General features: G+C 43.5%; 1 protein-coding gene across 1 annotated transcript; it reads right to left on the bottom strand.

Annotated features, from left to right (window-relative positions):
* Positions 1-1,888: 1,888 nt before the first annotated feature.
* Positions 1,889-90,295, bottom strand: PAPSS2 (3'-phosphoadenosine 5'-phosphosulfate synthase 2). Its single transcript, XM_048856431.2, is given in 13 exon segments — positions 1,889-5,828; positions 5,830-5,959; positions 6,557-6,786; positions 9,162-9,430; positions 19,656-19,791; positions 25,707-25,912; positions 29,955-30,066; positions 31,251-31,364; positions 31,485-31,603; positions 33,937-34,075; positions 39,948-40,183; positions 44,205-44,319; positions 90,147-90,295. Coding segments are annotated over 13 exon segments (1,875 nt in total). The 5' UTR covers positions 90,174-90,295; the 3' UTR covers positions 1,889-5,786.
* Between the last annotated feature and the right edge of the window lie 31,601 nt (positions 90,296-121,896).

The raw sequence follows: 121,896 nt of genomic DNA, 5'->3' as shown, positions 1-121,896 counted from the left end.
TGGAGAACACCACTTGAATTGCCCTTCTGCTATTTAAGATTCTCTTTCAGAGTATGCTTGAACTTCAGCTTTTTCGTCCTGTACTTGGGAGTAAGAGTAGGGACAACAGTTCACCCAAACTAGGTACATAAATAAGCAGGGGATCATGGTGCCTGAAGTGTATCAGCTCATCCTCTGAGCAGAAAGTGGTTTACTCTTAACCGTTCACTTACCAGGACTTTTGAAAATTTAGTCCCTGTGGTTGGTGCTGAGTGCTTCACCATCTAGCCCTGAGCACCTTTCCCACAAATTTGCACTTCTCAGTGACCTAGGGGAGAGCCCTTCATGGTGGGATTTTTCCTCACCCGGCTCTGAGGGCAAAATGCCACTTGGCATCCTGACTGGAGCAATTCAGTGTCTTTGGGAAGAAAGTAGAGTTCTGAGATTATAGCTTTCTCTTGTGTGGCCATGACCGATGATACTCTTGCAGCCACCATTCAGCCTTCATTAGGTGAAGGTTGCAGCTGGTCAGTTTCAGGGTAGGGGTACTTTGGGTTTCTTCACCACTTCTAAACTCACACCAGCATCAGTGCATAATGCTTTCTACCATACCTGGTGGGCCAGAAGAATCTATCCTCTCCTAGCAGATGATGACCTGGCCTCAGTTACATCATCACTTCCTGTCTGGGTTACTGCAATACACTGTAGCCGGCCGTGAAGCTCTTAGGAAACTCCAACTAGTACACAATGCTGTAGGGCATCTCCTCAGTAATGCTGGCTATTCTAAGCGCATCAAACCTGGCCTCTGCTCTCTACACTGCCTTCCCATAAAATATTAAGTTGAAGGTTTTTGTCCTTTTCTTCAATATACTCAGTGGCTTGGGCCTGGATATCTAAAGGTGCCCAAAGCTTCAGGAGAACTGTAGTCTACAACTGTTCCTTGGCCATAATGGAGTTGTCCACCATAAGGGTAAAGTTCATGCATGCAGGAGACCAAACTTTCTCAGGGGCTAGTCCTAGACTAGAATGAACTTTCATAAGTACCAATGACCATCACAAACCTCACCACCGCAAGGTGCACTACTTCAAGCTACCTTCTTTGACCTGCCTCCTCTTACACACACTAACGTGCACATTAAAAAAAGTAAAACGTTAAAGTGCCATAACACTACACTGCACACACACAATTTTGCCCAACCGCTCGGTAAAGGATGAGAGCAAGAACAAACCACATGTGACAGATATTGGTTACATTATTTAACTTATTACAGGAAAGTGCTTGGAACAGTGAGGAGGGTGGTATAAGACCCTCACTTGAATCCCAATTACTTGATTCCTTCACCTTGGTGGTAGCAATTTTTTTTCACATCAACCGCTTCTACAAGACGGGAGTGAAGATTTCCACTGCTCCATTTTATTCTTGCTTTATAGGGAAGTGGATCCCAGCAGCATGTAGGTGCCCATAGGTTAGAGTCTGAAAACTGAGCAAACCAGATAGCCCCAAATTGCTTTTTATATCTGATGTGGGGTTGACATAGTTACTAAAAAGTTGGAAATAGTGTGGCGTATGTGTGGGGTATTTTTTAAATAAAATGCCTGCATACCTATGTTAATCCTCATGCTGGAACCATGCTATAAGAAAGTAATAAGAAGGCATGGATAGTTCAGGAAACTGGCTGTAATAGGTTCTGCTGGTATTGATCCAATAAGTTTCTAGCACAGTTTCAGTGGCTACTCTCCCATGCTTGCCAAACCCCTGGAGATTAGAAGGCCAGGAGTAGCATGGCAGTGGAGAACTCATGTAAATTCAGTGCTGACAGTCTGCATTCCCTTACAGGTAAGTCTCGATGTGAATACATTTCAGAAAGCAAAAAAAGGTTGTAAAAAATTTCACAAAATGACAAGCAAATATTTAGACATAGAAATATATATTTGTACTAAAAGTGAATGTTTAATAGAGTGTCAAGTTCAGAATATATTATGACTCATGAGATGCATCAGTCAAAGCACAAATTCCAGTCTTGTCTTTAATAAATATACTATAAAAATACTAGCGAATGGACTCAAATTATTCCTTTAAAATAGTGTAGTAAATTGTTTTGCTGTAACCGTTTGGGTTTACTGCTTTTTCACAGACCACTTCTTTGTTTTAAGGTTAAAAAAAATGCAACACCACTTTTAAAAATATCAAATATTAATTAAAAGTCACAGTATTACTTTTCTCTTTCAGTTCCCTGCCAGAGGGCCTGAATATAAAAGGCACTATTGTTTAATATATTTTTAGCTTCCTGTGTTACATTTGTAGTATTTAATTTCTTGAGGTATAATGCAACTTTTGATTCCTTACTCTAGATTTTTAAAAGCAATAAGAAGCTGGAAATATTTGAAAAGTAACATTCTGAATTGCTTCTGTAATTATGTGCATTGCACAATGGGCACAGCAAAACAATTTCACTTAATTATATATTTTACTAAACTAAATTACAAGCAGAAGCATGATTGTTTTACTATATATTGATCTTTTTACATTTAAAACTGCAAAATGAGAAGAATGCTAATTTCATTTTCAACACCTTTTAACCAGTTTTTGGACACCCATTAAAGTATTCTGAGATATATAAAAATAAATCTGCAAGATCAGAGACTGAAATCACTCACATTAATTCCTACAATAACTGTGTATATTTTCCCTAGAAAATGAATAACACAATATCATGTTCATGGAGGTAATAAGCTCCTACAAGTCTCCAGTAAATACCAACCATTACTTCAGCAGCTCTCATATGCTTTCTTCTTCCTAGAAGCCCATGAAAGTAGATAGAACACACCTCCAAAGCCTAAGTCAACAGATTTGGGCTTTTGAGCCACTAGGGAAGTACAGTAACTCCTCACTTAACATTGTAGTTATGTTCCTGAAAAATGCGACTAAGTGAAACAATGTTAAGCAAATCCAAGCTTGGTTGAGGTGGTGGAGTCAGAGGGTGGGATATTGCCTTACTGCTAAATGATGAACTAGCAATTGGCTGAGCCCTCAAGGCTTAACCCATGGTTGTTAACGTAGCCTCACACTCTACAAGGCAGCACGAATGGAGGGAGGGGAGACAGCCTGGCAGACAGAGACACACCCTGTGTGTGAGAGAGAGAGATGTGCATTGCCCCTTTAAGTACGCTGACACCACTCTTAAGTACACTACCTTGTTAAGTTAATCAGCAAGCTGAGACCGCAGCAGCTACTGCCAGGAAGCTTCCTCTGTCCTGAGCCCTGCAGTGTCTTCACCTCCCACCCAGCCCTGCTTAAGGGAGATGGGGTAAGCGGGGTGCAGGGGGAGGGGGACACCCTGACATTAGTCCCCCTCTCCTCCCCACCAGCAAGCAGGAGGCTCTGGAGAGCAGCTCCAAGGCAGAGGGCAGGAGCAGCACACAACAGTGGGGGGAAGGACAGCTGAACTGCTGGCAATTGATAGCCTGCTGGGCAGCTGCCGCACAGGGAACTTAGGGGAGCGGGGAGCTGATGGGGGGACTGCCAGTCCACCCTGGTTCCAAGCCCCCACCAGCTAGCGCCAACGGGCTGCTCTTCCTGCCAGAGTGGACAAAACAGGCGGCTGCCAAACAACGTTATAAGGGAGGATTGAGCAACTTTAAACGAGCATGTTCCCTAATTGATCTGCAACATAACAATGTTAACCAGGACGACTTTAAGTGAGGAGTTACTGCAGTGAGTTACAAAGTCTAGGCCTGGGTCCCCACACGGACAACCTGCTAACAGTTCCTTCTCGTCTAGACTGAGGGGTCTCCAGTGTACACAATGCCTCTGCTGACTACAAATATGGCAGGTGCAGGGAAGATGAAAGCCAACAACCTCGATATCACCCAAAAACACAATGGCAGCTAATGCAGATTGGAAGACTAGTACAGTCTGTGCATGGTGAGCCTGCTTCCCCAGTGATCAGCTACATCCTGCACCAGCTTACATTTCCAGGTGGATTTATGCTGCAGCTCAAGGAAGAGTTCACTTTAGTAATCACAAGGTGGCAAACAAGAAGTGATCACAGAAGCCAGACTCATGTCCAAAAGAAACTTGTTGCAACCTCCTGGCCAGATACAGATGGGGGGAAAAAACCATCAACATCCCAGTCTAATAGCACCTGGAGATCCTAGCCTCCAGCTTACCACCTGAAGCAACAACAGGCAACACACACTCTCCATTAAGGAGGCACGTACAATTCACCATATTTTCCCATCTGCCATTTGCATTCCTGTTTTTTCTAGATAGAGCTTCAGCCAACTGTTCCTCACCCACACCCCAATCTCTGGCAGACAGTGATAAAACGAATGGGCCTTATTTCTTTCCTCTCTTTAGAACAGCAGTAAGCTGCAACATGATGGGCATTAATAGGCTGTTGATCCATGACTTTTGTACATTATGGGCATGAAACCGATGGGAGAGTGTCTTCTTTCATACTCTGTTAATGCACAGCCTGGAGGGGTTTACTGCAGTTACAGTAAATATGCATAATTTGAAAAACAAATGTTTAAAGCTAATCTTTCAGAAGGACAAAGTGTGTGGGGGATGGGAGGGGAGGGGAGGGGAGGGGGGGCTATCCTCCCTATATGGAAAGCATAAGCAAGGGAACATGTGTTAAACACTACATCTAAAATTTTTACTGTATAGCAAAATCAATTTTTCTAGCTCTCTCAATGACACCTTTCCCAAACCTCCTGGAGTCAAAATGGCCTTTCCAAAACAGGTTGTGGCCAGTTTGTTTCCTTTTTCTATTGGAAACTGGAAGCATTATATTCGACTAAATTAGCTTTTATTATAGAAAAGAGGATAGAAAGTGGCAAGAAAGAGGCGCTAGCTTGACATTCTAGGGTGTGAAGAGACTATTTTAAACTGTCCCCTCCTAAACTTGGCCTCTTTATTCAATAAGCTGAACTCGGATCCTGATTCTCAAATCACATACAGTGTAAATCATACACACCAGTGTAAATCAGAAATAACTCCACTGTGGTCAGTGGCATTACACTGGTACAAAACAGATGAAGTGAGAGTAGTCTAAGGGCCTCATGCATCTCCTAGTACAGCTTCCTGCAGTCAAAGCAGGCCAGCTCCCCCGCAGTTCTTGGTGGGGAGGGAAAGTGCCACTGTGAGCCCTCAATGCAGGACTCAAAAGTTAAAGCACCACTTCTCCCAACCTCACACTGGCACTCAAGCTGGGCTGCTTTAAATTGTGTCTTTTATGTAGAAAGCTAAACTTGGAGCTGCAATAAAGCTTAGTTCAGTTTCTTGACTGAAAAGTCCAAGTTTAAGTAGGAGGCATTAGAAAGAGAGGGGTGTGTGGTGGACAAGAGAAACCCAGATATGTGCGAAAGAAAATCCTTCTGCCCATTGCAGAAGATGGGCTTCTTAAGGAATAAGGGAAATATAGTCAATCATTTCTTTCCTATTTCCAGTTTGTAACTGATTTAAAGAGCATAAGGGATATGTAACTACATCATGGCTATAAGGTCAAACTGTGTACCTTTGGGGGTTGGTGTACCACTAGGACATCACTAAAGATGTCCAACTGGTCAGTCCTAATATGGCTTTGGACAATCATCCAAATAAATAACAGACTGGCTGCTGGTCCCTTTGAGGTTGAAAGGAAAATTACCAATAATTTAGTGGGAGAAGAGCCAGGCCCAAAATACATACATTCAAAAACAATTTGACCCTATTAGAAAATGTTCTAACCTACCATTAGGATATTGAAAATGCAAACTAAGTGATCTGTAATACAGTAAATCAGTCAATCAAGAGCTCACTCTTAATACCCATATTTCTGAGGAAAAGTAGAATTAATATTTTTTTTCCAGTGATTTGTAGTATTCAGTTAAGACTTTCCAAGCTTTTGGAGCCATGAACCCATCAGGTGGATTTTCGCCTTCTCGAGCAAGCTTTCTCATGCGTGTTCCAGAGATGAAGTCAAATTCATCGTGCCTACCACAGAACAGATATATGGATGAAATCAGTAAATTTAGTCTCCTTAAGTGCATCAAAGCCAAATCTTTTCAAATTTATTTTTTCTGCTATCCTCAGAATTTAATCTGAAAATTGCGATGTCTTCACTAACTCTGTAAGCACTAATGGCACAAATTTTTATCTACATGTGCAAATTTACCAGCAGCAATAAGAAGCAACGGGACCTCTATTAAATAAAGGACCTCTATTTTCACTATTACATTATATTATTAAATATAAAATACTTTTCTAAAAATAAGGAGAAGTATTTCTACTGTTTCCTAAATGTTGTTGTTTCTTAACCTTTTTGGTGAAGATCAAGCATAGCATTAGTTTCATATGTGCTAACTCCTTTGTCTGGGTGTTGTGTCCTGTGCTGGCAGGCAAACAGACTCCTCACATAGGTGTTTTCATCCCTTAGTTCTTTTATTTCATTTACAGCCAAGTTATCTAAAATACTACAAAATTTTTCCTTTCTTCTGCTAAACTTCAACCCTTAAGAAATCCTTTAAATATTAAATATTATTTAAATATAATATGGACTACTTTAAAGCAGATCATCATTCACTGTGTTACCTTTCTGGACTGTAAAAAATCATGGCCTTTTTTACTTTATTGTATGCTGCAACTCTGAAGGGAATGATTTCCACAGAGGCCAAGCCTGGTGCCATGCTAAGGACCTTCCCTCCTTGTGTGGGCTCATACAAATCTTTCTTGGTCTCTGGATGGGGCATGCCTGCAGGGTCTCGGCCCACAATGTAGAAATTGGCTCCAGCAATCATTCGAGCCCTACAGTGCCACTGAACCTGTGAAGGTGCAACACAAATACCATTATTTAAATGCAGGCCGACACTTGACATAGCACGTCAATATTTTTGTCTTGCTTTAATAAAAAATGTTTAAAAGCTAGGCAATGTCTTTATTTGGACAAGCATGAAAAGAATGACACTCTTCAGCAGGCTATTTGTTGTTTCTGGTTATAGATTTACCCACTTCACTTTCATCTACCACTGCTTTCACTTCCTCTACTTAAATAAAATGAAACTGGTCTAAAATTAAATTTCTGCAAAGGATGCATCTAGTGGAAATTGTACAGAGAGAAACTGATCTTGTTCTGTTTTTTACGGCTGTAAGAGTACATGAGATCATTTGTTCTCTCTCTGTCTGATCACAGAACTCCTTACATGAAATGATGCATGAAAACTGAGAGGCCATAACTGGAAAAGGCTGAAGAGTGAACACTTTACAAGTCTCTTTATTTACTAATAGTTGAATATATGCCATAACTTAAGTACGGCTGGCTGGATAATTGGGGCCTCTTGTGAAATGGGAAAGACTAGGGCATCCTTAATTACTTTAATATTAATTCCTCTCTTTATTGGGACCACCAAGAACTGACTGCCACAGTCCTGATTACGTATGAGAGTTGCCCCAGCCTCTCCAGGAGGCCAGACAGAGCACCCCAGCCAGGCCTAGAATCCCAGCGATGCAAAGGTAAAGTAAAGCCACCTTTGCACCTCAGACCTCTCTTGAGTTGTCTCACCTGCAAGGGGCAGCACAGAATGTGGCTGGATATATATATACTCTCTGTGCCTCACAATCTGTACACTGTCTCTGCTCAGCTATATTCCCTTCCCTTTTGTCACCCTCTCAATATTTAAATAGAAATTGAGACAGTCCATCTTCAGTAAAAAATGTATAACCACCAAACGTCCTGCACCCCTGGGGTGCTGTGTAAATAATGCTAGTATTACTGAAATTACTAGTTTAAAAGGCTAAGTAATTCCCCCCAAAATAAATTACTATTCCTTTCTCTCAGGATTTATATAATACTGTAGTTCTATTTCCTAGTTATTTAATAGCCACGAGGCACAAACTTTTGTAAAAGCTCATGTGAAAGGAAGAGGCTGAAGGTTCCTACACTGCAGCCAAGTGACTGCCCAGCTGAGACAGGTATATGCTGCACAAGCATATGAAACTGTGAGGAAAGTTCTGATTCCTTCGTGCTTTTACCCTAACCTCCACATTTGCCTACCTCAGGATATTTATTCCTTAGCTTTAGGGAAAGAATTACTGGGGAAAATTGAAGTAATGACTGTCCATGACCAGAAACTCCCAAAGGAGTGGAAATTAATAAGGAGTCAAAAGCCCAGTTACCCATTACATCTCCACCATGCCTTGTGTAGCCTTCACCTTCAGCACAGGCCAGTTCTATAAGCTGTCACTGCCAACGTGGACCTCTCAGGAGATAGTGCCACGGGTTATCTATAGCAGTTCCACTGCCTCCAAATAAAGTGTCCAGCACAAAATGAGTAGAGGGAGGAAGCAGGAACGGAAGGCAGATAGACTGAGTGGTGGGCACTACAAAGTAAAGAATTTATACCCTGCAAGCGGGTAGGAATGAGAATAGACCTATTGGGGGAATTCAGATGGTTCAGGGTAGAAGGAGGGAAAACTCATGGGAGACTTAACAAGTTGCCAGTACTGGAGGCCCAGATGGCAGACCTTGGTATTTCTGTGAGGTCTAGCCTTTTTAAAATTTGAACCCCTGGCTAATGTGATGATAAAACAAAGGTGCATTCATGTGGTGAACACTGAAGGAAATATGTAAACATATTGTATGACTATTAAAAAGTCCCTCATTCACTGATGCTTTGGGGGATAGCACAGGTTCTCAAAGATGAGTGGGACAGTTTTATCATTTAGGAAGTCTGCTTTTAGATTACTTTGCTAAAAAGTTGTATTTATATTTGTATCAAATTAAGCTACAACATAGACTGGCACAAGCGGGGAAAAATGTAAGTAACTATATGAAAATGATTGCCTGAAACATAGCTCAATAAAAATGGCTCTTATGTACTCCTTGTTTTTCAGTCATGTGTGTTTAGATTATGTCCAGATTACCAGGTTGCAGTACGGCAAAATCTAATCTGATGATGTATGAAGCAAAATTTACAGCTGGACTTTTTCAGATATTGGTCTGATCTTTTAATCCTGTCAATTAGCAAATCTTATCGGACTTGTACTGTAAGCAGAGTTGATATGGAAGCTACTGATGAAGAATGAATAGGGTACCTCAGATGTCACTTACTGTGTCAGTTCTCTGAATAAAGCCATATTTATGGATTTAAAATTCTGTGAATACTTCAAGGTGTTGTTTGTTACTTAAGAAATACATTACCTCTGTTGGACCAGCATACAACATGGGAGAGGGGAAGATTGCAACAATAGTTGACTTTGGGTCTAGGACATGTTCCTCAAGCACAGCTGCATGCTGCTTCATTCGCCACGCTAGTGGCACATCATCCTCTTTGGTCCAGCCTCCCAGAGGGTGAAGCAGAAGCACAGGATGTTTGTAACCTCTTTCCAGCAGATGGCTTTTGGTGTCCTGCATGAGCAGAGCATGACCATTGTGGACAGGGTTGCGCAGCTGAAATGCGAATACGGCATCTAATCAAGAAAGATTCAGAACAGTGTCATAAGTCTGATAAGACTTAACAACGGCACTAACCGGAACACCTAACAGGAAGTACATTTATACACTCTAAGTTATGAGCATCAAATTATGACAACCTCTACTGTTTATGTTCCCTGATATTATTATTTGTATGAATGATCTGTATTACCATCGTGCCTAGGAGCCCTAGTTATGGACCAGGATCCCATTGTGCTAGGTGCTGCACAAACACAGAACAAGGAAACAAAATAAGCAACTTTATCTTCACATGGAATGGTTGCTACAATATTTAAATTACATATGTATTATTCCTGTTAAGTGCTCTGCGAAATCTTTTCATTGTGCACATTTTCTCTGAGGTTGATCTTGGTTATATCATCCTACTCTGGCCAATGTATTTTTCACCTTCTCATTAGAAAGTGTATTTCCAATCATCCTCTAAACTTCACTTCTGAAAATATTTGTTTGTTTGTTTTCGAAGTTCAATAAAATGCTTAGGGAGTTTGGAAAATCTACAATAAAAGCACCCACCTTCTAAAACAAGGTCAAATTTGTTATGCAGAGTTGTAGGTGACTTGTGGAACTTCTCTCCCCAGTGTGGACATGTTTTGGAGATTGGTCCCAGGATAAAAGCCCAAGATATGCACCTTAAGAAACTTAAACCTGCCTTCATCAAACAAGGACACACCACCAGAGAAGTAGATTGCATCATGGAACAGGCCACCCAAATACCCCAAGAGAACCTGCTTCAATAAAGTGAAGAAAAAGCTCCCCCAACCACACACCCCAACTTGTCACTTGGTATCCCCACACTGGAACTGTACCCCACACTGTAATTAAACAACTACAACCCACACTTGATGGGGACTACATCCTGAAAAATGTTTCCTGAACCTCCTCTTTTGGCCTTCAAACAACCCCCGAACCTCAACAAGCATTTCATAAGATGCAAGTTCCCCACCAACCAGGACACAACCCAAAGCAGCACCACACCCTGCCAGAACAACAGATGCAAAACCTGCTGACATATCTTCACTGCTATGATGATCGATCCCTCCCCCTCCCCCGCAACACACCTTTCAAGTTCCGTGGGTTCTACACATGCATATCACAACACGTGATGTGCCTCATCCATAGAACTAAATGCCCCAGTAATAACTATGTGGGTGAAATGAGACAAACACTACGCTCTCAAATGAACTCACACAGAAAAATGTTAAAAGACAAAAACACTATCACTCATGGGTGAATTCTTTTCACAAAATGATCTCTCCATATCTGCCCTCTCAAATCTGCCCAACATTTTCAAAAGATGAGCCTGGGAGCCTAAATAATTTTGGTAAACACTAAAAATCACAGACTGAAGAGAGACACCAGATTTGTGGCTTATTACAACCATCCGTAACCTACTCATCCCTATTTTTTGTCCTACGACTGCAGAGGTGTTAATGGGCCACTTCATCTTGAATGGCCCCTTAGGATATGTGTTAACTACTTAGGCTAAATAATCTGTTCCACCTTGTATTTAGCTGTGACACTCTGAGTATGTCTACACTGCAATTAAAAACCCACAGCTGGCCCATGCCAGTTGACTCCGGCTCGTGGGGCTTGGGCAAAGGGACTATTTAATTGTGATGTGGGTATTTGGGTTTGGGCTGCAGCTCAGGCTCTAGGGCCCTGCGAGGTGGGAGAGTTCCAGAACTCAGGATGCAGCCCGAGCCTGAACATCTACACTGCAATTAAACAGCCCTGTGAGCCCAAGCCAGCCAGGATCAGCCACAGGTGCGTCACTGCACTGTAGACATACCCTCTGAGTACCTTTCCCAGACCCGATGAAGAGCTCTGTGTAGCTCGAAAGCTTGTCTCTTACACTAACAGGGTCCAATAAAGACATTACCTCACCCATCTAGTCTCTCTAATGTTGGTGAAGCCTTCCAGGAACTAACACAATGAAGCTTCAATATAGCGACAGGTTTCAGAGTAGCAGCCATGTTAGTCTGTATTCGCAAAAAGAAAAGGAGTACTTGTGGCACCTTAGAGACTAACCAATTTATTTGAGCATAAGCCTTCGTGAGCTACAGCTCACTTCATTGGATGCATAAAGTGGAAAGTACAGTGAGCAGATTTTATATATACACACAGACTATGAAAAAATACACATTGTAAGGAGAGTGATCACTTAAGATGAGCTATTACCAGCAGGAGAGTGGGGTGGGGGGAGAGAAAACCTTTTGAAGTGATAATCAAGGTGGGCCATTTCCAGCACATTTCCAGGAGTTAACAAGAACGTCTGAGGAACACTGGTGGGGGTGGGGGGGAATAAACAAGCCATTTACAACACACACTTTGCTTCTCTACCAAAGAAAAAGGACACTAAATTATCTAAACTACTACATGCCACAAGAGGCCACAGCAATGGTTCCCTCAACCCACCCAGCAATATTATTAATCTATCCAACTATACTCTTAACCCAGCAGAAGAATTTGTCCTATCTCGGGGTGTCAAGGTTCCTCCCCCACTCTGAACTCTAGGGTACAGATGTGGGGACCTGCATGAAAAACCTCCTAAGCTTATCTTTACCAGCTTAGGTCAAAACTTCCCCAAGGTACAAAATATTCCCCCCGTTGTCCTTGGACTGGCCGCTACCACCACCAAACTAATACTGGTTACTGGGGAAGAGCTGTTTGGACGCGTCCTTCCCCCCAAAATACTTCCTAAAACCTTGCACCCCACTTCCTGGACAAGGTTTGGTAAAAAGCCTCACCAATTTGCCTAGGTGACTACAGACCCAGACCCTTGGATCTTAAGAACAATGAACAATCCTCCCAACACTTGCACCCCTCCTTTCCTGGGAAATGTTGGATAAAAAGCCTCACCAATTTGCATAGGTGACCACAGACCCAAACCCTTGGATCTAAGAACAATGAAAAAGCATTCAGTTTCTTACAAGAAGACTTTTAATAAAAATAGAAGTAAATAGAAATGAAGAAATCCCCCCTGTAAAATCAGGATGGTAGATATCTTACAGGGTAATTAGCTTCAAAAACATAGAGAACCCCTCTAGGCAAAACCTTAAGTTACAAAAAAGATACACAGACAGAAATAGTTATTCTATTCAGCACAATTCTTTTCTCAGCCATTTAAAGAAATCATAATCTAACACATACCTAGCTAGATTACGTAATAAAAGTTCTAAGACTCCATTCCTGGTCTATCCCCGACAAAGACCAACTACAGACAGACACACAGACCCTTTGTTTCTCTCCCTCCTCCCAGCTTTTGAAAGTATCTTGTCTCCTCATTGGTTATTTTGGTCAGGTGCCAGCGACGTTACCTTTAGCTTCTTAACCCTTTACAGGTGAGAGGAGCTTTCCCCTGGCCAGGAAGGATTTCAAAGGGGTTTACCCTTCCCTTTATATTTATGACACGGGGCCTCTCCTTCTGTCCCTCCACCCCCACGAACATGATACAGTTCTGTGGTGACCTAGAATCCTATTTTCGACGTCTCCGACTCAAGGAATATTTCCAACACACCTCTGAACAACATACTAATCCACAGAGACCTTCCTACCAACACTACAAAAAGAAGGATTCTAGGTGGACTCCTTCTGAAGGTCGAAACAGCAGACTGGACTTCTACATAGAGTGCTTCCGCTGACGTGCACGGGCTGAAATTGTGGAAAAGCAGCATCACTTGCCCCATAACCTTAGCCGTGCAGAACACAATGCCATCCACAGCCTCAGAAACAACTCTGATATCATAATCAAAAAGGCCGACAAAGGAGGTGCTGTCATCATCATGAATAGGTCGGAATACGAACACGAGGCTGCTCAGCAGCTCTCCAACACCACTTTCTACAGGCCATTACCCTCTGATCCCACTGAGGGTACCAAAAGAAACTATAGCATTTGCTCAAGAAACTCCCTGAAAAAGTACAAGAACAAATCCGCACAGACACACCCCTGGAACCCCGACCTGGGGTATTCTATCTGCTACCCAAGATCCATAAACCTGGATCCATAAATCCTGGGCGCCCCATCATCTCAGGCATTGGCACCCTGACAGCAGGATTGTCTGGCTATGTAGACTCCCTCCTCAGGCCCTACGCTACCAGCACTCCCAGCTATCTTTGAGACACCACTGACTTCCTGAGGAAACTACAATCCATCGGTGATCTTCCTGAAAACACCATCCTGGCCACTATGGATGTAGAAGCCCTCTACACCAACGTTCCACACAAAGATGGACTACAAGCCATTAGGAACACTATCCCCGATAATGTCACGGCAAATATGGTGGCTGAACTTTGTGACTTTGTCCTTACCCATAACTATTTTACATTTGGGGACAATGTATACCTTCAGATCAGCGGCACTGCTATGGGTACCCGCATGGCCCCACAGTATGCCAACATTTTTATGGCTGATTTAGAACAACGCTTCCTCAGCTCTCGTTCCCTAATGCCCCTACTCTACTTGCACTATACTGATGACATCTTCATCATCTGGACCCATGGAAAAGAAGCCCTTGAGGAATTCCACCATGATTTCAACAATTTCCATCCAACCATCAACCTCAGCCTGGACCAGTCCACACAAGAGATCCACTTCCTGGACACTACAGTGCTAATAAGCGATGGTCACATAAACACCTCCCTATACCGGAAACCTACTGTCCACTATTCCTACCTACATGCCTCCAGCTTTCACCCAGACCACACCACACGATCCATTGTCTACAGCCAAGCTCTACGATACAACCGCATTTGCTCCAACCCCTCAGAGAGAGACAAACATCTACAAGATCTCTATCAAGCGTTCTTACAACTACAATACCCACCTGCTGAAGTGAAGAAACAAATTGACAGAGCCAGAAGAGTACCCAGAAGTCACCTACTACAGGACAGGCCCAACAAAGAAAATAACAGAACGCCACTAGCTGTCACCTTCAGCCCCCAACTAAAACCTCTCCAACGCATTATGAAGGATCTACAACCTATCCTGAAGGACGATCCATCACTCTCACAAATCTTGGGAGACAGGCCAGTCCTTGCCTACAGACAGCCCCCCAACCTGAAGCAAATACTCACCAGCAGCCACACACCACACAACAGAACCACTAACCCAGGAACCTATCCTTGAAACAAAGCCCGTTGCCAACTGTACCCACATATCTATTCAGGGGACACCATCATAGGGCCTAATCACATCAGCCACACTATCAGAGGCTCTTTCACCTGCACATCTACCAATGTGATATATACCATCATGTGCCAGCAATGCCCCTCTGCCATGTACATTGGTCAAACTGGACAGTCTCTACGTAAAAGAATAAATGGACACCAATCACATGTCAAGAATTATAACAAAAAGAAAAGGAGTACTTGTGGCACCTTAGAGACTAACCAATTTATTTGAGCATAAGCTTTCGTGAGCTACAGCTCACTTCATCGGATGCATACTGTGGAAACTGCAGAAGACATTATATACACAGAGACCATGAAACAATACCTCCTCCCACTCCACTCTCCTGCTGGTAATAGCTTATCTAAAGTGATCACTCTCCTTACAATGTGTATGATAATCAAGTTGGGCCATTTCCAGCACAAATCCAGGTTTTCTCAACCCCCCCCCCCCCCAAAAAAAAAAAAAAAAACAACCACACACACACAAACTCACTCTCCTGCTGGTAACAGCCCGTCCAAAGCGACCACTCTCCCCACAATGTGCACGATAATCAAGGTGGGTCATTTCCAGCACAAATCCAGGTCTTCTCACTCCCCTCCCCCCAAAACACACACACACACACAAACTCACTCTCCTGCTGGTAATAGCTCATCCAAACTGACCACTCTCCTTACAATGTATATGATAATCAAGGTGGGCCATTTTCAGCATAAATCCAAGTTTAACCAGAAAGTCGGGGGGGGGGGGGGGGAGGAGGGGTAGGAAAAAACAAGGGGAAATAGGCTACCTTGCATAATGACTTAGCCACTCCCAGTCTCTATTTAAGCCTAAATTAATAGTATCCAATTCAGCAGTTTCTCGCTGGAGTCTGGATTTGAAGTTTTTTTGTTTTAAGATAGCGACCTTCATGTCTGTAATTGCGTGACCAGAGAGATTGAAGTGTTCTCCGTCTGGTTTATGAATGTTATAATTGTTGACATCTGATTTGTGTCCATTTATTCTTTTACGTAGAGACTGTCCAGTTTGCCCAATGTACATGGCAGAGGGGCATTGCTGGCACATGGTGGCATATATCACATTGGTAGATATGCAGGTGAAAGAGCCTCTGATAGTGTGGCTGATGTGATTAGGCCCTATGATGGTGTCCCCTGAATAGATATGTGGGCACAGTTGGCAACAGGCTTTGTTTCAAGGATAGGTTCCTGGGTTAGTGGTTCTGTTGTGTGGTGTGTGGTTGCTGGTGAGTATTTGCTTCAGGTTGGGGGGCTGTCTGTAGGCAAGGACTAGCCTGTCTGCCAAGATTTGTGAGAGTGATGGATCGTCCTTCAGGATAGGTTGTAGATCCTTCATAATGCGTTGGAGGGGTTTTAGTTGGGGGCTGAAGGTGACAGCTAGTGGCGTTCTGTTATTTTCTTTGTTGGGCCTGTCCTGTAGTAGGTGACTTCTGGGTACTCTTCTGGCTCTGTCAATTTGTTTCTTCACTTCAGCAGGTGGGTACTGTAGTTGTAAGAACGCTTGATAGAGATCTTGTAGGTGTTTGTCTCTCTCTGAGGGGTTGGAGCAAATGCAGTTGTATCGTAGAGCTTGGCTGTAGACAATGGATCGTGTGGTGTGGTCTGGGTGAAAGCTGGAGGCATGTAGGTAGGAATAGTGGACAGTAGGTTTCCGGTATAGGGAGGTGTTTATGTGACCATCGCTTATTAGCACTGTAGTGTCCAGGAAGTGGATCTCTTGTGTGGACTGGTCCAGGTTGATGGTTGGATGGAAACTGTTGAAATCATGGTGGAATTCCTCAAGGGCTTCTTTTCCATGGGTCCAGATGATGAAGATGTCATCAGTATAGTGCAAGTAGAGTAGGGGCATTAGGGAACGAGAGCTGAGGAAGCGTTGTTCTAAGTCAGCTATAAAAATGTTGGCATACTGTGGGGCCATGCGGGTACCCATAGCAGTGCCGCTGATCTGAAGGTATACATTGTCCCCAAATGTAAAATAGTTATGGGTAAGGACAAAGTCACAAAGTTCAGCCACCATATTTGCCGTGACATTATCGGGGATAGTGTTCCTGATGGCTTGTAGTCCATCTTTGTGTGGAATGTTGGTGTAGAGGGCTTCTACATAGTGGCAACCTGGCCACTATGGAGGTCGCTATCTTACAACAAAAAAACTTCAAATCCAGACTCCAGCGAGAAACTGCTGAATTGGAATTCATTTGCAAATTGGATACTATTAATTTAGGCTTAAATAGAGACTGGGAGTGGCTAAGTCATTAGGCAAGGTAGCCTATTTCCCCTTGTTTTTTCCTACCCCCCCAGACGTTCTGGTTAAACTTGGATTTATGCTGGAAATGGCCCACCTTGATTATCATATACATTGTAAGGAGAGTGGTCAGTTTGGATGAGCTATTACCAGCAGGAGAGTTAGTTTGTGTGTGTGTGTTTTGGGGGGAGGGGAGCGAGAAGACCTGGATTTGTGCTGGAAATGACCCACCTTGATTATCGTGCACACTGTGGGGAGAGTGGTCGCTTTGGATGGGCTGTTACCAGCAGGAGAGTGAGTTTGTGTGTGTATGGGGGGGGGGTGGTGAGAAAACCTGGATTTGTACTGGAAATGGCCCATCTTGATTATCATAAAAAGAAAAGGAGTACTTGTGGCACCTTAGAGACTAACCAATTTATTTGTCTCTAAAGGTCTCTAAGGTGCCACAAGTACTCCTTTTCTTTTTGCGAATACAGACTTACACGGTTGTTACTCTGAAACCTTGATTTTCATACACATTGTAAGGAGAGTGGTCACTTTGGATGGGCTATTACCAGCAGGAGAGTGAGTTTGTGCGGGGGGGGGGGGGGGCGGAGGGTGAGAAAACCTGGATTTGTGCTGGAAGTGGCCCAACTTGATTATCATACACATTGTAAGGAGAGTGATCACTTTAGATAAGCTATTACCAGCAGGAGAGTGGGGTGGGAGGAGGTATTGTTTCATGGTCTCTGTGTATATAATGTCTTCTGCAGTTTCCACAGTATGCATCCGATGAAGTGAGCTGTAGCTCACGAAAGCTTCTGCTTAAATAAATTGGTTAGTCTCTAAGGTGCCACAAGTCCTCCTTTTCTTTCTTCAATATAGCAACACTCTTCATCTGCCAAGAAAGTTCTGTCTTGTGGGTGTCACAGGTTCCATCCTCTCCCCCTTTTTATTTGGGGTGACAACAGATCTCAGTGGCAGGAAGAAAGTGGGGTCAGCTGTTATGGTGCTCCCTGTTTAACCAGGGAGGCATGTATAGGGGAAAAATCAGACTGAATTTGGTACAAATAGCATGCCTTTCCATGACAAGCCTGTGATTTCCAGTGAAGCCTCAACTATATAGTACTAATATATTATTATTTGTATTATTAAGAATATTTTCTATCTACACTATGATGAGAAAACTGCAAAGCCCTTGAAGTTATTTATTATTAGATGCAGAAATTTAGAAGAGAAGACTAAACCAAGTCTTATATTTAGATCTACAATATGATTTCATTTTTGGGCTGATCATAAAGAGAACTGTTAACTATTCTGTGACGGGTTGGATCACAGAAACCCCCTGGCAGTTGCCACCTGATGTGCCAAGACTACTTCTGCTCCTGCTTTCCTGCCCTGTCAGCTTAGGACTTCAGTGTCCTGCCTAGTTTGAGCCAGACCCACTAGCCTGCTGCAAACCCAGACCCAGGTCTGAACCACGTCCCCTAACAGCTGTAGGCTTAACTGAAAGCAATTTAAGAAGTGTTCCTGCCTTTAACACTCAGATGCCCAACTCCCAATGGGGTCCAAACCCCAAATAAATCCATTTTACCCTGTATAAAGCTTATACAGGGTAAAGTCATAAATTGTTCACCCTCTATAACACTGATAGAAAGGTATTCACAGATGTTTGCACCTCCCCCTCCCCAGGTATTAATACATACTCTGTGTTAATTAATAAGTAAAAAGTGATTTTATTAAATATCGAAAGTAGGATTTAAGTGGTTCTAAATAGTAACTGACAGAACAAAGTGAATTACCAAGCAAAATAAAATAAAACACGCAAGTCTAAGTCTAGTATAGTCAGAAAACTGAATACAGATAAAATCTCACCCTTAGAAATGTTTCAATACATTTCTTTCAGAGACTGGACACCTTCCTAGTCTGGGCACAATCCTTTCCCCTGGTACAGCCCTTGTTCCAGCTCAGGCGGTAGCTAGGGATTCCTCATGATGGCTGCCCCTTTGTTCTGTTCCACCCACTTATAGATCTTTTGCATAAGGCAGGAATCCTTTGTCCCTCTGGGTTCTCATCCCTCCTTCTCAATAGAAAAACACCAGGTTAAAGATGGATTTCAGTTCAGGTGACATGATCACATGTCACTGTTAGACCCCAAGCCTTCATTCCTCCCAGCCTGACTCACAGGAAGGCCTGCAAGCAAACAGAGCCATCCACAGTCAATTGTCCTGGTTGATGGGAGCCATTAAGATTCCAAACCATCATTAATGGCCCACGCTTTGCATAACTACAATAGGACCTCAGAGTTATATTTCATATTTGTAGTTTCAGATACAAGAGTGATACATTTACGCAAATAGGATGACCACACTCAGTAGATTATAAGCTTTGTAATGATACCTTACAAGAGACCTTTTGCATGAAGCATATTCTGGTTACATTATATTCACACTCATTAGCATATTTTTATAAAATCATTTAGAGCGCAACATCACATATTCACATACTTTTTGATCAACCTCAGCAAAATAATTCAATGCAAGAAGTCTGTGAAATGTCTAATTTTCACATCACACACGTGCAACAGGAACAGATCTATTAGAATTTTTTAAGGTAGTTTGCATGCTGAAAATTACCTAGCAGGAAATTATCTAGTTTAAGCTCCACTTTATTATAATTAGTCTTGTGATATTTGTCTCAAAGTGAGGCTCTTTTAGAGGGAGACAAAGGATAATTAGGCACTAGCCCGGCTGAGACTGTGAAGAGGGTGTAATATCACAAAGTCATACGCTTACCAGCATTCATTTCTTTAAACTTCTGTCTGAGCTCCAGTGGCGTCAGGCGGTATTGATCCAGTCCATCATTCCATTTTATTTTCTCTAACACAAGAAGATCACCACCAGCCAACCAATCCCCACTTTCCATCACCATCTACGAATCATAAACACACACACACATACATATATTAGTCACGGGATATCTGCTAAATACTAAAACATTTGTATTCATTTTCTCTTTCATTAAATGCCTCCACAGTACAACTATCAGTGACTTACTGAGTGGCTGCATCTAACCTAAGTGTTTCTCGCCTTGAAATGCAAGGCTAGAGGGGACCTTGTCAGGTCATCTAGGCTGAGGTAGGACCAAGTATCCTGACAAGTGATTGTCTAACCAGTTCTTAAAAACCTCCAGAATGATGGGGATTCCACCACCTCCCTTTGAAGTTTAGTTCAGTGTTTAACTATCCATATAGTTAGAAAGTTTTTCCTAATATCTAACCTAAATCTCCCTTGCTGCAGAGTAAGTCCATTATATCTTGTCCTACCTTGAGTGGAGATGGAAAACAATTGAATACGTCCTCTTTATAACAACTCTAAACATATTTAAAGGCTACCAAGTCCCCCTCTTCTCTGCCCCTAAACCAAGACTTCTTTTCTCAAGACTAAACATGTCCAGTTTTTTTAACCTTTCCTCAGGGGTCAGGTTTTCTAAACTTTTTACCATTTTTGTTGCTCTCCTCTGGACTCTCTCCAATTTGTCCACATCTTTCTTAAAGTGTGGAGCCCAGACTGGACACAGTAGTGCAGGTGAGGCCTCACCAGGACTGAGCAGAGCAGGACAATAACTGCCTGTGCCTTACATACAACACTCTTGTTAACAGAACTCAGAATATTAGCCTTTTTTACAATTGCATCACATTGTTGGCTCATATTCAATTTGTAATTCTCTTCAACCCCCAGATCTTTTTCCAGCAGTACTACTGCCTAGCCTGTTATTTACTATTCTGTAGTTGTGCATTTGATTTTTCCTTCCAAGTGAAGTACTTTGCACTTGTCTTTCCCGAGGCCTGGTCTACACTAGGAAGTTAGGTTGGTATAACTATGTTGCTCAGGGGTGTGAAAAAGCCACACCCCTGAGCAATGCAGTTAAATCAGCCTAACCCCCAGTTTAGACAGTGCTAGGTCGATGGGAGAATTCTCCCATCATACTAGCTACCACCTCTTGGAGAAGTACATTACCTATACCGACGGGAGAACCCCTCCTGTCAGAGTAGGCAGCATCTTCACTGAAGCTCTACAGTGGTGCAGATGCAGTGGTACAGGTGTGTTGGCTGCAGTGTTTTCAGTATAGACAAGCGCTAAATTTCATCTTCTTGATTTCAGACCAATTTTCCAATTTGTCAAAGTTGTTTTGAATTCTAATCCTGTCCTCCAAAGTGCTTACAACCCCTCCCAGTTTGGTGTAATCTGTGGATTTCATAACATACTCTACACTTCATTATCCAAGCCATTAATGGAAATACAGTAACTCCTCATTTAACGTTATAGTTATGTTCCTGAAAAGTGCAACTTTAAGCGAAACAATGTTAAGCGAATCCAATTTCCCCATAAGAATTAATGTAAATGGGGGGGGTTAGGTTCCAGGGAAATTTTTTTTTTGCCAGACAAAAGACTACACACACACACAGTATATAAGTTTTAAACAAACAATTTAATACTGTACACAGCGATGATGATTGTGAAGCTTGGTTGAGGTGGTGGGGTCAGAGGGTGGGATATTTCCCAGGGAATGCCTTACTGCTAAATGATGAACTAGCAATTGGCTGAGCCCTCAAGGGTTAACTCGTTTTTAATGTAGCCTTACACTCTTCAAAGCAGCACGAATGGAGGGAGGGGAGACAGCATGGCAGAGACAGAGACACACCCTGTGTGTGAGAGAGAGATGCGCATTTTCCCTTTAAGTACGCAGACACCACTCTTAAGTACACTACCTTGTTAAGTTAATCAGCAAGCTGAGACCGCAGCAGCTGCTGCCAGGAAGCTCCCTCCATCCTGAGCCCTGTCATGTCCCCGTCCCCCCCACTGCTCTACGGATATGGGGTAAGCGGGGTACAGGAGCAGAAGGGAGGGGGACACCCTGACATTAGCCCCCCTCTCCTTCCCACCAGCAAGCAGGAGGCTCTGGAGAGCAGCTCCAAGGCAGAGGGCAGGAGCAGCACATGGCAGTGTGGGGGAGGGACAGCTGCTGCATAGGGAACTTAGGGGGGCTGTCAATCCACCCTGGTTCCAAGCCCTCACCAGCTAGCTGCAATGGGCTGCTCTTCCTGCAAGCAGTGGACAAAGCAGGCGGTTGCTAAATGACATTATAAGGGATCACTGCACAACTTTAAACGAGCATGTTCTCTAATTGATCAGCAACATAACAACGTTAACTGGGACTACTTTAAGTGAGGAGTTACTGTATAGAATAGTACCAGACCCAAGACAGACCCCTGAGGGACCCCACTAGATAGGTCCCCCAGTTTTACAGCAAGTCATTGATAACTGTTTTTACTTATGGTCTTTCAACCAGTTATGCGCTCACCTTATAATCATTTCAACTAGACCACATTCCCCTAGTTTGCTCATGAGAATGGTATGTGGGACTGTGTCAAAAGTCTTACTAAAATAAAAATATATCATGTCTACAGCTTCCCCTGATCCATAGACCAGTAACCCTGTCAAAGACGGAAATAGGTTGGTTTGGCATGATTTGTTCTTGACAAATCCATGCTGGCTCTTCCTTACAACCTTATAATCCTCCAGGTGCTTACAAATTGATTAATAATTTGTTTCAGTATCTTTCCGGATATTGAAGTTAGGCTGCCTGGTTAATAATTCCGGAATCTCTTTGTTCCCCTTTTTAACAATAGGTACAATGTTTGTCCTTCTCCAGTTGTCTGGGTCCTGCATCATCCTCCATGAGTGTGCAAAGATAATATTAAATAGTTACAGTATTGCTTCAGCTAGTTCAGGGGCGGGCACATGTTTTGGCCTGAGGGCTGCATCGGGTTTCTGAAATTGTATGGAGGGCCAGTTAGGGGAGGCTTTGCCTCCCCAAACAACCAGGCATGGCCTGACCTGCGCCCCCCAATCTGACCCCTCCTGCTTCTCACTCCCGACAGCCCCCCCGGGGACCCCTGCTCCATCCAGCCCCCACTCTGTGTCCCCTGACTGCCCCCTGCCGGCCCATCCAAACCCCCCTCTCCTTCCTGACTGCCCCCCTGGGAACCCTGCCACATCCAACCACCCCTTCTCCCTGTCCCCTGACTGCCCCTCCCAGGACCCCGTCTCCTGACTGCCCCCCCATCCAACCCCGTTCCCTGCCCTCTGACTACCCTGACCCCTACCCACACCCCTGATCACCCCCCCCGAACTCCCCTGCCCCCTTACCGCGCTGCCTGGAGCACCGGTGGCTGGCGGCGCAGCTGCACTAGGACAGGCAGCTGCACCGCGCAGCACAGAGCACCGGGTCAGGCCGTGGATCTTCAGCTGCGCTGCCCCAGGAGCTCGCAGCCCCGCCACCCAGAGCATTGTGCTGGCAGTACAGTGAGCTGAAGTTGTGGGGGAGGAGGAACGGCGGGGGAGGGGCTGGGCAGGACGGTTCCCCGGGCCGGATGTGGCCCGCAGGCTGTAGTTCGCCCACCTCTGAGCTAGTTCCTTAAGTATCCTAGGAGAATTTCATCATGCCCTGCTGATTTGAATGCATCTATCTAAATGTCCTTGAACCTGTTATTTCCTTATTCTAGCTAGCGTTCCTTCCCCCTTGTTGTTAATATTAATTGTGTCGAGTATCAGGTCACAATTAACCATTCTAATGATGACTGAAGCAAAAACAGGCATTAAACAATTCGACCTTCTTGAGGTCATTTGTTATCAGCCCTCCTTCCCTGCTAAGTAGTGGACCTACACTTCCCCTCATTTTTCTCTTGCTCATATTGTATTTATAGATCCTCTTCTTATCACCTTATGTCCTTTGCTTGGTGTAACTCATTTTGTGCCTTAGCCCTTCTGATTTTGTCCCTACATGCTTGTGCTATTCTTTTGTACTCCTCCTCAGCAATTTGTTTATGTCTCCACTTTTTGTAGGATTGCTTTTTGATTTTCTGATCATTAAACAGCTCCTGATAGAGCCATATTGACCTCTTACTATTCTTCCTATCTTTCCTTTGCATTGGGATAGTTAGCTGCTGTGCCTGTAATATGGTCTCTTTAAGAAACTGTCAGCTCTTCGGAATTCCTTTTTCCCTTAGATTTTCTTCGCATGGCAACATACCTACCAGTTCAGTTCAAGTATGCTTTTTGAAGTCCATTGTCTTTATTCTGCTGCTCTTACTCTTTCCTTAGATCATGAAATCTATCATTTCCTCATCACTTTCACCCAAATACTGGATGATACTTTCAAAAACATTTTATTTAGGCATGATTCTGCTTATATATTTAATCTTCCTTGTTTTTGTGTTTTAATTACTGGATACATTTTCTTTTGGAAAAGTCAGGATGTAAAACACTATGTAAATGTAACAGACAAGGTTAAATGCACCTCAGGCTCCATGCAACCTGATGGTAGAAAGTCTGCCAGGAGAGGAAACAAGCAGCAATAAAAAGTAGAAACAAACAGTCTTCCTTCTTCTGGGTGGGGAATTGTAGTGCTCCGGCAAAGTTCAAGTAGCACACAGCACTAGCTGAGGAGGGGCTGTTGCAAGGGTGACCCAAAATGCTTCCATTCAGTGGGTCCTTTCAATAACTCCTGCCAATGGGACGCCTGTGGAGTTCCTGGCAGACTTTAGAGTTCAAAATGTGACCTATATAGCACTCTGAAGTTAACTCAAAAGACGAACAACAGTATCAGTCAACTCCGGTAAGTGCCACTGAAGCAGCTTTGAAATGCCTAGGAATTGTGCTGTATTGTAGTCTTTCATCTAGCATGTATTTGTCTGGTATCTTGTCGTTCTTTTAACAAATGCCACCCAACTGGCATAGCTCCACTGAGCCCAATTACAGCTATACTGATTTACATCAGCCGATGTTCTGGATCTTGGCCTTCACACTGCATGTTTTGTTTCTCTTTTCTGCATTAAATGCCCAGTATTCATGGGGTTCTTTTCTTCCTGGCGATTTCACAGTGGTCCCCACAGCCACTGGCATTGTTACACCAACTCCCACAAATAAAAAAACATAGCACTATCAGATCAAAACACCTTATTGTTTTCATTATGCATAAGCAGAACTGACATGACTGCTGGTTTTGAAAGTAGACAGTCAGTCAAAGTTGGCTACTCATTTTAAGCAAAGACACTAACTAATATGTACCACATACTAATGAAAATTATAATTTGTGTTTTTGTTCAGAGGAGGTGGGTAAAGATAAGATGCAGAAAATTTAAAAAAATCCCAACATTCTTCTATGATTAGTAGAAAGAAGTAAAAAGCACCATTCAAAGTTCATTTTAATTATGTTTTGTTTCATGCCTCAATTCTAGCTCTCAGCCAGTGATTTGCCATGCTAGAATGTTGAATAGCATCACAGAGAAAACCAAAACACTGATTCATGGAAATTTAGGGAGTGAAAGTATTAGATCAATGTGAACATGTTTTAGCTAAAAAACAAAACAAAACAAAAAAACCCCAGCAACTGTACTTATGTATATAATGAGCTTTTGTAGAAAACTCTCCAGCTTTTTTGTGGTGTTCTATATCCACATATCCCTCTATATGTGTTGTATATCTCTCCCCACGCATTTGATTTTGAGTTCCATGAGGTTGATGGAATAAATTGCTCTCTCGTTAACCAACAAACATGATGTTCAGGGACCATTTACACATCAAGAAATCAATTCGCCTTTGCGATCCTGAAGCGATCTTTTCCAGCGAATGGTTCCTTGCATTTTACTTTGAGTACAGAAAACACCATGTATATTCCTAATAGGAAACATACTATTCCATGCTCTCTACTTTACAGGTTGCCTTAGTTTTTAATTCCTGAAGACTTATTATTGCAAACAGGGAAATTACTAACACACTTACTTTGATATGTGGGTGCTTCACACAGGTTGTCCCCCACACACGCGCACAGCGTTCCTCCTTCCTATGTTCATAGAACTCTGGGTTTCTGAGGATTGCTACCCTTTGGCCATTATACTGAAGTGCAAATGCAGAGCAGCCATCCAGCCGTTTCTTATCTTCCATAGCAACAGGGAGCACAATGGGAATGCTCAGGTTAATAACGCCATCTGTGATGAGAACACCACCATATTTTAATATACTTAAAATGGCTAAAGCATCACACACACACACGGCTCTTATGAAAATGTTCTGAAAGAGGAAGTCCTAACCCAGGACTGAATGAATGATCATAGATGCTGGATCAATTGGTCTAATGACCTCATTCAAGTACTCACATGACCATACTGATTTTACTCTGGGGTTAGGTTTTTTCTCCTTGTTTTTGCTTGGAAATAGACCTATTGTTTGCTTATAAGAATTAAAATTCATAAGAAAGAATCATTAAACAATTTAGCAGTTGTAACTGTGACAGTGATTACGTGGCAATCTAAGACAAATTTTCAATATTCTGCTGATTTAGCATCCTGGAGATTTTTCATGTGATGATTTTAATACTATGTGGATTTTGCCATTCTTCATTTCATTTTTTATAAAATGGTTTATCATTCATCTATGTGTAGCAGTTGTAGATTAGCTTCAAGCACAATCAGGTACTTAAAATGTAGTCGTGTGTGATCCAACCAGGTAAATTTCCCTTTGTTTAAATCTTCCTGACTGAAACATGCTTTCACAAATTATTCAGAGGCATGTTTAAAAAGTCAAAAGTGCAACCTCAGATCAGGTCTATTTATTTAAATAATACCAACCAATACTCAGAGATCAATTAGTAAAGCCAATGTGGTAACAAAACATGGAATAATTTCTTAAATAAATCATTTTGGTTTATGGTTTTCCAGCTTTAATTACAATACACAGAACAGTCACTTTTGATATATGCAAATACAACTTGCATAGTTATATGATTAGTATTCTCATGAACCTAGTTAACAGCGTATTGGAGGTCTGGTATTATGTATAACTGGTTGGATCATAAACAACTTGGTGCCAGTTCCAGTAACCGAATTTAGAATTTATTTTTCTATGGCATTTTATATAATTTATGTTAATCTCTAATTGTAATTATTTCCATAGTATCTGGAAAACAATTAAATACATACTAACTAGAGCTACCAAGTCTACCCTTTCCTAGGGGAATAAAAATGTAATTAAACACCTATGTTTTTAACTTCCCCAAAAATAACTTTTACAGTAATAGATTCAGGAACTAAATCAATCTGAAACTTCAAACAGCTATTGCATAATTTTTAGTTTGGATATTTCCTTGCATTGTCAAGGCAATTTTTTTCTCTTTTGCTGTCAACTAAATGTTACTCTGTATGGTTCAGTGCTATTTATTTAATTTGCTACCTGTTCTCATAACAACACTTATTTCACCCCAAAACTGTTGAATGTGTATAGTTTCTCCATAATGAAATCGTCAGAAAAAAAATATATATATATACACACACATATATACACACACACCAGGTAAGACATTCCAAAACAGGTAAGACAAGCTGTGTGCCAGCTGCATGCATTCAAAAGAATTCGTTAGTAGAACTGATTGAAAAGTGGAGGGGGTTAGTTTTGCATTAAAAAAAAACCAAACATTTTCAGCTGAAAACTTGTTTTTTCCAACAAAAAACTCCGTTTTCCACAGAAAGCAGACACTTGTCACAAAAAAATTCATTTAGCTGAAAACCCAATTTTCTGTCAAAGAACTTTTGACAGAAAATTTTTATTCAGCCCCTATTAGTCATGGTATTTTCTGACTCTATCCTAATAATTTTGGAGCACACTACTTCTCATCTCTAAAGGGGAGAACAGTACCACTCAATAAATATGTGTGGCACGGATTTAATTAATATATATCTTATTAATATACCTTTTGAGCCGTTTGAAGGTAAATAAAATGAAATTAGATATTTATACATGTTTGGAATGTCTCTCTTATGCTACCACACGTGACTTCTTGTTTCACAGGAGAGGTTAAATACTTTACAAGGCACCTCAGTATACCCTACAGAAACAGGGGAACATATTTAAGACAGGGGGTTTTGTACATAGCCAAATTACTAAAATGTAAGTGTGACTTATTACTGAGAGGTTAAGGGACTCAAAATGTATTATTAGTAAAAACTGGTAACACGAACTTGGACAGGTAAGTGCCAATGCTTCTACTGCTCACTTTATTCTGATTGCATCCTTCAAGACATAACTATTTTTTGGTCAGTCCTAGGGTTCAAACTCTATGCTAATCAGGCAGGATGACTTCCCTGCCTTTTTTTGAAAGTCCAGTCCCAAACGTTTATTTAGGAACATAATGGTGTCCACTGCCTCTGCGCCTAACCACTTTACATCACTAAATACAACCACTAATAAAGAAATAAGGGTTTTGCAATGAAAGAAAGTCAGAGAACCCCACTTCCTTCTCTCGAAATGTTAGTCAAAAGCCAGCCCAACAGATACACAGTGACCACCAAACTCAGATCACCAGGGACAGCAGACGCCAGTGGCATGGGACTGCAACTGAAAATACCTTTGCTGCCTGTTTTGGAGAAGTTAACACACATAATGAAAAAAGCAAGTGCTGCGATAAGTGGGTCCCAGGCCAGTTAGGGCTCTACACGTAGTGACCAACAGTATGAAACACACAAAAAAAAAACCAATACAAAACAAGACATTCAGTACAAGCAACAGAGCACTGGTGCTGTGAACTCATCATGGGGCATCCCACTCAAGTGATGAGCCACTGCAATCTGATCCAAATGGTGCTTCATGGTGATATTCAAGTGTAGCAACAAAACAGTAGTTTAACCTGGAAGTTACAGAGGTGTGGATTATTGCGGTGAGGTCTGCATCAGAGGGAAAGAGTTACAGCCACCAGGCCAGCAGTTGTCAAAAGGCGCTTGGTGCCACTAGAGCCACCTGGGAATCCAAAAGCAGGGATTACAGCAATGTGATCTTTAGACTACAAACTGTATTGACAAAGCTACACTTGCCCTGTTCCCAGCTTCAACACTTTTGTCTCATGAGGTTGAACATAAATATTGATGAGACCAAATTAGCTTATCAGGCACTGGGATCAGCAAAAGGACCACAGTTGTGGATTTGATGAACAGGAGACATGGTTTTGAGGGTCACCTGCATGTTAGCAATGCTGCATGTCAAAATGTTGGTGGTACGTAAACGTCGAACAGGAGTGGTGACAATGCTGAACTCCACAGAGGGAAGCTTTTACAGTGGAAGAGTTAATATTAATTAGCCCCCTTTTTACTCTGTCAGGATCTGATTTTTCATTCCTTATTTACTTTGAGCAGTACCTTACTCTGGGAGTAATCTCAGTCAATGAAAGTGAGTTATTACTCTACATGACTTTCAAGCTTCCAAAAGCAAGTCAACAAAACCTTATGGTCAGTTATGTCAACAGCTGCTAAAAGCTCTAACAAAATCAACACAGACATCTTAACTGCAAGCATGGTTAGGAAGTGACTCTACTAAACCCATATCTAAAATCAGGGACAGGACCATCTACTGTTCCCAGGCCAAGATGTAACTCTAGTTCCTTCACCACCATCTCTTTGATTACCTTCTCCAAAACCAAGGAAGGTTAACCTTTCAGTATATTGCAAATGAGAGATTAAATTTCAGGTCCATGGTTTCGCTTTTAAGCCTTAAGAAAGAAGACCTAAAAATATCATCTGAAAACATATACAGGCTTCTGTTTCCAATGTACAGGTCTTCTTTCCTACAGGGGACTACAAACTCAATCTGGCAATATCCTTAGGCATTGGCCTTGATATTGCATTTATATTTAATTGAGTACAATTGAACAGGGAAAGTTTACATAATGGTATTCAAATATTTGAACTTCCAGTTAATGGAATCTGTGCCTGTGGCATTGGGAGCCCTTTCATAATAAAATAGACTGTCAGTTCATATTCTTCCACACAGTTAAATGCATCCACTTGCCATTCTCAAGGTTCTTTATAAAGCTATTTACTCAGGTGCCACATTCATCAAGAGAGAGGAATTAAAACAAACATTAAGTGTAGATTAATCTTTGGTATATAATTGACAACTATCATATTTCATTTAAATGTTTCAAACAATTTTTAAGTCCGTTTGGAAGTTTTAAAACAAAAAAATGTTGGAAGCAGGAAATCATACCATCACTCAGGGTGCCAAAATGGATAGCTTGCAAATATTCTGTCTCACGCATAAATCCTTTCAGTGGTGTGGCCCAGCCTTCACTCAGGACTTGGACCCACTGTAGATCCAACTGAAAAAAAAGAATCAGATATTACTTGTATTTCCAGATAATGCTTCAAAGATAGAACTGAAGGCTAAAGAAATCTAAGAACAATCTTGTACATAAGTGCTACCGCTTTCTTTAATATAGTACATTTATAAACATCTTTCATTCAGAAGGATTCGCAAAGTGTTTTTTCTTTTTAAGATTGTTAAGCAGAAATCTTCACCTCCCTGCACCTTAAATGATGCTGCTAACATTTGCACCTGTACTCCACTTGAAGTCACAAAAGGAATGGGTCCAATTTTGCAGAGACAAAAATGCATCCAATGTAAGACACCAAGCTGAGCCCAGATGAAAATTTTGGCCACAGTATTTACTGAAGTTTCATGTTGCACATAGGCCATAGCACAAACAACAAGTTGTATGGTCTGATAAAGGCTATTCACAAATATTTGTCCATTGGGTAAATTCCTTAAAATAATCTCTCAGTTATATTTCAGTATAAAAATAAGTCTTAGCAGAGAGGGCTATTACAGACAACCAATTTTTCAATTTTATTTGAAAGACTGTAAGAGTATTGGCTATAAATAATACTAATAGAGTGATTTTTAAACTTTTAGAGGATGAAATATATGCTGTTCTTTGAAAGTCTTATTTTGTAAGTCTAATTAACTGGGTTTTACTGCAGTTAGGTGGCAATATAAAATTATATTTCTACATATAGTACATGCCTCCTAGGACATTTTACAATCTTTGGAAGATAAAATTAAGACTGGAGTACAGTTACCATAAGAATAACTTCTATAATGCTAATCAGAACAAACAGACTAAATCTGGATTTCAAAGTCCTCAATTTCATCTGACAAGGAGTCCTACAGTCAGGAGCAAGGCATCTAAACACTAATGATGTAACATTAGTGGTACCTGATTTATTAATGTCAAAAAGCAAATATAACAAATGGAAAAATGTTGTACAGATAGCACTGTGTAATTTATATGTTGCTGTTGTGTTGCTTTTTAATTTGTTTTTAAACTCCTTGAACAGTTCACATTTGTGTAGTATTAGGGCTTGCATTAATCATACGGCTTGCAGGAATCAGAAAGCAACAGGGTTCCACTCACTTTGGAGATGTCTTATTGTAACTTGTGTAGTACTTTGATAAAAGGGTTTATCAAGGTACTACACAATGCCATTTTCTTTATTCTCCCACCTTGGTAATCTCTAGAATAGGCAGCATGTTAGTATCTGCTTGGGCCCGGTCAATCTTATTTTCAGGTACAAACAGTTCAAGAACATCCTTAATCTCAGTTTTGGGAACAATGTTCTAAAAAGAAAAGAAAGATCCTAGTTACCACATTAATTTTTAAACAAAATATACCAAAAGGCTAATATTTGAAAATATACTTTACAAACTGCAGGCGTTTTTTGGTATAAAACAACCTACTTGTGCTTGTAGCAGCTCCACAACCTGCTGGATACATTCATTCACTGTAGCAATGTTCGTTTTCAACACTAGTTCAGGAGATTCTGGTTTTTCATACTCTGAATCAATCCCAGTGAATCCTACATACAATTAAACCCAAGCCAAATTTAGCGAATGTAATAGTCAACAGCCTAGGGATCAATAAAATAGTTAGCTAGTGTACAAATGGCAAGAAAACATTTTTTCATTCAGAGAACCCATGCTCAGCAATGGCATTGAGACTTCCTGTTTGGTTTATCAATAATGGACTTGACAATAGGGTTATAGCAATATGATGCTGTATGTTACAGGAGCAACCTTCCTTTGCCCATCTAGGGAGATGCGTTGATGGCAACACTGCAAATACCAGTCATACAGCCCTTAATGCCAGAGAGAAAAAAGTGATGTGTTTACTATCAGAGAGCGAGTGTAAAGAAGCCTAAGAAAGAAGAAGGTAATCTCCAAATAACAAGGGTCCATGAGCAGTTGTTTAGTGGAGGAAGGAAATGTATTTGCCATTTCAAAAAAGGGAAAATTATTATGCCCACTTTTATACAGAAACTTGTCAACATTAGCTTTACTTTTCAGGCCTTAAAGCAGTGTTGTTGCAGAGAAGATTCAGCTGGCTTGTAATACATAGTTGTAACTGGGTGGAAGACTAGCAAGCTGCATAGAGATGCACAACTCCTGTTTTGAATAATCTTCATGTCATATACCTGAACGCTGAATGATAGGGCAGTACAAGTGTAACTGAATCATACTAGCAGGTGGATCTTATTAGTTCAAATCAAGGAAGAAGAGAGGTTGGAGTATCCTTCTTTGGACAGAAATTTCCTGGAGGGAAAACTGTAATAACAACCAAACTTAGGGAGAAAGCTAAGGCTGAGGTTTACATTTGGTTTTTATTTGAGATAGCAATAAAATCAAACCCCAGAAAGAGGTTAAGTTTGGACTATGTGGATATTCTCTTCAGTACAAGGTAGAAATTCCACCTGTTTTCAGTACTAGTCTGTTTCCCAATTCGGATGTTCTACGTTTCACCCCCTGTTCACCCTTCTCATGCCTACGTTTCCATTCCTCTGCATGTTATTGTTGGGCAATTCAACAATAGTCTCTTTGCCACAAAAAAACATAACCTCACTCTAAGCACAGATGTTACATAGGGTATGATATTATATATTATGTGATTTCTTGTCCTGCTATGGAAAACCTCACACTTTAAGAGAATCGCTCCTTTTGGGGAGAGGTTTATTGTCTTTTCCCCCTTTTTACTCCCTTCAGGAGCAGGATGCTGGAACAATTTGTATAGTGGGGTGCTAGGAGCCATTGAACCAAACTGTAAACCCTGGATATAACGGAAATTACTTCAAGCCAGGGGGTGCGGCAGCACCTCTAGTTCCAGCATCTATGCTCTGGAGCTTCTCCCTTACCCTGCACAGAGGGGTTGAGTTCAAAAAGAAAGTTAGAACTTTGAGAAGTGTCATTATCAAATCTAGCAGGCATGCTTGAATGGATTGTAAATTTTAAAATTGGAAAATTTAAAAAGCACCTAAGTGACTCAGGAACCTAAGTCCCATTTTTGAAAGTGACTTGGGCACTTAGAGGACTAAGTCCCATTCAGTTTAAAGAGACATATGTGTGTAAGTGCCTGGGTAACTTCTGAAAATGGGACTTAGGTTCCTAAAGGCTAGATCCACAAAGGGATTTATGTGCCTAACTGCCACTTTTAGTGGCAAAGTCCAAAATTTAGATCCCCCTAACCCCTGATCTGCTGCTGCCAACCCTGTAAGCACCTACATTTCCGCTAGTGAAGTCCCCGTGGGGCCTAAGCATCTGCCATTGGGCACAAACACAGCCACCAACCTCTGACACTCAGGTGGCTAGCTCACACCTAAACCTCAAAGAGATCCTCACACTAGGTGTTTCCCCACCTATGTCACCTGAACTGATGGATCAGTTCTCACACAGGATGACTAGGGTGGTGGATCCCATTCTTAGGTGCCTAACTCTCCCATCGTATAGGGAGCCTGGGTGATTAACTCGGGACTCTGGGTGCTCCAAGGCAGCAGGGTGGCTAAACCTTAGGCATTGTGATGCTGAGTCTAAGTCCCCTTTGTGTATCTAGCCCCTAAGTCACTTTGACAGTTTTGAAATTGTTACTTATAATAATAAGTTTCTGTGTAAGTGAATACTGCTAGCATTAATAATGCAAACGTACTCAAGGGGTTTGTACCATTTAAGAGTGCAGAAATTAGTCTGTTTCTATGCCCCTTGTTTCCACCACCTTCCAAGAGATGACTGGGTTTTTTTCCTTTTATTTAAAGAGGTAGGAATGCTGGCTCTCATTAGCACTGTTCACTGTTGATGAGAAGAGAAAAGGGAGGCAGATAAAAAGAAGATACTGAGATATCATTAAACAAACTGTTTACCTCACCTTTGATTTCTCCAGCCCTTGCTTTTTTGTAAAGGCCTTTCACATCTCTGCTTTCACAAATATTTAGAGGAGCATCTACAAAGATTTCAAAGAAAGGAAGACCAGCCATTTCATGAATTTCCCTTGCATTTTGACGATCCTATAAGAAGCAAGGGGAGAAATCATAAGCAATTCCACAATTGAATTCTCAGTGGGGTGTTGCTAAAATGTTTTATCTGGTCACCAACACCTGCCTAGAGTTGGATTTTTCCAAAAGAAGGGTACAGGCCATATTCATCCATTGTAAAATGTTATCTATTCTAAATATATTCTTACTAAGAAAAAGAAGTTCCTTTTCACATAATGTTTAATAAAAATTACTAGTTTGATCTAGATTCAGCTTTTTAACAGCAGTTTAGAACATCTATCTTCACTTAGCAGGCTGGCAGAATCTTATACTTTGAATAACTATTTATTAACTAATCCTTGCTTTAAAACAAAAATTATTGATAATCAATTGTATTGACCTGATATTAGCAGATTACGGTCATTATTATGAAGCAAACCAAATCATAAGTATAACAGGATATCAAAACTTATTAGAACAGCATATATCAGCTTAATTATACCACTATAAAGCCCTATATGCCTTCCTCCAGTTTTCTATTTTTCAGGGAACTAGTGATTATGAATCTCTTGAGTGAAATTTTTACTTTTAACACATATTAACTGACACCTAGTTTTCTACACATTTTTGAACATCAGTGTGTCAGGCCAATTTGCATCTGAGCAATAAGAGACCAAAGAACTTATTTTATATACTTGTGATTTTTTAAAAAAAAAAAGAAAAAAGAATAGGGGAAAAATAAAGTGAGTGTGTGATGGGGTGAAACCCATCACAGGCTGGAAAAGGGTTAATAATTAATTATGGAACAGATACAATGTATGTACTGTGATAAAGTTCCTCCTCTGCCTCGGTGGGTCCTGCGTTTATTGGCGGATTTGCTTGCCTCAGAGATTCACGACAGCCCTCAGTTTGGCCACTTTTGCTAGTGGCTCAAACCTGCTGTTCACTCAGCTAACCTCATCACTGGCCGGCCTGGGGAAAAGGAAGGAGAACAATCCCCGCAGTCTCTGCTGATCCACCATGCTCAGAGACCTTCCCCTCTGGTGGAACCCATAGTCCAGATCATCTCCGCCTGTGTCTGATCAGGAGTTGGGAGGTTTGGGGGGAACCCGGACCCGCCCTCTACTCCGGGTTCCAGCCCAGGGCCCTGTGGATTGCAGCTGTCTAGAGTGCTTCCTGGAAGAGCTGCACAACAGCTACAACTCCCTGGGCTACTTCCCCATGGCCTCCTCCCAACCCCTTCTTTATCCTCACCACAGGATCTTCCTCCTGGTATCTGATAATGCTTGTACTCTTCAGTCCTCCAACAGTCCGCATTCCCATTCTCAGCTCCTAGTACCTCTTGCTCTCAGCTCCTCACAGGCACACCACAAACTGAAGTGAGGTCCTTTTTAAACACAGGTGCCCTGATTAGCCAGCCTGCCCTAATTGATTCTAGCAGCTTTTTAATTGGCGCCAGGTGTCCTAATTAGCCTGCCTGCCTGAATTTGTTCCAGCAAGTTCCTTCTTGTTCTGGAACTGCCCATGTTATCTTACCCAGGGAAAAGGGACCTGCTTAACCTGGAACTAATTTATCTACCTTCAACCACTCTCCTGTAACGCCAGAGTCGGAGACCTCCTGGACTACGACCGGGGAGACTGGCTGGATCCCCTGACGCTCGCTCAGCGCATGGGGCTCTCCAGACCGCGTACTGCCCTGCGCGTACTTCAGGAGGTGAGGGCCGCTTTGCCGCCCGCTGCTCGGGTTTACCTCGACCGGGTCCTGTGAGAGGGCGCGCCCCGCCCACCCTCCACCCCAGGCCCTCCGGACCTTCTCATCGGGCCCCTGCCCCGTGGACCCGACCGCCCCCCCCCGCCCCTTCACCGTGAGCCGGCTCCGCGAGCTGCAGCCGGTCCGGTTCCAGACCGCGCCAAAACGACATCTCTACACGCTCGTGCTCCACACCCTTCATGTCCTCACCCTCGCGTCCCGCCCTGACACAAAGTGGCGGGACCTTCTGCCACCTCTAGAGGGTGAGGAGCCCCGGTGGGCCAGCCTCTATTCCACCTTAGTGCCGAGGCCCGCCGGGGATATCAGTTGGCGGCTCCTTCACGGGGCCGTGAGCACGGGCGTGTATTTGGCGCGGTTCACCCCGATTCCGGACACCTGCCCCTTTTGCGGCGTGAGGGAAACCCTGGCGCACGTCTATCTGGAGTGCGCCAGGTTGCAGCCCCTATTCCGGCTCCTCACCAATCTTTTGTTACGGTTTTGGTTGCACTTTTCTCCTCACCTTCTTATCTACGCACTCCCTGTCCGTGGCCCCACTAAGTCGCGGGACCTCCTGGTCAACCTCCTCCTGGCCCTGGCTAAAGCGGCCATCTATAAAACCAGGGTGAGGAGGTTGGCCGATGGAGTCTCCTGCGACTGCGGGGCCTATTTCCGATCCTCTGTCCGTTCACGTCTCCGAGCGGAGTTCCTCTGGGCGGCGTCCACCGACTCCCTTGACGCCTTTGAGGAGCGGTGGGCGCTGTCCGGGGTTCTCTGCTCGGTGTCCCCATCTGGTTCCCTTCGTTTGACCCTTTGACCGCACTCCCGTTCCTGTTTTTCATTAGTTGTCCCCCGTAATTAGTTGGCTCTCCAGGCCCTGTGGATCTCCCCCTTAGGCTGGGGGGGGCTCCTTTCGTAGTGGACGAGCTCCGCCCGCCCACTTCCTGGATCCCAATAGGACCACTCTCCTGTAACGCCAGAGTCGGAGACCTCCTGGACTACGACCGGGGAGACTGGCTGGATCCCCTGACGCTCGCTCAGCGCATGGGGCTCTCAAGACCTCGTACTCCCCTGCGCGTACTTCAGGAGGTGAAGGCCGCTTTGCCGCCCGCTGCTCGAGTTTATCTCGACTGGGTCCTGCACGAGGGTGCACCCCGCCCACCCTCTACCCCAGTCCCGCCAGTCCTTTTAAATTGGGCCCCTGCCCCATGGACCCAACCGACCCCCTCAGCCCTTCACTGTGAGCCGGCTGCATCTCTGCTTCCAAACCACACCAAGGAAACATCTATACATGCTCGTGCTCCACACCCTTCACGCCCTCACCCTTATGCCCCATCCCGACACAAAGTGGCGGGACCTCCTGCCACCTTTGGAGGGTGAGGCCAGCCTGTATTCCACCTTGATCCCGAGGCCCATCAGGGACATTAGTTGGCGGCTCCTTCAAGGAGCTGTGAGCACGGGCGTGTTTTTGACACGTTTCATCACCATCCCGGATACTTGCCCTTTTTACAACGTGAGGGAAACCCTGGCGCACGTATATTTACAGTGTGCCAGATTGCAGCCCCTTTTCTGGCTCCTCACGAATATTTTATTACGCTTTTGGCTCCATTTTTCCCCTCACCTTTTTATTTACACACTCCCCATCCGTGGCCCCACAAAATCACGAGATATCTTGGTTAACCTCCTCCTAGCCCTAGCTAAAACAGCCATTTATAAAACCAGAGAGGGGAGGTTGGCTAATGAAGCGTCCTGCGATTGTAGGGCCGTTTTCCGATCCTCAGTACATCCCCGTATCCGGGCGGAGTTCCTCTGGGCGGCATCCACTGACTCCCTTGACGCCTTCGAGGAGTGGTGGGCCCTGTCCGAGGTTCTCTGCTCGGTGACCCCGACTGGTTCCCTCCGTCTGACCCTTTGATTGAGGGGAAGAGCGAGAGACGCCAGCCCCAGCCGTTGCCGCTGTGAATACCATCATTACTGCCATCTAGGAGGGGTCCTATAATACATGGTGTCTACCCTCCCCACCCCAAAACCGCCCACCCCGCAGCCGTGCCCATCTTGCCGGGCACTCTCAGTAGAGGGATGATCGGTGACACTGGGCACGGCACTAGGTAACTCGAGGGGGTGGAAGACCACGAGTGTCGAGGAAGCCCCCCCCGCTCTAGGCCACCAGGTAACTCAGGAGGGTGGAAGACCACGAGTGTCGAGGAAGCCCCCCCCGCTCTGGGCCCAGGCTAGCCTGAACACTTCTCCCTCCTGAAAGCTGCTGTGTTATACCTTCTGTTTGCTTTTGTTTTGTTGCATAGTTTTGCTTTATCCTCTTTGGTGATTCTTTGTAAGTGTTACACAAATAAAATTCTTTTCTGCTTCAAAAAAAAACCACTCTCCTGTAACGCCAGAGTCGGAGATCTCCTGGACTACGACCGGGGAGACTGGCTGGATCCCCTGACGCTCGCTCAGCGCATGGGGCTCTCAAGACCTCGTACTCCCCTGCGCGTACTTCAGGAGGTGAAGGCCGCTTTGCCGCCCGCTGCTCGGGTTTATCTTGACTGGGTCCTGCACGCGGGTGGGCCCCGCCCACCCTCTACCCCAGTCTCGCCAGTCCTTTTAATTGGGCCCCTACCCCATGGACCCAACCGACCCCCTCAGCCCTTCACTGTGAGCCGGCTGCATCTCTGCTTCCAAACCACGCCAAGGAAACATCTATACATGCTCATGTTCCACACCCTTCACGCCCTCACCCTTGTGCCCCGTCCCGACACAAAGTGGCGGGATCTCCTGCCACCTTTGGAGGGTGAGGAGCCCGAGTGGGCCAGCCTATATTCCACCTTGGTCCCAAGGCCCGCCGGGGATATCAGTTGGTGGCTCCTTCACGGAGCCGTGAGCACGGGCGTGTACTTGGCGCAGTTCACCCCAATCCTGGATGCCTGCCCCTTTTGCGACGTGAGGGAAACCCTGGTGCACGTCTACCTGGAGTGCGCCAGGCCGCAGCCCCTATTCCGGCTCCTCACGAACATTTTGTTAAGATTTTGGTTGCACTTTTCCCCTCACCTCCTTATCTATGCACTCCCTGTCCGTGGCCCCACTAAGTTGCGGGACCTCCTGGTCAACCTCCTCCTGGCCCTGGCTAAAGTGGCCATCTATAAAACCAGGGTGAGGAGGTTGGCCAATGGAGTCTCCTGTGACTGTGGGGCCTATTTCCGATCCTCCGTCCATTCACGCCTCCAGGCAGAGTTCCTCTGGGCGGCGTCCACTGACTCCCTTGACGCCTTTGAGGAGCAGTGGGCGCTGTTTGGGGTTCTCTGCTCGGTGTCCCCGTCCGGTTCCCTTCATTTGACCCTTTGACCGCACTCCTGTCCCTGTTGTTCATTAGCTGTCCCCCATAATTATTTGGTTTTCCAGGTCCTGTGGATCCCCCTCTTAGTCTGGGGGGGGATCCTTTAGCAGTGGGCAGGCTTCCTGGATCCCAACAGGAACACTTTCCTGTAGCCATCTGGCCGTACCCTGTCACAGTACCTTGTTAGCTGCTTCTCAGCCACAGGGGGCAGGATTGGGAGGCATCAGGTGATAACTTAATGGACACTCAGGTCCCTTAATGGACACTCAGGCCCCATAAAAGGGAGAAGAGTTTAATCTGAAGTAGGAAGCTAGAGGGAGCAGATAGGAAGGCAAGTTCCTGTGAAGGGCTGAAGTGCCAGAGACTATTGGAGGCTGGAGGCCTCAGTAAGACTTTGGTGGGATCAAGAGTGTTTGATACCAGAGCTGAGGAGAGGCAATGGAACCCCGGGAAAGGGGGTGTGCACAAGACCCAGAAGAGAGGTTGATTCTTGGGGACTTTAGATTACACTGTGACATCTGTTCCCCCAGAAAGGGTTCAACTAGCTGCTTCTCAGCTGGAGGGCTATGTGGTGTGCAAAGACAGATGGCTTGCAGGGAACAGAGAAACATCCCAGGGGCATCAGACCCTGAAATACGGCTGGTGGTGAGTACACTCCATAACTCCTCGACCGGGTCCTGCACAAGATATATATTACACTCTTTAAAAGCGCCTCTTTTCCTAAAAATTCTAGTCATGAATTCTAGTAGTGAGAGAGCCAATGGACTCTCTGCAGAGACCCCATTTTGCCAAGTAAATATCAGAATAATCTTAAATAGGTTTACCTTTGCAAAAGGGGAAATGAAACTAGTTATGCAAACAAGACCAGCATCGGCAAACAGTTTGGCAACCTCGGCAACACGGCGGATGTTTTCTTCTCGGTCATCAGTTGAGAAACCTAGGTTTTTGTTCAGACCATGCCGAATGTTATCCCCATCCAGCGAGTAGGAAGGCATGCCACGAGACAGCAGTAATTCTTCCAGAGCAAAGCCAATAGTTGTTTTACCAGCACCAGAAAGACCTGTTAGAGAAGACAAGTAAGGCATACCGAGGTTCATTAAAAAAACAGAAAACTAAACAGTACTCCAATTAATTACTGGTTACAAGTAATTAAACATCAGCTCCTAAAATATAAATATAGATTTGAGAAAACAGATTAGATATTTGAGGTAGATTAGAGGCATGAGACAGACAACAATAGCCATAGCAGAACAGTTGCATGCCTAGGCCCTGCTAATCTCTTGTACTGAAACTAAAGAATGGGATTTTTTGCAAGCAGACTAATTCCATGAGGAAATCCTCATGGAGACTCTCACATCTCTCTCTCAGGGGAGAACACAGGGTTTGGTCCCCTCTTTTCTCCTGTGAAATAGATGCACTCAAACCTGGCAAATCCCAGGGGATATGTAGGGGGCCAGGCCATCACGTGGAGACCCCTCGCTGGGCTGTGACAGTTGGTGGGATACAGGGCCTGGGAGCCTGCTGTCTTCTGAAAAATCAAAGGGCCGAGATCATACTCCCATTACTGGCCATACCTTGTGTCCCAATCCCCTGCATGGACCTTAGACTGCACAAAGAGCAGTCCATGGGGTCTGTGTTGGAGGAAAGACAGTTCTGTGGAAGCATCCAAACCCCTTTTCTTTCCAGAAGGGTTCAGATCCATGCACTGGAGACTGCTCCAGGAACGGAGTCAGGACAGGAGGTCTAGCTAGGGACAGGAGCACTTCAATTTATGTACGACAACAAAGTTAGTCACTAACTGATAATCTAGGAAAGTTATCTAGAAACCCTCAAATGTACTTCCATTATTGCCTAATCCTTTAAAAATTAAAATCATAGAAAGTTATGGTAAGATCCCTGTATATTTCAAAGAAGAAATATCACCAAATGAAATTAAAATGCTTCATATACAGTACATATAAATTATATATGAAAGGGAATAAACAGCACTGGATGAGTTTCAGCTTCAGGAATAACCTTAAACTAATTTAGTCTTTCACCTAAATGATTGGTATTCAGTAACTTTTTTAAAACTAAACTTTTTTTAATAGAATGGTCAGCACAAAAGCTGATATGAACATAAGATAAAGTGATTCTCCAAACATTATGGAATGTGTGTTTTCCCATATTCCAGCTGCCAAACAAAATATACCAAGAGTTACCAAGCAAACATACATGATAAACAATTAAAAGTAGTAAGAGAATTGTGTAAACATAACTGAACTGTGTACAGAGTGTGGTTGTGACTTACCCTAACCTGTGAGAGAAGTTTCGCCCTGGAGAGAAAAAACCTGGAAGGAAGGGGGAAAAGTAATCCCTTCCCCAAAGATTCATGAAACGAAATACAATGTGACTTACGTTGTAAGCATTATTTATTCTCTATATATACAAAGCCCACCCTGTTATATCATTTAACAGGATATTTTAAATCCCAGGAAACTATTTTTATTTCATCTGTGTATCCACGTCAGAAGAGTTTCCTAGGTCCCATTAGTATCAGTTTATGCAGGTCAAGGTGAAATAGATCTCTTTACACCAGGGGTGGGCAAATATTTTGACCCGAGGGCCACATCTGGGTGGGGAAATTGTATGCAGGGCCAGGGCAGGGGGCTGGGGTGCGGGATAGTGTGCGGGATTTGCAGGAAGGGGCTCAGGGTAAGGGATTGGGGCAGAGGAGGGGTTGCAGGGTGTATGAGGGAGCTCAGGAAAGGGTGTGGGAGGGGCGCGGCGGGGGTTGGGGTCTGGGACACGACAGGGGGCTCAGGGCAGGGGGTTGGGGTGCAGGAGGGGCGCGGCGGGGGTCTGGGTCTGGGACGCGACAGGGGGCTCAGGGCAGGGGGTTGGGGTGCAGGAGGGACGCGGCGGGGGTCGGGGTCTGGGACGCGACAGGGGGCTCAGGGCAGGGGGTTGGGGTGCAGGAGGGGCGCGGCGGGGGTCGGGGTCTGGGACGCGACAGGGGGCTCAGGGCAGGGGGTTGGGGTGCGGGAGGGGGGCGGCGGGGGTTGGGGTATGGGATGCGACAGGGGGCTCGGGGCAGGGGAGTGGGGTGCGGGAGGGGCACGGCGGGGGTTGGGGTCTGGGACGCGACAGGGGGCTCGGGGCAGGGGGTTGGGGTGTGGGAGGGGGGCGGCGGGGGTTGGGGTCTGGGACGCGACAGGGGGCTCGGGGCAGGGGGGTGGGGTGCGGGAGGGGCACGGCGGGGGTTCTGGTCAGGGACGCGACAGGGGGCTCGGGGCAGGGGGTTGGGGTGCGGGAGGGGGGCGGCGGGGGTTGGGGTATGGGATGCGACAGGGGGCTCGGGGCAGGGGAGTGGGGTGCGGGAGGGGCACGGCGGGGGTTGGGGTCTGGGACGCGACAGGGGGCTCGGGGCAGGGGGTTGGGGTGCGGGAGGGGGGCGGCGGGGGTCGGGGTCTGGGACGCGACAGGGGGCTCGGGGCAGGGGGTTGGGGTGCAGGAGGGGCGCGGCGAGGGTCGGGGTCTGGGACGCAACAGGGGGCTCGGGGCAGGGGGTTGGGGTGCAGGAGGGGCGCGGCGAGGGTCGGGGTATGGGACACGACAGGGGGCTCGGGGCAGGGGGTTGGGGTGCGGGAGGGGCGCGGCGGGGGTTGGGGTCTGGGAGGCGACAGGGGGCTCGGGGCAGGGAGTTGGGGTGCGGGAGGGGGGCGGCGGGGGTTGGGGTCTGGGAGGCGACAGGGGGCTCGGGGCAGGGGGTTGGGGTGCGGGAGGGGCGCGGCGGGGGTTGGGGTCTGGGACGCGACAGGGGGCTCGGGGCAGGGGGTTGGGGTGCGGGAGGGGGGCGGCGGGGGTTGGGGTCTGGGAGGCGACAGGGGGCTCGGGGCAGGGGGTTGAGGTGCGGGAGGGGGGCGGCGGGGGTTGGGGTCTGGGAGGCGACAGGGGGCTCGGGGCAGGGGGTTGGGGTGCGGGAGGGGCACGGCGGGGGTTCTGGTCAGGGACGCGACAGGGGGCTCGGGGCAGGGGGGTGGGGTGCGGGAGGGGCGCGGCGGGGGTTGGGGTCTGGGAGGCGACAGGGGGCTCGGGGTTCGGGTGCGGGAGGGGCGCGGCGGGGGTTGGGGTATGGGACGTGACAGGGTGCTCGGGGCAGGGGGTTGGGGTGCGGGAGGGGCGCGGCGGGGGTTGGGGTGTGGGACGCGACAGGGGGCTCGGGGCAGGGGGTTGGGGTGCGGGAGGGGCGCGGCGGGGGTTGGGGGATGGGATGCGACAGGGGGCTCGGGGCAGGGGGTTGGGGTGTGGGAGGGGGGCGGCGGGGGTTGGGGTCTGGGAGGCGACAGGGGGCTCGGGGCAGGGGGTTGGGGTGCGGGAGGGGGGCGGCGGGGGTTGGGGTCTGGGAGGCGACAGGGGGCTCGGGGCAGGGAGTTGGGGTGCGGGAGGGGGGCGGCGGGGGTTGGGGTCTGGGAGGCGACAGGGGGCTTGGGGCAGGGGGTTGGGGTGCAGGAGGGGCGCGGCGGGGGTTGGGGAATGGGATGCGACAGGGGGCTCGGGGCAGGGGGTTGGGGTGCAGGCTCCAGCCCGGCGCCGGTTACCTGAAGCGGCTCTGGGGTGGCAGCGGCAGACACTGTGGCCAGGGCAGGCTCTCTGCCTGCCTGCCCTGGCTCCGCGCCGGGAAGAATCCGACACCACGCCCCGAGAGCTGCCCTTGCCATGCCTCCAGGTACCTGCCCCGCAGCTCCCATTGGCCGCGGTTCCCCATTCCTGGCCAATGGGAGCTGCGGGGGGCAGTGCCTGGAGGCAAGGGCAACTCACAGAGCCCTCTCCCCCGCCCCCCAGGACGTGGTGCCAGCTGCTTCTGAGAGCGGTGCGGGGCCCAAGGCACCATGGGGGGCAGTCCCGCAGGCCGGATCCAAAGCCCTGAAGGGCTGGATCTGGTCCACGGGCTGTAATTTGCCCACCCCTGCTTTACACCATGCACTAAGCTCTACTTGGATTATTGACATACATAAATGAATTTCGAGCTATACTCATCCAGCACCAGTGAGCAACACATTTCACACATCCATTTGCAGTCTCAATAAGGCTTAAAATACCTGTTAGCCAGACTGTGCAGCCTCGAAATCCACCTCTTGTACCCACAACTTGGCCTCTTTTACTTCTGCTGACATGATGAGCTTGATATACAACATTAGTGGCTCTCTGGATATTCTACACAAAAAACAAAACAAAAAGTTTATTGTTTCATATTGCAGAATAGAAAAATCCAAGGGGAACTGGGAAGAGGAGAAAATTCAAATTCAGAAGATTCAAAATAAAAAAGGAGGTTATTTACAGTAAAGCACAAAGGAAGTATGTTTGCAGTGCTACCTGTTTCTGAATAAATAGTGGATAGCTTTACATGGAACTTAAGGGGGGACAAATAACCAAATAAGATGGCTGTCTTTGGTTTCAGATGGACTTAATTCAATACAATTGTTTTTCTAAGATCTGTCATTCAATTCTTCTTTAAGTTGCTTTTTATCTTCGATCCCCTCATATCATACCGGTGCATTTTCATATGTTGCCTCTGACTATGAGTATAGCAGGAATTTCCTGTTAAAGCTGATACGAAATTTAATCTGCATATGGATTGTTGTAGATAGGGCGCTCTGAGGTGGCTGACTTGCCCTCAGGCATATGCACTGCATAAAAAAGGAAATGTGGATGCAAACTACACACTCACCATGTTTTCTGTCTTAGTTCTCTTAAATTCTGTGCATGTGTAAAGCACAAGTGTAATTGTTTACATAACGTAAACCAGCGGTTCTCGAACTGTGGGTCGCTACCCCGTTTTAATGGGGTCGCCAAGGCCTGGCATTAGCCTTGCTGGGGCCCAGGACTGTAGCCAGAGCCCCACTGCTCAGGGCCAAAGCCCAAGCACTTCAGCCGTGTGTGTGTGTGTGTGTGTGTGGTAGAAGGCTCAGGTTAAAGGCCCCCCCACCTAAGCCCTTGGGATTCGGCTTTGGCCCCCCCGCCAAGAGTGGAGGGTCTCTGGCTTTGGCCCTGGCTCCCCTGCCCAGGGCAGCAGGGCTCGGGAGGGCTCAGGCTTCGGTCCCCTCTCCTGGGGTTGTGTAGCAATTTTTGTTGTCAGAAGGGGGTAGTGGTGCAATGAAGTTTGAGAACCCCTGATGTGAACCATTTAAAGCTGTCAACTTACTTGATATGAGTGTTAAACTTAAACAGCTTAAATTGTTAACACTTATATCCAGTAAATTGATTGCTTAAATGGTTTACATTATGTAAACAATTAAAATAATACTTTATTGTGCTAAGGTCAACGGATAGAATCCTCCTTGACCTGGCCCTAGAGGAGCTGCTTCTTTGGCCAGTGTCTCTGCATAATTCTGAAACCACTGGTCATGCTTTTACCCCCTTTTCCCACTGTCAAGAGTTCTCTTGCTCAGCCTTTCCGTAGCCTGCACCCACTTTACCATGGAATATTGGTGGCTGTGTTGCATTTAGGATCGTCTATGCTCAGAGGGTAGGGTGGGGTGGATTTTACTTTGAACAGCAATGTTCATTTTTGCGTAAATCACATTTATACTTAAACTGTGGTTTAGAAATATTCATACATTCAAGTTTTGGTTAAATTGCAAAAGCATTTCACTTCACATCACCCATTCTCTCACTCTCTCACTCTCTCTCTCACACACACACACACACACACACTAAACTACCTTTTGCTGGCAGTGATTATAGGCTGATACTACTGCCTGTTATTAAAGTTGCTTGACATTTCCTATTATAAGAATCTGTTTTCAGTTACTTATAACTTTGCCAAACTGTAATCACTTAGGCTCACATTTTCCATGCATAGGAACCAGCAGAGTAGGGGGGGGAGAAGGTGTAGTGGGAGGGTAGCCAGATCTGATGAGGAACAGGTATGGGGGAAGAACCTGGACCAGCTGGGCAAAGAAACTAGGACAAGAAGCTGGAGAGGAGGGGTGAAGATTGGACAAAGAGCCTGGGGATGGAAACTGGGATTGTAAGCAAGTGGAGATGAGGAACATGGGTGGTGGCACGGGTGTGTGTGTTTGTGTGGGTGTGACACTGGAGCTCAGGAAGGGGTCAGAGTCAGATTGGAGAGGAGCCAGGAGGAAAGGAGGGTGATACTGGAACTAGAACTAGAAAGTAACAGGACTGGGGACAAAGAGGCAGTGGGAGGGGGAGGAAAGAGTGGTAATGAAATGGGAACTGGGACTAAGGGAGGGAGACAGAGATTTGGATGGGAATCCAGAGTGGGAAGACTAGGACTTGTTGGGCAAGCACACTAGGACTAGGATGAGAAGCCTGAGGAGAAAAAATAGTATCTGATCATGTACTTATAGACACTATCACAATGCATAGGTACAAGTGGAGGAGAGGGGAAATTAGTCGTACTGGCAACCTTAGTTCTGGCATTTTCTAACATTTGAGTGCTTGACGTTGCAACCTTAATAATAGTCTTTTGACATAGTTTATGTGTGTGTAATACATGTCTCTCCCACTAAAAAGGGCTGTGGATTCCAGAACATCTTCCTGTCCATATACTATCTTTCAACCAAAAGTCAGAGGCTATGTTGCAGCCATTATAGAAACTAGGCCTTTGTTTATCCTCTGTATAAACTTGCTTTGTTGCTGTTCTATTAATTGGCTCACTGTAAACTAATAGATTTGAAACAACTGTCTGGATACCACTGAGCTTTGCCTTCTCACAACAGTTGGTTTCCTACTGATCCAGCTGAAGAAATGGCTTCAAGAGTCTGATAGGAAAAAAAGTACAAATATTTTCTGCCCAAACAAATTCTGCACGATAGCTGGGTTTACGAGAGATACACATATGGTATATGAACTATCACGGGTTCTTAAACTTTGCCATGACATTCCACCCCATACTATAAAAATATTTACTCTTCTCCTGAAGTTAGAGAAGGGAAGTAATAACATTTCACTTGCCACAGAAAAGTTGTAAGTGAAGACAAAAAAACTAGGAATGGGAGAGAGAATAAAATGGGAAGAGTATTTTAAACATATTGGCAAGGCAGTCTGTCTCTTTGTTCCTGCTTGTTGCGTCATTAACATTCTTGGGACTCAGCAAACAAATAAGCATGTATTGAAAACAAATCAATATTTACTAAACTACTGAGGTTTTGGCTTCTGTAGAATTTTAAGTGAAAAATTATTCATGCTACCCTGTTCTTGCTATTGCTTTCCATGGGACAGGTCAGCCTTTCCAGTGAGATCATCCTCACAGAGAAACACTTATTTACTGTATTCCAAGTTTCATGCTAATTTTAAAAGTATTGATCTAAATTTTCAAAAATTGGGGTCCATTTCTGTGTCTAAAAACTGTGGCTGCAAGTTTGCACTCCCAGTTACTTATGGGAACCGAGATCTCCAGGTACCTGATTTTTCATGTACTATTAGGTACTTAAATATCCCCGTGACAATAATTGAGTGTCTATACAATTGTGAATCTAAAAATGCCCCAAGTTTATTTGCAGCCTCACATAGGGCAGCCCAAGGTAAGCAGAGCTGGAAATCAGGCCCAATTATGAAAAAAAAAAAATTCTCCAGATTTAGAAGAAGTAATACATTCCCGTTCTTGCATCCACGTCACCATCACATCTTGATGGGAAATCCCAAAGCTAAAAAGTTTTGAGGGCTCCTGTTTCAACCACAGCAGGTGATACATTTTATCCCTTCTGGGAATCCACAGCCCCAACTGCCTCAACTCCCACTTCCCATTTTAACTGCTGCTGCTGCTGCTGCGGGCAGAGTGGTTCTCAGAGACTGACTCAGCAATCATTTCATTGGTTAGGATGGGTTCTTTTTTGTTTGTTTTTTGTTGCTACTACCCAGGCTAAGGACATTTGCCATTTTTAAAAGCAGTTCTTTGCTGCTACTATGTTCCCGTGGTAGGGACAAACGAGCAAGCACCACCATCTGACAAGAACCAACTTCTGGCCAATTCAATGCACTGGTTCGCCCTACACTGACACACATTAGTTGCTCCAAAATAAGGCCCTCACCTAGCGTCATCTCCTGGAACACAGGGTAGCAGTTCAGCATAGCTTTTGGGTACAAAGGCACCAGTGAAGAAAATCAATCAGTTATGGATTGATTTATTCTGAGCTTGTTAGCTGGGCAGGCGAGGCAGCATTTGAAACACAGGCACAGTGTTGCCAACTCTTGCAATTTTATCATGAGTCTCATAATATGGAGGTGTTTTTCTTAAAGCCCAAACTCCTATTATTAGGCGATTATTTGAGAACCTAGGCTTTCATTTAAAAAGAAAGTTAATTTCCAGCTCTCACAGTTGAGGAGGGAAGCATGAAGATGTGGCTGATCCGAGTGTACCCAAAAAGCCCAGAAACCGAAAGTTAAAAAAAAAAAATTATAATCTTTATTTTTAAAGATCTTGTGATTTCTAAGCCAACCTCGTGATTTTTGGCAGCCTGACTCATGATTTTTGAACACCTGGGGTTGGCAATACTGTAGTCAGCAGTTTCACCAACTCTCATGATTATAGCACAAGTCTCATAAAAGTTATTTTTTTCTTTAGAGCCCCAGCTGCTGGAGTCATGTGAATGCATGAGAATCTCAGGTTTTCATTTTTCTAAACCACATTCTTAGCCCTCGTGGTTGAGGATAAAAGCTTGAAAATGTGACCTGAGTGTAATTAAGGCTCAACAACCAGAAGGCAAATATAAGAACTCACAATGTATTTTTTTAAATCCTGGTTTTTAATCCAGTTGAATGATTTTTTGGGGCCTTACTTGTGAATATATAACATTTGGCAGTACTGAGAATGTACCATAGCAGTGCAACTTTGGTCGTCCCTTAGCTTCAGGCTGCAGCATTTGAGCAAGTGCTAAATGGACATGGCATCAGGGTATCCAAGAGAGAAGTCTGTCAGAATTATTAACCAAAGATAAAAAGCAGTATTTATGATTTAGCATAATTTAAAAATGCAGAATCAAATTGCTAATGACTAACCCTACAGCGCACAGGGACCCTCAGTGTCCAAAGAAACCCCTTTTCTGGGGTTTGGCTTTTCTGGTAACCCAGAAAAAAAAACAAAAACCCAGAACATAAACCTCTGCTGATGCTTCCTCCTCAAGCCAGGCTGTTTCAGGACCTCCTCCATTCTAGAACCCTAGTTTCCTCTTACTCAAAAGGAAATATTCCCACAACCTGCACATCCTCACTGCAGCTAACTGTACTTAGCAACAGAGCCTAGGGTCACTCAACAGAAAAATCCTGCACTCCTATACAGTGTCTGATAGGCTACATCTACACTTGGAGCTGGATGTAATTCCCAGCTCGCACAGACAGACTTGTGCTAGCATGCTAAAAATAGTAGTGTAGCCATGTCAGCCCAGGCAGTGGCACAGGTTAGCCACCTGAAGTACAACCCCCCAAAAACTCTGTGGCAGCTAGCCCCAGAGCCACTGCTCATGCTACTGCTACTACGCTATTCTTAGCATTCTCAGAGGAGAGCTACCACAAGCATGTGCGTGAGCAGGGAATTACACACAGACGTAGCCCTAGTCTGCCAGCTTGTTACACATACCTAGACTTCAAACACTCCTACACCAAAACAAGAGTACAGCTATTGTGAGGGATTGTTTGCAGACTGAAGGGGACACGACAGATTGTTTGCATGTGAAAGTTAAGTGAGGAAAAAATATGTTGAATATCTTTGCAAAATAGAATATGTTCTTCAGAATTTTGTACCACTCTCTTCAGTAACAGCTTGTCTGTTACACACAATTTTATAAAATAGTTTTTCAACATGTTAATATGGGAGAACGATCCTGCTCGAGACAAACCTTGTTGGTGACTATACTTCACAGAGGCTCAAGAACTAAAGTAGATTCCTGGACATCTTACAGAAGTAACAACAAAAAGTAGGGGAAATTGCTTGTTGGTGAGCTAGTAATCTCTACTGCATACCCATCAAACAGCATTTTTTTGCTCCCCAAGATTCTCTAAGAACTGTGTACCCAAAGCACGATGAAACGTACTTGGAAAATCCTGCAGCCCATTTACAGTAAATACAGGAAATTCCAGCCGGAGACCAAAATCCTGTTCTACTTTGTCTTGCATATATTTTTTGTTCATGTTTAGCTGACTCATTCTTAAAGAGAAAAAAGAAAAAAAACTTTTAGAAACTGTATTATGTGTTGAGAGAATTCAACATCTCCCCTCCTGAAGTCCCCCCAGTAATCCCTCCCTCTGGAGTTTCAACACACACAGGGTAAAATTCTTGCTGTCAAACATACAAAAGATAAATACAGCACAAGTACAGTAAAGCAATACAAAACTTTTCCTAGTTGGGTAGATTGAGAGGACATGACAAGACAGACTGTTCACCAGGAAATACTGATTTAATTCAGAATGATTCATCATCTTAAAACTGCCTTGGGAAGTCAGACCTGAAACATTAACAACCAGAGCAAAACCAAGAATGTCGTAGCCTGAAGTCAAACATTGACATCTTGAGAACAAATTTTTGAAAAGATTCTAAACCCAAATTTTTAGCCACAGAAAGTGGACACTGACAAAAAAGGTTTCTTGACACTTATGTTGCAGTCAGTGGTGCAGCTTGGAAGTGGGGGGTGGGGAAGAGAGATAGTTTAATGAGAATCTAAGCTGTTTTTAAAATACTTTCATTTCTAGCTCTTAAAATGGCCAAGTAAACCTTTTAAATGTGACTCGGAGGTAACCTATGCAGTGCAGGCTGAGGCAGAGAGAGAGAGAGCCCAAAACAATAACTGTAGGAGAGGCATGAACTTCTAACCATCATCTCTAAGCAGTGTTAACTCTGAACTCTAACTACTGCAGGAGGACAATTTTATGTCAGTGTTGTTAAACATTTATTTCACAGTCTAGATAGTGGAGGCAGGGTTGAGGACCTGAGCTGCTCACTTCAAATCCTAGGAGACCTGACCACAAGGAGCCAATCTTGGGACCTGAAGACACACAGCCTGTATTAAACAATTTTACCACGTTTGCATAATGTTGCAAACAACTGAGTTAGCTAACACAATGCTGCCTATGACTGAGTAGTCAGTGTAGATGAGGACAACCTGTGTTTAACACTGGGTCAGTTATCTCTAATTCATCCTGTTCCAGTAACATCCAAACATGTCAAAACTTTCTTGTGTAGAGACGGACTAACTTGGATACATTTGAGGAAGGCAATAAAAAAGCTGGCAAGTGCCACCTCCAACTTCACATGTCTCTGGATAATACCCTTGCAGGCAGGACATGGAATGGAAACAACAGTGCTCACTCTGACAGATTAGATCCTCCTGGCCATGGATATCTATTCTCTACAACTAGATCTGTCCATGATTCTATGGATCATAATCTACTATAATCCTATCTCAAAGATGTAACAGGGGTTAATGGAAAAGAACAGATGGTTCCAATTCTTTTAAGAGAGACAAGGTGGGTGAGAAAATGCCTTTTCCTGGATCAGCTTCTGTCGGTGAAAGACAAGCTTTTGATCTTACACAGAGCTCTTCTTCAGGTCAGGGAAACTAGAGTGCCACAGCTAAATACAAGGTGGAAAAGATCGTTTACTGTAAGGAGTTAACATATTTCAAGCGGCCATTCAAGGCAAAGTGGCCTGTTAACACCCCTGCCAGTCATAGGCAGGAAAGGAAGCAGGGTGGTAGGGAGAGGGGGGAAGCAGCTGAAGCAGTTAGTGGGTTATAAATTATTGTAATAAGCCATAAATCCAGTGTCTATTCAGTCCATGATTTTTAGTGTCTAGCAAAGTTATAAATGTAAGCTCCCAGGCTTGTCTTTTGAAAGCGTTGTGCAGGTTTCCTTGAGAATGAGGGCTGAGAGGTCAAATATAGAGGGATTTTTTTGTGAAAACTATTCACCTACAGTTGATGTGGTATTTTTTCCTTTTATCGTTTTCCTGTGTAAATTCATGCAAGAGTGTAGTGATAGGTTTCACTCACATAGTTGTCATTGGGGCATTTAGTGCAGTGGTTGTCATAGGCATGTGTAGGACCCATGGATCTTGAAAGGTGTGTTGTAGGGGGTGTTCATCATTGTAGCAGTGGAGATATTTCTGCTGGTTTTGGATCTGTTATTCTGGAAGGATCTAGTGCCGCTTTGAGTTGGTGTGTCCTGGTCTGTGGGGAGTTTGCTTCTATGATGAGTTTGGAGAGGCTGGGGGGTGTTGAAGGCCAGAAGAGGGGGTTGAGGAAAGATTTCTTCTACGATGAGGTCCCCATCAAGTATGGGCTGTAGCTGTTTGATGTACCCTGAATAGGTTCCAGTGGCAAGTGACAACTAAGAGTGTGTGGTCGGAGAAGATTTTATTTCTGTTTTGAAGCAGGTTCTCTCATGGGGTAGTCCATTCCATGATGTGATCTACTTCTCTGGTGGAGTGTCCTTGCTTGGTGAAGGCAGTTTTGAGTGTGTTACAGTGTATATCCTGGAGTTTCTCCTCAGAGCATATTCTGTGGTACCTGAGTGCCTGGTTGTAGAGAACAAATTTCATTGTATATTTGGAGTGGTTACTGGACCTATGAAAGTAGGTGTGATGATCTGTGGATTTCTTAAATATAGTTTTGTGCAGGGTCCCATTGCTGAACCTGAACATGGTGTCCTGGAAGTTGATGCTGGTGTGGGAGCTTTCTAGACAGAATTTAATGAATGGTTGGTGAAGTTGTGGTGGAAATTTATGACAGAGTATAAGTCATTTGTCCAGAGGATGAAAATATCATTGATGTATCTCAGGTGTATCGTTGGTTTCATGGTGCGTTTGTTAGGCTGCAGAGTGCCAATAGGCAAATTCTCTTTTGCCACCAAACTGCTTACTTGGGGAGACCCATAAGGATCCGTTTTCTCCTCCCATTCTATTTAACATTTACAAGAAGCCAATGGCAGAAACTGTATGATGTCAAAGTTTCAAATGTCTGGGGGGCTTAGATTTTAAAAGTGAACTTGCTAGTTTGCCAGTTGAGAGTTGGCTGATTTCAGACTGATTATTTTGAATCTTTTTTTCTTAACTCATGTCCCCAAAACAAACTGCCAGCTCTTCTTAACAAAATGGTTAAAAGAGGTAACATTCCTGAGTTGTTGTTTTTTTTTTTTTTTTCCAATATCCATATACTGCTAAGGATAATTTCTACTTGACATATGAGTAGGGCAAATGGAATAATATTCTACTCTTCACTGACAAATGATTAATACACCTACAATATCTGAGGATCTTTGAACAAGTCCTCTGATATTTATTGAGAGTTGACCTGATGCATAAGAAAATGTACTAGCTGCTTTGCAAGGCAGTCTGGACCTGGAAGCTTATCACTGATCTGAAGCATTAGATGCACAGTTCGTCTTTCATAAACTAATCTGCATAGGGCCCACTTCTGCCATCCTTAATCACATTGAATAGTACCTTACTTCATGAGAAGTCCCATCTCAAAAAAAGATACTATTCGATGGGAGTCAGAGTGTCAGAAATAACTGGGCTCATAGTGAGCCCATCTCTCTCTGTCCACCATCCCCATTGCAAAATCCTAGATCCAATATTGGTTTAGTTACCTAAAAAGTACAAGTGTTTCCATGGAAAAAATCCTTTTCATCTTGGAAGGAAAATATTTGTAATTAGAAAACGTTTTTTTCATTAGTTTTCAGAGATAGGGTTTTTTTAAAAATGTATAACAGTTCTATAATTTTCCTCATTCCAACAGTAATACCCCTCTGCATATCTCAGCATGTTATATCTGGCTCATGTGCAGGGCCTGGAAAGGAGCCAGACAATAGTGGCAGTCTAAGAAAATATATTCCAAATAAGCTCTCCCTCATGAAAATCTGTTACACAGCTGTCCCAGAACTAGGCCAGCAGAGAAATATTCTTTGCAGCATAATATTAATACCACATTAGTTGTGCATCTATCTCAGGGGAAAAAAGTATCAACCTTGCAAGAATACATTTCACACATAATTGGTAACTGGTAATGCACTGTGACAAAGTTCCTCCTCTGCCTTAGTGGGTCCTGCGCTTATTGGCGGATCAGAGATTCACAGCAGCCCTCAGTTTGGCCACTTTTGCTAGTGGCTCAAACCTGCCATTCACTCAGCTAACCTCATCACTGGCCAGCATGGGGAAAAGGAAGGAGAACAATCCCTGCAGTCTCTGCTGATCCACCATGTGGGTAGGGGAACACCCCAGAGACCTGCCCTTCTGGTGGAACCCATAGTCCAGGTCAACTTCTCCTGTGTCTGATCAGGAGTTGGGAGGTTTGGGGGGAACCCAGGCCCACCCTCTACTCCGGGTTCCAGCCCAGGGCCCTGTGGAATGCAGATGTCTAGAGTGCCTCCTGGAACAGCTGTGTGACAGCTACAACTCCCTGGGCTACTTCCCCATGGCCTCCTCCCAACACCTTCTTTACCCTCACCACAGGATCTTCCTCCTGGTGTCTGATAATGCTTGTACTCCTCAGTCTTCCAGCAGTACACCTTCTCACTCTCAGCTCCTAGTGCCTCTTGCTCCCGGCTCCTCGCACACACACGTCAAACTGAAGTGAGGTCCTTTTTAAACTCAGGTGCCCTGATTAGCCAGCCTGCCCTAACTGATTCTAGCAGTGGACCTGCTTAATCTGGGACTAATGTTTCTGCCTTCTAACGTAAAGGGGCCTGTCCATGAGGGGGATGTCCTGATGCTGCTGGAATCTGAGCGTGAAGCAAGGCGATTATGCTGATCTATGCTGCAGCTGGATGGCAAGCCTGATGTGACTACCATTTCTGACTTCCTGTAATGAAGAAACAACAGTTCATACCTACTCTGCTTGATTTAGAGAAGAGGAAAGTTGTGTTTCAGAGACTAAAATAAAGGATTTTTTTCCAGTTTAAAAAAAAACCAAAGAAGCCATCTGGCCTGACTCTGTCACAGTGCATAATTGTGAGCAAACTGAAAGGCAAACTTTCCAGTGCAAACATTGACTGTGTGGCCTTTTTATTAGAGAAGCAAAACTACATTTTAAGGTCCCAATCCTGCAAAGACCTATATTCATGCTTAACTTTGTGCACATTATGTAGCCCCACTGACTTCAATGGGTCTACTCACAGTGCACACAGTCAAGTGTGTGTGAGAGCTATTGAGAATGCATAAAGATATGCATATGTGTTAGTCTTTGCAGGATCTGGGCCTAATTTTGCAATGTTATTCAAGAACAAACTGATAAAGCACAATGGATGAGATATTGCAGACAGATCCTGATCCAACTCCCATTGGAGATAAAGACAATATTTCCACTGAATTCAATAGGAGCGGGATTAAGCCCACAATGATTCATTTCCTTTAATCTGTGGACATTTGAAATTGGCATGGTCTTTAACAGGAATACAGAAAGCTTACAGAATCAGACCCATACTGGATTTCCCCCCACTGGAGAAAGATGCATTTTTATTCATAAATGTTTAGGCATAAAAGCATCTTTTCTTTAAGGGTTATTTAATAAGAAGACTACTTTTTTTTTTCCAGTTAAGCACTTTACATTTGGCTCCTTTCCACATTTCAGTCTTAAACTTAAAAAGAAAGTTTAAAACAGTTTGAGCAAATCAGTATTGAATGAAAAATAATAAAAACAGCCCATTTAATTAGATACAATTTTAAACATTTATGGCTAAAAGGAAACTAAACATAAAAATATATAAAGAAACTATTTAAATTTATTTTTAATCAAGAACTATTTGCAGCTTTGAGTGTTCATAATGTTGCACACATATCCAAGAACCAATAAAACCCACAATTAAATTAATAAAAAAACATTTTAATAAGCAAATAATTTTCTTTTAAGAACATAACAGGGCCGCTCCTTCAGCCCTTGTCTTGTGAGTGGTCCCATTGACTTCAGTGAAAAGAGAGTGCTCAGCATCTCCCAGGAGATGCACTTTATCTCAAGTGCTCACACCCACAGGAACCAGGGTTTCAAGATTGAGTCCATAGTTTCTTGTGAAGTACCAAGTTAGTTTTTTATCCTTCTGAAATCTGCTCCAAGCTCTACAAGCCCATCCAGTGAATACTTTCCAAAAATGAGCTGTATCAGAAGTTTTGCTCAGAAAATGAAACTAGTTCTGGCTTTTTGAAAAATTTACACGATGTCAAAAAAAAAAACCCAAAAAAACAAATGCCATCTGCCCATGCATTTGCGCAATTTTGAATTGCAAAGCTGAATCAAAATGTCTCTGTGCTGCTGAAATAAAACATATTTCAGCAAAGTGTGTGACAAGCGCTAAAATTCAAAGGGTAAATTCTGCTTGTTGCAACTGTAAACTGAATCTTTCTCTAGTAATCAGTCACTATGGCCAAACTTCAGACCCTGGAGACTCAGTATGGTTCTGACAACCCAAAAGTTTGTTTTCTCAAAACACTAGCATCAACGGGACTACCTGAATATGTAAGGACTACACAAGCGAGTAAGCGTTTCAAGATCAAACTTATTCTCTCCCATGGAAACAACCTAGGGAAGGGATGAAATTACACTGAAAAGTTTGCAAATTTCAGTTCACAGAGCTCCATCATTACCAGTGGGGCAGGAGTTGCAGGTCCAGAGGGCATGATCCTCCAAATACACAGCTGTTCCAATATTTGTGGGGAAATCCCATTTACCTCAGGACACTTACAATGGACGGGGAAGCCCTGAAGAGCACAGGCTCTTCCTGGTTCCTACCAGGACCTTCTCTCTCATCCCTAGCAGCACAGATTCTTCCAATCTCTGCTTCCCTAACACATTTACAGATCATTTTCAGCTAGTATATGTGCACCTCTCATTCCCTCCACTCCTAAACGAGGAGGGGATAATTTGGACATATTACTTGTCAATCCCTTCTGGGCTAAAAGGCTGCCTTACAGTTAACTGAGCCACACAGTGATATGCCACAGCACATCCTACATAAGGACTTATTGATTCTAGGGGCTCAGTTAGCATTACTCATCAACAGCAAGGTAAACTGCTAAACTGGGATCCTATTTTTTTATTCAGTGCTCTGAACTGAGTGGAACCACACTTGTTCTTTGGCACAGTTTAACTTTTTATGCTTGTTAATTTTGGCACTACTACACCAATCTCTTTCCTCTACCAAGAACGTAACACTAAGGCTTTTAAAGAGACCAACAAAGACATCCTGGTTACCTGAAATAAGAAGCCTTTCAGCTTAAACACAGACAGTTTGAAATGCCAAAATTACTGTACTAACACATGGGTTTTTCGTATCAGTGTTCTCCAATATTTTAGTCTTCGAGAATTTCTGATCCTGTAGCATGGCACGAATTTTGAATGTAACAAGAATTCTTATATCGTGTTCATGCATCCACAATTAATTTCTATAAGAAAGAAAGAAAAAAGTACCTCCTCGTGTTCCAGTCACCTTGCAAATCAAAAGCATATTGTGGGGTTTTCTTGAAATCGACTAATAAAGGAGATTAAAATCAGCCTTGCTAAATCTCACCCTCCCAAGTCACAGAACTTTTTACTTATGAGACAGTAATAACACTACTTTTTTCATTAATGTGGTAAAATTGGGAGTAACTTTTGTGCTTGGACGCTTATTTTCAGGATGATTTTACAAGGCTGGATTAAATGGACAGATTGTCATTTAATAAATACACTCTGTTCTCTTCCCAAAAATACGACAGGTGGCTGTGTGAAAGAAGATTATAGAAAGATTTGTCCAGTGAATATTTTGCCAAACACAGAACCCTATAAGTGTTTGACAAATTCCACAGCAAATTCTGATGGGGTCACTTTTTTCTTATTCATTAAAAGCAACACTTTTAAATTAGCTCTGCAAATAACTCTACTTTGATAGTTACCCCATGTCCTTCATATAAATAACAGATTTTATCTCAGGAATTGAAACCTGCTGTGGTCTAAGGTCTGGAACGTGTTATATTCTGGATCAGTTTCAATAAGTCCCTGCTGGTCCAGAGGGACAAGTGACGATGTTAAAGTTGGTGATTGCATAGTAAGAGGGGACATGTTAGTCAAGCTGCTTAATACACTAGTGAAAAGTGCTCAGATTGTGTGATGATGAGCTTGGTATAAGAATCTATAAAAAATAGAATAGAATAGAGAAGGTCGGTCAAGCACTTCTATTTAACATTTCACATAATACAGGAGTAAGGGGCCTTCCAATGTAAATGAAAGAAAACAAATTTAAAATTTAAAAGTGATAAAACTAACTTTGTCACTGAGCTGTTATAGTGTATCCAAAAGAAAAACATCTCCTTAGGAAAGCGGCAAATGGTGCATCAGTCTTTTACAATTTAGTAGGAAAAATAAATAAGATAGAGGTACAAATTTTAACTTTAACTTGAGCTATTTGTTAATTTTTAGTTTTAAAAAAAACTCTAGTGAGAACTTTAAAAAAAAAAGTGCCCTCTGCACTTGGAAGGTCTGCATTTCAGCTCTAATAGGGGTAGTGTTGGGTCAGGGATCAGACAGAAAAAAAGTGATTCTGGTACCTTAAGGATTTTAAGACAATGAGGTTAATGTATGTAATGACCTTTCCCTTAATATAAAGTTATAACATTTGACTTACACAATTCCACTGTAAACAAACCACTGATATCTCTTATCATAGCAATGCACGCAATGCTTTGTTTAGAACAGACAGCATAGAATTTGGCCCTGCATCAAATGTCCCTTAAAGATCATTTAATTTATAATACATTGTGAGATTAAGATAAATGCCTTGCAGCTAAACAAGGTTACACCTTCTTTAATTACAAGAGGTAGTAAGTTTACTGTTTGCTATTCCCCTTTCTAAGCTTTAACTTCAGAGTTACCTTACACGCCAAGTAGAGGAAAGGGGAAGCTGAATTTACATACATACTTAAACTGGAATTTCAAGTTTGAACCTTTATATCCATCCAAAGATTTGAATTACAGCTTCTAGTTTTTGTGGTTCCTCATTATTTTCTGTGCCTAATTCCTATATCCCTTACTATAAGCCCTGGTCTACGCTAGGACTTTAGGATGAATTTAGCAGCGTTAAATCGATGTAAACCTGCACCCATCCACACAATGAAGCCCTTTTTTTCCTGATTTAAAGGGCTCTTAAAATCGATTTCCTTACTTCACCCCTGACAAGTGGATTAGCGCTTAAATCGGCCTTGCCGGGTCGAATTTGGGGTACTGTGGACACAATTTGACGGTATTGGCCTCTGGGAGCTATCCCAGAGTGCTCCATTGTGACCGCTCTGGACAGCACTCTCAACTCAGGTGCACTGGCCAGGTAGAAAGGAAAAGAACCGCGAACTTTTGAATCTCATTTCCTGTTTGGCCAGCGTGGCAAGCTGCAGGTGACCATGCAGAGTTCATCAGCAGAGGTGACCGTGATGGAGTCCCAAAATCGCAAAAGAGCTCCAGCATGGACCAACTGTGCAGGCGAGATACCTAACTGTGCAGGCAAGATAGCAACTCTGCATTGTGCTAAATAGCAGGCCTGAATCTTTTTCAAAGGCTAAATTTTGGACTCTCATTTTCAGGATGATTTTACAAGGCTGGATTAAATGGACAGATGTCATTTAATAAATACACTCTGTTCTCTTCCCAAAAATATGACAGGCGGCTGTGTGAAAGAAGATTATAGAAAGATTTGTCCAGTGAATATTTTGCCAAACACAGAACCCTGTAAGTGTAAGAATCCTGGAAACAGATGCACCGCCTTGTTATTCAATACATAAGAGTAGCTTTGTCACTGGTTCTGCATGGCAGCCATTCATCCACTCTGTCTGGCGGTTAGATTCTGCACTAGTAAAGGATGGCTCGAGCGGGGATGGAGAGAGAAGCAGAAAAAAGGTTAAAAAAGCAGAAATGGGAAGGAGTGTCATTACAGGGGGAGCCAATAGCTATTCCTGTATTTAGGTTGCCTAATACTTTTCATTATAAAAAGATTCCTGCAACTTTTTTTCAAGAAGTTTCTAACACTTTCATTGTTTGCAGCAGGTCTTTGAAATTTGGCAGGGAAAAAATGATGGGGCTAAAGATGTACATATCACTTGCCCCAAGGACAAGGGTCCAGATTTGTCCAGTTTTGGGTGCGTTAAAAACTTTCAAAATAACTATTTCCCTTCTCTCACATGCATTCCTCAGGTAAACGTTGACAGCCTGCCAGAATAACTGCCTGGGAACATTCTAATGCGCCACGCTCACATTGCCTCCTGAGCAGCAGCAGACACTGCCTTGGGAATCCTGGGAATCCAGAGAGCAGCTGCTGCAGCAGCAGAGTGGGGAGAGCGGGGCTGGATTCTTCCTCCGTACCCAGCACTTTCCACCCATCCAGGATCTGACACATGGTCCCAGTGGCCCATTTCCCACTTCTGGAAGCGCAACATGGGGGCAGGATCCATGGAAAGAACCCATTAGACTCAGCACATATTAAAAAAAAAACCTTAAGAAATTAGATACAAAAAAGAGTTAGAAGAACATTATTTAGGTTGGCAAGTCAAGCCCTCAGAAATGATGGTTGCCTGGGCAAACTTAATTAAGCTCCCCGGAGCACATGCATCATGACAGTGTAACTACATAATCACGTTCTGTTTTTTTCCACAGAACTCCTGCCTCATTCAGTCGTCAGAATGGATGCACAATGGGACAGAATTAAGTTGCTCATGCAGTCTGAAATGTAGCATTTCCTAAATTCCAACTGCTTGACTTTGCAACCTTAATGTTCTGGGGTGAGCTTTTTATTTTTATTTTAAATGTAATTTCTGTTTAAAATGCTTGGGGTTTCTATACTTGCTCTTTCGTATTTTAGGGTTATGGACAAGAGGCAGATTCTTTTTCAACCTTCATAATATCACCTCTGGGAACAGAGCTGAGCGATGAGCACTCTGAATAGATCAGCTATTATCAGAGCAGTTATGACTTTTAGTTTTCTTTTTATTATTTGCAGCAGTTGTATCAAGTTGTTAATCAAGGATCTTTTTTCTCTAAAAAAAAAAACAGAAGCAGGTAAATGAAGCCTATGTACTTCAGTGGAAAGAGGCAGGGCCTGATCCTGCTAACTGCCCTCTACTCCTGTTGATTTTAGTGCTGAGTGAGGGAGGTTCAGCATGCCAATGGATTGGTCCATCTTTAATCATAGCACTATGTATTATTTGCAAACAAACTATTATTCCAAGGCTACATCAGTTTGGCAGCATGTTTGTGGTTAGTTGATTAACTTTTTTATGACAACATTCAGGTAAGCAATCAAATCAAAACTACTTGAGAGATCAGAAGAAAATGCGATATCATGGTTAACTATTAATATGGGATTCTCCTAGGCAGCATGACAGAGCAGATTTCTAGAGAGACAAGGTGGATGATGTAATATCTTTTATTGGACCAATATCCTGGAATCAACATGGCTACAAGTACACTGCATAGAGCAGATTTCTGTCAGTCTACCATTTGTTTCCTCGATCATAATTCAGTTTGAAACACAGGAATACTTTACTCCTTTTGTGAGGTGTGAAATTGCCCTGGTCATTTTCAGCATATGGTCTGAGCATTAATCTGCATTTTACATTACATATATCCCATCTTTTCGTTAGGCATAGCAAAGGTGCACTCTGTGCCTCTTGAAGCCCTGGAATGGATTTCATCCTTTCTATTAACTTGTAAAAGTTGCTGTCCATACAAAAGAAGAATACATATGCTTTTTCTCAAATAAAACAAATTACTTTTAAAAGTACAAGCTAAGCTTGTTGCATTGCTAAGATTATTACATTTGTTTCCATGTTGTATTTTTATCTCTCTGATTTTACTACACTATAACACATTGTAAATAACCATTACAGCATCGGTACCCTGAACAGTTTGGATTCTACTCAGAAGGGGGCCAGACTGTACAACTCTTGCTTACATTAAGAACCATGGATTTCAATGGGGGCTACTTATGGAATAAGATACCAACTTAGCGTGAGTCAGGTTACAAAATCTGGCCCTGTATAGGGATATTCTCTTATATCTAGCTTTAGGATTGAACTTTACTCTCTGGAGTAGGAACAATAATTTAAAAGAGAATAATTTAATTCAATGGAATTAACCTCAATTGGACTACACTATCATAATTGAGAGAAGAATTAGCCCTTTGTGTTTAAAAATCAGAATTGTGCACCAAGCACAGCTGACACCCCATCTTTGTGCCATATCCTACCCTTATTTCACAGGCAGAATTCCCAAGGAAGTTAATGGAAATTTTGCCCAAAACTCAAGTGCAGACAAGGGGCAAATCTGTATTGAAAAGGAGTCAAATCCTTCTACTGAAATGGATGACCGTTTTGCTGTTGACTTCAATGAAACCAGCATCTGACCCAATATCATCATTGCATGATGTTACTTTGTTCCTCAAAACATAAAGCAAAACTACAGAGGTCAGCTAATAGATAAGCAAGGAAAATTCTTATTGCAAGCCACTAAGATGCTTCAGATCAAGAAGAATAAACAAAAACTTTGGATATTTTCAGATGTTCAGAGCATGAATAAAAGTATTTCCCTCCTGCTACACTCATCTTGATTTACTTGGGGGACAGGTGATTCTGTTAAGTCTAATTGGAGTGGGTCAATGTAGGAAAACTGGGTGTACCTGTGGGCTCCTGAGCCTTACCCATAATTCAGCTAGAAGCTCTAACGGCCTCATTCTGGGAGCTCCAAGAGAGAGTTCCCTTCCCATCTCCAGGACAGTAAACATTCTGGATGAGGAAGAAAGTTAGATTCTGAGTCTTGACTAGCTTAAACTCTTGGTATAGAAGATAGTTTAAAAAAAAATGTCCAATACAGGATTTGGATTTGCTGAAATAAGTAAATGAAACTTGTTATTTTTCTGAAGGTAGACAGTTAAAAAGAAACTTGATCAAAAGGGATTCTTATTATGAAGCAGTTTCTATAGACAATTTTAAAGATATATGTTAATTTTTTGCATCTTTTTGGACAACTGATTTTAGTTAATTCTTACAGTAAATACTTTCCTGTGAGGAACGTTATTTTGGATTTTATTTTATTTTTAGTTTGGCTGCTTAAGATATTAATACAGGAACAGCCCTGCGACCATGTTTAAAATATTAAAAGCTTTCTTTCTGACTGGTTCATTGTTACATATAGAACCTTTATCCCCCAATTCCAATGCTTCACTGTTTCAAAGATGAATCAGAAAAACATTTCAGATCGTATATTTGCTGTTCCAATTCATAGCTTAGAGCAGATTCAAATATTTTTGCTGGGTTCCCTGTGAAAATATTTCAGTCTGTGACAACCTCCCCCATAAAAAAAGTGATAGCAAATTATTGTACATACTCATAGGAGCATACTCATGGTATTACCACCCTTACTTATGCGCTGCTGCTGGCAATGGTGCTGCCTACAGAGCTGGGTGCCTGGAGAATGGCAGCTGTTGTACCCAGATCCCCTTCTCTCAGGCAATATTTTTTGTGATCTTGCAACCCCCTTACAATAGCCTTGCTATTCCCTTTTGGGTCAGGACCCCCAGTTTGAGAAACACTGGATTAGAGGGTGAAGATGAGCAAGAGAGTAATGACGATGATTAAATAACTGCTTTAACAAAATAGTCCCCAGATAGCTGTGATGCTTACTGGAGGGACTGCATGGGGAAGTAGTACATTCTTAAACATCTTATGGAACTGCCCAAAATAAGTAAATGTTGGCTGCATGCTTTAGCTCAGTGTTTTTCAAACCATGGGTTGCAACCCAGTACTGGGTCGCAACCCAGTACTGGGTCGCACCATATAAGGCACTGGATCACCTTGCTCTGGTCAGCACTGCTGACCAGGACGTTAAAAGTCCTGTTGGCAGTGCTGCCCAGTTAAGGCAGGCTAGTGCCTACCTGTTCTGACACCATGCTGCGCCCCAGAAGTGGCCAGCAGCAGGTCTGACTAGGCAGGGGGGGCCACGGGGCTCCATGCGCTGCCCCCATCCTGAGCACCGGCTCCACACTCCCATTGGCCAGAAACTTGCCAATGGGAGCTGGAGGGGTGATGCCTGCGGGTGAGAGTTGTGCAAAGCCACTTGTGCACCTCTGCCTAGGAGCAGGACTTGCTGCTGGCTGCTTCCAGGGTGCAGTGCAGTCCATGGTGCCGGGACAGGCAGGAAGCCTGGCTCTGTACCCCAGCTGAGCTGCTGACCAGGAGCCGCCAGAGGTAAGTTCGTGACCCAACCTCATGCCCCAATCCCCTGCCCCAGCTCTGAGCCCTCCCAAACCTGCGACCTCTTCCTGCACCCCAAACCCCTCATCCCCAGCCCCACCCCAGAGCCTGCACCCCCAGGCCAGAGCCCTGACCCCCTCCGACAGCCCAACTCCCTGCCCCAGCCCTGAGTACCCCCAAAACCCAGAACCCCTTCCTGCACCCCAAACCCCTCATCCCCTGAACTACCCCAGAGCCCTGACCCCCTCCCACACCCTAATACCTGCCCCAGCCAAGAGCCCCCTCCCACACCCTGAAACCCTCATTCCTGGCACCACCCTGCATCCCTCACCCCCGCATTACAACCCTCTGCCCCAGCCCTGAGCCCCTCCCACACCCCAAACCCTCCATCCCCAGCTCCGTTGGGTTGCGGGCATCAACAATTTTCTTCAACTGGGTCTAGGGTGACCAGATGTCCCAATTTTATAGGGACAGTCTCAGAGGTGAAAGTGAGCCGGCAAGAGCCAGCGCGCCGTACCGGGGTGGATCGGCTTCCCCAGGCGCAATTTAAAGGGCCTGCGGCTCCCAGCAATGGTTGGAGCCCCCGGCCCTTTAAATTGCTGCCAGAGCCCCACTGCCGGAGCCCTGGGGTAGCAGCGGCGGGGCTGGAGCGGCGATTTAAAGGGCCCTGGGCGGTAGCGGCGGCCGAGCCCTGGGCCCTTTAAATCAGTCTGCTTTGGACCAGCTCTAGGGATTAAGTGTGTTATTTTGTAACCAATAGGCCTCTCAGTGAAGGGTGCTAGAAGGGTCAAAAGGTGCTAGAAATCCTGTTGATTAAGGATGGGATTTTTCAAAGGAGCCTAAAAGAAGTTAAGCACATTACTGCCTAAATATAAAGCAGTGGTTTTCACTCAAGAGGTTTTCATTCATTCACCCAGAATGTTCCCCTTCTGTGTATGCTGTATAAGTGTAATACAAATACACTTTTTAATCCCATGATTCATAGATTCTAAGGCCAGAAAGGACTATTGTGATCATCTAGTCTGATCTCCTGTATAGCACAGGCCATAGAATTTCCCTACAATAATTCCTACAGCATTACTTTAGTAAAACATCCAATCTTGATTTAAAAATTGTCAGTGATAGAGAATCTACCATGACTTTTTGGTAAATAGTTCCAATGGTTAATTACTCTCACTGTTAAAAGGTACACCTTATTTCTAGTCTGAATTTGTCTAGCTTCAACTTCCAGCCAATATCTAGCTTTAGTAACATCTGTTTAACATCCTCCAGAGATACTAGTGGAATGGAAAGAATGTTATCACTACATGATGAGATTGTGTCATCTGGTTTTTACCCAAATACAGAACAGAAATATTTGTTGAATACTTCCTCTTTTCTCCATTATTATTGATAATTCTACCATTTCCATGTAGTATAGAACCAATATCATTATCAGAATTCTTTTTGTCCCTAATATATTTTAAAAACTCTGATTGTCCCTAACTCTTCTAGCCATGGATGTCTCCTTGTGTCACTTGGCTTCCCTTATCACTTTTCTACAATTCCTATATTCTGATTTATATTCACTATTATCAACTTCCCCTTTTATTCCACATTACTTTTTTATTTTTACAGCTGTCTTCACTTCACTTCCCCTCTAAACCAGGTTGATTTTTTTAACCAGCCTTTATCTTTTGGGATCTAGGAAGGTATTCTTAAATAATTCCCAATTATCATTCACATTTTTCTGATTAAATTCTTCCCCCTTACTGATTTGACTTATAATTGTTTTCAACTTTGTGAAATTGGCCCAGTTAAGGCACCATGTAATTACTGGTCTGGACTTTATTTTACTTGCACGTTATAAACGTGATCAAGTCATGATGACTTGTACCTAAGCTACCATTAACTTTTAGTGCTGTGATCAGCTCCTTTTTATCAGTTAGAACAAGGTCGAATATAAAATTCCCCTGTGTTGGTGCAACAATTGTTCAGATAGGAAATTGTCATAAGAACATAAGAATGGCCTTCTGGCCCAGTATCCTGTCTTCCAACAGTGGCCAGCGCCAGACACTTTAGAATGAATGAACAGAATTGGCAGTGATCCATCCCCAGTAATCCAGTCCCAGCTTCTGGAATTTAGAGGTTTAGGTACACTCAGAGCATGGGGTTGCATTCCTGACAATCCTGGCTAATAGCCATGGATGAACCTATCCTCCATGAACTTATCTAGTTCTTTTTTGAACTCAGTTACATTTTTGGCCTTCACAACATCCCCTGGCCACGTGGTTAACAGGTGAACTGTGCATTGTATAAAGTAGTACTTCCTTATCCTTGTTTTAAAGCCACTTCCTATTGATTTTATTGGGTGGCCCCTGGTACTTGTGGCATATGAAGGGGTAAATAGCACTCCCCTATTCACTTTCTTCACACCATTCAAGATTTAATAGATTTCTGTCATATCCCCTCTTAGTCATCTCTTTTCTGATCTGAACAATTCCTGTCTTTTTAATATCTCCTCATATGGAAGTTATCCCGTACCCCAATTAGTTTTGTTGCCCTTCTCTGTACCTTTTCTAATTCAAATATATAGTTTATCTTTTTAAATACAGCAGTCAGAACTGCATGCAGTATTCAAGGTATGGTGTGCCATGGATTTATTTAGTGGTATCATGACATTTTCTGTCTTATCTATTGCTTTTCTAATGGTTCCTAACATTGTGTTGGGGATTTTTTTTTTTTGGACTGCTGCTGCACATTAAGCAGATGTTTTCAGAATACTATCCACAATGACTCCAAGATCTTTCTTGAGTGGTAACAGCTAATTTAGACCCCATTACATTGTATGTATAGTTTGGGATGTTTTTCAGTGTACATGACTTTACATTTATCAACATTGAATTTCATCTGCCATTTTGTTGCCCAGTCACCCAGTTTAGTGAGATCCCTTTTTAACTCTTTGCAGTCTGCTTTGGACTTAACTGTCTTCACCTGACTGTTCACCCCATGTCTAGATCACTTATGGATATGCTGAACAACACAGGTCCCAGTACAGATCTTTGGGGGACTCTGTTATTTACATCTCTCCATTGTGAAAACTGACCATTTATTCTTACCCTTTGTTTCCTATCTTTTAAACAGTTGCCGATCCAGAAGAGGACCATCCCTCTTATCCCATGATTGCGTACAGTGCTTAAGAGCCATTGGTATGGGACCTTGTCAAAGGCTTTCTGAAAGTCCACCTACACTATGTATCCACTGGATCACCCTTGTCCACATGCTTGTTGACTCCCTCCAAGGTTTCTAACAGATTGGCAAGGAATGTTTTCCCTTTACAAAAACCATATTGACTCTTCCCCAACATATCATGTTCATCTATGTGTCTTGATAATTCTATAGTTTCAACCAGTTTGCCTGCTATGTAAGTTAGGTTTATTGGCCTGTAATTGCCAGGATCGACTATGGAGCCTTCTTTAAAAGTCATCATCCCATTAGCTATCCTCCAGTCAGAAGCTAATTTAAATGATAGGATACAAACCACAGGTAGTAGTTCTGTAATTTCATATTTGTCTTTCTTCAGAACTCTTGAGTGAATACCACCTGGCCCTGATGACATATTACTGTTTAATTTATCAATTTGTTCCAAAGACTTCTCTATGGACACCTCAATCTTGGACTGTTGCTCAGATTTTTCACCTAAAAGAATGGCTCAGGTGTGGGAATATCCCTCACATTCTCTAGAGTGAAGACTGATGCAAATAATTCATTTAGCTTCTCTGCAATGCCTTTGTTTTCTTTGAGTGTTCCTTTAGCACCTCAATCATTCAGTGGCCACACTGACTGTTCGGCAGGCTTCCTGCTTCTGATGTACTTAAAAAAAATTGCTGTTAGTTTTTTTTTTGTCTTTTGCTAGTTGCTCTTCAAATTATTATTTTTTTGCCTGCCTAATTATACTTTACCACTTGCCTTGCCAGAGTTTATGCTCCTCTCTATTTTCCTCAGTAGGATTTGACTTCCAATTTTTAAAGGATGTCTTTTTGTCTCTAACCACCTCTTTTACTCTGTTGTAGCTTTTTTCGTCCTCTTACTTTTTTTTTTTTTTTAATTTGGGGGTATACATATTTTCCATGCAGCTTGCAGGCATTTCACTTATGACTGTTCCTTTTAATTTCTGTGTAACTACTTTCTTCATTTTTGCATAGTTCCCTTTTTGAAGTCAAATGCTACTGTGGGTTTCCCTTTGGTATTTTTTCCCCCTACAAGGATGTGAAATTTAATTATTATTGTTGCTATTACTGAGCTGTTCAGCTATATTCAGCTCTTGGACCAGATCCTGTGAGACACTTAGGACTAAATCAAGAATTGCCTCTCTCCTTATGGGTTCCAGGGCTAGCTGCTCCATGAATCAGTCATTAATAGTGTGTAGACATTTTATCCTGAGGTGACGTACCCAGTCAATATGGGGATTGTTGAAAAATCATGGTTATTACTGAGTTTTCTGTTTCTGTAACATCTCTAATCTTCTTGAGCATTTCACAAGCACTGTCACCATCCTGATAAGGTGATCGGTACTATATTCCTATTGCTACACTCTTATTATTCAAGCATGGAATTTCAATCCATGAAGATGTTACGGTACTGTTTGATTCATTTAAGATTTTTACTATATTTGACTCTGCTTTCTTTTACATATAGTGCCATTCCCCCTCCAGTGCCACCTACTGTCATTCCTATATATTTTGTACACTTGTATTACAGTGTCCCATTGATTATCATCATTCCACCAAGTTTCTGTGAAACCTATTATATCAAGATCCTCATTTAATACCAGGTTTCAGAGTAACAGCCGTGTTAGTCTGTATTCGCCAAAAGAAAAGGAGTACTTGTGGCATCTTAGAGACTAACCAATTTATTTGAGCATAAGCTTTCGTGAGCTACAGCTCACTTCATCGTGAGCTGTAGCTCACGAAAGCTTATGCTCAAATAAATTGGTTAGTCTCTAAGGTGCCACAAGTATTCATTTAATACCAGGTGTTAAATTTCACCAATCTTTGAATTTAGACTTCTAGCATTTGTATATATGCACTTATAAAATTTGTCAATATTTAGTTGTCTGGCTTCATCTGATATAACTGAATGGGACTCTTTTTCACTTGAGTGTTTCTCTTCATTTCCTACCTGTACTTTATCAGTGTCTCTCCTCTCTTCTCCTCTTTGAGGATATAGAGTATCCCCTTTAATAAATCCTCCCCTGAGGATGTCTCTCTCCAAAAAGTGTGCTTCTCCACAACTCTCTGCTTTTACCCAGCCCTTAGTTTAAAAATACTTCTCTGACCTTTTTAATTTTATATGCCAGCAATCCGGTTCCATTTTGGTTTAGGTCAGAGCTCATCCTTCTTGTATAGGCTCCTCCTATCCCATTGCCTAATAAACCTAAATCTTTCCTCTTGCTACTATCATCTCATCTACTCTTTGGGACCCTGCAGTTCTGCCTAACTGGCCCTGTACATGGAACTGGAAATATTTCAGACAATGTTGCCATGGAAGATCTTGAACCTTAATCTCTTACCTCGCTGACTAAATTTGATCTCCAGAACTTCTCTCCTGCCTTTCCTTAGGTCACTGGTATGTACATGTACCATGACGACTGGCTCCTCCACAACACTGCACATAAGTCTATCTAGATGTCTTGAAAGATCAGCAACCTTTGCACCTGGCAGGCAATTCACCATGCAATTCTCCCAGTCATCACAAACCCAACTGTCTAGATTTCTAATAATCAAATCCCCCATTACTATTACCAGTCTTTTGGTAATAACTGGGTTCCCCTCCCTTGGAGGGATATCCTCAATGTGAAAGGATACCATGACATCCGGATGGTCCCAACTATGGGATCATTTCCCTTCACTCCAGCTTGATGTTCTCCTTCCCCAAGACTTTCATCCTCCTCAACAGCACACAGGCTATCAGAAGGGGGTAGTACTCTTCTACTGTGTTTCTGAAAGTCTCATCTATGTACCTCTTTGTCTCCCTTAGCTCCTCTAGTTCAGCCACTCTGGTACCAAGAGCCCATACTCAGTCTCTGAGGGCCATGAGTTGTTTGCACCGAATGCAGACATATGCCACTTGCCCACAGGGAAGGTAATCCTACATGCTGCATTCAGTGCAATTAACTGCATAGCTCCAACTCTGCTACTGGACTTCTGCCTGCATTGTTTTTTTACCCTTGAAGAGGGCTCTCTTTTTTGTTTGCTTGTTCTTTGTTGTTTGGGGGAGGGTAGAAGAGAGGTTAGGGGGGATAATTGTCCCACATTTAGAATATGTCCATAGGTTTGTCAGCTATAATGTTTAAAAATTTCAAGGATGTTTTAATACTGGCAGCATGAGACTTCCGGCTTATGTCACTCAAATTGAAGTCCCCCATGATCTCACAGGTTTTTTTCCTATATAGTACAGATACATGAGTAAGGAGGTGTAGTCATTCTTAGTGTGATTTGGTGCTCTGTAGTTGACACCAACTAATGCCCCATCTTGTGCTTTATCTGTTAGGACATTGATCCATAAGTGCTCAAGACCACTTTCTTCTGAGTTATCAGTGACGTCAAATCAGGTAATTTGGTGTAGAGTAGCACTCTCCCTCCCCCTTTGCCCGCTCAATCCTTCCTAAATAGGTTATAGCCACTGATTTTAACATTCCAATGGTGTGAATCATCCCACCAGGTTTTAGTAGTATCAACTAGATCAAAGTTATACTCATAAAGAGCAATTCTAATTCCTCAATTGTTACCCAGGCTCCTAGCATTAGTGTATAGTGCAATTCAGAAATTTCTTCTCTTCATTTCCTTTAGTTTCTTGATTCATTTTGTTTTCAGTATCTTGATTTCATCTTGGGTGCTCATATCTTTCCTCTTTTTATCCTCCCCTTTGGCTATTAGTTTAACCCCCTCCTGACTACTCTAACTAGCCTATTCCCAAGGAGATTGATCCCTCTTCTTCTGAGGTGGAGACCATCCAAACTGTATGGTTCCCTTTCCCTGTAGACAAACCAATGTGGACCAATGTTCCACAAAACCAAAACCCTTCACCAGACACTAAACCTATCTTGCCAGTGATTCACTTCCAGAATCTTCTGCCTTCTGTCTTCCTTTGCTCATAGGACAAGACATATCTCAGAGATCATATACTATTTTCCCCGCACAGAATCCCTGCCTCATTCAGTGCACAGGATGGATGGTGCTCAGTTAATACACATCTAGTCAAAGACAAAGTCATAGGAATTATTTTTTAAAACATGGGCCAAACAATGTATTTTCCCTAGCCTCATTCTTAGAGACAGCTTAACCATTCTGGCTGAAATCTTCCAAAATAAATCTGCCTGAGGCTCCCACCCACATGACACATTTCAGCCCACATGCTTAAAGTCTGGCAAGGTAGAAGCAAGTGAAAACACAGTCTTATGATGGGAACTGTCAGACAACCTTAATAATAGGTGGTGCTACCAGCCCTGCTTATAATGTTATAGAATCATAGAAATGTAGGACTGGAAGGGATTTTGATAGGTCATCTAGTCCCCTGCACTAAGGCCGGAATAAGTATTATCTAGACTATCACTCACAGGTGTTTGTCTAACCTGTTCTTAAAAACCGCCAGTGATGGAGAATCCACAACCTCCCTAGGTAATTTGTTCCAGTGCTTAACCACCTGACAGTTAGGAACCTAAATCTCCCTTCCTGAAATTTAAGCCCATTACTTATTGTCCTGTCCTCAGTAGTTAAGGAGAACAATGTATCACCCTCATCTTTATAACAACTTTTTATGTACTTGTAGACTATTAAATCCTCGCTCAGTCTTCTCTTCTCCAGACTAAACAAATCCAATTTTTAAAATCTTTCCTCCTAGGTCGTCTTTTCCACACTTTTAATCATTTTTGTACAATTTGTCCACATCTTTCCTGAAGTGATATTCCCAGAACATGACACAATACTCCAGCTGAGGCCTTACAATTCCTGAGTGGAAGAATTACTTCTTGTGTCTTGCTTACAATACTTCTGTTAAATCAACCCAGAATCATGTTCGCTTTTTTTGCAACAATATTACGTTGACTCATATTCAGTTTCTGATCCATTATAACCCCTGGATCTGTCTCTGCAGTATTCCTTCTTAGGAAGTCATTTCCCATTTTGTATTTGTGCAAGTGATTATTCCTTCCTAAGTGTAGCACTTTCCATTTGTCCTTATTGAATTTCATCCTATTTATTTCAGACCATTTCTCCAGTTTGTTAAGATCATTTTGAATTCTAATCCCATCCTCCAAAGCACTTGCAACTCCTCCCAGCTTGGTATCCCCCACAAACTTTTCTACTTTTCTGTTATCCTGCCTAATAATGCATGCTACCACGGAAATGTGAACATCTATAGCTCTTCCTTTGTTAATATTATACTCTGAGAAAGTTTTAAAAGACAAAATATTCAACTACATGGGCTGTAGTGAACTACTCTTTCACTTTCTGCAACTATGACTTGGAGTTACCGCAGGGATAAATTTGGCCCATCATGTACTTGGGAGTAATACATTAACAGATAGTATCCTGAAGTGAACCCAGGGTCAGTGCACTTTCAGGACTGTTGACTGTTACTGAAGTACTAGTTCAAGGTAAACAACGTTATCCTACCCAATATCACGCTCATGACATAGACAGTTAAGTGACATTATCTTCTTGTCGGATGTATAGATACAAACTTATCGAAAGCACTGTATTTTAGACAGAAACAGTGTTTCCACTTAAACAGATATTTCAACAGTCAAAATCAGCCCCGTGATAACAGTAAATATGCCTACACTCCAGTTTCTCAAAAACAATCACTGAGTTCTAGACTGTGAAATCACAACATTCATCCATTGCTTCTGTGTGCCTGTCAGCATGGTCAAGGGAGGAAGGTAGTCTTCAAACCGAGACCCTTCTCTACACATTGTCTGCTGTAGATGCAACAGTGGTTGGTCATACTTTTGAGTTAGCACAGAAGACAATTTCGGAATGGTCCCCTTACACGTCCAATGCATTGCAGAACAGTCACTCACATCAGCTGCCTGGAGTGATTGTGGCATGGCTCCCGACTGCCATTCCATAAGGACCATACTATCAGTAGCACAGGGGTCACCATGCCAACGGACACTGCCTGACAACATTACTGCTATCAGCAGTGCTGGATGCTGTATGGCCTGGGAAGTAAGGAGCAAGACAAAGCAAACCAAAGATTGGGGACAGGCACACATTTTGCTGCACCCATGAAACCAGAAATCACTGGTGAGCAGCATATGCATGCCATGCTCCCTTTGTGCCACAACATACAACATTAGACCTTACAATTATAGCCTTCTAATTACCATCATGCCTTCCCTGACATCTGACTTCAGAGGCTGCCATCTCAAGAACTAGAGGCAGAAACCTATACCTGAAATTAATGTGTTGACATAGATTTCTTATTGACAATGAAACATTCTTAATAATGCCAGCAAACTTGAGGACTGTTTCTTCTGTGTGACTCTAGTGCTTGTGAAAGGTGCAGGATTGACAGTGTAGAAACCGAGGCCAGGTCTACACTAAAAACTTTTGCAGGTATAGTAATGTCACTTAAGGATGTGATTTTTTTAATGACATTTCCATACAGGCTAAAGTGTTAGTATAGACACAGTTATACTGGTAAAAAAAGTTCTTTTGCTGGTATAGCTTATTTCATTTGGGGAATTCATATAAGCTATACCAGCAGAAACACTCTTGCCAGTATAAGGTGTGTCTCCACCAGGCGAGTTTGCAAGTATAGCTATGCCAGAAAATCTTTTCCAGTGTAGTCTAGGCCTCATGCCTGCAGAGATCTAGTACAACACAGGAAAAAGCAACTGCTTCTGCAACTAGCTGCAACTCTGACCTGACTTGTCCCCTGTGGTTTAAAGGTTTCAGAGTAGCAGCCATGTCAGTCCGTATCCGCAAAAAGAAAAGGAGGACTTGTGGCACCTTAGAGACTAACTAATTTATTTGAGCATAAGCTTTCGTGAGCTATGGCTCACTTCATCAGATGCATTCAGTGGAAAATACAGAGGAGAGATTTATATACACAGAGAACATGAAACAGTGGGTGTTACCATACATACTGTAATGAGAGTGATCAGGTAAGGTGAGCTATTACCAGCAGGAGAGCGGGGGGGAAAAAACCTTTTGTAGTGATAATCAAGGTGGGCCAGTCTACATGCCTGTTCAATCCCAACCTACTCTGCCAAGAATGCTAAGAAGGGTGCTCGTTATCACCACGTGTGGTGGGTTTTGTGCACAATAACGTGAACATTAGTCTACCAGGAAATGAAGTAAGGCCACCCAACTCAGGTCACCAAACAGCTACTACACAATAACTTCCAGTAACCAAATACTTAGGTTTGGCCTAAATTGGTGACACATATTTCAGAGTAGCAGCCGTGTTAGTCTGTATTCACAAAAAGAAAAGGAGTACTTGTGGCACCTTAGAGACTAACCAATTTATTTGAGCATAAGCTTTCGTGAGCCACAGCTCACTTCATCGGATTCATACAGTATGCATCCGATGAAGTGAGCTGTGGCTCACGAAAGCTTATGCTAAAATAAATTGATTAGTCTCTAAGGTGCCACAAGTACTCCTTTTCTTTTAGAGGTAAAAGACTTAACTGTTTGGTTACCAGTCCCCTGAACCATCCAATCTCGCAGAGTTCCAAAAAAACAACAAAAAAACCCCCTTAATTTTTATTTCATATTAGCCTCTGCTGTGATCCATCTTCCAATAAAGTCTATAAAGCTGAGTGCCATAATCATACACTGAAAGAGAGAATATTTAGAAAAATGGAACCAACATGAAAACCACTCTTATTTTAACTGTAGGGACACAGAAAAATGTCTACCAGATCATGTAAAAATGCATATTTATTTGTGCATGTACACTTCCTTTCAGATGGCAAGAACCTATCCTTCAATAACTGACATTTAAGAACACTAAATACAAACAGTAAGCTATGTAATGCTAGCAGCCCTTTAAAACAGATAGTGTTAATAAGCTACAAAATGGGGAAACAAAAAAAACCCACGAAAGAGAATAGCAAGGATTTTGGGTGGGGCACATGGACAACAATCAAACTGAACAGCTACCTAGTTGACAGATACCAAGTATAATTTCAAATTGAAGTACATCTTTACAAGAGTTATTCTTGACAGACTAACTGCTCTTCTAAAGAAATAGTTAAAAAGCAATATGATACTCCCCTATAAAGATCCTTTCTGCAAAAATGCCTACATGTTCCAACAGCCGTATTTGGATATATTTACTGGGGGAACAGCTGTAACAATATTATTGTCTGTGTAACTATGCAGATGTAATTCTCTGCATTTCTTTATTTGAAAGAGCAAAAGTCCACCTCCTAGATAGCAAAACAGTCATATTTCATCATTATGAGGCAATAAGAGGATGGCTCTATTTCACAACTGTGAAGTAATCATAGTTGTAAACTATGACTATTTTAAAAGTGTTATAAAACATCAGAAAAATGTTTGAGCAATTCAGCTAACAGGACTGCAATACACCAATATACTACAATCAATTTACCCTGATGTCAAAATTCCACTGCAGTGAGCTACCAGTAGTTGTCTTGAAATAATACACCTATAAAACTTTTTTTGTTTTGTAATACAAGATTATCAAAAATGAACACACAAAAGATTTAGTAGTATGCATTATATAGGATTTTTATAAATGTTTATCTTTATGTTGTCCTTCAGTTAATAAAAAAAACCTTTAAGGCTATTGTTACACACTGCAAGTGATATCACAATCCATGTGAGCTCTGCTCTTATGGTTAGATGGCTATTCTAACATCAGAATACATTGAAGTTGTATAAGCTAGTTATATGTGAGTTAACCATATAACATTCTTTCATGTATCAGTGTAATTTAAACAAAGAAACTGAGCCTCTTTAGATGTTAGACAATTACTTTTTTGTGTTCTTTCAATAATTTATAAACGTGGAGAGGTTTTTTAAAATCCAACAGTACATATTGTCACATATTAATTTCCTTTTTAAATAAAGGGGAAAAATGCAGTATCTTCAATGTAACTGAAAGAGAATAAGATACTGTTAATGAAGTCATCTAGTTTCATTGAGATGACATTTCAATCTCTGTGGATGAGAGGACAGGCCCTCAGTATCCAATGATCATTATAGACAGTCATGTCAATGAGGAGTCCATTGCAAGGTCCTCCATATCTGTATATTTATCTATTACCAAAAGCTCTCTCTCAATAAAATATTTTATTATATGTATTCTAATGCATGTTATGAAAAGGCCACTTGATTATGAAAGATAACTTTTGTACTGAATTAAGGAAATGCCAATGAAGCCTCAGGTGCATAGAGAACAAGTCTGAAGCTTGTGGATGTTGTGAGGTCTACTTAGTCATGAATGCTGCACTGTGCAAAAACTCACATAATAAACAAGGTTAGGTCTACAGTTACACATTACTCACAGCAATTATTTTCAAGTATATTTGTTCTCAAAAGTATTAGTTCACTCATAAGAACACAGAAGTTTTATGTAAGTAAGGTTAAATGTTAATGTCATTATTAAACACCACTGTTCTAAAAAACTCGTTTAGCGCCTCAAAGCTAATATTTATTGCTTTTAGAAAAGAACTCTGGAAATCAATGATGTCTTTTCAAATTCAGTAAAGCAGAGCATGTGCTGAATGAGACATTTCTCTGTATAATTACCATTAGAATTCCAGACCTCCTCAAGTATCATATACAGAACTAGAGAAAATAATTTTCATTCTAACTAGCAAAAGTCAGATTGCTGTACGTAAAATATTTTGTTCTTAATCTGAATTAAAACAGATTATTTACTAATGAGAATGACATAGTGCAGACCCTGCTAACAGTCTAGAAGTCAAAGTGATGTTCTTCTAATTGCCTTATTGTTGCCTACACAGCTAAATGGGTATAAAGTGAAAGCACTACCGAGCTAGAATTTTATGAACACAAAAGCGACATCTTGGTTTTCTTAAATATTTGGATTATATAACTCTCTACCCAGTTATCATAAAAGGGTCACATAACCAAATAATTTGTTTCACTGACCAAAATGTAGTTAATACTCACTGCATTTCAAAAGATTAAAAATTCATAACTACTAAAGATCATGTATACACTCCTTTTTCTGACACATTATCAAACTGTCCATATTCATGGTAACATCTATTCTGCTACATGAGTATGCCTTCACAGAGCCCCACAGGATATAGTCTGTTGGAGAAAAGTTAAAAGCATCATTTTGCCAGTAAGGAGCTTCTTTTTATGGAAGAGCAGGAAGAAATCGGGATTTCATTAATGCCCAAAAAGCAGAAAAATTTGGATTCACACTCATGGAAAAGTAGAGAAAGAGATTAAGTGAGGAGTAAAAGAAGGGAAAGTCTCAACTACCACACTAAATGGGACCTTGTTAGGATATTTAATTTTCTGAGGCCTCCCCCCTCGACCGAAGGAGCCCCAGCCTGCCTGCCCCAGTCACAAAAGATCCCTCGCCCTCCCTGCCCCAAAATCACCCCCATGTCGGCCAAGCCGCCGCTCCCCCGAGTGCTGGGCTGCTGGTCCAGGCTAAGCCAAGTGCTGGGCCAAGACAACAGCACCCCTTCCCCAAAGGGTCCCCTGCCCCGGTCCCGGCCAAGCTGGGCCGGCTCCAGCACTGGGCCAAGCCACCGGTCCCCCGAACACTGGTCCAGCCCCAGGCCGAGCCACCAGATTCCCTCGCCCCTGAAGGCCCACCCCATCCGAGCTGCTGCCCCCGCCGAGCCACCGGCCCCCTACCCACAGCGTCCAGCCAAGCCGCCTCACTCCCCTGCCAGATGCCCCTACCCACCTCTGGCTTGCCACATCACACAGCAAGCAGCAGGGACTTCCAGAGCAGGGTGGTGCTGGAGTAGAGGACTTACTGGCAGGCAGCAGCAGGCAGTGGGGGCTTTGGGCAAGAGGCAGGGCCACCGTGGCCCAGGTGTCCAGTGGAGGGTCAGCAGCCGTTGCGCCAGGGAAGGCTTAGCCTTTCTTGGCCTGTTATACCCGCTGCCCATGTTGTTTCGTTAGGTTTCTTTAATGCCCATCTCAACACTGTGAAACAAACAATTGTATATACATTGCATAAACTAACCAGATTTTATGACCTCTAGAATTACACTACTCCCACGTGGACCCCTCTCCAGAGATTTATTTCCACTCAAAGGAGTTCCCCTGTGACTATCTGCTTGCAAACAGCAAAGCAGTGGATTACCTCATGTGGAAGAGCTTTAAAACAGAGCACCACCAGTTTTATTACAATATGAACAGAATGCTAATATTGCTATATAGTTGTACTTGATGTGCATGGGTTTGATTTAATAAAGGTCTGAATGAACTTGCATCACATTTAAAATATGGTGAATCCGTTTATAGAATGACAAATAATGAGAAGATACTCGGAAATCATCCAGTTAAATTAACAGGAGTTTAGTTTAAAGACTCGTATAGTTCTGATTTAAACCAGGAAAAATATGGAAATTCAGTTTGTAATCAAGCCTCAAATTCCAAGAAATAATGGAAAACAGTTGGCAATTGAAAGGTGATTTTTACTTATCATAAATATTGGAACTTTAATTCATAGAAATTAAGGTCATAAGGGACCATTATGATCATCTAGTCTGACCTCCTGCACAACGCAGGCCACAGAATTTCATGCACCCACTCCTGAGAAAAACCTCTCACCTATGTCTGAGCTATTAAAGTCCTCAAATCGTGGTTTAAAGACTTCAAGGAGCAGAGAATCCTCCAGCAAGTGACCCGTGCCCCATGCTACAGAGGAAGGCGAAAAACCTCCTGGGCCTCTTCCAATCTGCCCTGGAGGAAAATTCCTTCCCAACCCCAAATATGGTGATCAGCTGAACACTGAGCATGTGGGCGAGATTCATCAGCCCGATACCCAGGAAAGAATTCTTTGTAGTAACTCAGATCCCACCCCATCTAACATCCCATCACAGGCCATTGGGCCTATTTACCATGAATATTTAAAGATCAATTAATTGCCAAAATCATGTTATCCCATCATACCATCTCCTCCATAAACTTATCGAGTTTAATCTTAAAGCCAGATAAGTCTTTTGACCCCACTGCTTCCCTTGGAAGGCTATTCCAAAACTTCACTCCTCTGATGGTTAGAAACCTTCGTCTAATTTCAAGTCTAAAATTCCCAATGACCAGTTTATATCCATTTGTTCTTGTGTCCACATTGGTACTGAGCTTAAATAATTCCTCTCCCTCTCTGGTATTTATCCCTCTGATATATTTATAGAGAGCAATCATATCTCCCCTCAACCTTTTTTTGGTTAGGCTAAACAAGCCAGGCTCCTTGAGTCTCCTTTCATAAGACAGGTTTTCCATTCCTCGGATCATCCTAGTAGCCCTTCTCTGTACCTGTTCCAGTTTGAATTCATCCCTCTTAAACACGGGAGACCAGAACTGCACACAGTATTCCAGATGAGGTCTCACCAGTGCCTTGTATAACTACACTAAAACCTCCTTATCTCTACTGCAAATATCTCTCCTGATGCATCCCAAGACGGCATTAGCTTTTTTCCCGGCCATATCACATTGGCAGCTCATAGTCATCCTATGATCAACCAATACTCCAAGGTCCTTCTCCTCCTCCATTACTTCTAATTGATGCATCCCCAGCTTATAACTAAAATTCTTGTTATTAATCCCTAAATGCATGACCTTACACTTCTCACGATTAAATTTCATCCTATTACTATTACTCCAGTTTACAAGGTCATCCAAATCTTCCTGTATGATATCCCGGTCTCGCTCTAAATTGGCAATACCTCCCAGCTTTGTATCATCTGCAAACTTTATGAGCACACTCCCACTTTTTGTGCCGAGGTCAGTAATAAAAAGATTAAATAAGGTTGGTCCCAAAACTGATCCCTGAGGAACTCCACTGATAATCTCCCTCCAGCCTGACAGTTCACCTTTCAGTAGGACGCGCTGTAGTCTCCCTGTTAACCATTTCCTTATCCACCTTTCAATTTTCATATTGATCCCCATCTTTTCCAATTTAACTAATAATTCCACATGTGGCACGGTACCAAACGCCATACTGAAATCTAGGTAAATTAGATCCACTGCGTTTCCTTTGTCTAAAAAATCTGTTACTTTCTCAAAGAAGGAGATCAGGTTGGCTTGGCAGATCTACCTTTTGTAAAACCATGTTGTATTTTGTCCCATTTACCATTGACCTCAATGTCCTAAACTACTTTCTCCTTCAAAATTTTTTCCAAGACCTTGCATACTACAGATGTCAAACTAACAGGCCTGGATCACTTTTTTTTCCTTTCATAAAAATAGGAACGATGTTAGCAATTCTCCAATCATACGGTACAACCCCTGAGTTTACAGATTCATTAAAAATTCTTGCTAATGGGCTTGCAATTTCATGTGCCAATTCCTTTAATATTCTTGGATGAAGATTATCTGGGTCCCCCGATTTAGTCCCATTAAGCTGTTCGAGTTTCGCTTCTACCTCAGATATTGTAATATCTACCTCCATATCCTCATTCCCATTTGTCATGCTACCATTATCCCTAAGATCCTCTTTACCCTTATTAAAGACTGAGGCAAAGTATTTGTTTAGATATTGGGCCATGCCTAGATTATCCTTGACCTCCACTCCATCCTCAGTGTTTAGCGGTCCCACTTCTTCTTTCTTTGTTTTCTTCTTATTTATATGGCTATAGAACCTTTTACTATTGGTTTTAATTCCCTTTGCAAGGTCCAACTCTACTTGACTTTTAGCCTGTCTCACTTTATCCCTACATGTTCTGACCTCAATAAGGTAGCTTTCCTGGCTGATCCCTCTCATCTTCCACTCCCTGTATGCTTTCTGCTTTTTCTTAATCACCTCTCTGAGATGCTTGCTCATCCAGCTTGGTCTACAACTCCTACCTATGAATTTTTTCCCCTTTCTTGGGATGGAGGCTTCCGATAGCTTCTGCAGCTTTGATTTAAAGTAATCCCAGGCCTCCTCTGCCTTTAGATCCATACATTGTTCAGTCCACTTCCCGAACTAATTTCCTAAATTTTTGAAAGTCAGCCCTTTTGAAATAAAAAAACTCTAGTTGCAGATTTATTTTTGTTAATCCTTCCGTTCAGTTTGAACTGAATTAGCTCATGATCACTTGAACCAAGATTGTCCCCTACAACCATTTCTTCTATGAGGTCCTCTCTACTCACCAAAACCAAATCTAAAATGGCATCCCCTCAAGTCAGTTCAGCAACTACTTGATGAAGGAATCCATCAGCTATCGCATCTAGGAAAATCTGAGCCCTCTTATTATTACTGGTTTCAGAGTAACAGCCGTGTTAGTCTGTATTCACAAAAAGAAAAGGAGTACTTGTGGCACCTTAGAGACTAACCAATTTATTTGAGCATGAGCTTTCGTGAGCTACAGCTCACTTCATCGGATGCATACCGTGGAAACTGCAGCAGACATTATATACACACAGAGATCATGAAACAATACCTCCTCCCACCCCACTGTCCTGCTGGTAAAAGCTTATCTAAAGTGATCATCAAGTTGGGCCATTTCCAGCACAAATCCAGGTTTTCTCACCCTCCACCCCCCCACACACAAACTCACTCTCCTGCTGGTAATAGCCCATCCAAAGTGACAACTCTCTTCACAATGTGCATGATAATCAAGGTGGGCCATTTCCTGCACAAATCCAGGTTTTCTCACCCCCCCCCCCACCCCCATACACACACAAACTCACTATCCTGCTGGTAATAGCTCATCCAAAGTGACCACTCTCCCTACAATGTGCATGGTAATCAAGGTGGGCCATGTCCAGCACAAATCCAGGCTCTCTCACCCCCCCCCTTTTTTTTTTCCCGGGGACACACACACACACACAAACTCACTCTCCTGCTGGCAATAGCTCATCCAAACTGACCACTCTCCAAGTTTAAATCCAAGTTTAACCAGAACGTCTGGGGGGGGGGGGGTAGGAAAAAACAAGCGGAAATAGGCTACCTCGCATAATGACTTAGCCACTCCCAGTCTCTATTTAAGCCTAAATTGATAGTATCCAATTTGCAAATGAATTCCAATTCAGCAGTTTCTCGCTGGAGTCTGGATTTGAAGTTTTTTTGTTTTAAGATAGCGACCTTCATGTCTGTGATTGCGTGACCAGAGAGATTGAAATGTTCTCCGACTGGTTTATGAATGTTATAATTCTTGACATCTGATTTGTGTCCATTTATTCTTTTACGTAGAGACTGTCCAGTTTGACCAATGTAAATGGCAGAGGGGCATTGCTGGCACATGATGGCATATATCACATTGATGGCTGTGCAGTTGAACGAGCCTCTGATAGTGTGGCTGATGTTACAAGGCCCTGTGATGGTGTCCCCTGAATAGATATGTGGGCACAGTTGGCAACGGGCTTTGTTGCAAGGATAGGTTCCTGGGTTAGTGGTTCTGTTATGTGGTATGTGGTTGTTGGTGAGTATTTGCTTCAGGTTGCGGGGCTGTCTGTAGGCAAGGACTGGCCTGTCTCCCAAGATTTGTGAGAGTGTTGGGTTATCCTTTAGGATAGGTTGTAGATCCTTCACAATGCGTTGGAGGGGTTTTAGTTGGGGGCTGAAGGTGACGGCTAGTGGCGTTCTGTTATTTTCTTTGTTAGGCCTGTCCCGTAGTAGGTGACTTCTGAGAACTCTTCTGGCTCTATCAATCTGTTTCTTCACTTCCGCAGGTGGGTATTGTAGTTGTAAGAAAGCTTGACAGAGATCTTGTAGGTGTTTGTCTCTGTCTGAGGGGTTGGAGCAAATGCGGTTGTATCGCAGAGCTTGGCTGTAGACGATGGATCGTGTGGTGTGGTCAGGGTGAAAGCTGGAGGCATGTAGGTAGGAATAGCGGTCAGTAGGTTTCCGGTATAGGGTGGTGTTTATGTGACCATTGTTTATTAGCACTGTAGTGTCCAGGAAGTGGATCTCTTGTGTGGACTGGACCAGGCTGAGGTTGATGGTGGGATGGAAGTTGTTGAAATCATGGTGGAATTCCTCAAGGGCTTCTTTTCCATGGGTCCAGATGATGAAGATGTCATCAATATAGCGCAAGTAGAGTAGGGGCTTTAGGGGACGAGAGCTGAGGAAGCGTTGTTCTAAATCAGCCATAAAAATGTTGGCATACTGTGGGGCCATGCGGGTACCCATAGCAGTGCCGCTGATCTGGAGGTATACATTGTCCCCAAATGTAAAATAGTTATGGGTAAGGACAAAGTCACAAAGTTCAGCCACCAGGTTAGCCGTGACATTATCGGGGATAGTGTTCTTGACAGCTTGTAGTCCATCTTTGTGTGGAATGTTGGTGTAGAGGGCTTCTACATCCATAGTGGCCAGGATGGTGTTATCAGGAAGATCACCGATGGATTGAAGTTTCCTCAGGAAGTCAGTGGTGTCTCGAAGGTAGCTGGGAGTGCTGGTAGCGTAGCGCCTGAGGAGGGAGTCTACATAGCCAGACAATCCTGCTGTCAGGGTGCCAATGCCTGAGATGATGGGGCGCCCAGGATTTATGGATCCAGGTTTATGGATCTTGGGTAGTAGATAGAATATCCCAGGTCGGGGTTCCAGGGGTGTGTCTGTGCGGATTTGTTCTTGTACTTTTTCAGGGAGTTTCTTGAGCAAATGCTATAGTTTCTTTTGGTACCCTCAGTGGGATCAGAGGGTAATGGCCTGTAGAAAGTGGTGTTGGAGAGCTGCTGAGCAGCCTCTTGTTCATATTCCGACCTATTCATGATTACAACAGCACCTCCTTTGTCAGCCTTTTTGATTATGATGTCAGAGTTGTTTCTGAGGCTGTGGATGGCATTGCGTTCCGCATGGCTGAGGTTATGGGGCAAGTGATGCTGCTTTTCCAAAATTTCAGCCCGTGCACGTCGGCGGAAGCACTCTATGTAGAAGTCCAGTCTGCTGTTTCGACCTTCAGGAGGAGTCCACCTAGAATCCTTCTTTTTGTAGTGTTGGTAGGGAGACCTCTGTGGATTAGTATGTTGTTCAGAGGTGTGTTGGAAATATTCCTTGAGTCGGAGACGTCGAAAATAGGATTCTAGGTCACCACAGAACTGTATCATGTTCGTGGGGGTGGAGGGGCAGAAGGAGAGGCCTCGAGATAGGACAGCTGCTTCTGCTGGGCTGAGAGTATAGTTGGATAGGTTAACAATATTGCTAGGTGGGTTGAGGGAACCATTGCTGTGGCCCCTTGTAGCATGTAGTAGTTTAGAAAGTTTAATGTCCTTTTTCTTTTGTAGAGAAGCAAAGTGTACATTGTAAATGGCTTGTCTAGTTTTTGTAAAATCCAGCCACGAGGAAGTTTGTGTGGAAGGTTGGTTTTTTATGAGAGTATCCATTTTTGAGAGCTCATTCTTAATCTTTCCCTGTTTGCTGTAGAGGATGTTGATCAGGTGATTCCGCAGTTTCTTTGAGAGCGTGTGGCACAAGCTGTCAGCATAGTCTGTGTGGTATGTAGATTGTAATGGATTTTTTAGCTCACGAAAGCTCATGCTCAAATAAATTGGTTAGTCTCTAAGGTGCCACAAGTACTCCTTTTCTTATTATTACTAGCACTCATCCTCCAGTCTATATCTGGGAAGTTAAAGTCTCCCATGATCACGCAGTTTCCATTAGTATTTAATTCATTAAAAACATTAAAGAGGGCTCTATCCATACCCAAATTAGATCCCGGCGGTCTATAGCACACCCCAAGCACTATACCAGGGGAGGCTCTAGTAGTTTTCTTCCCCAATTTAATTTTTGCCCAGACGGACTCTGTCTTATCCATTCCATTGCTTCTTATTTCTTTACATTCTACCTCATCATTGATATACAATGCTACTCCACCACCTTTACTTCTGTCTTTCCTAAACAGCACATACCCTTCAATACCCGTAGTTCAGTCATGACTACTATTCCACCATGTTTCTGTTATCCCTATAATATCTGATTTCACTTCCTGCAACAGTAGCTCTAGTTCCTCCATTTTGTTACCTAGGCTCCTCGCATTCGTGTACAAACATCTTAATTTTTGCTGTTTGGCCTCACTCACATTCTGTTCCCGATTAGGCACAGTCATTCTACAGCCAGTATAACCTATTAAACTGGTATCCACACTGACCTTCCTCCTTATATCCATTCTCCTACCCACGGCTGTATCCTTTCTTACTTCGTTTTCTTCTCTCTCAATGCTAAAATCCGGCATGGAGATTACCTGGACATCTCCCAGCCATCTCCCCCAGATTCCTAGTTTAAAGCTTTCTTAATCAGTTGTGCCAGCCTCAGTCCTAGAAGTCTATTTCATTCCCTACTCAGATGAAGTCCATCCCGAGAGAACTGTCCTCTGTCCATGAATGCCTCCCAGTGGCCATACATCCCAAAGCCCTCCTTATAGTACCACTGTTGATAGTCATAATCTTGTCACATCTTTGTTGCCCTTCTCTAGGAACAGGCAGAATCCATTACATTTGTACTGTGAATTTCATCCATTATTTATTTAGTTCACAGTTTTGTTTTGTTTTTTAAAATATGGTTTTATTACCATGTTGAAAGTTGCCAGATGACAGTGAATGCTTCACCAACTTACCTTGTCAATATGGCTCAATCCTATTCTGAAAAGGCTACCTCAGGTTTGAGACAGCAGTTCAGTCTCCTTGATAATTCAGTCCTTGGCCTTTCCTCAGAGATTGACAGCTTTGCTGGCAATTAGTGCTAGTTATGGTTGTGGGTCTTGTAACCTAGACAGTTATCCACTGTAGACTGAGATTATCAGCACATTTCACGTAGTCAAAACACACATCGACTTATTTATTTGTATTTTTCCATCTATGCTCTTGGCATTCTACAGATGAATGAATGGCAAGGTCCCTGCTCCTAGAACATAAATCTGAGGGCCTGATCCTGCATCAGTGATTCATAGATTCCAAGGCCAGAAGGGACCATTGTGATCATCCAGTTTGACTTCCTGTATAGCACAGGTCACAGAATTTCCCCAAAATAATTCATGGAGCATATCTTTTACAAAAACATAGAATCTTGATTTAAAAATGGTCAGTGATGGAGAATCCACCACAGTCCTCAGTAAATTGTCCCACTGATTAATGACCCTCAACATCAAAAATGTACACCTTATTTCCCATCTGTGTTTGTCTAGCTTCAATTCCAACCACTGGATTGTGTTATATCTTGGACTGAAATATTTGTTACCCCTGTAGATGCTTACAGACTGTGATCAAGTCAACCCTTAACCTGAGCTCCTGGAGTCTATCACTATAAGGCATATTTTCTAATCCTTTAATCATTCTCATGGCTCTTCTCCATTTCATCAACATCCTTCCTGAATTGTGGACACCAGAACCGGACACAATATTCTAGCAGCAGTCAGACCAGTTCCAAATACAGAGGTAAAATAACCTCTCTACTCCTACTTATGCATTCCAGGACTCCATTAGCTCTTTTGGCCTCAGTGTCACATTGGGAGTTCATGTTCAGTTGATTATCCATCATAACCCCCACAAAAACTTTTTCAGAGTCACTGCTTCCCAGGATAGAGTTCTCCTTCCTGTAAGTAGAAAAGGAGTACTTGTGGCACCTTAGAGACTAACCAATTTATTTGAGCATAAGCTTTCATGAGCTTTGTGGTCTGCATTCTTTGTGCCTAAATTTCTACATTTACATTTAGTGCCTGGAGTGCTTACACAATAGGACCAGAAATTATGCTAACATCGTTCCTTAGCAACGGTCTTGGAACTACTGAGAGCACCTATTTGACAGTGTACATCTAGTTTTTGTATGTGAACTTCTTGGGATTATTTAATCAAACATTCTAAACTCCCTCTGCTGTACCACTGTTGCATTCTCAATGTGTGTTCAGAATAATTGACTAGATTATAGATAGCTATACACTACTCTTACTTCTTTCCATATATATATATATATCCTATATATATATAAATAGATAGAGATATATATGCACACATATATTATTATTTCCATATATAAAATATACAGAATTGCCTTGCTTTTAGGTTCTTTCAAACCAAGTCTCTCTTCCATCCTTCTACTACTGTGACCTGGCAAACAGAAATGCAACTCCCGAATGATTTTAGAAGGAGCTGTGGCTGCCCAACATTTCTCAGACTCAGGTTCATAATCATATAAAGAGCCCATAGATTAAAAGCAGGGAACATTCATTTTCTTTTTTCCTTTCTATTTTTAAATTGCTGTCCTTGATCATCATTTTCACTAGTAAGGCATCCTTGCTTTTCCTTATTGTTGTGTCCAATGCTAGCACACAAATTATTACAATTTATTGTAAGCACAGGGCCTGGCTAGTATAAATCAGTGTAGCTTTATTGACTCCAATGCCAACAACCCCAAGAGTTGTCAGACTGCCTTACCCTTTTCTAGTAAGGATGTAGACATCATTGATGTTACAGTGGAAGTCAATGAGATACAAAAGTTTTCTTCGATGATCAATTTTAAGAAAGATCACTTCTTTCAAATCCTTACCCTCTTGGCTGTATTGTAATCAGGGTATCAAATATCATGGCAGAACTGCAGTTGGATAATCATTTCACAGAACCGGCCTCTGCCCAAGTGTACTGTACTGTAGATTAATTTATCATTTTATAGTTGGTTTACATTTGTTTTTCCTTTCTACAATTCTGGAAGAATGTAGAAAGGGAGAAGTTTTGTGTCGGTGACCTTGCAGAAGCATTGAAGATTTGCAGAAAGGCAGTATGATAGCAGAGTAATATAGTCCCAGACTCCTGGGTTCTAATCCCATCTCTGCTATTGACTCACTGTGTAATATCAGGCACGTCATTTAACTTTGTTCCGTTTTCCCTACTCTGTAAAGTGTGGATAATACTTGATTACCTACCACACAAGTGTTATGAAGACTGGTTAATGTTCATATGGAGCTCTGAAGGTTAGAAGTGCTTTTATTATTATCCCTCCAGTTTTTCCATACATTCTCACAGCTTCAAAGTCCTATGATGAGCTCCTATTTTTCAAGCTAAGCAGGACTGAAAGTGATAACTTAAGTTGCATTCAAGAGTAAAGTATGCTACCCCCAACGTACTCCCTTCTAGCCTGGGGAATAACAGCCATGGCGCAGGTCATCTGGATTGCTCTACTCCTTCTGCAGAATATAAAGGTCTTCTGAGAATTAATTAGTGAATGTATTATAAAAGATAGTTGTGCTTTGAGATGGGCTGGGAAACTTCAGGGGTTTGACTAAATGAGAAGTGTGTATAATGAGCTAGGTGGAATTTGTCCAAAACAACATAAATAGAGAATAATTAAGCAAGGTTAAGATATATTTTATGGAATCACTCATAATTAAAGTGGTATAGTTTTAAAAACCAATATAGAGGAAACTGTGCTAATCATCAACTGCTAACATTGGCCACTAGGCACTCCCAACAGGGATTTCTTCTTATTAATTGCAGATCAAATTGCTACAATAGCTAGAAAAATAGCTGTTCTTTTATTGGCATTAACAGATTCCACTGTAGCTTTAATATCTGCATGAATGTATCCTTGAATACTCCCACCTATCTTGAGAGAGGCTACATTTTTAAATTACACTGGTAAATATCCAAGGCATACAAGAGAATAAAGCTTTGTAATTGTTTTTTCCTCTAGTCATCTCCTACATGCAAAAAAGTTGAGGGCCAAATGCTAAAACTAAAAGTAGAAAGTTTGCAACTCTGGTCTAACAGAGACATGATTCAAATGTAAAAGAAAATCATGTGAGGAGATAGTGAAAATAAAACACAAAAGCATATGTTTCTATTGACATTTCTATTGACGCGTTTCTATTGACTTTAAGGACCACAAAATCTGTGGCCTAAATTGTAACAAGTGTCTTTGGCCAGAGGAGGCAAAGCACACCTTCAGTTCTGCCATGGCACACCGGTCTTCAAGCACAGGTGCTGGAACTAGGGGTCCTGCAGCACCCTCCGGCTTGAAGTGGTTTCCATAATACACAGGGTTTGCAGTTCGGTGAAATGGCTCTCGGCAGCCTCCCCACTGTACAAATTGTTCCCGCACCCCTGCCCCCACCACCAGCTTCCTGGGCTCAGGTGTCCAACAGGGGCAGAGTTGGGCAGTAAATTGACTAGAGCCCGTTTGCCGGATGGCTGCCTGCCAGACTCAAGTTAGGAGCCAGCCCCAAGTTAACCATGCAGACGGGGCAGAGGAGAATCCCACAGCTCTGAACCCCCTAACTCCTCCTAGCTGCTCCTTTCAAACGCTTCAGTGTAGACGCGCCAGTGTAGACGCTCGGCCAACCCCCTCCTCCGCGGGGAGCTGAGCGGAGGTGGTGACTCGCTCCAGCTCTGCGAGCGGCGGGAATGTCACAATCCCCACGCGCATAACAAGCCCCCTCACAGCAAGGTCCCGGCCCAACCAGACTGTCCCCCTGCTGCCCGGTGACCAGGCATCCCTCTGGGCGGCGGGCAGGTCTGCTCGGGGAGGGTCCCTGCAGCCAGCCCCGCGCTCGCAGCGGGTCAGGCTCCCAGGGCGCAGCCGGGAACGCCGAGCGCGGTGCCCGGCAGCCGCGCGGGGAGGGCGGGACCCAGCGCGACGCCGGGAGAGGCTGCGAGCGACCGGGTGGCAGCGAAGGCTCCGCGTCCCCTGGGGTGCAGAGCGCACGCTGGCTCCAGAGCGGGCGGGCGCTAGGCGAGCCTCCTACCGTCCTCGGCTTCCTGCTCTCGGACATGTTGCTGGCGCTCGGCCGGGCGCTGCTCGCTGGCGGCGGGGGACGAGGCAGGCTGCGCTCCAAGGACTGGCGCTGGGGGCAAGGCGCTATAAAGACTTGGGAGACACGTAGCACTTCCCGGGACCGGCCCCTCAAGCCTCACCCCTCCTCCGTCTCCACCTCCCGCCCGCTCCCCTCCGCCCCCCGGCCGAAGCAGGCGAGCGGGGCTCCGAGCGCTGGGGCTGCGTCCCGGCTTCCCCGCCGCCGCCCCACGGAGCAGCAGGGAGGGAGCGGCCCCTGCCGCGCGGCAGCGCAGGGAACGAGGCGCAGGGCTGGGGGCTGCTCCCAGCGGCGGCGACCGTCCAGGAGCCAGGACAGCGGGGAGTCGTTCCAGGGCTCAGTGAAACACTCCAAAAAGTCCCTGACAGGCAAAGGGAGCAGGAGGGGCCCCCGGGAAACAGAGGCAAACAGACCCCCCCCTCCCCCGTGCGCCCAGCTCACGGTGGAAACCAACCAGCTCCGGCCACCCAGCGCTGCGCTTGGTCCCGCACTTCGCTGCAGCTCCCCGCCCCCCAAACTCATAAAGGGCCCGATCGTGCGAGTCTCTTTACTCACTCCAGTGCGGGTTGCAGAATCAGGCCCTTTGCCTCCCTCCACCCCTGCCTGAAGTGGACAAATGAGTAAGACACGGGGCCCCACATTCACTGGCCAGCTAGGCAGAGGCCCCAGCTTCTCTGTTCCCAAGCCCTGCTCTAGCTCCTAAATCGCACTGCCTCATTCATCTCTGCTTCTCCTGAAAGTTGGCAGGTTTGTAAAAGCACTGGAAAAATGAGCCTTTACCTATAATCTAGGGCTTGTTCTCTTTCTGCACATGTACAGCCAGGTGCTTCTTTGGATAAATCAAGAAAGGAGGCCTCTTTTCACAAGGATTCCTTGCACTCCCTTTGTGCCCTGCCATTTGCCTATGCTGGAGAAGAAAAGTTGCAAAACACTATTGTGGATATGTATTAAGCCTCAGGAATGAAAGACACTGGCAAAGGTATTACAGGCTCAAGCCACCTCCTGCAAGTAGAAATCTATGTAAAGTAAGGTAATACTGACTGTCAGAATTGTCTTTTGCAAAAAAATTACTACAGATTTGAAAGGGAATGATACTACAGAGAGCAGCAGTCCCCTTGCCTGGCTCCCTGCCCATCTGTCCAAAACCACAGAGCCCCAGCTGCACAAGAGATCCTGTCTAGAGGTTTCCATAGTATTTGGCATGTTTGTGGTCCTGTGTTGGCTGAAACCATTCCCTCTAACAAAGTGTTAGACCAAAGGAGCAAGTTTTCGGCTTCTTTCATTCTCCTGCTCTTACCCTTCACCTGAGAGGGGGGAAAAAATGGAGATTCACTCATGATCATACACCAGATAAACTGGTAATGTACGGCTGTGACATGCCCTCAAAATTGAAATCAGATAGCAGTATGCAATGGCTACCAACTGAGGACATCTACCTGATTGGTACAAAGGAATATGGAGGACCTGTTCGGTTCATGCCTGATGAGTCCTAACTTTTCCACAATGCAGTTAGCCTGTGCAACTCTCTTCCATTAGAAAACCTTGAGGCCAAGAGCTTAGCTGGATTAAAAAATGGATTGGATGTTTGAATGGATGAGGAGAACATTTGAAGTTACGAAATGTGGGCTATAAATCTTTAAACTTTATGATAAAAGCCAGCTTCTAACTGATTAGAAAGAAATTTGCCCAAAAGGCAGGAAATTCCATGAATACCTGGTCAGGACATCTTCTGCTGAAGTGTTTGGTACTGGCTGCTGTCAGAGACAAGACACTGGACTAAACTGGCCACTGCCTGATCCAGTATAGCAATTTCTAAGTTATGTTTGTATAGTTACTATTTCCACCCATTTTCTGACCCAATCACAACTGTTCTCAAAGTCATAATTTAATTTGGCCCATCGTTGGCTGAGCAAACCAAGGACCTATACTCAACCTGATGACATTTCTCTGGCTGGTTGGATGTAATGCAGTAGCTTTTGAATGTCACATCTATTCAATTTCAAAATTTCAGGGAATGTTCTAGGTGTCAATGCATAGAACCCCATTGATTTCAGTGAAAGTCAGAAAACTGGAAGGGGAAATGGGGAAAGTGCAGAGCCCCTAGCATCTAGCTAGTAGACCCAGCAGCTTCAAACAGGTTTGTAACTATCTATAGATGAAAGAACCAGTTGATAACAACCATTAAACAACTTTACCACCACCCCATTTCAGCTCTGCCTATCCTCTCAATAGAGTTTAAAGTGTGAATGACCTTTCTCCCAAGCAGAAAGGGAAGAAATAAGAATGATGGGGAGTAGGAGGAATGGGGAGTCACACAGATTCTGGCAGTGAGGGAGAATGGAGGACTCTGACATAGGGGGAAGTGGCGCACAGTGCACAGTCCCTGGCAGGGGTAGAATGTGAGGGTATGGGAGGGAAGGAGAAAGGGGTAGATAGGGACTCTGTGTCCCACCCGGTATGATGGGAAAGAAGGGGTGAACCTGGCATGGGGAGACACGGGGGGAGAGTATGAGGGGGGAGCTTGCAGGGAGTCTCTGAAACAGAGTAAGATGGGAGGGTAGCACACAGGGCGCTTGTGAGGGAAAAGGAGAAATGCAAGGAGTCCTGCTGTGTGTTACGTGCTCAGTTTATGGAAGCGACAAAGTGTGTGACCCGTTAGTGTGTATTACTGACTATGGGCTAAATTCCTCCCAGATATAATTCCAGTGAAGTCCATGCTGTTACATTCAGGATGAATTTGACCATAAGTTTTTCAGGAATCAGCACCCACTAATATATCATGCATTTTCCTTTGATTAATTTTCGTATTAATTGTCTGATTGTAAAATCTGTTCTTGAAGTAAAAAGATAATATAAAAAAACCTCTATGGAAAAAAGTGTCATGATGTAATGATGATTTTAAAGCATTCTTTCTTCTTGACAGTTGTTGGCCTAAGGGAAGTTTGAGTTTGGGCCTCCTCTCCCATTGCTAGAAGTTGGCAGAAGGCCACTGTCAGTGATTTCACAGTATATTTGGTATTGCTCAACGAAATTCTGAGCTTTGCAAAGATTTCCCTCAGAAGCATCACAGCTTGGAAAAGAGATTATGAAGAGGGGCTTATGAAGGAAGTCTATGAAATCATGAATGTCATGGAGAAAGTGAATAGGGAAATGTTGTAGGAACTGGAGGGTTTCTAAGGGCTAGATAAATGGCAATATCGGTGGGGGATGGCTTATTGCTGAATGAGGTAGCCTGAGGCCAGTAGAGGTCCTCCACTATCTTCTGTCCCTGCCACCATTTGTGGTGCTGTTCTTTTGCAGCTCAAATCTAACAAATGAAGTAATGAGAAAGAGGCAACTGGACTGCAGCTCAGTAGACTGCGAGACTGCAACTGCAAGCCATTCCTGCCTCATAGCCAAATGCATGACATTCAGTATGGACAGTGGATGAATGGGCATGCATGGCTCTTGCGCCATGCGTGAGACATGTGACAGTTCTGATTTTATCATGTAACCATATGGAATGATTCTATAGTGATTCTGTCACTGAAAAGAGTGTTAGGCTGTTGCTTTAATTATTAGATATAGGCCCAAGCTTGCAATCATGGGATTTCTACTGATGCCTGCGGCATTCTGCTAACAGGATTGGGTGCCCTACAAGGTGGCTTGATTGTACATATATAAATTATAGATATTGATAGCCTATTTCTATAACCAAAGAAAGTTATTCATCTGATATGTTGTCACTGTGAGATCTCTTACTTGGGAAGGGAGATTCATTTCCCTCTTGCAACCCTGGATATCATCCAATTTTTTTCTGTTGCTTAACACCCCAACCTTAAAGGCCAGTGTTACAGCTATAGTTCTCTAGGCAAAGAACTCACTGAAGAGCCTAGTATGCAACATATTTATTGTTAAACTAACAGGACATTTAGACAGGACAAAGTAAAATAGGTAACCCATAGAATGCTGCCCAACTGTCAGCCAAGTGAATGCTCTCACAACATGCTCTCACAACATCCCAAGGAGAGTTCTTATCTCTACAGTCATGCGTGTAAGTATTGCTTGATGGAAGCTGGCCAGAAATGCTGATAATGACTCACATGCACACTTGTTTGGTCTTGGCAAGTCCATTGCAACAGTCACTATTGCTGAGGTGTGCAAGGAATAGCATCCTGCAGAGATGTGCTGAACACACAGAGATCCCTTGGGAAAAACAAAAGATCATTTAATCTCTGGCAGGGCTTCCTACCACTAGCACTGCAACAGGTGGAATTTACCTGCTCATTTTCTTTCCACCCACAGAAACAGAGTATATCAACCAAAAAAGGATACTACACACCATTTTGATGAAAGCCCTGGTGGTTCAGAGGACAGTTTCCATAGGATGGTCTTGAAAAGTACATAAGACATGAACTGTCCTCTTTGGCTTGAATACTGTTCTCCCCACATGACAGACACTATCTCCACAGTGATTCTCTATGACGAAGCTTATCTCCTCAATTCTGTGGGTTATGAAACCTCACCCTCACATCCACAGGGAGAGGGTTTTTCCTTAATAATCATCTCATCTTGGAAATGCACAAAGCTGAAGAGCAGTTGCAGTATTATTACTGACTACATCACCTATGCTATATTTTGCTTGCTCTGTTTTGCACATCATTTGTAAAAGCAAAGGTGATGTTTTCTATAGGGGGTGGGTAAAGTGGAGAAAACAGATAGAAGCAGCAGCATGAAACAGCTACACTGTAGGAGTCCACTACTGCTGCAAGTAGCAGGCAAGCTAATACCATGAGGGGATGCTCTCTAGTACTGTGACATTACCATGACAAAAAGAAAAGGAGGACTTGTGGCACCTTAGAGACTAACCAATTTATTTGAGCATGAGCTTTCGTGAGCTACAGCTCACTTCATCGGATGCATACCGTGGAAACTGCAGCAGACTTTATATACACACAGAGAATATGAAACAATACCTCCTCCCACCCCGATGAAGTGAGCTGTAGCTCACGAAAGCTCATGCTCAAATAAATTGGTTAGTCTCTAAGGTGCCACAAGTACTCCTTTTCTTTTTGCGAATACAGACTAACAGGGCTGTTACTCTGAAACCTGTCATTACCATGACAATGACAGCTGTGATTCTCCCTCTACTCTTGTTTTTACTTGTTTATCTAGCATCAGGTCCTCCACTGATCAAACGCTTCACTATTTAGTGGCTTCTATAGTCTGTCATTTTGAAGTGAGGAGGGGTTATCTGGCAACACTAGCACTGCTATTAAATGGCTCATCTCTATTGAGTTTCTTTAATTTTGTACTTAATAAAACACCCGCCACAGAGAGCCACATTCTGTGGTCCCCCAGGGAAAACATCACCATGCCATTCATCAAAGGACACTCATGAATTAATCTATCTGCAGCAGTTTTGAGATGTGCAGGGGATGGGAGTTAACTATAGATCAAAGTAAAGTGTGAGTGGGGAGGGAGGACAGGTCTGAGAGAGGCACTCCTGGTGGTAAGAGGGCACAGAAGTCATTGCTGATTGGGGTTTTGGGGGGGGGGAAGATCATGCAGGAGACAAACAGTATATGAAGGGCTATCAGGACGGAGCAAAGGACATGGCGAAGGAGTCACCAGAGAGAAACACTGTCTGAGGGAAGTAGGTAAAGTTGATGTTCTCCCAGGTTTCACAAGCTCATGCTGGCAGAAAGGACCTAGAGGGGGTCCCAAGGCATGTCGTAGTAGCTCCCTGCTCCTCCAGTCCCTGAGAGGATGGCAGTGTCTATAGTTCAAATACTGTATACATGACGTGTTCCTATAATAATTATTATGCTACAGTTGAATGCATGTAATAATTTTGGCATCAGCCTTATACCTTCTCGTGCCAATAAAGACATTAGCTCTGATAATGAACTGCTCCAGCTTGCATTTCCTGCTTACCAACTCTACTTTCCATCCACTATTTAAAAAAATATATATATTGTACAAGCCATGTCTGAAATTGTATGTGAAAACTTCATTCACACTTCTGCAGAAATACAAAATTTCCAGAATTACATGCTCAGAAAATATTTTTAAATTAAGTATAACTTAAAAAATTAACAGAAACTAAGCAAAGCATATTATATATATATCATCAGAGATGCTGACCATGTCAAACTTCAAATTTCTGCTTGTCTGGTTCTAACCCCTTTCAAGGACAGTGCAATTAGAGTTTTTGAATGACAATAGGGGAAAAAATGTCTCCCCGATATCCTGTAACTCAAAAATGCCTTAAAAGGATTGTGGCCAAATTTCAAAAACAAGCAAAAAAGCCCAAAATTTTTCAGGTACAAATCACCCATGAAAACATTGATCCCAAAAGGTCAGTTCTTTGGAAAGTTAAAAGCTCATGAAAAAGTAATAATGAAAGGAATTTTGCAATCTTAACAGTACAAGTGATTGCTATGAAAAGAACAAACACACACTTTAGATACTCAAAAATAGTTTGCCAAGGCTTCACAGCACAGATTAATAGATAAAACAGAGCCATGAAATATTAATAATAATAATAATAACAATAATTAGCACTTATATAGTTCCTTGCATTTTCAAAGCATTGTATAATCATCTAATCTATGTGCTTACTGTCTGAAATCATTATTTTCAGTTTACAAATGGGGAAACAAATACCATGTGAGCAACGTCTTTCCCAGGGTCACAGAGCAAGGATATGTCCAAGACAAGATTAGAATTTATTAGTTTTTACATTTTTGCTCATTCCATTAGACCACAGTGCCGTGCGCATGCAGCAAAACAAGTTACCCTTAAAAACAATGGTCTCCTGTCTGTCTGTGGAAGGAAGATCTATGCCACTCGTTCATGAATTACTCTAATCGTAACGTTTTCAGGCCTTTTTTTATTCTTTAAATTTTCCATGGATGGGCACATACTGTCCCATCTTCCTGCTTCTAAGAGTGATTCAGAAGCACACCGTTTTCCAAAAACAACAGTCCCTCCCCACGAAATCACAGAAGTCATGACTTGCTGCTTTCCCGTGGTAAAACACCTATCCCTGATTATCATACAGTGTTACCCTCTCCTGCAGTGAAGGCTTTAACTTGACAATTCACAAGGTTCTCGGTTATACTTATTTAACTCTTGCTATTGTGTCCACACATCCAACCACATGCAGGAGCCTCCCCTCCACAAAAAGAGTTAATGAAAGTGCACTGATAATGATTCACATAGAATCCCATCACTGCCTCCCCCAATCCTCTTTTTTCTTAAACAGGAATTAAGTTTAAGCTTCTTGCCTTGCCTTGCCTTCAAGGCCCCGCAGCAAAGCCCTGATCTCTGATGCTGTTCCTGGCAGTCCTTTCTCCCCTCCTTTGCTTTCCCTCACTAACCTCTTTCTTCCTTTTTCTCAAGCCCATCTTTGTTCCCATTCCCATGATGCTTCCTATCCAGGGATCAACCTCTCAAGTCTCAGTGCGCAAGGCCTCTGCTGTGTTGTCAATCACTTCCCTCCCTAAGACTCACTTCTTTAAAGAGACTGCAGATACTAACTCTTTCCCAAAGAAGGAAAATTCAGTGCTGTAAGTCTTCACGCCCTCTATCTCCCAGCTCACCCTGTCTTGTCTTCCTGCCCTTAGGGCAAGTACTCTGCCTCTTCAGGTTTCAGAGTAGCAGCCGTGTTAGTCTGTATTCGCAAAAAGAAAAGGAGTACTTGTGGCACCTTAGAGACTAACCAATTTATTTGAGCATAAGCTTTCGTGAGCTACAGCTCACTTCACTGGATGCATAAAGTCGAAAGTGCGTTGGAGAGGTTTTAGTTGATAATGCGTTGATAATCTGTTTCTTCACTTCAGCAGGTGGGTATTGTAGTTGACAGAGCCAGAAGAGTACCCAGAAGTCACCTACTACAGGACAGGCCCAACAAAGAAAATAACAGAACGTCACTAGCCGTCACCTTCAGCCCCCAACTAAAACCTCTCCAACGCATTATCAAGGATCTAAAACCTATCCTGAAGGATGACCCAACACTCTCACAAATCTTGGGAGACAGGCCAGTCCTTGCCTACAGACAGCCCCCCAACCTGAAGCAAATACTCACTAGCAACCACACACCACACAACAGAACCACTAACCCAGGAACCTATCCTTGCAACAAAGCCTGTTGCCAACTGTGTCCACATATCTATTCAGGGAACACCATCATAGAGCCTAATCACAGCAGCCACGCTATCAGAGACTTGTTCACCTGCACATCTACCAATGTGATATATGCCATCATGTGCCAGCAATGCCCCTCTGCCATGTACATTGGTCAAACTGGACAGTCTCTACATAAAAGAATAAATGGACACAAATCAGATGTCAAGAATTATAACATTCATAAACCTGCCAGAGAACACTTCAATCTCTCTGGTCACTCGATTTCTGATCTCAAAGTGACTATCCTTCAACAAAAAAACTTCGAAAACAGACTCCAACGAGAGACTGCTGCATTGGAATTAATTTGCAAATTGGATACAATTAACTTAGGCTTGAATAGAGACTGGGAATAGTTGAGTCATTATACTAAGTAAAACTATTTCCCCTTGTTTATTCCCCCCCCCCACAAGTACTCCTTTTCTTTCTGCCTCTTCAGTATCAAGCCCATTCTCAGCCCCAAACTGAAAATAAATAGGAACAGATTCTTGACATTCCGTAGCCTCTTCTTTCCCCAGTTTTCACGGTATCTCCTCCCATCTCTATCCTGCGTGTCTCTACCTTCAATGCTGGCAATACATCACTTATTTCCATTTTCATCATTTTATATTCTCCCTCTCTCTGCACCATCTTCCAGGGTGCTTTGTCATACAGGTTACCAGTCGCTCTGTATTGGATGTTATCTCAGCCCTGGTCTACACTAGGACTTTAGGTCGAATTTAGCAGCGTTAAATCGATGTAAACCTGCACCCGTCCACACAATGAAGCCCTTTATTTCGACTTAAAGGGCTCTTAAAATCGATTTCCTTACTCCACCCCTGACAAGTGGATTAGCGCTTAAATTGATGTTGCCGGCTCGAATTTGGGGTACTGTGGACACAATTCGATGGTATTGGCCTCCGGGAGCTATCCCAGAGTGCTCCATTATGACCGCTCTGGACAGCACTCTCAACTCAGATGCACTGGCCAGGTAGACAGGAAAAGAACCGCGAACTTCTGAATCTCATTTCCTGTTTGGCCAGCGTGGCAAGCTGCAGGTGACCATGCAGAGCTCATCAGCACAGGTGACCATGATGGAGTCCCAGAATCGCAAAAGAGCTCCAGCATGGACCGAACGGGAGGTACGGGATCTGATCGCTGTTTGGGGAGAGGAATCCGTGCTATCAGAACTCCGTTCCAGTTTTCGAAATGCCAAAACCTTTGTGAAAATCTCCCAGGGCATGAAGGACAGAGGCCATAACAAGGACCCGAAGCAGTGCCGCGTGAAACTGAAGGAGCTGAGGCAAGCCTACCAGAAAACCAGAGAGACGAACAGCCGCTCTGGGTCAGAGCCCCAAACATGCCGCTTCTATGATGAGCTGCATGCCATTTTAGGGGGTTCAGCCACCACTACCCCAGTCGTGTTGTTTGACTCCTTCAATGGAGATGGAGGCAATACGGAAGCAGGTTTTGGGGACGAAGAAGATGATGATGATGAGGAGGTTGTAGATAGCTCACAGCAAGCAAGCGGAGAAACCGGTTTTCCCGACAGCCAGGAACTGTTTCTCACCCTAGACCTGGAGCCAGTACCCCCCGAACCCACCCAAGGCTGCCTCCTGGACCCAGCAGGTGGAGAAGGGACCTCTGGTGAGTGTACCTTTTAAAATACTATACATGGTTTAAAAGCAAGCATGTGAAAGGATTACTTTGCCCTGGCATTTGCGGTTCTCCTAGATGTAGTCCTAAAGCCTTTGCAAAAGGTTTCTGGGGAGGGCAGCCTTATTGCGTCCTTCATGGTAGGACACTTTACCACTCCAGGCCAGTAACACGTACTCGGGAACCATTGTAGAACAAAGCATTGCAGTGTATGTTTGCTGGCATTCAAACAACATCCGTCCTTTATCTCTCTGTGTTATCCTCAGGAGAGTGAGATATAATTCATGGTCACCTGGTTGAAATAGAGTGCTTTTCTTCGGGGGACACTCAGAGGAGCCCATTCCTGCTGGGCTGTTTGCCTGTGGCTAAACAGAAATGTTCTCCGCTGTTAGCCACAGGGAGGGGGGAAGGTTGAGGGGGTAGTCACGCGGTGGGAGGAGGCAAAATGCGACCTTGTAACGAAAGCACATGTGCTATGTATGTAATGTTAACAGCAAGGTTTACCCTGAAAGAGTGTAGCCACTGTTTTATAAAATGTGTCTTTTTAAATACCGCTGTCCCTTTTTTTTTCTCCACCAGCTGCATGTGTTTCAATGATCACAGGATCTTCTCCTTCCCAGAGGCTAGTGAAGCTTAGAAAGAAAAAAAAACGCACTCGCGATGAAATGTTCTCCGAGCTCATGCTGTCCTCCTACACTGACAGAGCACAGACGAATGCGTGGAGGCAAATAATGTCAGAGTGCAGGAAAGCACAAAATGACCGGGAGGAGAGGTGGCGGGCTGAAGAGAGTAAGTGGCGGGCTGAAGACAGGGCTGAAGCTCAAATGTGGCGGCAGCGTGATGAGAGGAGGCAGGATTCAATGCTGAGGCTGCTGGAGGATCAAACTAATATGCTCCAGCATATGGTTGAGAAGCAGGAAAGGCAGCTGGAGCACAGACCGGCGCTACAGCCCCTATGTAACCAACCGCCCTCCTCCCCAAGTTCCATAGCCTCCACACCCAGACACCCAAGAACGCGGTGGGGGGGCCTCCGGCCAACCAGCCACTCCACCACAGAGGATTGCCCAAAAAAAAGAAGGCTGGCATTCAATAAATTTTCAAGTTGTAAACTTTTAAAGTGCTGTGCTTAAAGTGCTGTGTGGCATTTTCCTTCCCTCCTCCACCACCCCTCCTGGGCTACCTTGGTAGTCATCCCCCTATTTGTGTGATGAATGAATAAAGAATGCATGAATGTGAAGCAACAATGACTTTATTGCCTCTGCAAGCGGTGATTGAAGGGAGGAGGGGCGGGTGGTTAGCTTACAGGGAAGTAGAGTGAACGAAGGGGCGGGGGGTTTCATCAAGGAGAAACAAAGAGAACTTTCACACCGTAGCCTGGCCAGTCATGAAACTGTTTTTCAAAGCTTCTCTGATGCGTACCGCGCCCTCCTGTGCTCTTCTATCCGCCCTGGTGTCTGGCTGCGCGTAACCAGCAGCCAGGCGATTTGCCTCAACCTCCCACCCCGCCATAAACGTCTCCCCCTTACTCTCACAGATATTGTGGAGCACACAGCAAGCAGTAATAACAGTGGGAATATTGGTTTCGCTGAGGTCTAAGCGAGTCAGTAAACTGCGCCAGCGCGCCTTTAAACGTCCAAATGCACATTCTACCACCATTCTGCACTTGCTCAGCCTGTAGTTGAACAGCTCCTGACTACTGTCCAGGCTGCCTGTGTACGGCTTCATGAGCCACGGCATTAAGGGGTAGGCTGGGTCCCCAAGGATACATATAGGCATTTCAACATCCCCAACAGTTATTTTCTGGTCTGGGAATAAAGTCCCTTCCTGCAGCTTTTGAAACAGACCAGAGTTCCTGAAGATGCGAGCATCATGCACCTTTCCCGGCCATCCCACGTTGATGTTGGTGAAACGTCCCTTGTGATCCACCAGAGCTTGCAGCACTATCGAAAAGTACCCCTTGCGGTTTATGTACTCGGCGGCTTGGTGCTCCGGTGCCAAGATAGGGATATGGGTTCCGTCTATGGCCCCACCACAGTTAGGGAATCCCATTGCAGCAAAGCCATCCACTATGACCTGCACATTTCCCAGGGTCACTACCCTTGATATCAGCAGATCTTTGATTGCGTGGGCTACTTGCATCACAGCAGCCCCCACAGTAGATTTGCCCACTCCAAATTGATTCCCAACTGACCGGTAGCTGTCTGGCGTTGCAAGCTTCCACAGGGCTATCGCCACTCGCTTCTCAACTGTGAGGGCTGCTCTCATCTTGGTATTCATGCGCCTCAGGGCAGGGGAAAGCAAGTCACAAAGTTCCATGAAAGTGCCCTTATGCATGCGAAAGTTTCGCAGCCACTGGGAATCGTCCCAAACCTGCAACACTATGCGGTCCCACCAGTCTGTGCTTGTTTCCCGAGCCCAGAATCGGTGTTCCACAGCATGAACCTGCCCCATTAGCACCATGATGCATGCATTGTCAGGGCCCATGCTTTCAGAGAAATCTGTGTCCATGTCCTGATCACTCACGTGACCGCGCTGACGTCGCCTCTTCGCCCGGTATCGCTTTGCCAGGTTCTGGTGCTGCATATACTGCTGGATAATGCGTGTGGTGTTTAATGTGCTCCTAATTGCCAAAGTGAGCTGAGCGGCCTCCATGCTTGCCTTGGTATGGCGTCCGCACAGAAAAAAGGCGCGGAACAATTGTCTGCCGTTGCTCTGACGGAGGGAGGGGCGACTGACGACACGGCTTACAGGGTTGGCTTCAGGGAGCTAAAATCAACAAAGGGGGTGCCTGTACATCAAGGAGTATTTCAGGCAGGACTGCACGGAGGGTTCCAATAAGAAATGGTGCACCTAAGTTATCGTTCTTATTGGAACAAGGAGGTTAGCCTGGCCTCTGATTGATACATGGCTAGATTTACCTCGCTGCACCTTCTCTGTGAGTGACTGCAGTGTGATCTAGAGGAATGAGTCCCCTAGACAGGGGAGGAGGCAAATGAGTACAAAACAAATCTGGTCTATTTCTTGTTCTGACCCACTCCATCTATCTTTTACATCTTTGGTTGGCAGCAGATGGTGCAGAAGGACTGCATGCCATCCACATCTCATGGCTGCTTGGCAGAAGATGGTACAGTACGACTGCTAGCAGTCCGTATCGCCTGCCCGCTCACCATAAGACGGTTCAATAGGACTGACTGCAGGACTAAAGAGAATGACCTGGTCAAGTCACTCCAAATTTAGTCCCTGCACCCATGTCTGCCCAGGCGCTCCCAGCCGACGTGGCCAGGAGCACCTCGGACATGACGATGACGGCTACCAGTCGTACTGTACCGTCTGCTGCCACAAGGCAAGGGGATGCTGCTACTGTGTAGCAATGCCGTACCACGTCTGCCAGCACCCAGGAGACATAGGGTGACGGTTACCTGAGCGGGCTCCATGCTTGCAGTGGTATGGCGTCTGCACAGGTAACTCAGGAAAAAAGGCGCGAAATGATTGTCTGCCCTTGCTTTCACGGAGGGAGAGAGGGAATGGGGGCCTGACTATATGTACCCAGAACCACCCGCGACAATGTTTTAGCCCCATCAGGCATTGGGATCTCAACCCAGAATTCCAATGGGCAGCGGAGACTGCGGGAACTGTGGGATAGCTACCCACAGTGCAACGCTCCGGAAGTCGACTCTAGCCTCGGTACTGTGGAAGCGCTCCGCCGAGTTAATGCACTTATAGCATTTTCTGTGGGGACACACACATTTCTAAAAAACCGACTTCTATAAATTCGACCTTATTCCGTAGTGTAGACATACCCTCAGAGGCTAACACAAGCATTTAACTTTTATAACTTGCCGGTGATTTGCTACCACAAGTAAACATCCTGGGTAAGTTTTAAATAATTGTATCTTAAATTTTTTCATAACACCATAGATCTTCACCCTGAAGCAGGTACGTATTTGAAGTTTGCAATTTTTCAAGCACTCTTTAAGAAACAGGATACAAACAAGTGATTTATTGTAGGGGAAAACCCTTTCAGTGTCAAGAAATCAGGGCTTCTATCTCAGACCAGTTATGAAAATGACCTCATTGCACATTAAGAAGCTAGGGCCCTTTGTCTGGCTTGTCAGAAAAGGTGTGTTGCTCCTCTAAGAGCTAAAGTTACCTGCTACCTGCAGGCAGTGCCACATCAGCTTGGGGGTGCTGACCTATCCCCCACCCCCAGGTGATTAGAAGAGAAGGGGAGTACTTATGCCCACATCTGTGCAGGAGAGACCCTCTTTTTACCTGGACCAGGCTGAGCAGCGCCCACGCTCCCTCCCATGGAACCAGTTGAAATGCCAGGTCACTCCTTTCTCAAGGGGCTGGGAAGGAAATTTTCCCTCACTACCAGATTGACCAAGGCAAGGTGGGTTTTTTACACCTTCCTTACACCAGGTTAGGGCTTAGTGGAGAGGGAGGAGGAAAGGGAGTGTCAAAAATAAAAGGGGAAATTAAGCTATGATGTTGCAACTCGTTATGTAAGCTTGGGGCGGATGTCCAGGGCAGGTACTCCATAGGGAATGGATACAAAATCTAATAAGATGGTCTGATAAAGGATTCAAAGGAAGTATTCTTTAAAGGAGTGGAAACAGGGCGTGGTTCTGCACTTTTATTACTCATACTGCAGGGAGTCAAATCCCCCTCCTTTATACTCCTCCTTAACCCTCATTTGAGGAGAGGGTGAGGTCCCAGCAGCAGGCTGGCTGTGGACCAGGAAAGGAAAAGGAGAGGGCTGCCAGCTGTCCCATGGGTATATGTAAATGAATATGGAATTACCTGCACCCTACAATTTTATCTGCCAGATACTCCCAGACATTTAGGAATAAAGTTACCAGAATTAAACTATATCCAACATCCCCTATCCTCCTTCTGGTATACCTGGACACACAGTTTAGGAGTTTCATTGAAAACTGTTTTTTATTTTTAAATTTGAAAAGTTAATGTGTGTTCTTTTAACCCTTCAACAATTTTATTTATCAAATTGTTAAGGAAACTGTTGATTATCAGGTGTACAGTAGACAGAAGAGTGAGGTTTCTGAAAATGTCTATTTCTCATCTTTCCTTACATACATCAGTAGATTTTTTTCAGTTTTATCTTTGTTCGTTCTGTGTTAGTGCCTCTTTCTTCTTTAAGCATTTGATTACACAGAATTCAATGCAGAGGTAGAATCTATTATGTTATTCATGTGTTACCATTTGACCATTGATCTGACCCACTATGGCCATTCTTATGAACTGAGGACATTAAGCACCTGTTATTTAGTTTGACCTTTATATATCTGCTTTGCATGTGGCTTTTAGCTGTATTTGTATGGCATATGATGCTCATGGCTTGCGCATTAGGGATCACTTATGTTTAAGCACCCAAGATGAAACAATTCACAGAAAGGGTTAGGGATGCCCTGTAGTAACTGTGCCCAAAGAGTAATTAGGATATTGCATGGGCTAAATGATCCTTTTGAGGGCTGTTAGATATTTCTCAGGCTCCTTGGTGCTACATAGTAGCTGTGCAAAAGAAAGGACAATACCCTGGTCACCTTTTCCAGAGCATGCAGTACAAGGGGAGCCTTAGACTGAGACTTTCCCAGATGAAAAGTGCAGGGGCAGAAAGAGGAATAAATGCACAACGTATGCTTAAGCAGTTGGTTGTGTTTGAGATTTGTATGACTCCTGGAGAGTGACAGAGGCCCAACGCAGCTGCTTTGGACAAGGCAGCGGTGTCTGACCTGAGGTTTCTGCAAAACAGAGTAGATTCAGTACAGTTTGTTCAAGGAAACAGGACTGGTGTACAGTTGTAAATAAGTTACACCAAGAAACTGTCTCGGTGTCACGGCTTTCTGCTACAAATGGGAAACTGACCTTCAAGGTGTCAAATTCTGCTTCCACTCAGCAAAAGGGCAACAGTATTTGGTACATTTAATCTAAATCTAAAACTAAAACATCAAAATGAACATGAGGGAATAAATAAGAAAAGAAAGTGCATCTCCAAAGGAAGACTGCTCCTGAATGCAGCTGACCAGGCTTTCACATTTTTTAGCAAAAAGAAAAGGAGTACTTGTGGCACCTTAGAGACGAACCAATTTATTTGAGCATAAGCTTCCGTAGAAGATCTTTTATACACACATATACATATCTTCTACACTTCCCACAGTATGCATCCGATGAAGTGAGCTGTAGCTCACGAAAGCTTATGCTCAAATAAATTGGTTCGTCTCTAAGATGCCACAAGTACTCCTTTTCTTTTTGCGAATACAGACTAACACGGCTGTTACTCTGAAACCTGACATTTTTTAGCAGTAGCAGCCAAGTACAAAGAACTGTGTCAGAGTTCCTGTGAATGAGAGGCATATGATATTTCCTTGTCGTTGCCACTCCTCTTTATCACACAGTACATGAAGAAAGTTCACAGCCTGATCAAAGTACAGTATAAACTAGGCATGCAATTATTCATTTGCTCACCAGTGTACTGCTTGGACTCTGATCAGAATAGCACAGGCAGCTAATCTGGTCACGTTTCACTTAAGTTAAATCCACTGATCTGAAGGTATTTTACAGAAGTACCAGAATGGCAGGATGTTGCTGCGTTTAGAAGTCTTGCTTAAAGGTGGCTGTTAGTGAGATACTTCAAATAAAGATTGAATTTTGCCCTACAAAGATCTGCCTTAGTTCTCTCTGTTGCTATACTGTATTTTCAGTCTATTTGTAAGAAAGTTTCCCTAGTAAAAATGAAAATGAATTGGAATTCAAACAACAACTGCGATGCCCATTCTGTCCACTGGAAAGCAACTAAAAAAGGCTATAATTTTTTAAATTGTAGTTTTATTGCTTTTTAACATAAATGTTTATTTAGCATTATTAAGTGGAAAGTCTTGGTACTGTCAGGAGGAATGTATTATTAAAGTAATTATTTGGATTATATAGTCAGAATAAAGGGGTGGGAGAGAAGGGAAAGAACTATCGTGTTTATTTTAAAAGGGGGCTTTGTTAAGTTTCACTCCACCATTTTTTTTGTTACATTTAATCAATTTAAAATACTGTCTAAAATATTAATTGGATACTTTTTCTTGGTTTCTGGTAAGATACTGAAGTTATTTGTATGGGATAAAATCCTGAACTTCTTACTTAGGCAAAGCTCCCATCAAAGTTCTCCTTACTGATAACCAGAATGGCCCCCTTTTCCTCTCTCCCTACAAAATTAAAAAATACATGGCTTTCCTTCTCTTCCTAGTTCATAAAAAGGGCCCAGACAACTTCCTAGTTCATAAAAAGGGCCCAGACAAAAAGCCCCCAACTTTCCACAGTACCTGACAGTCTCAAATGAAATCATTCCCTTTCCCTGGCTTGAGTTCAGAAAACACACAGGCTTACCAAACTCCACATGGCTGGTGTATGGGTACATTATATTGGGCATCCTGACCAAGAGTGGCTTTATAAGAGGGATTGTGTCTGCAAAAGGGGCCAAAAGCAGCAAGCAGGACTTGCTGCATAGAGACAAGGGAGTCTCTCCATAGCCAGAATAAGGACAGAGCTTGGACCCAAATCTGAGGGGTGAGTTCAATCTACGGGGGCATGGGGGGAAGATGTTTGTTTTTCCATACATCTGTATCTTGTGCATTTTAAGAGTGAAGTGTGTTCACAATGTTCTTTTGCCAAGCCTGTGTGTTCCTAGTTGTAAGGGCCACGCAGTCCCTGGAGAGTTGAACTGTGAAGTGGAGGGCCCATGAGGGTAGAGCTCTGGAGAGAGCATGCATAAGTGAGTGGAGAGCTTGTGAGGAGGGTTCAACAACAGCCTTGGGGCCGATGGCAGCTGAGCCATGGGGCCAAACATCCTAAGGAGGGTGCCAGAGAGGGAGGCTGTGCCCCAGAGCTTGCCTGTGATGCCAGAACCAGACAGTGTCTGGATGTTGCTCAGACCCAGTTGGCTTGAAAGCATGTGGGATCCAAATGGTGGGTCTAATAAAGCAGACTGGTGATCTTCCACGAGGGGAACTCATCCAGGGCTGTAAGACTGTGACCAATATAGGGTGCAAATATTCACAGCATCTGTTTAGAAAATGTGTTGATGTTGCTGTTATATAAGAGCAGAGATACAGAAGCAACCCCTCCCCCCCGACAATTCACAATAGCTCAAGGTTTAGCAGATACTTTACCATAAACAAAGTGCTCTCTTTGATTAAGCAGCTGGAGATAAGAGTCAAAATACAAAGTGCATACAAAATCACAATTTTTCCTCACCTGCATAGGACAAGGTGAGATAGGATTGGTACACCGTCCCCCTGAATGGATGACAGCTTATGACCAGCTTCAGCATAATAGAAACAATGATGCGTCTCATGCAGATTTAAGAGAGACACTGCACCCATTTAGAGCGCTAAAGAAACACAGAAAACTGATTGGGGGAGGATTAAGTCATTCTCCTGTTCTTTCCTCAAAGTGTCTAATTTTTGTTTGCGAGAACGCAATCAAGTTTGCAGAGAAAATGTAGCTAGTTGTTTAAAGTTTGCTCCCTCCAACTGCATCTCCGATAAGGGTCCAATCCATCTGTCACAACAGGTGAGTAATCATGATCACTTAAACAATGATAATAAACAGCTACTCCCACTTTTGAAATAACTGAACTACTTGAAGAAAAGTTTTTTACTAATTTTAAAAATAGCATTGGGAGAAAAATTGCTGCCTTTGACTCCACACTGATGTATACCTCCTTACGCTGTAAAGATTTTCTCTTCGGGGAGAAAAAACAAGGGTGGGGGTGGGAGGGAGGAGCACCAGCCTTGCCGGTTTGGGACAGATGCCTGAATACTTTATTAGTTCAACAAATTCCCTCAATTTCAATACATTCTTGTACAGCTACTGTCCTTCCTCGGCGCTGACTATTTGCACACCCGATTCCTCCAACCTGCTGTGCTGGGTGCTCCAGTAGCCACAGCACCTTCCAGCAGTCATGACCTTCCCCACAACTGAAATGTTCTTGATACCACCAAAGATGAGTCCCCCATCAAAACCACGTTCTACATCTCAAAAACACTTGAAACCCTTGCCACTTACCTATACGCTCAGCTTCCTCACTGAAGTTGTTGTTGTGCTTCCACTGTTTCCATTCTTGTTGACATCTTCTCCCTGTTGTTGCAATTCCTAGCATGTTGGTATGAGGAAGCAGATGACTTCAGCCGGAAAGTCAGATCAAATAGGCTTTGGCAATCAGGTCCAACCACCCCAAGGGAAGAACTTGGGGGGGGGGGGAGGTTCTAAGCCATAAAGACTAAGCAATTGAATCAACTGGTTGTATATGGTGTTAGAGTGCATAAAAATATGCTGAGTAAGGCCTTTCATGAAAGCTTGTAATGATCTGAACTTGGTGGTCATTATGACATATATTTACAGAACTGGTTATGAATTTATGTATACAGAGAACTGGATTAATGTCCACCTTCCCAACCAGACGAGACTTAGCTCCAAGCACTAAGCATTATACAGTCCAGGAAAAAATAAATGATGGGCCATTAAATTTAAAGGGAAAACACAGACATCCTGGCTAGAATTTCCCCACTCTATGTAACCATGATCCAGGAGAGAAAAGACAAGAGCCCTTTCTTTAAAAGGAGAGTTGAAACTTAAATCTTCATCCAGAACCAGAGGGACAGTTTCGAAGCCAGGAGGCTGTCTGTGAACAGTGGATCCCCCCTAGGGCTAGGGGACACACAGAGAAACTGTTCAAAGGTGATAGGAGACTTACATTAGACTCAGCCTCAGCCCCCCTCCCACACTCCAAACCCCTCAGCCCCAGGCCCATCCCAGAGCCCTTACCCCCTCCCACACCCCAACCCCCTGCCCCATTTCTTTAACAAGCACCTGGGGAAATTTAACTGTTTAAATGTCACACATTCTCATTAAACACACAATTTTAATGAGAATGATTATGACAAGACTAGAGAGAGATTTTCAATTTCAGATTTGGATAAACATTTGTTAATTCAACTTCTTTTCCTAGTCCACTGTCTACGTTAGGTTGCTGCTAAAAAAATAACAAAACATACCAGGGTCAGACTTGATGTTTTCAAACAAAAATATATATCAAGTGAAATTCATGAGACAATATGAAAAGTAAATGTTTCAAAATTATATCCAAAACAAAGTTCTGGCCTCTTCCTCATTTCTAATATGACATAAGGACAGAGTTTTACAGATACACAGGGAGTGTGTCTAGTAACTTTAAAAGTAATCTTATTTTGGTGTAACTGGACCTCAGAAGTTATTCTTGATGATTTTCTGGGGATTGTTTGAGACCTTTTCCAGCCACTGAGAAATCAAAGTATTTGTATTTCTAAAGATAATAGATTCCCTTAAACTACAAAGTCAAGAGAGATGTAAAGAACTTCACAACCCAGCACTACCACTGACCATCCCCTTCAAATTAAAAAAAAAAAAAAGATTTGCTTCTGACTCTACAATAAGTTTTGTCAGTAGGAAAAAAATGATTATGGGTCAGATAACTGACGGCAGAGATGATCCAGATGATCTCAGAGATCCTGTGCAGAGTTCTCTGCTGTGCATGACATCCACAGGACATAGATGCGTACAGAGGAGGTAGTTACGACTCCCTGTTTCTGGTACAGTTCTACACCAGGGCTGGTATGGAGGAGCAATATTGAGGATGCTCCATTCTACACCATTTGGATTTGAACATTAAGGGGCCATTTGGAAATAGCCAGAGTGCACATTGTCCACAGCCCTGCACACCCGAAGCTGTAGGGAAGTGACGTAGGAGCCACCTAGGATAGCGCTATGCAAGCTAGGGAGTCCTCTGTGCTAGGAGTTTTCCCAGCTGAGGCAACCTGGCAGCTCATCAGTCTCTTTCAGTGAAAAATGGTGTTTGAGCAGGGCAGAATCTTGGCCCTGCCTCTACATTAAAGTTTTAAACAAAACACATGAAGAAAACCGCTGCCAAATCAAATAAAACTTCTCTAAAAGAACTGAAACAATATTAAGCATATATGCTATTGCTAATGCCATGTTCAAAAAGGAAACACAGAACACAATAATACATGGTCCAGTCAAAATGGTATTTAAGAATGGACATACTGGGTCAGACCAATGGTTTATCTAGCCAAATATCCTGACTTCCAACAGTGGCCAGTGCCAGCTGCTTCAGAGGAAGAGAACAGAAGAGGGTAATTTATCAAGTGATCCAACCCCGGTCATGCAGCCCAGTTTCTAGCAGTCAGTGGTTTAGGGATACCCAGACCACGGGGTTGCATCCCTGATTATTTTGGCTGTACATATCTTCCATGATCTTATCTAATTCTTGTGACTTCCTAGTCACACTTTGGGTCTTCACAACATCCCATAGCAATGAGTTCCACAGGTTGACTGTGCATTGCATGAAGAAGTATGCCTATTAATTTCACTGGGTGACCGATAGTTTGTGTGTTATGTAAACAGGTAAATAATATTTCCTTATTCACTTTCTCCACACCATTCATGATTTTATAGACCTCTATTATATCCCCTGCTCCCCCCTCAGTCATCTCTTTTCCATAGTGAACAGTCCCAGACTTTTTCTTTCTCCTCTTATATGGAAGCTGTTCCATACTCCTAATCATTTTTGTTGCCCTTCTCTTTACTTTGTCCAATTCTAATATATTTAAGGTGTAGGCATACAATGCATTTATTTGGTGGCACGATGATATTTTCTGTCTTATCTATCCCCTTCCTAATGGTTTCTAACATGGTTAGTTTTTTTGACTGCTGTTGCATGTTGAGCAGATGTACTCCAAGAGACCCCATCATTGTGTACGTATAGTTGGGATTACGTTTTCTAATGTGCACTACTTTGGATCTATCAACACTGATTTTCATCTGCCATTTTGTTTCCGAGTCACCCAGTTTTGTGAGATCCCTTTGTAACTCTTCACAGTCAGCTTTTGACTTAACTATCCTGAGTAATTTTACCTCTGCAAATTTTTGCCTCCTCGTTGTTTACCCTTTTCCAGAACATTTCTGAATATGTTCGACAGCACTGGTCCCAGTACAGACCCTGCAATTTACCTCTCTCCACTATGAAAACTAAACATTTATTCCTACCCTTTGTTTTCTATCTTTCAACCAGTTACTGATCCAGGAGAGGAGCTTCCCTCTTATCCATGACTCCTTACTTTGCTTAAGAGCCTTCAGTGAGGGACCTTTTCAAAGGCTTTCTGAAAGTCCAAGTACACTATATTCACTGTATCACCCTTGTCCATGTTTGTTGACCCCCTCAAAAAATTATAATAGATTGGTGAGGCATGATTTCACTTTATAAAAGCCATATTGACTCTTCCCCAACATATTGCGGGCACCTGTGTGTCTGGCAATTCTGTTCTTTACTATAGTTTCAACCAACTTGCATCATATTGAAATTAGGCTTACTAGCCTGTAATTGTTAGAATTGCCTCTGGAGCCTGTTTTAAAAATTGGCATCACATCCAATCCAATTGGCTACCATCCAACCTTCTGGTGCAGAGGTTGCTTTAAGTAATACGTTATGTACCAGAGTTGTTAGTTCTGCAATTTTACAATTGATTGCCTTCAGAAGTCTTAGGTGAATACCAACTGGTCATAAAAAGAAAAGGAGTACTTGTGGCACCTTAGAGACTAACCAATTTATTTGAGCATGAGCTTTCGTGAGCCACAGCTCACTTCATCAGATGTTTACCGTGGAAACTGCAGCAGACTTTATATACACACAGAAATCATGAAACAATACCTCCTCCCACCCCACTGTCCTGCTGGTAATAGCTTATCTAAAGTGATCAACAGGTGGGCCATTTCCAGCACAAATCCAGGTTTTCTCACCCTCCACCCCCCCCACACAAATTCACTCTCCTGCTGGTGCTAGCCCATCCAAAGTGACAACTCTTTACATAATCAAGTCGGGCTATTCCCAGAAGTTACCTACTACAGGACAGGCCTAACAAAGAAAATAACAGAACGCCACTAGCCGTCACCTTCAGCCCCCAACTAAAACCCCTCCAACGCATTATTAAGGATCTACAACCCATCCTAAAGGATGACCCAACACTCTCACAAGTCTTGGGAGACAGGCCAGTCCTTGCCTACAGACAGCCCCGCAACCTGAAGCAAATACTCACCAACAACCACATACCACACAACAGAACCACTAACCCAGGAACTTATCCTTGCAACAAAGCCCGTTGCCAATTGTGCCCACATATCTATTCAGGGGACACCATCACAGGGCCTAATAACATCAGCCACACTATCAGAGGCTCGTTCACCTGCACATCCACCAATGTGATATATGCCATCATGTGCCAGCAATGCCCCTCTGCCATGTACATTGGTCAAACTGGACAGTCTCTACGTAAAAGAATAAATGGACACAAATCAGATGTCAAGAATTATAACATTCATAAACCAGTCGGAGAACACTTCAATCTCTCTGGTCACGCAATCACTGACATGAAGGTCGCTATCTTAAAACAAAAAAACTTCAAATCCAGACTCCAGCGAGAAACTGCTGAATTGGAATTCATTTGCAAATTGGATACTATTAATTTAGGCTTAAATAGAGACTGGGAGTGGCTAAGTCATTATGCAAGGTAGCCTGTTTCCTCTTGTTTTTTCCTACCCCCCCCACACCCGATGTTCTGGTTTAACTTGGATTTAAACCTGGAGAATGGTCAGTTTAGATGAGCTATTACCAGCAGAAGAGTGAGTTTGTGTGTGTATGGGGGTGGGGGGGATGTGAGAAAACCTTGATCTATGCAGGAAATAGCCCGACTTGATTATGTAAAGAGTTGTCACTTTGGATGGGCTAGCACCAGCAGGAGAGTGAATTTGTGTGGGGGGGGTGGAGGGTGAGAAAACCTGGATTTGTGCTGGAAATGGCCCACCTGTTGATCACTTTAGATAAGCTATTACCAGCAGGACAGTGGGGTGGGAGGAGGTATTGTTTCATGATTTCTGTGTGTATATAAAGTCTGCTGCAGTTTCCACGGTAAACATCTGATGAAGTGAGCTGTGGCTCACGAAAGCTCATGCTCAAATAAATTGGTTAGTCTCTAAGGTGCCACAAGTACTCCTTTTCTTTTTGCGAATACAGACTAACACGGCTGTTCCTCTGAAACCTGTCAACTGGTCATAGTGACTTATTACTGTTTATCAATTGGTTCCAAAATCTCCTCCTATGACAACTCAGTCTCGGACAGTCGTTCAGTTTAGTCACCTAAAAAGAATGGCTCAGGAGTGGGAATCTCCCTCACATCCTCTGCAGTGAAGACCAACGCAAGGATTCATTTAGCTTCTCCCTAATGGCCTCCTCTTGCTTGAGTGCTCAATTAGCACCCTGAGTCTCCAGTGATTGTTTGGCAGTCTTCCTGTTTCTGATGTACTTTAAAAAAAAAAAAAAAAAAAAAAAAGCTGTTAGTTTTTTTCATCCTTAGCTAGTTGTTCTTCAGAATCTTGTCTGGCCTGCCTAATTATACTTGACTTGCCACAGTTTTTATGCTCCTATTTTCCTCATTTGGATTTCAGTTCCAGAAAGTCTTTTTGTCTTTAACTACCTTTTTTACTCTGTGGTTTAGCCATCACTACACACAAAAGTCTGTGCAGAGGTCTGCATCCTTTGCACCCAGTAAGCAATTCACAAAGTGGGCCTCCTGGTCATCCCAAACCCAGCTAACTATATTCTTATAATCAAATTCCCCATTACTATTATCAGTCTCTCCCTAATAACTGAGGTCCCCTCCCCCAGAGTGGTATCCTCAGGCAAAAGAATACCATGACATCATATGGCAAAAGGATCCCAATTACAGGACTGTTTCCCTCTGTTCCAGCTTGATATTATCCTTCCCAGAGACTTTCATCCTCTTCAACAGCACAGAGGCTGTCAGATTTGGGGTGAGACTGCTCTATTGTGTCAGGCTAGTACTGCTCTACTGTGTCCCTGAAAGTCTTGTCTATGTACGTCTCTCTTGGCTCCTCCAGTTCAGCCACTCTGGTCTCAAAAGCCCATACTCTATCTCTGATGCCCCTGAGTGGCTTGCACCGAATGTACACACTTGCCACCTGCCCACAAGGCAGCAAATCATATATGCTGCATTCAGTGGGCAACCCCTACTCTGCTGCTGGACTTCCACCTGCGGGATTTTTACTCTTGTGGGGGTGGGGTAGGGTTGTTGGTTCTTTGTGTGTCACTTTTTTTTCCTTGGGGGAGGGGTGTTATTGACTTAAGTTTAGAGACTGTATATTAGGTGTATCTTGCTCTCACGCTCCCTCCCAATTCCCCCACAAAAGTCCCATGTGGTGCTCCTGTTTGCTAGCTCTTCTATTTGCTGAGGGGCTGGCTTTTTAAACTCCTGTTCTCCCTGAGTTAACCCCACCTCCTCATTAAGGAAGCCTAAAGAAATTAGAGATACAAAAAATCGCAGGCTAGAGCCTCATTAGGAAGATCTCAGCCTTGCCTAGCAGGCCGCTAAGGTCAGCACATAGCCCACCAACAGACCACACTATGAAGTTCAAGCAAGCAAGAACATAAAAATTAACAAAAACAAACTTACCCCAAGGTTCATAATAGTCACTCTTCTTATACCTGGAGAGCTCCCTTGTAAAACTCCTCTGTTTGCTAGCTTCTTTGACCATGGGATTCTTTGACCATGGGATGGTGTTCCATGAAGGAGGAGTGCTGGGCAGAGACGGGCTCCATCTTACGAAGAGAGGGAAGAGCATCTTTGCCAGCAGGCTGGCTAACCTAGTGAGGAGGGCTTTAAACTAGGTTCACTGGGGGAAGGAGACCAAAGCCCTGAGGTAAGTGGGAAAGCGGGATACCGGGAGGAAGCACAGGCAGGAATGTCTGTGAGGGGAGGGCTCCTGCCTCATACTGGGAATGAGGGGCGATCAACAGGTTATCTCAAGTGCTTATATACAAATGCACAAAGCCTTGGAAACAAGCAGGGAGAACTGGAGGTCCTGGTGATGTCAAGGAACTATGACGTGATTGGAATAACAGAGACTTGGTGGGATAACTCACATGACTGGAGTACTGTCATGGATGGTTATAAACTGTTCAGGAAGGACAGGAAGGGCAGAAAAGGTGGGGGAGTAGCACTGTATGTAAGGGAGCAGTATGACTGCTCAGAGCTCCGGTACGAAACTGTAGAAAAACCTGAATGACTCTGGATTAAGTTCAGAAGTGTGTGCAACAAGAGTGATGTAGTGGTGGGAGTCTGCTATAGACCACCGGACCAGGGGGATGAGGTAGATGAGGCTTTCTTCCGGCAGCTCACGGAAGCTACGAGATCGCATGCCCTGATTCTCATGGGTGACTTTAATTTTCCTGATATCTGCTGGGAGAGCAATACAGCGGTGCATAGACAATCCAGGAAGTTTTTGGAAAGCGTAGGGGACAATTTCCTGGTGCAAGTGCTAGAGGAGCCAACTAGGGAGGGCGCTTTTCTTGACCTGCTGCTCACAAACCGGGTAGAATTAGTGGGGGAAGCAAAAGTGGACGGGAATCTGGGAGGCAGTGACCATGAGTTGGTCGAGTTCAGGATCCTGACGCAGGGAAGAAAGGTAAGCAGCAGGATACTGACCCTGGACTTCAGGAAAGCAGACTTCGACTCCCTCAGGGAACGGATGGCCAGGATCCCCTGGGGGACTAACTTGAAGGGGAAAGGAGTCCAGGAGAGCTGGCTGTATTTCAAGGAATCCCTGTTGAGGTTACAGGGACAAACCATCCCAATGAGTTGAAAGAATAGTAAATATGGCAGGCGACCAGCTTGGCTTAATGGTGAAATCCTAGCGGATCTTAAACATAAAAAAGAAGCTTACAAGAAGTGGAAGGTTGGACATATGACCAGGGAAGAGTATAAAAATATTGCTCGGGCATGTAGGAATCATATCAGGAGGGACAAATCGCACCTGGAGCTGCAGCTAGCAAGAGATGTCAAGAGTAACAAGAAGGGTTTCTTCAGGTATGTTGGCAACAAGAAGAAAGCCAAGGAAAGTGTGGGCCCCTTACTGAATGAGGGAGGCAACCTAGTGACAGAGGATGTGGAAAAAGCTAATGTACTCAATGCTTTTTTTGCCTCTGTTTTCACTAACAAGGTCAGCTCCCAGACTGCTGCTCTGGGCATCACAAAATGAGGAAGAGATGGCCAGCCCTCTGTGGAGATAGAGGTGGTTAGGGACTATTTAGAAAAGCTGGACGTGCACAAGTCCATAGAGCCGGACGAGTTGCATCCGAGAGTGCTGAAGGAATTGGCGGCTGTGATTGCAGAGCCATTGGCCATTATCTTTGAAAACTCGTGGCGAACCAGGGAAGTCCCGGATGACTGGAAAAAGGCTAATGTAGTGCCAATCTTTAAAAAAGGGAAGAAGGAGGATCCTGGGAACTACAGGCCAGTCAGCCTCACCTCAGTCCCTGGAAAAATCATGGAGCAGGTCCTCAAAGAATCAATCCTGAAGCACTTGCATGAGAGGAAAGTGATCAGGAACAGCCAGCATGGATTCACCAAGGGAAGGTCATGCCTGACTAATCTAATCGCCTTTTATGATGAGATTACTGGTTCTGTGGATGAAGGGAAAGCAGTGGATGTATTGTTTCTTGACTTTAGCAAAGCTTTTGACACGGTCTCCCACAGTATTCTTGTCAGCAAGTTAAGGAAGTATGGGCTGGATGAATGCACTATAAGGTGGGTAGAAAGCTGGCTAGATTGTCGGGCTCAACGGGTAGTGATCAATGGCTCCATGTCTAGTTGGCAGCCGGTATCAAGTGGAGTGCCCCAAGGGTCAGTCCTAGGGCCGGTTTTGTTCAATATCTTCATAAATGATCTGGAGGATGGTGTGGATTGCACTCTCAGCAAATTTGCGGATGATACTAAACTGGGAGGAGTGGTAGATATGCTGGAGGGGAGGGATAGGATACAGAAGGACCTAGACAAATTGGAGGATTGGGCCAAAAGAAATCTGATGAGGTTCAATAAGGATAAGTGCAGGGTCCTGCACTTAGGATGGAAGAATCCAATGCACCGCTACAGACTAGGGACCGAATGGCTAGGCAGCAGTTCTGCAGAAAAGGACCTAGGGGTGACAGTGGACGAGAAGCTGGATGTGAGTCAGCAGTGTGCCCTTGTTGCCAAGAAGGCCAATGGCATTTTGGGATGTATAAGTAGGGGCATAGCGAGCAGATCGAGGGATGTGATCGTTCCCCTCTATTCGACATTGGTGAGGCCTCATCTGGAGTACTGTGTCCAGTTTTGGGCCCCACACTACAAGAAGGATGTGGATAAATTGGAGAGAGTCCAGCGAAGGGCAACAAAAATGATTAGGGGTCTGGAACACATGAGTTATGAGGAGAGGCTGAGGGAGCTGGGATTGTTTAGCCTGCAGAAGAGAAGAATGAGGGGGGATTTGATAGCTGCTTTCAACTACCTGAAAGGGGCGTCCAAAGAGGATGGCTCTAGACTGTTCTCAATGGTAGCAGATGACAGAACGAGGAGTAATGGTCTCAAGTTGCAGTGGGGGAGGTTTAGATTGGATATTAGGAAAAACTTTTTCACTAAGAGGGTGGTGAAACACTGGAATGCGTTACCTAGGGAGGTGGTAGAATCTCCTTCCTTAGAGGTTTTTAAGGTCAGGCTTGACAAAGCCTGATGATGATTTAACTGGGAATTGGTCCTGCTTCGAGCAGGGGGTTGGACTAGATGACCTTCTGGGGTCCCTTCCAACCCTGATATTCTATGATTCGATGATTCTCTGGTCACTTAGGAGCTGGCTTTTTAAACCCCTCTCCTCCCTGGATTGACTAACACGCTGCTTCTCAACCCAAGGATCACAAGCAGGTTTCGAGGGTGGAGTGAAGTGACAAAAATCACTCTCCCCTTCTTTATGGGCAGAATGGAGGTAGGGATCCTGAAACATTTTTCTGTTCATAACATGAAGTCCAGGTATTGAAAAAGGTTGCGAAGCACTGAACTGCCACTTTCATCAGTAAAGGTCTTCTCCCGTTACTAAAAATTCACAGCAACGTAAAGTCAAATTATTTAAGAACAGAGACCCCCAGATTTCTCTTCCCAGCGAATTTTTCTTGTAGTAACTCTAGAAAAATTTCAGTTCCCTACTTCACTAATCCCTTACATTTTCATTAACATTAAGAGTAACTGAATGGAGATTAACAAGTTTTTACTACAAATTCAACCCAAAGAACTATGTATTATATTTACAGAATTAATTCTAAAACGTACCGTATTGCAAGCTAGTTAGCTCATTGCTCTAAATTACTCTTGATCAAATACATTTTGTACACTATAGCTTATATGGCATGCTATATAGTATGAAATGATTAAACAAAGGAAGTTTACAAAAAGGGAGTTCTTATTTTGGCACAGTATTTATGAAGTAAGAACTTTGCAGAAGACCCAATCAGAAATAATCTGGAGGTATATACTTATGGCATCGCTACAAGACAGCTGCATTGGTGCGGAACTCCAACACAGACAGCTAATATTGACTTTTTTCAAAGCGCTCTAAGTATGTCAAATGCAGAAAACATACAGAGAGGAAAAACAGCAGCAAAGGTTATTCTCAAAGCTTCAAGCAATTCTTGAAAAATCTCAAACCCATAAAGCAAAAAAATAAAATAAAATAAACAACGCTTAATGTCAAGTGCAAGGGCCACCAGATACTTGGGGATTTTTCTGCTATTTCACAATCGCAAAGGTAGAATGGGCTAGTGGACTGAGAAACAGCCTAGACTCCAGAATTCCTGAGTTCTCAGATAAGACTAAACAATATTCTGCTTTGGGCAAGTCACTAAGGGGGGAGGAGGGAGAGAAAACCTGGATTTGTGCTGGAAATGGCCCACCTTGATTATCATACACATTGTAAGGAGAGTGATCACTTTAGATAAGCTATTACCAGCAGGAGAGTGGGGTGGGGGGAGAGAAAACCTTTTGTAGTGGTAAACACCCATTTTTTCATGCTTTGTGTATATAAAAAGATCTTTTGTACTTTCCACAGTATGCATCCGATGAAGTGAGCTGTAGCTCACGAAAGCTTATGCTCAAATAAATTGGTTAGTCTCTAAGGTGCCACAAGTACTCCTTTTCTTTTCACTAAGCTTGTGTCTTAATTTCCCCATCTTTAAAATTTACTTTACAGGAATATAGCAAAACTGAGTATTTGTAGGGTGTTTTGAATAGGTAAGTTATGTATTATCCAGTTCCCCCTGCCAGCCCATAACAAGTGCTCTAGTCCCCTCCAAACTAATGGAACCTTCCCACACTACAGGTAAGTAGGGGACAAAGAGCAGACATCCATACCTTTCTGAAATATCAGAAACCTTTAAAATAACTTTCGATCATGAGAAACTGAGATTGGTTTTGAACTCATAGGCAGCATTCTCTCTCCATGGTACTTTACAAGTTAATTCATGCAAAAACTTTTCTGTAAAAGCATTTCAAGTTGGTCACTTTTGAAAGTTTAGTTTGCAGATTCTCATCTGTATTCATGATGAAATACAGGAACATTTATTTAAATCAGTGGCTGGAGTACGAGTTTTTCATTTACAGCTCAATTGTATTATTTTATCCAGCATTTTCAATATATATTTATGGAAAAAGTTGCAACTTTTAGGTCTTATACTAATACTGTAAAATGGAGAGTAATTAGGACTTCATTTGCATTAACCGCTAGTTTCCTAAAATACACTATATAATTTCAAGACACAGACAATGGCTAAAGCTGCATTAGGAGAGAGCTTTAAGGGGGAGGGAAGGATGCACTCGTACGTACATCAATAGGAGAGTACAGCAAATATGGAAAAACTATTGACAGTCTCCACAGCTACCTTTCACCTTGTACAGCAACAGGCAGTGCTCTGGTAATGTTCAACTACACAAGACACCCACCACCAGGGGAAAGTATCTTTTACCTATTAAAATTACACAAGATGGGAAGTTAAGCGATACCCAAGCATCAAATATAACTCCATGAAGTGACTATATTTAACACTAAGAGCTATCTAGAGAAATGAAATACCCTGGGTGAAACCTATTTGTCACAAGCCTGGGTCTGAACAAAAGGCAACAACAGCTCTTATATTATGGTTTAAATGGTTCGTTTAATTTTTTTTCCCAAAGTTTCTCAAACTCTAAATTAGGCCCCTAAAGTTTATGGCTTCTTCTACATTGGATAAGTATTTTATTTAACATTATTAATAAATCTATCCTGCCTGGTGGGTTAATTAATACAGAACACTGAAGGGTCAGTGATCCGGGAACAAGTCATAAAATGGAGACCAGCAGAGAGCTGCCTAACTACAAATAATTGCTGCAGAAAGACACAAGAGTACTACAGAATTACCTTCAAAAACAAGTTACTAACCTTTCTGTAAAAAGAACAGGAGTATTTGTGGCACCTTAGAGACTAACCAATTTATTTGAGCATGAGCTTTCGTGAGCTACAGCTCACGTCATCGGATGCCTACCGTGGAAAGTGTAGATCTTATTATATACACGCAAAGCAACGAGATGTGTTGCTTGGGTCCATTCCACGTTAGTTGTGCGCACGCTGCTAGCACAGTCACCGGATATTTTTTGCTCCGTGGTATCCCTTGTGCCGGCTCTAATGCCCTCCAGTGCTGCACGCTCATGCACCCGGTATAAGGGGCCTGTCTGGCTCCCCACCCTCTAAGTTCCCTCTTGCTGGCTAATTCTGTTCATGGGGCAGTGGGTTGTGGAATGGACATGAGCCATACATCTTGAATAACCGTTACAGAAACGTTAGTAACCATTTTTTCTTCTTCAAGTGCTTGCTCATGTCCATTCCATGTTAGGTGACTCCCAAGTGGTAC

The sequence above is a fragment of the Caretta caretta genome, chromosome 7 (assembly GCF_965140235.1).
Source record: "Caretta caretta isolate rCarCar2 chromosome 7, rCarCar1.hap1, whole genome shotgun sequence".
NCBI classification, from domain to species: domain Eukaryota; kingdom Metazoa; phylum Chordata; order Testudines; family Cheloniidae; genus Caretta; species Caretta caretta.
The sequence above is the reverse complement of the archived record's forward strand: the minus strand, read 5'-3'. Positions and strand labels throughout refer to the sequence as shown.